The sequence below is a fragment of the Perna viridis genome, chromosome 2 (genome assembly GCF_037379345.1).
Source record: "Perna viridis isolate PV_CMFRI_1.1 ecotype Kerala chromosome 2, ASM3737934v1, whole genome shotgun sequence".
Lineage (NCBI taxonomy): Eukaryota > Metazoa > Mollusca > Bivalvia > Mytilida > Mytilidae > Perna > Perna viridis.
In genome coordinates, this window is record NC_142446.1 from 67956126 (window position 1) to 68100304 (window position 144179).

Sequence of the window (144179 nt, forward strand, 5' to 3'; positions counted from 1 at the left end):
TTAGAAAAGTCATTATGAGATGTAAAATTCTGTTATTATTTCAAGTGATGTCATCTCAAATTACATCTTTTTTTTTTTCAGTAATTTCTCCTTTTTTCTGTTTCTTTTATTTTGTACTAAGAGCTTCACGTTAACAATCTGAACATATGTCATCGTTTTAACTACGAGTTCATTTTACTATTTCATATACGGGTAAAAAGGTGGTCAAACACTTCCGCACTACAATCCTTTTTAAGGAAACAAAGAAAGAAATAGAAAACTTTACCTTTTTGTTAAGTTTAAGTGCATATATTTATAGTATTATCAGCGAAAATATTTTGTTACGGAAAAACGTGGTGTCGTTTTAATTATATTCTCTCTCTAAATTGTTCGTTTTATCGACTTCGTTTTTACAAAACTTTATCTGTGAACGCATTGAATATAGACTGAAGGTTTTCGAAAAACAATGTTATTTACACATTTTAGAATAAACATTGTTTAAAGATCATATTTAAAACATGTAAAGAAACATATTTAACACTTTAAACAGTGACTTTTCCGTTACAGTTGAAAATATTTGATATATAAATAGATATAGTAGCTAATCCGGTGGCGTAATATATATTTTTTGCAGTTTGTTTTGGACTTGACTTGATTATGGATCGGATTAGTGTCAGTAATTTTGTTGTTTCACTTATAAACCACAAAGGTCAATTCCATTAGCCAAATAAATTTCTATAACTGTACAAATACAATGATGATACTTAAGGGGATTCCCACTCCTTTATGAATTGAATTCGGTAATATTACATTTGACAAAGTTAAGACTTTCTATCCATCAATAGTTCATTAAATATGTGACAGAAAAGAGAAGAAAGTCTGATCTACTGTCCAATTTTCAGTTCAACATGTAATACATTTCATCGTGTTCTTTTTAATTTATTTAACGGAAAAAAATCTGTTCAGTGAACATCAAAATTGGATGCACTGTAACGTAGTAGCGGATTTACTATGGTATATTTGAATCAAAGGTATTATATCATTAATTGATGCATTGATTGTGTGATAAATTGATTGACACAACACGTTTTTACAGTAGAAATGATAAGCAAATTATTTCTTCTATCTGTCTACTGCTAAGATTTGTAGTGCCAGTCAGCCTGACAAAATATATTGGGGGAATAACGACTTCTCATTTTATACGTAAACTTTAGTTCAAATAAAGAAAGTAACGGTTAGATATGTATTGGTACTGTGTTTCGGTTTTTAAATGAAAATGCGTAATATATATTTCTGGCAGTTGATTTTCTTCAAATTATAACCAAGAAATTAAAAAAAAACTATGTTTTGATCACGGTACGGTTGTCGGGAAAAGGGTATTTCTACGTCGTATTGACAAACACTTTGTAATTTAAACACTTTATTATCAATTCTATTAAAACAAACACATGAATTGTATCGTCAAATTGACGGGATACGAAAGGATTTTATGAAATGGTTAATTGCACAAAACAAACGGGTTTCGATCGGACAGATGGAAAGTTTTCACCAATTTAATTTTGTGATAATTGAAATGACTATTCCGACGATTCACATGTTGTCAAAGGAAGCAATACAATCGAAAATTGTATTGTAGCTCTTCAAAAATCAACATCAAAGCTGTGTGAAAATACTGATATTTTGGCGCGTCTTGCCGAACATTACATATATAATTAATAAATAGGTAAATAGTAGCCATATTTAAAAAAAATGTAAAAATAGAACTAAATGCAAAACTAATATAAATGAAACATTTCATTTCTATTTAGTTCTAATTTTACCTTTAAATGTTGTTATCTTTACTTATTAACATATTACTCAAAACACGATAAAATGTCAACTTAAACTATTAAAACCATTAAGGTTACCAGAAAGGCTACCCCCAACTCTGCCGACTGCCTGGGCGCTGTATCTATCGTCGTTGGCACACGTTTCTTGCTTATATACGATGTGAGAACTTTAGTATCCACAAGCAGCTCTTTACGAATTTTCTCTTTTTCCTTCTGGATAATTGTGTCCTTTTCATCTTTTGTTAAATTACCATTGAAAAAGTTATACCAATACACTTGACGATTTCCAAGTGGTATACATACCGAAATATTACCCATAATACCATCTGAAGTGGGCATCACGTCTGGATTTGGTGACGAGTTTACTGTTGTTGTTTGTTATCCGTCTGTCTGAGTAGATATTTCCGTACTGCAATCGATTGGTGGTGATGTTGGTATTGGTGTGCCTAGTACTTCAAATGACATTTCACCAATTTTAAATAGATTTGTGCCTAATTAACCTAGATTGTTTTGTGTAAATCAAAGAGATCATTACAAATATTTTAATGATTTCTTCCATACATTAAGTCTATAAAATAATGGTAAAAGTCATAGTTAATTGGTACCACAGATAAATAATACAATCGATATGTTTTTCTTCGATAAAAAATGTTAACAACTTTTTTTTATTAATCTGTATTTCAGTTGTTTGTATAGTTTTATAGATTTATCTTTTATTATTGTTTACTATGGAAATAAGAGACGTTTTTTTTTATGTTCCCAGGTAGCACGAACCTTTTTCGAAATATTGTATTCAGAGTTAATTGGTAGTTTGCTAAACATTTTCAACAGAACATTTTAAAATCGTTTTTAAAACATTTTGATTTTTTTTAATATGTTTTAATAACGTTTTTGAAACATTTTACCGTTTTAGTTTGAAAAAAGTTTTCAGAACTGTTTATTGAAATATTTTTGAAATGTTCAAATAACATGTCACTGTAATATTTTTGGATCTATTTTTAAACATTATTTGGATATGTTATAAAACTGTTTCTTATATGTTACGAAGATATTTTCTGATAATGTTTTCATTACATTCCTTTGAAACAGATTAAAACATTTCCAGGTATGGTTTTAATAAGGTTTTCCGAAGTGTTCAATAAGTAGTTGTAGAAATGTAAGAAGTACAACGAATAAAGAAAATGTTTCTAAACTATTTTAAATTAAATATTTAAAAAACAATTTTCTCATGAATATCAAATATGGAATAAAAACTAAATAGGCCATGAAATTAAAATTCTGATAATATTGCATTATAAGATAATAGAGGCTGTATATAATTACATAATTATTTTTAATGACCGAACAAGGATACATGTATTATACACATGCATTATACATGTTTATGTAATACTAGTCTTCTTAATTTGTCATGCATATTTGATTTACAATTAATTCATCATAGTTTACTGTTCCTTGTATTTTAATTAACCAACATCAACGATATATAGATGATGGTATCTCCATAGAAATAATAAGATAATAGTGTAAAACGGTGAATTTTATAGCCCTGTCCTACATCCAGATTCCTCAACGGAATTACCTTGACCCTCTATATGACGACTCGTAATAAACTAAATGACTAGCTGCAGGCCCCCTGAGAATTGACTGCATTGTTTCCCCCTACTTCAGTTAGGCCATGACTTTAAGAATATCACCGCCTTATAGTATTTTTATTGTTATATTGTTTATATGAATAGTCTGATCTGTACTATCAGTATATGCCTTTTGAGTGAAAAGGTGATCTGTTGTAGGAAATCTGTTATCATATACATGTATTCACTACCTCGTGTCAAAATAATTAAAACCCACCTAAATTTAAAGGTTAATAATTCTATTACTAGTTCAAAACAAAACATATATACAAAGTTTAACAATATCGTTACACAAAAATAATAATCATACCATTTCAATAACATTAATTCTTATACTCAAGTTTGGCTTTAGGGCAGACACAATATTGAAAGTCTTACTAACAATGCTTAACTCGGTGTAACAGCTGAACATGCTACAAGATCCGATGAATAGATGTATCGGTGCAGCATAGGTTACAAGAGCCGGAAAATATTGTTAGTAATGCAGCTTGAAATAATGCTCTAACTAATTGCTTACATGTCAACTCGGTGTAGTTAGCTACAAGAGCCGGAAGCGTGACCACATGCTACTGGGTGCAACTGGAACTACAAGAGCCGGAAGACAAGCAGGTGTGTTGTACAAGACCAAAGTAGAAAGAGCATAACCTCCAGATAATGCCTGAGATACATGTAGTATGAACCCTAAAGCATGTAATTTTACACTAAAATTAAATGAAGCATGAAAAAATTTGGGAATTAATTAATTAGGTAATCCCTTACTCTCAAATTAATTAAAACGGCCAAAAGTTATATTGTATACATTGTTGTAATTATGCAATCTGAGTGCCCCAAAATAAAGTATAAGGGTGATCAAGGTAAAACTAATTAACTACAGGTATAACAACTTAAATAATACTAACTTAAAATTAACCCAGTGAATACTTAATTCATACTTAAAAATTAAAGATGTTGTTACATATTTGTACATATATGATGCAGTAAATAAAGTCAGTCATGAGGATTATAAGTAGCTAAAGCTTTTTGTATATTTTTGATCACCGAGTCTGAAGTTTTGATATATCTACAAGAAGTATTTGAGGACCATCGACCCAAAAGCTTAATTAGATGGTCCTCAACACAGACCCTGCCCGCAGTTGATGCGGCCCCAATGCGGAAAGAATTATCAATATAACATGTAGAATCATAGCCTAAAATGTCCATGGTATGTTTAAACATATTTAAAAAGTAATATCTTGAAATAGCATTTCCATATATATTTACAAACAATGGAGTGTCCAGAGATGGATTATTTTGTAGCCTTTTCTTCATATACATACAACATATTTTATGAGGACATATATCCTTGCCTGTCTCGAACAATTTAATTGACACACCTTGTCTAAAAGGATCTGTTTTGGAAATTTTGAGTTTAAGATGTACACAATCAGTCATAATTGTCAAATCTGAAACACATAAATGAAATGCTGGATCAAAATTCTCAGCACTATCTACTGTAAACTCGCCACAACTTAAAAACCCCAAAAAATGCTATTGTACACATGGCTTCAAGCAATAAATTTTCATAGCTACTTCCTTGAAGCAGCCATAGACAAACTTTTTCTAAAATATCAAAAGTGATAGGATATCTAGGCTTAGAAGTAATTGATTGAGTCCGTTTGACACGATTGATAATTGTCTTAAGGCGTCTGAGTTCAAGAACATTAGGATATCCAATATTTAATTCTAAACACTTAAACCTAATGTCACATAAATAAGACTTTACAGTGCTATAACTTATCAGTAGTTTACTAGTACAATAAGCTATGAAAAGTAGTAGGGTTTCTTCATCAACTTGAACATTAGAATACTCTGGTACTATAAAAGCTACAATCCCCGTTAATAGCAAAATATTCACCTAAGCCTTACAGCCAGCTTCATACACTTGTCTAGTTTTACTTGAGATAGATTTATACCACAATTGATCCACTACATTGTAGAGTTCCACAGCACGAAAGGCTCTGAGCCTCTGGCGCAAGTTGGCGGAATCTGTACATCTGCAAACGAGACAAAGCATCTGCTATTGAATTGTATTTACCTGGCACCTGTTTAGACATGAAAGTAAAGTTATATTGAGCGGCAACTAAAGTGAGTCGTCGCATTAAGGGCATAATATGATGTGATTTTTATCTGCCTTTCTATAGGATAGCTACAGTAGCCTCATTATCACACATAAACACTATTCTTTGTTTTTGCCACAAATGCCCCTACAAGATGGCAGCCACTACTATGGGACACAGTTCCTTGAAAGCTATTGAGAAGGTACTGTCCTCCGCTAATACATCTAGAAACGTGGATGGCCATGCTTCAGAAAACCACAACTCTTTGTAATATCCTCCAAAACCTATAGTTCCTGAAGCATCTGTATATAGACACAATTCATCAGATGAAATACTTTCCACATTGTAAAAGCAGTAATACGTAGGAGTTTCTCATGTGGTAGCCTAGCCTGCATTAAACTAGAATCCAAGATAATGCCTGAATATTCCATAACAGTATCTGGGCAGGTGTCTTATGCTTCGCCATAGGAACATTAAGTCTACCAAATATTGTATACAAAAGGTCCATATTTCTTTGACTACATTTGTAGGATGCTCGAAAGTAATAAAATCATCAAGAAGATGTGAAATAAACTGAATATCATAGTTGTTCTCAGCTATCCAACAAATTGCTTGTGAAAGCATGTCAACAATTTTTGGTGATGAGCGACAGTCAAAGGCAAGTTTAGTATAGTAATAATAACTATCTCTCCATTTAAGACAAAACATATGCCACTGAGAAGGAACAATCGGCATAAGTTTAAACGCATCAGAAATCCGTTTTACACATTGATGTATTCCTATCTAATTTTTGTATTATTTTGATAGCATCATCTATACGAACATAAGACAAAGAGCATTGTTCCTTATCAATCAGGTCATTTACACTCTGATGTGTGTCGTCCTCGTGAGGAGAAGATAAGGCTACTATAAGTCTATGTTTCCTTGAATATTTCCCTTTAGCCACACCAATGGGACTTACTCTGTAATTTGCAAAAGGCAAAGTAATAAGTTGACATTGTAAGCCATAAACAAGGCCATTACACAAGTATTTAACGAAGTCCCTAACTGGATGTTTTAGCAGTTCCTGTTGCAAAACACTAACATGAACAGGGGTATCAACTTTGGTATGTGAAGTAGCTAGTCACTTGCTGACATAACAAGTGATCATTGCATTTGTTAGTCTTTTAGTGTATCTGTTCATTCATTTGACCGCAATATGAAATCACTGTTTTACATAAATCAGTAGCAGATCCAAAAACTCCGAAAAGGTTGGAAAATATGGCCTTTGAGGGGGTTCACTATTGGTAGTATCATTAATTTTCTATTAAATCAAATTATTTTTTTTAATATGAGGGGGGGCTGGGCCCCTCTTGGATCCGCTTCTGTTTTTGCTGAACTTCAGTAAAGTTTTAATTGTAGAACACATGGGTGGAGTTTGGTTCCATGAAAATCCACTTTCTGTTCAAAGATGACATACATTTTAAAGGTGTACATAGCTATGCTAACCACCATTTCAACTTAAAAACTCAATTTCAAAAGAACGGAAATGGACACTGCTTGAGATGCCTGAAGATGAATAAGTGAACTGACAAAACCTATCTTTGAATTTTCGTTTAGTTTATTGCTACATCTGCAATATATAGAGAACACTACAAATTTCTTATCTCATGTTAAACCTATTGTATGTGTATTCAAAATATTCATAATTTAGATTGTTTTGAAAAAAATGTTATTGGAAAACATTATAATAACATTATAGTGAATGGTTGTTAAAAACGTTATTATAACATTTCTGCAACCATACATTTTAACCTTTAAAAACATTTCTAAAAAATGTTTCCATTTTTTTTAAGAAACGTTATAATAACATTATAGTGAATGGTTGTTGAAAACGTTATTATAACATTTCTACAACCATTCATTTTTACGTTTTAAAAACTTTCTAAAAAATTTTTCAGTCTTTTTATGGAAACGTAATCATAACATTATAGTGAATGGTTATTGAAAATGTTGTTATAATTTTTCTGCAACCATGCATTTTTCCGTTTAAAATACATTTCTAAAAAATGCTTTCAGTCTTTTTAAGGAAACGTTTCTACAACATTTTATTACATGTTTGTGCTAGCTGGGTATTTCTATAATATTTCGATTTTTAAGTTAAACCTTAAGTAAAGCTAAATGACATATAGTGGTCGTTTGTTATTGTTGAAAATGAGCCATTATCAACATTTTATGTCATGCTTATTTTATGCTAATTTTATTTAATGCCAAATATTATTTTAGACAGTCCACTTTTCATACAGTATGAAAACTGCTATTTTCACAAACACAGCAATACTGACTTGAAAATTTTATTAACTAAAAATGGGTATTATATAGGACACAATTTCATTTCTGTTTTGCTTAAAATAGAATTAATGCTAGGTATGAGTCGAATCATCAACGGGTCAACTATATACATAGGTCATGGCTATTAATTATTAAAATCATAATATCAATGAAATAAATAAAAATTTGAACATGTGCCTGCAGTGGTTTGAAAGAATATTAAAACCACACAAAATATGTTCATATTAATACTTATCTATGTGAGCACATTTTATTTAGACAATAATATTTGAGTCTCACAAGCAACAAGCAAGTACTCGGATAGGGCAAAATATTTTATTTTCAAAATCAATCCTCGAATAGGTTATGTTTCTTATAACTTCAATTGACAATTGAAAAACACCATCTTGAAGCTTGATTTCATACACAATTTGAACGTTATTAAGTACCATTCCAGATAAGAATCATGGCAAATATATTCATGGTTGGAAAGCCTACATATTTTTATTTTTTATCTTTTGTTTAAAATGTTGTAGTAAACAGAAATTAACAAGTGGTTTTTCATATAACCCTTGTTCAAAGAAGATAAAAATTGTAAAGAATGTGGTGTAGAATTCCAAATTAAGGGAGATAACTCAGTAAACGACACTGAAATACAACATAAACTGTTGGATTTTCAATGTGGATTATATCCTAAGAGCAGACATATAGGGATGGATAATAATACATTTCATCATATATACCTTTAAAGTAACTTAATAAAAAAGATAAAATGTGTAACCTATTTTGGGAATATCACATAGTACATAATTTGCATGATTCTTACAGACTTCTACTTCATTGTAGAAAATATTTTAAAGATGAGACTGGTATTGCTGACTTGGTATGAATGTGCTACATGTTTATATGCCACTCAGAGACTACGTATCGAATCCTCCCCATTATTGAACATTTGTTTAGAAACATAGCCCTTCGGTATATTAACATGAATATTTACGTACCGCATTCCGGAACATTACATTCTTCCCATCTCACATTCGGATCAGTTGTGTAGCACCAGAGACGCTGCCAACTGATATGGCTTCTACAATAATTAACATGCTCACAACCCATTGGATAGTTTGGATCATGTGGTGTGGTAGAATCCCATCTTTGACATGGAATTCCGGAAACCGTTACACTTATAGTGCCAGTATAAATAGGGTTACCGTATGTGTCATATACAAAACAGTCATCACCTTCAAACAAAAGGTTAAGTATTATTCTGCCTAAAAAAACAGGCAAGGGGTGATTCGTACGAAAAAAAAAAGATTCAACAATGTATCTAGCAGAGAATCATAGGGCCCTGTTAATGTAAATGTCAACAATGCACCTACATTAAACAATCTACTTAAAGGATATTGTTTTATATACAATTGAAGCAATATGTTGGATAAACTAACGTATAGGGCCACGTTACAGCAATGTTTAAGCAAAAGTTTAAATGCTTCATCGCATTCATATGCTGAATACTTACCAGAATACTAATTTTATCGTTTCAACAAAAATAGACTTTATATTTGTTCTCTGCATATTCCCGCATGAAAATTAAACTGTAAAATACATCACAAGATACTGCCGTAAGCGACTTATTGATTTAATATTTGAACAGGTTGTGTGCAATTACATGGTTTAGGGCAGTTTACACTTATAAACCGCAAAGCTGTCTTCGAAAAGATTAAACTGTCCCAAACCATGTTACTTTGTATAGCCTGTTCAAATGTACAAAAGTTAGAAACATTCCTTATAAATTAATTTCTGATGGGGTCAAATCAAATATTGAGAATCAGTTCGTAATCAAAACTTTTTAATGGAATAATTTGAATCGCAGAATGCAGACCGATCGCCGTTTATAACCTCACAGTACATAAGAAAGTTATACGAAATAATTTGGTTTACTCAAAGATAACAAATCAGTCAGAAAGCTTGTAACGTTACAAATTCAATTACTTATGAATAGCTTGTGGACCCTTTCATTTTCTACAATTACGTTTGAAAAAAAAAACAATATAAACGGCTTTCGATCATTTAAGAACCTTGAAATACATAAATGTTAGACTTGATAACACCATCGTTTATCATAATTGAAATATTATCATTTGACAACCATAAGAAAAGCTTTTAAATAAACAGTTACTCAACTACCACAATCGTGCTACTTATCATTTACATATAGCATTTCTTCTAGACCATATGCCTGGAAAGTCGGCGGTGACACCCATGACTCCTACCCCACCCCTAATCGTCAACTTTATGATGATTTATGATGATACCTCCCATTTCCGCCAAATATTTTCTTGAATATTTGTTTTTCCGTAAATGTCTTTATTTGTACCCCACTTGTCCGAAAAGCAAAACTTTATGTGACTCAATAATTCTTCCGTCTTCGTCTTCCTAGGACATTACAGATGAAGAAACTTAACATGCGCAGATATCAGCGTAAAGTCCTATGTCCCAACTTTCAAATGGCATCAAAACACCTACATTTGCACGGATTTTAGTCAAATGCAAAATATGTACCCTTACACTACCGAAATATCGCTACTCAAAAAGTAATTATATAGTAGTATAATCTCACCGGTAAATTACATCCTTTTTGAAGAAATATTTTTTAAAAAAAACTATTAAAACATCATTGCAAAATTTTTTTTGATAAACAAGTAAGTTTTGTTTTTTTTTTCATTTTACTCGAATAATTTCTAGAGGCACCGGAATAGATGTACCTTTTTCTATTTTTTACCGGACATTGCCATTTTATGTATCAAGTGTACTTTTTTGTAAGAATCAGGCAAAATAGGAAAACTCAGAAACATGCATATCGAAGCCCCACCGATTTGAGAATATAATTTCACTCAAGGATGCTTTCTCTATATATGATAAGACAATTGTTTGATATCTGCATTACTGGATTTGCTCAGAAATGTTTCAATAGAATGTTAGAAAAATGAGGTATTTTAAAGAGTTATCTGCCCTTGAAATGTTCATTTTTTTGTGCATTTCAATAACATTATAACTCAATTTGCGTGATATGGAAAACGGTGTTTTTTTCCTTGATTCTGATGGTGCGAATAGTCAAATAACACCTTCAAAATGGTTTGTTTTTTTATATACCATATTTCACTCACTGCCTGATTCTTACAGAGACTGGCACTTAATTTTGTAGTTTGTATTTTATCTACCCTATTTATTAAATCTTGCAGTATTCCAAATTTAAAAGTACGTAAAACACTAAGGTTTCATTCCTTGCATTGCATATGGTAGAACCTCTCGGTGATGGATTTGCTTCCTCTCTCGATAGTTTTTGTTTTGAGCATTTCTTGTATACAACTAATATTTTGATTATGATCTTAATATATATTTAATTTTAATGCTGCTAATGAGAGGTTAGTCCTTGAGACACGTGTACAGCATATCAAAATTTACAATATATAAAACTGGTATTTTTTGTATTTGTAAAAACAAAATTCTCCTTTTCGTGAAAACTTGGTACTTGGTACTTGGATTCTTTTTAACATTTATGATAAATTGACATTTTGTTTGGAATCAGAAGTCGATTAACGAAAATATGCAAATTGATGCCCCACGATATCTATCCTCAGTAAAACATTTCAAGTTAAGACAATTAATACAAAATATTAATAAGAAATAAGAACCATCCTGTTATAAGGATGTTATATTATTTCCAAATTATTATCATATTATTTATTATTATTATTATTATTATTATTATTATTTTATCTGTTGATGTTGTTTAATTGCATATTTGCGCCTTTTGTTTACCTTATTACACCTGAGGAAATATACTTCTTAATACACCATATATACAAAAATATCAAACAAACACCGATAAAATCTGATAGAGTATGTCAAATGAGCTACATTGTTGATTAACATTAGGAATGAAGCTACACATTTCAGAATAAGTTAAAGGTCGTCGTGTATAACGTTTTATGAATGTATAAATTCCTTTAAAAAACACAGAAATGTAAAAAGAACATATTGAAAAAAATGTTATGTAGACTGTTACGCTTGTATTTTCTTAACAGAAATATCAAAATAATAAAACACAGGATGACGTACATTCCTAATTCATACTCCATAATAGCTTTTGTACTACAAATGTATTTTAAGTTTGAAGAAACATTATATACAGTTATTTATTATTCATAGATCAATAAAATGTCGAAACTGACCACAATACCGCATAGGAGTCACCAAAGATTTTTAAAGTACGATATTTTCTCTAATTAACAAACTGGAGTCACCGACTTTTAAAAGACTAAAATTATATTGCAATTGGCACTTGAATTAATTCTAAAATTCATTTTACCTACCTTGTAATGATTATTTTACTTGAAATTAATGAACAAGATGCTAAGAACTATGATAACATTTCCATGAATAATAAATATCAGTTACTTTATGACAAACACTCGTGTATCATACTTATATAAACCAAATTCCTTCTCCGATTAGGGTAATTAAACATCACTGAAGATCCTTTTTTATTCTTGCAACATTTTAAAAGCAAATATGTAACAAATTCAGGTGCATCCCTTTTGTAACAAAGCAAATCAAACTTTAATAAGAGATCGAATCTTGGAGCAGATGTTTTAGGATGATCTTTAGATATTTTCATTTTTTTCATATCTTCAAATTTAATATAAATTTCGTCTTTGAAAAAGGGTTGGAGAAGTTTACAGTTTTTGCATTAGGTCAGACAATGTATGAATAGAGGAGAGAATAACACCTGATTATCTGTTTAAAATTTGCATAATAACTACTATTATTTTATTACGTAAAAATAAGGAACTGAACTCACTAAAAACTGGGAACATGGACCAGGAGCACCGGTACGGTAAGCGTCCTATGCTTTTCTAGAAACAGCGGAACAACGTTCGTGATATTTTCAACGCGCCTTCCAAGTACGGATTTACAGTTTGTTCTACAATATTTACTATGTAAGTAATTGACATCGATAAAAAAAATATTTTCCATGTGATATTTTTAAGGGTTCCGTATTGTGAGCCACTAGGACATGAATTTTTATATGGATTGAAAGCTGTTCTAGCAATGAATGTTAATACATCAAATATACCAACACTTCATTATTGGAAACAAGATATTAAATCAATTAAAACAATGAGAACGGCCAGTGTTACCATAAAAACAATCCCAATTGTACCTACAGCCTGAGCACTGTATCTGTCGTCATCGGCACATTTTCTTTTACGAATATAAGATGTCAGAACTTTCTTATCTACAAGCAACTCGTTCCGAATCCTTTCTTTTTCATTCTCTATTATATTTTCTTTGTCTTCTTCCGTTAAATTGCCATTAAAATAATTGTACCAGTAAAGTTGTCGGTTTTGTAGCCACACATAATTGGCGCAGACAGAAGCGTTTGAGACCTGACCGTTGGTGTCTTGAGATTCTGTGCTTGCTCTGACGGTTAAACCTTTTTGTGTGGTTACATGTAACTCGTTAAAAGGAGTTGATGTTCCTGTTATTGTTGGCAAGTTAGCTCCTGTAGAAAATAAGAATGTTAGCAATCATTGTAAAAACTTATCGTGTCATACGGTATTTAATTGTACGTGTTCCGTGGATGGTCCATATGTGTGACAGAAGTATGCGTATAGAGCGTTGCGTGAAACAGAAGCATGGAACATTTTAGGGAAAATTTGACCTAATTTTATTACTGTAAAATACTGATTTAATTGTGCGAAAAGTCTTCTGTTCTCAAAGATTATTCATTCTGATATGTTAGATGAATTAAAAATTGTCACGAATAGATAGTGACATGAAATGCTAAGAAATAATGATGAACCTCGGTTCTCTTGATTACTCTTTGTACATAAATGCCATTGTTTAATCAATCATATGAAAAAATAAAAATCAACTGAATAAAAATCCACACAATCGCGTATTATATATAAACATTAATTAATTGAGCGTTTTTTTTTAATTATATAACTTCTAATCTTAAAAAATATGGTATCAAATTTTATCCTTTTTTTTTTTTTTTTTTTTTTTTTTTTTTTTTGGCAATTTGATCTCCTTATAAAACTGAAGTGATTGGAATTTTTTTTTTTAAAGATGATTGGTCTTTCTAGTTTTTCGTCCTTGTCAGTTTATGTGTTCTTGAACATAATTTCCCCATGGAGTTTCCCACATTTTCTTTGTCGCATTATTCTAATCAAAACTAAACTGAACTTACCACACTCTGGAATATCGCAGACCTCCCACTCAGTGTTTGGATCCATTGTGTAGCACTTTATCTCAGGATTTATAAAACCATAAAATCTGCAATAATTCGCATGTTGACTGCCTATATTTATGGGCACGGAATGAGGAGTGTTTGAATCCCATCTCTGGCATGGGATTCCGGATGCTGTAACATTCATTTTTCCATCATAGTAAGGAATTCCAAATATTCTCACAAAACAATCAGCACCTGACAAGATATGTAGTACAATTTTAGATATATAAAACGCGTTTTTGCTTTAATCACATACTTTGTATAATTAAATATAGGAAAAAACGAATGTTTCTGAATTTAAATCCTCTTAAAATGTACAAAAACGATATTGTGCTAGAATTGAAGTCATACTGCATATTATAATGTGATTCCCAATTTTTATTGAAAAAATATCAAACATAACTATAAAAAGAACAAATATGGCGTAACGCAAAAATTGCACTAGCTTATAACCAAACAACAACTACACATACTTCTACTGTAAACCGGGAAATTTTCGCGCCGTCTTTTTTTTCGCGGTCTCTGCAACCAATTTGCTTCCGCACAGTTTTAAATTCGCGATCTCTCCACATGTTGTTCTTATATTCACGACGTAATTTGTGCGTAACGGATCTTACCACGAAAAAAATAAAACTGCCGCGAAGATTTGACGGTTAACAGTATATTAGATTTTACAAGGTTGTGTAGCTACAGAGCAACTACTTAATGGGTTTTAAAGATATTTTATATATTGTAAAAGTAGGAGTTTTATTGAGGGATTATTTTTTTAGAATTGATTATTTCATGTATAAGAACTATCCACTCCATTAAAATCTCGATGAAAGTTTGACCAAATTAAGAATAAATGTATATCAATATTACAAGAATGGAAAGATCCCGTAGAAAAAAGTTCTTACCATAACAGGTTTCAAATATGAAAAACAGAAGAAGTGTTAGTTCCATCATAACATTGACTCTGGTCAGAACATTTTTAAGATAAATAACATTATTTGAGATCGGGAAGTAGTACAATGATATTGATTATGTTAGGATACGTGTTTAAACTAGTAGCTTTTCTAAAGTGACATGAAAAGAAATATTGGAAGAACAAATATTTGAGAAATTATCTTATTTAATATTTTGAAGATTCATTGTGATATCGTTTGAAAATAGGGAAAAGATAAAACAAAAAAATAAAGTCATGGAAACCAGGTGATGGACGACAAATGAAACACAACTACACACATAAGAATGTCAATATATTCATATTACAATACATAATAAACTGAAACATTGGACAAATTGTCATAGTATGCATACTTCATAATGCATTTCTTTAATTTGTACAAATAATGTGTAAAATGTGATTTTTCAAACAATAATTGTTTTTGCCATTTTGAATTATTTTGGTAGATAAAGGCATCGGAAATGAGTGTTTCATCCCAAAATAATTGTTAATAGTTCCTTTGAACTCTTGGTCTTTCCACTCTAGGTTCTATGGGTGGACATTTAAAATTAAATAAATCAGTTTCTGTGCTAGCAGTATATCTATTTGATCCAGAAATGTACAGAAAAATCAAAATACTTTCTATTTTATAACATATCGAAGATATAACACGATGTCAAGGGAGATATTTTAAACCTTTGCTATGAAATGTGAATTTGCATTCCCTGCGCATTTAGGAAGAAAATCCTAAATCATATAAAAAAAAACTATTGTTACACACATCAAATATCTTCTGAGGAATTATACTCAACTGCTATAAACAAAAACACTTGGATACTCATTTTTTTGTCTTTTTAATATTTAATTTGTATGTATATTTTTGTTATTGGTTTTGCGGTGGGTATTAATTATTTATTTGGGAAGGGGGATTGTTTGTTTGTTTGTATTATTTTTTTGGTCGGTTGTTGGGGTGCATTATTTGCTTTTGGTTGATGGTTCGTTGTATTTATTATTTTATTGGTAAGCATGTTCTCGTTTGAGGGATTGTGATGAAATATTTTGACAGATTTTCTTGAGTCTAAAACCTTCCCCTTTTTACCTTTTATTTCTTTACATTTTTCTTATTTAGCGTCTAGATACTTCTTCATGTCAATTGCAATCAATTTAACTTATACATTGTATTTTATACTTTGTGACTTCCATGTTGTGACAGTCTGAATAAATTTACTTGATCAAAGATATAAGATCAGATGAAACAATGAGAACGGCCAGCGTCACCATAAAAGCAACCCCAATTTTCCCATTGTCTGGGTGCTGTGTCTGTGGTCATTGGCACATTTCTTTTTAAGAATATAAGACGTCATAACCTTTGTATTTACAATCAACTCCTTTCGAATCTTCTCCTTTTCTTTCTCGATTATTTTTTCTTTGTAAGGTTGCCATTAAAATAATTGTACTAGTAACGTCTTTTTGCCAGACATATTGGGAGCAGATAGAGACGTTCGTGACCTGACCGGTAGTGTTGTGATACTCTGTGCTTGATCTGTTTGGCACTGTTTCAACGGTTGATCCTTGAATTGTTGTTTGAACGGCAGAATCCACGTCTGTTGTCAACTCATTAGAAGGAGTCGATGGTATTGCTGTCTTTGATGAAGAGTTATTTTCTATAGAACAAAAATACTTTAACAGTATCTCCGATGCTTAAGTTCATTCTAGGGTAGGGAGATAACTTATTTGCGCTAGTGTTACGTTTGCGCCACTTACCTTTTATAAATTTAACTCATGTGTGCCATTAGTAAAATAATAGATTGAGCCTATTATATTTTTATTTAAGTGATGTGAAAATAATGAACTTGTGAGTATGAAATGAAATGTGGTCACTTTTTGAACAACCAAGAAAAATAAAATTCTATTCTTTGTTCATTTTGAACAATTCAGAACATATGATCTTTGATGGTCTTCTAATCATTATTTTTGTTGCCTTTCATTCACATGTTACTCTTAGTATTTGGTGCTCTTATTTGGTCTCATGTATACTTGAAGGGTTAGACCTGCGCAAATGAGTTGGCCATTTTGGTGCAATTAACACAAATTAAAAAAATGAATGTGGCGCAAATAATACCTCTAAAAATATATTCCTCACATAGGGTATACAATCACATGAGTTTATTTTTTATGATAAACCACACTCTGGAATATCACAAACGTCCCATTCAATGACTTGGTCCATTGTGTAGCACATTATTTTTAAATGCATGACAAAAAAATCTACAATAATTTTCATCTTCGCTGGTTAGTCCTGTAATGTAAGGTAACGAATCCCATCCCTTACAAGGAATACCAGATGCAGTAACATTCACTTTCCCAGTATAAATAGGAAATAGGAAAATACAATATGAATCTTACAAAACATTCTGTCAAATATCAACGAACTAAGGCATTATCACAAATGAACATTTCAGATAATACGAGCTGATTATGTGGTATTTATGGAATTGCACACATTTTGTTTAAATTGTTCAAACATACGAGCTTAAATGATATTCCGTAGATTTTCCTTTCAAAGAAATTAAATAGACGAATATGTCAAAAATAATTAGCATTAATTTCTTCCATGCGACTCGCATGAATGGTGTGGCCCTATAGAGAAATTATTTCAATGGTCATTTAAGCAGTAGCACTAGTTCAATAAGCCTGTGCCTTTAAATGAAGAATTTCTCTAATGATACAATACAATTGTGTTGAATTAAATTGGAAACTTAGTCAAGAGTACACTCGCATTATTCTGGTCGCAATCTTATCCTGTTTGCAAAAAAAATACTTATTGGAAAATTGTCTATCCAAATGTGCCACTGATAATTTCATATATAGGAAAAGCAATGTAATAAAGTTTAGGCAGCAATTTTTTTTTTGGTTTTTTTTTAAAGTGTAATTAAGGGAAAAGCAAATAATATATTACAAGGAATGGAGACTAGACATGGAAAATAGACATACACAACAAAGAACATGAAATAACCAAATAACACGTACAAAGCAACAATAGTAAATGAGCAACTCGGACTCCACTAAAAACTGGGAGCATGGACCACGTGCACCAGTAGGGTAAGCGTCCTTTTCTTTTCCTGAACGCCCGGGTTGCTCATATAAAAGCACGTCCTTTGTAGACGAAAGAGAACAAGAAAACTATGACATGGTGAACAAATCGGTTCTCACAATGCCAATGGATACAAAATCCACTAGATCATGGTGACGACCATAAAACTTCTGTAGTGATGACTTTATTCTTGTAGCGATATAAACCTGTTCCAGAAGCCTAATTGTAAGAAGTCTAGTACGGTAAAAAATGTCCTCGTAGTTTCGGCCTTCTCTGGCATAACATATGAGTTGTAAGATGAAAACTTCATACGCAGATGCTAACGTGATGTTGCCACAGGAGTAAGAAAATAATTTAACAATACGGAATGAGAGGTCGTCGCGTTTGTCGTATAATTTGGTCATACGTTTTCCCTTTCCGTCTATCTCTAAGTATAGGTAAAGATATGAGGCTAACTACAAGGTGTATGCAGTGTCCTTTTTCTCTAGTTCTTTGGGATAGATGTGATGTACATTATTCCCAAAACTGGGATTGTTTGAAAACAATACGTCAACTGAGATCAAAGTATCTGGCTAAACGATGCTCCGTCTCATTTGGTCAGATCAGCTATAAAGTGAAGAAAAATGGTCAGCATGTAGCGGAGCACAATTTGTTCCCATTGGAATGCCCACTATCCACTACACTAGACAAATATGTCAAATATATATCTTACAGCGTCCTTGCATTGTAGCTAAATTAGTAAAGTTTTATTTTCAAATGACATATTGAAACCTTATTTCTATGAACTTGGTATCGACCTTATTTTTAAATATAACACGACACCAAATTGACACTAAGTCCTGAAAATTCAAATGAATAACCAAGTGTAAAATTTTATTTCTAATTTTTTTGTTAAATATTGTTGACAGACTTTACAATTGCAGACATAATAGCTAAATATCTATATTATTTAGAAATTCTAAATGTTAGTTGAATGATTTTGGTCTGTATCATTTTGTCTTCTAAGGACTTAAACAATTGGGATTGAAAGTAAAAGTATATAGAATTTCTAGTTAATTTTCACTCGCTATAGAAATGATCGTTTTACGATATCAACACCGAATCCAGGGAGTTCCGGGTTTGAACTCACCCACTCTTATTTTTTTCTGTTGGAAGTTTTTGTTCATTTGTGCAAATTTTGATAAACATATGATAGCCTCGAACTCCCACCTAAAGCCGCCCTCTCCCTTTACCGCTTAATCTAAATTTAAGGATCTGGAGTGTTCTAAGATTAATGCATTTTCTTACCATAACAAATTCCATAGCTGAAAAACGAAAGAAACAAAATTTCCCTTGTTAGTACCATAATCACACAAGTGTCTTTGCTGTAATACATATAAATAAATAAACCTAAAATGCACTTATTATTAAAAAATACCTTGTCCATAATTTTTATTGGTATATGAACCGGGAACTTTGCGTGTGAACAAGGGGCTTTGTTAGTTCTGGGCGTAACGTTCTGAATTTAAGTACTCTAATCAATTGTCTCAGTAATGAAAGATCTAAATTAGAATCAATGAGATATTTATAATATCATCAAAAGAAAAAAGTAAACATTTAGATACTTTATTTCATTATTTAGTTAAAAATTTAACTTAATTTTCCTCTTCTTCGCCTACTTCTAAACAAAGAACAGACTCAAATTATAAATGCGTTAATTGTTCCAACTAATAGCATGAAAGAATAATCAAGGGAACCAAGATTCTGGCGGAAATCAAAAGAATGTAATCCATGGACAAATACCATACATGAAAAACAAACACATCAAAGAGCATAAAACAACCAAAAATAATACATACAACGCAACAAAAGTAAATAAGCAACTCCACTAAAAACTGGGGGCATGGACCAGGTGCACCGGTAGGTAAGACTTCCTGGATTCGCCACTGATTATTTCAGTAGATGTGGAGCTATTTTCGCTGCAATTCTTAAGTAGATCAACAATATTTTACTAAAAAATCTTACACTTTGTTATTCAGATGACTGTCGATTTGGTTTCGTCTTCATTATATATGAAAGAAAGTTTATGTAAGTTTATACAAAATTTTTGTTTAAACAGAAAAACTTTCCAGTCATCTTATGAAGCTCGATAAAGTGGTGTGTTCTCATTCTGCCTTAGCTGTGAATTACATGTGAAAAATGTCTTAAAGTACTAAAGTTAAATGAGAATTTTCATTTTTACTATTGTACAAACAAAAACAGTAAATTAATGAGATGTTGTTCGGGATGTTGTTATAATGATAAAATTGAAACAAAAATAGTCAATATCTTTTCCTTTTGATCAGAAAGTTTTGAACAAGTTGTTATTACAATTTAGCAGTTAAAAATATGTTTTTATAAGAGTGTGAATAAATTAAATGTATGGAGTTATAGAGTTATCATAATTGAGTAATCTTCATTTTCTATATTTATTTGCCAATTTCATATTAATTAACAATATTAATTTGTGAGCATAAATCGTTGATAGCTTAACGTCATATAAGTGAAAGCAAACTTGCTTGTTCTCATAGCTTGGTAGCTTGTTGAAATATTGTTCTTAAACCTTTGACGATGTATGAGAGCGTCACAACCAGATCTTCTCAACAGCTTCTGACAACTGGTAAGAAGAACTGCATTCATTTCAGAGGTGCAATATTATATATGAGTTTACATGTTATATATTTTCATCATTGTGCTGTGTTGTTATTCTAGCTTCCGTTTTTATGCTTGGGTCATGCTTTCATTACGATTTTGCTGATTTTTATTGTTTGTTAAGGATGTTCGCTGCTCTGTTTAAGAAATACAAGGATTTCAAAGGAAATCTTTTAAGGTCCTTTACTCTAGAAAAATTAACGTACTACAAACTGATGGGTGAGTGTGCTCGTTTTTCAGGTATGAGCATTTGAATTTTTAACGGGAAAAGGATTTCTCTTGATTTTTCATTGGTTTTGTAATAGAAGGGTTTCCTATCGAAAACCCTTAAGATATAACAAAGATTTCATAAAAACTTCTCAAATAGTATATGAAGGTGTTCATTATAAAATCATGGAAAGAAAAGTGGGTGACACTTGGCAAAAATAGTAATGCTATGAATTGGATAAAACCAGAGAGTCCGATTGATTGATTGATTGTTAGGGTTTAACGTCCGAGCAGCAATATTTCAGCTATATTCAGACAATGAACATGAAATGGATGATAAAATGAACATGGAATGATGATGAAATGAAAAACGGGATGGGACACAAGGACAGTAGGGTCGACAAATTTTGATTGCCACTAGCAAAAGGGAGGGATGGGTAAGGTCGGGCAATTTAGCCTCCTGTGGCGGAGCGCAAAGGTTCCTACTCCTATCGAATACCACAGCAGGGTTCTTTAACGTGCGAGGAACGTGGCATCTTTCCCAACACGCTGCACCACTATGGTTTGCGGTCAGGTTTTCCGTATTATAGCCTGACAACCCCAGCATGTAACACGCCAGGGGTACCCCATTCCACCACCTGGGGCACACATCCCAGTTGCTCTGTGGGCAGAGCGCCCTAGCCCCCGGCTAGGGTTCTGAGCACTATTTATTAGCCTTTTACGACAAGCTTAGCGCTGCTGCAGGCCTATTCTTTTGACACCCGGACCTGCACGGGGTCCAGAGGGTCCGAAAATCTGACAAAAATGGCCAACTTTAATGAACATTTCCAGTTTGCCCTTCATTGATGTATGCTTATAAAGATAGTACAAGGGTAACAAAAAAGTTATCGAACACTCATCCTATCCATAATCAACTCGAATCCAAAACAAATCGGACAAAATAGATATTAAACCACCGGAACTGCTTGGTACCGCAATGGTCCTAACAGGCATTTCAAACGAAATAGTGGGTTACACTTAAGTTTTACAGCGCGCTTAATCTACCTTCTTCTATTGCGGTGTGAATATACTGGTGGCGATTAAATAGCATTTGCATACTATTGCGTCATAATCGGACAGTCAACAAAACTATCAATGGTGTTTTCCGTCTGTTTTTAATTGGTAAGTTAAGTATACATTAATTATCGGCTTTTAATTGACAAGTTAAGTATACATTAATTATCAGCTTTTAATTGGTAGGTTAAGTATACATTAATTATCAGCTTTTAATTGATAAGTTAAGTATACATTAATTATCAAACTGACACAAGGCAGACTGGAAAATACGGTTGATTGTGTGTTGACTTCTAGAATGTTGCTTGTATAGATAGTGCTGAAGAATGTTTCGCAGCACGGTGCTTGCTACAACCGCAGAGATCTAACTCAGTTGGGGGACATTTAACATTTGATGCAGTAGAAAAAGAACGGATATATTTAGAATTTTGATTGCGATTAAGTATTTGGTAGATCATAAGAATTTGGTCAGATTCTAGGTGGCCCATTGACATAAATGGTACCAGTCATCCCCTCCCAAGCCAACCCCAGCCTTTTTTGTAGTGTGTCAATCAATTCAAGCATCCCTTTAGCCGTATGGCACTTTGAGATACAATTTCAAATGGAAGTATTTACTTATGGTTAGTTTTTGTTCACATATAATGCAGATGGTTATGTTTTGGTCCCTTATCTCAAAATGGTTTAAATTGTGACTCCAAAAATAAATCCCAGTCTTCTTTTTGTTGTATGGCAAATTGTGTACAATTTAAAAGAGATCTACTTATAGTGAAGTTTCTGTCTGGACATCGTAAAAATGCATTTTTCTGGCCTGGGTTTCACAAAATATTCTAGCATTGAGAATTTCCTCAAATCCTTAGTTTTGTAAGTCGACAACGACACTTCCGTTGATGAGGACATGATACCGTAATAAATATAACTTCAAAATATCATTTTGCAGTGGTATAAAAGTTGATTCTGTGGCGTTAAAACTGATGTTGTGATGTTATATCATTGCGAAATAACCTTTCGCCAAATTGAGGAGTCTTAATCTTATGTACATGTACCTGCTAGTCGCAGTCACTTTTGAGACTACCAGACATTTCATGATATGCAACTTGATGTTTCTTGATCCTACTGGTGCACTAGTGATGCAAAAGTTGATTCTATGGCACTAAAACTGATGTCGTGATGTTATATCATTGCGAAATAACCTTTCGCCAAATTGAGGAGTCTATATCTTATATACATGCACCTGCTAGTCTCGGTCACTTTTGAGACTACCAGACATTTCATGATATGCAACTTGATGTTTCTTGATCTTACTGGTGCACTAGTGATATGCATTTTCATGGAAGATGAATAGTTCAATAAGTTCTATAGTTTTTACACTACTTTAAAGCAGAAACATTAATACCAAGAGATTTGCTGTATAAAGATGTTATGAGGATAAAATTCATAAAGATGAATTTCAGGTTGCCAGATGCTTCTAAGGGATGATAAAGCAGCTTCAAGCTTAAGATTGACATGTTTTGGAGTAAAAAAGTTAATGTTTAGCGGCCTTCTCATTTGTAAGACAGGAACCATTTGATTTTCTGATGGAGGCAATGGATTATTTAAAAAAAATAATAATAATTTGTCTTCAGCAATGTGATAGTTATATTATTTTATGTTCAGCTTATACTAGCGTTAACCGTAGATTTGAAGAAAAAAAAATGTTTACAAATTGCCATGAAAAGAATAAATTGTTTAACCCAAAACATGAAAAAAGTATGCCTCAGAAAAAAATCCTTAAAACTCCCCCCACCCCAGGAAAGCCAAATGATTCCTGCCATGGTTGATTCACTATGTATTAGGATAATAAAACAAAACTATTCCCAACCTTAGATTTATGGTATGGAATTTATTAAGATCTGTCAATAAATACTCAAATAACCATAAGACGATTATAAATCAGGAATTTACTTCTTTAAAGGCAATTCAGCTATACATGAAAATTTCTAAACCCTCATCAAAAGCTGTTTATGTCCATGTAGGTGTGTGACCCCACAATATGACTAACAGACTCTACAGATCATGAATTTACATGTGTTGTCATGCTTGGTATACCCCCACTTGTACAGAAACTTGATATCACACAGCAACCAAAATTACAGACAATGTAATCCACATCAAATGTGAATACAATTCATCCATTGGAGGAGGAGGTTGTTGCGACAAAATTTGGACAGACAGACAGATTCCATAATACCACTGCACCTGGTTGAAGTTAAAACAGAGATATTACAGACAAAAAAAATAATTTTGCATTTTATTAATATTACACTTTACTACACACAAGGATAATTATAAATATCATAAAGGAATGCACTAAAAATATAAAATGAGAAACATCAAAAATGTACAGCCTTTCTCTTGATATAAAGATTATTTACTCCAATATATTGTCTGAGTAAAATTTCTGCACCATATGGCTAAATACAAACAATACAGACAACATTGAAACTCCAAACTCGCTAACAGATTGAACCATTCATAACAATTCAATCGGAAGTCACTCCAAAAAATTCACAAGTCATTTCCAACACAGAAATTGCACTTTAAAGTTCACTTTTCAATTACACGTATACATCCCAACACAGATTCTGTAACAATATCTATCCTCGGTCTCTGTACAATGCTACTCCTCGATGGTTAAATGAGTACATTGACTGTCTGCCACTTAACATATCCCATGTTCTAAAACAGAATAAAATTTAGAACTATAGTCAAAACTGGTGCATCCAGGATGCCAGATTAAGGGTATTGTGGTATGGGATAATTTGTGAGAAGTTAAGAATTCATGTGAAACACATTTTTTGCATTAAAAAAACATCCCAATAATTACTCAATTTACAGTAAATGTATCTGGAAACTCTACTTAGTACTAATATTTCTACATACATGTATCTTTATGTACATGTACGTCTTACAATTATCTTTCTACACATCTACATGTATAACAGGACTAGGTATGGTGAATATGACAAAGAGACAACCCCACCGGGATGAAAATATCAGCCCAAGGCCACCCATTGGTCTTCAATGAATGACGACAAATCCCTCACACCGCAGGACAGGCTGCAGCTGGCTCAAAATCATTATTATACAAAAGTACAGCAAAAGAGTTGTCCCTATATACTCAAGTTACATAAAAATATCTAAAGGTGAAAACATAACAAGACATAAGGCCGGAAATTCCTGACTTGGGAAAGACACAAAAAATGTGGCGGGGTCAAAACTGGTATGTCTCACAATAATCTTTCTACACATCTACAAGTACATGTATGTCTCACAATTTTTTTCCTACACATCTACATGTACAAATATGTCTCACAGATTTACTATTCTTCCAAGTTTTTTTTTCTAATCAGCAGGAAAGTTTAATAATTTGATACTTAAATTCTATTCTTTACTTTCACAAATATTGACAAAATTTCCATTCCTCAAATTTTAAGTACTAGTCCAAATGAAATTCAGACACTGCCAATGGTAGGAGTGATTCCTGGTATAGTAAAATCCACCAAACAAACAATAATTTTTTGTTCTGCATATGCTACATTTTCATGTTCATATATTTTCTGTAATCTGATCTGTATTTTTGAGAAAACCAAATATAAATCCCCCTCTGAATTCAATCAAACCAAACCAAATCAAGGACAATAACTCTTCACTAATACAAAATCACTAATTCAAAGCTCAATTTGTATAATTCTATCTAAAAGTTGTAACACCCAAATGAAAATCTAAAATTAACTTACTATATGGTTAGTAACAGATATAAGTGACTTAGATTGGTTTTTGACATGCATGAATCGCCTCCCACCTGATTTTTATAAAGACTGCTACTTAAACATGTAAAGTTAAAGGTCAACTTCCCAGTTTTTAGTGGAGTCCGAGTTGCTCATTTACTTTTGTTGCTTTGTATGTATGGTTTTAGTTACTTTGTGTTCTTTGTTGTGTGTGTCTGTTTTCCATTTCTGGTCTTTGTCCCTGGATTACATTCTTTTGATTACCGCTATGGCCTTGGTTCCCTTGATTACTCTTCCAGAAGTCTTTCATCCAAAAAAACACACTCAAGTGGTATATTAAGCCTACATAAGAAGACTACTTACTTATTATCTAAATCAGCATTTGCACGGATTTCTTTAAAGGTACCAGCAACATGTACTACTCCATAACATGTCAACACTAATCCAGCAAAACACTGAATAATTATCTACAAAGAAAACAAAATATGTAAAAGCAGAGTTAGAAATAGTAGCCAGCCCGCCAGCCTGAGACTGGCTATTTTATGGCAGGGCTGACTAATTTAAGCAAAAATCTATATAACCATATAGTTAAATTGTTGAGAAATTGTATTCAGGACTGGCTAGAAATTGAGTGAGTTTCCTACCCTGGTAAAAAAAATTATTTTCTGTCTCTCATGTATTCTTCATAATAATTTGATATTCATTTGTAAAAAATGTGGAATAACACAGGGATAGTGTGATCTAAAAACTATAGTAGCCTTATTAAGCTTTGTTGTGAGAAGACTACATTTGTATTTTCTATATGTTGAACAAAGATTTTTTTTTCTCGAAAAAAAGGGGGATGAATCCTTGTCTTGAGCCTCAGTGTCCCCTACTGTAGCAACAATAAGATATTTTTGACTTATGATACAGAGCAAGAAAGTTTATACATTGTAAAAACAATTTTCTTGAGCTCTTGGAGTTTTTATATTTTTATATTAGTACATGTCACTCACAACTTTGGAAGTAAATACATGTAATTAACATTCAAGGTCCTAACACGATGGTCTAGACATTTACAGTAAGTATATGATCACTCAGTGTTTTATATCTATGAAAATATAGTTTAAACCAAATATTGAAAAATAGATATACTTTATGTCTTAATGTACTAAAGAAAAACACAATAAGTTTCAAAGAGTATATTTGTTTGTACCAGAAAATCTTCTCTTAGGCACTGTATATATAATTGGTATTGATTAAACATACTGAGGACATAGTCATGCAAACAAACATTAGTAACTAATGTCTCTATTTGATATAAGGGTTATTTGATGGGAAAACAACATCTTGTGAATTCAATGATTTTCTAAGTCAGTTAAAGCATTTAAATTTTAAGTAAAATGACAAGGTACATATATATGTGTTATTTGAACAACATAAGTTTACATCTTCTTGTGTACTCTACTGAAAAGAGGACGAAACCAAGTACTACATTTCTGGCAAAATGTAATTACATGTACATATATATGATACTAAAGCATCTCCAGCTGTCATAAAAATTTGATTCAAAACTAGTTTTGATAAGTGAACACATAAAGACAATATCACTAAAGATATTATAAGTTCCTGAATCTTATCTTATCAACAAGTTTCACCTCAATGGTAACATTCTCAGGGACAAAAACAATACATACATTAGTACATGTAAATAAATTTATGAAGTGAAACACTTGTGGTGTATGTGGTTGACCCCATGGTGGGACTAGTCCACAAAATATATATATAGCTTTACTGTTGTTGCCTTAATATTTAAACTCTGTATGACAACGCAAAAGAGAACCATTGCATAGCACAGACAGGAGTTAGTTCACAATTATTTTCTTTTTTGTTTTTGTTTGAAACAAATAAAACTGTAACTTTTTCACCCTTATACAGAAAACTGTATTAGATTGTGTTTTTTTTACAATCCTGAAAGCATATAAGATAATAAACTTACATCTAAAGGCAGACTGGTGAACTCCTGTTCTGTTAGGCGTAAATAGGTACGATCTAAAAAAATTAAAATTAAAAGTACTGTACTCATTTCCATCATAGGTACAATCTAATGTACATATGTAAGTAGTCATAACTTATAACACATATAGAATTCCACAAGCAAATTAGCAAGGGGAAATAATTTCTACTAGCCAAATTGAATTTTAGCTTGCAATTAAAGCAAGTACCATATTTTCCCTTAAATTCAATCCCTGGAAAATGTAAACAGAATTAAGGGATTTTCACCCTACCGGTGCACCTGATCCACGCTCCCAGTTTTTATTGGAGTTTGAGTTGCTCATTTACTTTTGTTACTTTGTATGTATGATTTTAGTTACTTTATCTTCTTTGTTGTGTATGTCTGTTTTCAAAAGTCTGGTCTTTGTCCCTGGACTACATTCTTTTGATTTCTACTATAATCTTGGTTTCCTAGATTACTCTCTCAAAGAGAAAACATTGCTGATAATGTAAACTACTGCAAATTGTACATGTTCAGTTGGAATTTCAAAAGTTTACACAGCAATATGTAAACACAAACATGTAGCTTATCTATAGCCCTGTCACCTTCACACAGGTCATGGTGGAGAAACTGCTTATTGTAATAAGTTATGAGGTCAATTTTTAGCATCCACTATGATTCTTCCAACTTAAATGAAATGTAGCAAAGTTAACTATTTCCTTTATAACTTAGTTTTCTAGTTTAAGAATGATTGTTGTGCTGTCTGACTTCTTATCTGCATATTCATTGTCTGTAACTGTATAATTGCTGGTCTTTCAGTAGATATTAAAGCATGTGGTACATACATGTAGCAGACTTGTTATGTCTTCAATGGTACAAATGTAATTGCGGGCCTTTCATTAAGAGGTGGTACCAGGTATTTTTACCCTCCTATGCAACTGAAAGGTACCCCCTGAATTTTAAAATTTCATACATTAATAAAAAAAGATGATGAAAAGTTCCTCCTACCAAACCAATGGTACCTGCAGTGCAAAAAGTTAAGAAAACCCCTGTAATAGATGTTCTTTACTGATTAACAAATATGACATTAGGAAGTATTCAGAAGGAAGAGGAACAAATATGACATTAGGAAGTATTCAGAAGTAAGAGGTTGGAGTATTCCAAGCTTTTGGGATACTTCAACACCTTGGGTTGTAGAAGTAACTTCATAAATGCCATAAAGCCTTTTTGGAGCTTCTTTGGCTAAGGCAGAGTAAGACCATTGAAAGGGTTGGGTAGCTTGAATCTATTAAATGTCAGTGCTGTTTGTCCTCTCCCATTGAGAGAGTCAAATCTTATGTTTTCAGAGGTCATCTTTTTTAAAACAGCTGCACTTTAATTTCTTTAATAGGCATTGCCAAAAAGCAAGCATTTCTGTTTTGATATTGACTGCTTCAAAAACTTTTGTCAAAGCAAATCAAGCTTTGAAATGTAATCAAAACGCTACCTAGACAAAATGTTTCAAACACTTACATGTACAATGTACATGTTATTTGATCTAACTCCCAGAACTGTTTTACCTATAAAGTTACAAGTATTTTGCTGACTCCCACAGATGAAAATATCCTATATCTATCGTAGCAAAAGTGGTAAATGACATGAAATCGACTTTTTTTAAAAGAGAACCTATTAAATGCTTTGCTCACACTTAAGGCTAATGCCTTCCTCATATTATGGTTTGTCTTTGGAACTGAGTTTGGGACAAAAGTAAAAGGGACGATATTGATTTCAATGTGATCTTTTCATAAGGTAAAGATGTATGTACACCACTGTCATAACAAATTTTAATTTCTCTACTCTCCACAGTGGAGATATTTTGAGTAGAGTCACATTGTCTCCACAGTGGAGTCACCATTTCAAAAATTGTCTGTAATTAACTTTACACCAAGGAATATGTAATTATTTTTGCAGTTTATAAGTGAGCAAAGCTTATCTTAAATGTATTGAAATTCGTCTAAAAATTCATCATGCGACACTTGAGAAACTTTTGTCCAAGCAAAACACTACATCTGGGTACATTAAAGCTTCAGAAATAGTAAAAATGCAGGCTAGACAAAATATTAAAAGATATCTTTGATATTTATGAAAAACTTCCGGTTGGAAGGATCTTGATAAAACCCTGCAATCTATGCCAAACCAGGAAGAGTTCTGCAGATAATTTTACAAATATTTGGAATGCCCTTTGCAGTCTCCCACTTGTTCCTAAAAAAACTTGGCGAAATGATAAATGGCATGAAGTCCAATTTGTTGAAAAGGGAACCTGATACTTTTAACAGTTTTGTTACGGACTTCGCTCACACTTAATGCCATTGCCTTCAGGTGCTAGTTCAAATGGCACTTGGTCAAAATGGCACCTATGTAAATAGTTAAAATGGTACCTAAAATAGTTAAAATGGTACCTAATATAGTCAAAATGGCTGTTTTAAACAGTCTCTATTATTTTTTCTAGTTGTTAATCTGTTATTATATGATACATGCAGTGTCCTAGCTAGGGCAAAATGGAGGGGCGCAACGCCCCACCTCTATCACATCTGCACCCCTCTGCCCCTACTGAGTACCCCCTTAGTGCCATTTACAATTATCTGAATGTCTCTTCAAGATTACACTCTTGTTAATAAATTACCCCAAGCCAATTAAGAAGTGTCACCTTCACTAACTACATCCTGTCATAATTAACCCTCAGGTAAACCTCAGGTAATTATCGGTGATCAATTAGCTGACCAGGGTTATCCAATAATGATTGACAAGTAGAAAATGAATCCCGATTGGATCTATAACAATTTTATGGACAGCCCATCATTGGTTAATAATTAATTTCTAGGTTACAGACCACCAATTCAACCAATGAGCATTTGGAACGTACGCAAAAATAGTCCTACACAGAAATTACCCCTGTTCCTCATAGTGCTGTGAAAAAAGTTCTCATCTTATTTTAAAAATTTAAACAGTTTCTGAAAGGAAAAACATTTCTGTACATTTTATAGGTGCATTTTGCTTCTTGTGATGTGAAGCCTAATCTCCATAATGATTTTTAAATATACCCCCATCTTGTGAAAACACTGGGATTTCCCATGCTATTTATAGACACTTCACTTCCGGTGACCAGTACTGCACTGCAAGTCTGCTAACCCCACATGCCATTCTGAGGATTGTGAGCTGACATATGTAGAATCATGCTGATATATAGTCATCTGCAGGTTAAAGTTAAGGTAAAGTCCAGAGAAGCCATTGAATATTGTGAAATTAGCATAGAAGCCTATGGAAAGTGGAATTAGTGGTTTTTAGCCTTAAGATGAAGCCATGGCAAAATGAAAAGTTTCTTGAAATAGCTTTAAACTACTTGAAGATCTTGTTAACTTTGCCATGAGAGGAATACACTACAAAAATCCTTCAAAATATGCATTTTTTTAAGTTATAGGTCCAAATTATGGGAAATTGGTCTTTTTGGCTGATTTTTATGTCCTATCTTGTAAAAAGTGTAGAAAATTTAGTAAAAATATCAAATATTAAACTTTGAGGGCTATATTTACCTAAATATGGTAGTAATAAGCACTTGAAATCAGGTTTTGTGTAGATTTGAGCAAAAATTAGGTTAGAAATGAGGAAAAACTCACTTTCATTAATGCGGTTAAGGCCATATAAGCATTCCCCTATGGCAACATGGAAAATCCATTATTGAGCACTTTTTTTGCTTTAGGTGCCCTTTACTGGTCATGTTTTAATGTGAAAACACTGTATTTACAAATTTAAAGCCAAATATATCATCTTTTGTGAAAATTTAAAGATTTAGGATTTTTGACATGTGATCAAGAAAAAGGGGGAGGCATGTCAGAAATAAATTTTTAAAAATAGACCAATTTGTCAGAAAATGATTACTTTTAAAACTATTTCTTCATTAATATTGTTAAAAAACAAGTTGTGATTGATATTTTTTATTTGAAAAGTCAGAAAAAGTTCTTTGCAAATATTTAATGCATTTCAGTATGGTAGAATATTTTCACTTTTTTGCTCGCACAACTTGGTTACCCTATATTTAAAAATCAAATATATAAAAAAGTGCTTGTCACATTTCACTGAAACTTTGCAAATGCATTCAGTATGTGTGTAGGAAGATACCTGTATAGTTATTTATTTTTTCTAAGACAAAAAGTGACTCTTTAGGTTACAGACCACCATTTCAACCAATGAGCATTTGGAACATACGCAAAAATAGTCCTACGCAGAAATTACCCCTGTTCCTCATAGTGCTGTGAAAAAAGTTCTCATCTTATTTTAAAAATTTAAACAGTTTCTGAAAGGAAAAACATTTCTGTACATTTTATAGGTGCATTTTGCTTCTTGTGATGTGAAGCCTAATCTCCATAATGATTTTTAAATATACCCCTATCTTGTGAAAACACTGGGATTTCCCATGCTATTTATAGACACTTCACTTCCGGTGACCAGTACTGCACTGCAAGTCTGCTAACCCCACATGCCATTCTGAGGATTGTGAGCTGACATATGTAGAATCATGCTGATATATAGTCATCTGCAGGTTAAAGTTAAGGTAAAGTCCAGAGAAGCCATTGAATATTGTGAAATTAGCATAGAAGCCTATGGGAAGTGGAATTAGTGGTTTTTAGCCTCTATTGCACAATCAATTTTACAAATATTTTCAAGTTAACAGGTCTAAATTTTGTAGAACTACCAGTGTAAACATGTTGCACTTGTTTGTTAATTAAAAATGTCAGTTACCTCCCTTATAATTTCAATCTTTTTAGAATTTTCTACATCTTCAACAGTAAAGAATATTTTTCATAAGTTGTAACTGCAATAGTTATAGGAAATGATATTCCTTCTACTTACTTAAGATTTTGGTATTTAATTGGAGCAATATTAAACATTTGTAACATGTCATGAAACATTTCACCTCATAGTATGTCAGAAATGTAAAGAATCACTTGCCATTATCACCACCATGAGTTAACATGCTGTCTCACTGTGAAAAGATTGACAAATTTTGTCCACACACCAACCTGATCATCTTTACTCTATCACAGGGGAACTTCAAGCTTCCATTACACATTTTCAACTTAATCACATTTATTTAGGTATCATACATATATAAAAAGAATCTGTTTTCTACATGCGTCCCAGAAAGGTCTTTCAATACAATAGGGGTGTCATGCACATATTAATCATGCAGTCAAATTTACTCAGTTTGCAAATTATGATGCGACCTTCATTTTCAAAAGTTGGCAGGTAAGCAATAAGAATACAAATTACTGAGGTAACACAAACATACAAAATCAATGTCCCTTTTTTGTTGAAAAAAGACATGCTACGCGTTAAAGTGCCCTCTTTTCTGTGCCCCTCTATTTTCAAATCCTAGCTAGAGCAATGTACATGTATAATAAAATATTCAGAAATTTTAAGTGTCTGTTCTTTTTAATTACTTGTAATACAAGATAATTGGAAATATGTAAAATTGAAAAAAAAGGACTGATCACGACAATGCTTATCTTATTAAATGCTGTACATTTAGAATAAACACAACAAGCAATGAACACAATCAACTGGAGCATTGCTGAAAATAAATTAGAAATGCCAACCAATGACAGAATAAATGTTTATTTTCATTAAACATACCCATGTGGATTCACACACACACACACACCGACACACACATATATTTAGTTATGAATATTACCAATAAAATATTTTAATTATTTTTTTTTTTTTTCTTTTGAAGAGCTAATTCTATCAAGAAAAGGAAATATTGGAAGGATCTTGATAAAAATTTGCTATCTATGCCGAACCAGGAACAGTTCTGCAGATAATTTAACAAATATTTGAAATGCCCTATGCAGTCTCCCACTTATTACAGATGCAAAATTCCTGAAAAAAACTTGGCAAAATGATAAATGGAATTAAGTCCAATTTGTTTAAAGGGGAACCTGATACTTTTGCTACGGACTTCGCTCACACTTAATGCCATTGCCTTCCATATATTAACATTTCAGTAAATGACAGAAAAAAGAAGATTAAAAACTATTGAAATGAAGCAATTTTATTCCAGATTTCACTTTGATGGACTCACACTGAAGGACAAAGGGACTTCCAATCCTCTTTTGATACAGTATGGTATTTCAGTTCTATCTTTAGACATACAAAACCTTGTACAAGTTTTCTAAATAATTTTTGGGGACACTTATTGATTTTTGCACTCTTCCTGTGTTATTTCACTTCCGAACAAGGAATTTTTGTTCTCACCTTCATCATTCTGCACTCTGTCAACAAGGTGCATGTTGCCTTAGTGCTTTCTGCTCTCACTGTTGCTTTGTAACGGCTTGAGCTGTACCCGCTTAAAAAATATACGGTGGCCAGAAGTACCCTGTATACTAATACAGTATATCCAATTTCCGGGAATCTTATAGCAAAGTGCGAGTCAGTGACTTCTTAGTCTTCTGTGCAAACTAATATAATTTTAGCGATTGTGTGATAGATTTTAGTGTTCCATTGAAGAAAATTCATTAAGTCATATATACTCACGCTGTGCTGCTGAATACGCGGCATGAGCCATCGCCAGAAGGCCAAATATCACGCAAAGTTTTCCAAACTTCATCTCATGGTTTGACCGGAAGAAGATTTCTAGTTGTCGTAAATCGGCTTTAAGATATATCCAACTACCGATTACCTTATCAAGGAATATAACAGGTAAGGACTAAATTGGATTGTTGGACAATATCGGGCGGATAAATATATACAGGAATAGCAGGAATTATGTTGAGAATCAAGGGAAGAGGCAAATGACATGTGAAATAACAATTGTTGCCAAAAAGTATTCACCATTGATTGATTTTTTTACTCACCCCAAGGAGTATATAAAAATACTTGCTCACCCCTTTCAATCTGCTTTCAGAAAATTTGGAAAGGGTGTTCCAGAAAAAAGGGGATTACAGGCTATTACTAACTCAAATGATGTCCACATTTTGCACAAAATTAACCAAATAACAGAATGGATATTGAACCCCAACTAAAATTAAAAACAGGAATGCACACAGGGACGTCATATTAGTTTTAATTACACTCCCTGATTTATGTGTTATATTAAACCTTCAGTCTCCACAGTCTCTCAAACCAGAGACTTTATATTAAGCTCTCTCTCCTCTTACGAAATTTGTCAAATATTCATATTATATGAGAAACATCTCAGTGCATATCCTGTTGATTTTTAAGTAAAAAAAATAATCACTTAATATCTACACCAAAATGTGGTTAACAACAAAATTACTGAACACTAATCCGACCCATAACCAAGTCCATAGCAAATCTAGCAAAATAAATATTACACCACCGGAGCAGCTGGTACCGGTTAAAGAGTAATCAAGGGAACCAAGGTTATAGCGGGAATCAAAAGAATGTAATCCAGGGACAAAGACCAGACATGGAAAACAGACATACACAACAAAGAACATAAAGTAACTAAAATCATACATACAAAGTAACAAAAGTAAATGAGCAACTCGGACTCCACTGAAAACTGGGAGCATGGACCAGGTTCACCGGTAGGGTAAGTGTCCTCTGCTTTTCTAGAAACACCCGCCGGGTTGCTCATAAAAAAGTCAAGTCTGGGGTAGACAAACGAGGAAAGGAAAACTATGATCCGTTGAATAAATCAGTTTTCATGGTGCTGATGGATATACCATAACGATCCACGAGTTCATGATGACGACCATAAAACTTTAAAGATTAACTTTGATTAACTTTCCTATTATTTATAAGATCTTTTCGGCTAATATCCAAAACTTTGTACACTTTATGGAGGGTAATAACAAAAATACCGAACAGACCCGATCTAGGCAGTAGTCTAATCTGGTTCCCTGGTCAATATAAGCAACGCCAGGACCGCTAAAAATATATTATATTTGAGAGAAACTTGTGGAACGAAAATATTACCCGGGCTTCCAGGTTAGACAATATTTAAAAGAAATAGTCTAAGAGGAAAATCCCTAAAGCAAATGGCGATACCAGGGCAAAACCGGAAATTTGGAAAACCACCGCAATGGTCCTCACTTTATACAGGAATTTCAAAATCCAAAATGAAAGACTGGTTAAACCAGGTTTTATGTAGCGCGCTGTAGACCTTCCGGTTTCATTACGCTTCATCATTTCCGACATAGTTTAACACAAATGGCCGGCACCCAATTGCCACCAGTCAAAGTCGGAAATACCAGTAGTCATAATAATACAGAAGATATGAACAATAAATAAGTGAAAATAAAAAGAACTAAATACAATAAACATTATATAAATCACGAGTTTAAAAAAGTTGAACTTTTTGTAGAAGGTATGTCAAGTTCAAGATGAAATAATAATCATATACAAGTAAAAACTATACAGAAAATTAATTTGTGGACATTTTATGAAAATCCATCATTTGTAATTTGTCAGAAACAGAAAATTGTTTCTCAATAAGACATGAATATCGGAAATCAAACTTTTTGAGGAATTCGTATTAGAGCCTGTCTCTTAGGCAACGATGGCATCTTAAGAAGTCAGACATACCTAAGAACTGCGAAATATAAACACCATATGCACGGCTAGCTGATGTATTACTGCACAAGAAAGGGAAATTATAATTTTGAAATCAAAATCATCTCGTAGTGTCTTTTTCAAAGTAATACCACAGAACTGTAACTGGTACATGTCTATGGTAATATACTTATATTAGGTAATCTTAATCGCAATGGATTCGAATTTATTTAGGCATTTCCAAAAACATTTGGTAGAATGTGGATTTTAAAATTATAGGTCTATGCTTATGAAAGATTTAGTCTGAGATTTTAATGAACGAAATCTCTGTATTACAGGTAAATTGTCGAGTAAGGGTTTTCGTTACCATAAATTAGTTAAGAGTTTTACTAACTTCTACCAACAAAAGATTTGATGCTGAAGTTTGGCTCTACCTGTCGTAAATTAATATTAAAAAAATGGGATTGCATATCCTAGTTTTTATGGTCATGTAATAGAAACAGAGTCATTTCAGTCTGAAAAAAAATATTTGAATAAACTTATTCGTAAGGGTTATCTTCACCGTATCATTATTAAATCGTTGTTCTAACATTGACTCTCTTATTAATAAATTAAATAGTAATCAACTCGATTACGTTTCGTCATACTTCTTACTATTACTATTTATCTTTGCATTTGCACGAAGACCATATTTTACTTAGACATTTTATGTTTTCAAAAGATTCCGTTGGATAACACAGAGACAATTGAATTAACCAATTGAATAAATAAGTTCTTTACTAAGGTACGATATTTTTGTTAATGTAAACAGAGTGTGCTTATCAATTAATTTGGGATTTTGAACTAGCTTACCGAAAAAGCGAGTACTATTTTGCTCGAGGTAGATACAGCTTGTTATATTTCGTCCTATTTATTAATGTGTTTATATTATGTATCGATCTCAAGAGTTAAATCCGAGTTCAACAGATTTTTATTATTCACATTTTTGGGGTATTTTCCCACCGCTCTCCCAGGTTAGGGGAGGTTTGAGCGATCACAAACATGTTTAACCCTGCCACCTACTTTATATGCACATGTCCCATGCCAGGAACCTGTAGTCTAATGGACGTCATTGTTTTTAGGACGCTAATATTGTTAGCGACTACTTGCACTCGTAATTTCAGTAGTTAATATTCGCATACGATTTGCATAAATATGTAGTCATACGCCATGTAATGCTGTAGATCCTCGTCGTGTTTACCGCCATAACGTCATAGTTCTAGCTTCATACGAGATAAAAATGTTCCGCGTAAGCATCATACATGTGTGCTCTTGCTTGTACGAGAACGAGAAGTTTACGTGAAATGATCAGTTAGCTTGGAATATTGTCCAGTTTCCGATTCAGGCACTGAGGCTCGTTACAAGACTATACAGTCGAACCTCGATGTGTCGAACTCGGATTAGTGAAATCTCGGATAACTCGAACATTTTTGCATGGTCCCTTCGACTTCGACTTAACAAGGTTCGACTGTATAGGTCATAAACATTTGCACGCCCCGATATTTATGAATATTCATTGCCAGTTGCTTAATCTGGTTCCTAAACTGGTTCCCTGGTCAATATCATAAGTGACCCAAAAATTGCTTTTTAAAACATATCATACAGATGTCTTTGTGTGTTTTTTGCTTGTATTAGAATGGGAACTATATTAAAAAATAAAATGATCGGTAAGCATTGAATTTATATAAATGTAATATTACCCAGTTTCCGATTCCAACACAGGCGTCCGTTACAATTTATTATATTAAGGTCATATATTTCACCATGACCCCGATATTTATTTATCGCCTTTGCCAGTTGTTTAATATTGTTCCGGATGATTGAAAACATTCGGGTCATAACGGTTACGAAAGAGTATGTAATAATATCAAGATAACCAGGATTTTAGCGGAGGTCACCCGATTTTAGAGCATATCGCATTTGTACCATTTCGAATGTTGAAAGTAAGCCCAAATCAGTGACAGTGAATATTTGACGATTGGCGACTTCAGTCTTTGATTTTTTATGTTAATTGTTATTTGTTTTACGTTTTTTTTTTCTATAGATTAGGTCGATTTTCATATTTCATTAATAGTTTCATTTCATTCATTTTTTGGGGGGCCTTTAACAGCTTGCTTTGTGGAATATTTCTTGTCCATCATTGAAGACCGTGTGGTGACCTGTAGAAATTTAATTGTTCGTTGTTTGGTATTTGGTAATCATATCCAATAGTCTTACATTAGTTTTTAATTTATTGAATTTCAATCGCAGTTTATTCCAATTAATGCACTAGAAAAATCTAGATTACCATTGCAACATATTTTTTTTTCAAGTGTATTGTGTTATAAATAACAAAAATCTTATTTATTTTATTTTATTTTTTGTTTTCGTACTACTTGACATAGTGGTGCGTTGCACTAATAATTATTTTTGAATGTTTTAGCTAAACTATTATGTCGTAAAAGTTTTATTCGGAGTGTATTTAGACTTATCCTTGCGTCGAAGTATAAATCCGAAAAAAATCGTTCATAATTAGGTACGATATTGGAAAGGGTCACGAGATCAGGTAAAATAGTAATACTTATTGGATTGTGTTTGTATTGTTATTGCATGACAGTTCTTATTTATTTAATATAAAGTAATTTTCCTCTAACGACCTAAATCATGCTTGGATCGCCCTATAGTCCATGAATCTCATCTTTTTTTACTTTTAGATTTCTTTGGCTGTCGAGCTAAAATTATAAATGCTGCCAGATTAGGCACAAGTGTCACACAAATTCTATGAGACCATACAGTGCATGGCACAGGGGGAAAAAATTGGAAATCGTTGCACAGGAACGAAAAATATAATAATATGAAAACAACTAAAACCTGAAATGCTCCCGAAGATACTCATGGTCACCTCTCATGATTTTGTCATATGACATGTATTAATATGTATTTATATCAAACCTGTCAAGTCTCATACTTTAAAGCACAAAATCATGCTCGCAATCTTTGTCGTTTCACTAATTTTTTTAAAATTTTTCCTCCAAAAATAAAAAAGTCAGTTTTCCTTGTTTGAAACCAGAATCAGTTTTCATTCTGGCTTGTTCAGAGTACATTTGTATTTCACAACTGGTACCTTCTATTTTAATAGACCTGTAATCACAGGTCTATGCTGTTTTATAATGAAACCAGCCTCTAATCTTCTTATTATGCCTGTTTTTCACTCAGAGATGAGCAAAAATCACATTGAAATATTTTGAAAATAAAAAAATTTTAGAGCCTCTGGGGATAAACCCCACAGACCCCCTTTTCATTCCAAGATTCTTAAGACCCTTATACAGCTCTGTTTATATTGCCTTCCAATAATTTATGGAATAAATCCTCATGATATACCAGTACGAAATTTAAGAGTTACCATGATGCTACATGTATTTTTAAGCTACTGAATGAATGTGCAAACCAGATATTGATCCCTTTGTGGCCATATACATGTATATAGTGGATTCAGTTGATAATACAACCATTACAAAGGGAGATTACGAAGGGAACATATTTATAAGACAGATGAAACCTGAAACACTCCTTAAGAAACATACTTGTAGTTCATTCCTGACAGTTTAATCTTGGTCCAATTTTGCAAAGTCAAAAAAAAAATAATATGTCTGTTTCCTGCTACCCTACCTACCCTAGTTTTTTTTGTGTATACCATAAACATTTTATGGCTATTTTGGCTCAAACACTGTTAAATTCTAGACTTTCCTCATTAACTCAATGTAAAATGTTTTAAAAAAGTAAAATAATTGCTGGTTGCAGAAAACAAGACTATTATTTTTTGGGCCTGACTAATGTTCCATTCTAATTTGAGGTGCTTCAAAGGTCTTTGGACCACAGCCATGGTAAAACTTGGATAAACATTATGATGACCAATGTCATAGACATATACCAGTCCTATTACTGACATCAAAGATAAGTTTTACTCATTTTTACCAATGTCACACTAGAAGTTTGCTCCATAATAGTCACCCTGGGTAAAATAATGCCACATAAAGGGCCAGTCCATAGTAAAACAAGGATAAAATGGAGTTCTGATTTGTTACTTTTATATGGTGATGTCATGAAAACATGGTAGTTGAAGTAAACTCATATTCCAGAAAAAAAAGCTTGTAAAGGAGCCAAATATCTTTATATCTGCCAAACATGCTATTTTGATTTGTTTGTTACCAAACTTTCAAATGATTGGTAATGCATAATACAGTTATGGAGGAACAGATTTAAAAATTATAGAATTGACAAGTAAAAGTAAGGGAAATGACCCAGCTCATAGGTTTTCGTCAGAAATAAATGGTCCCATACATGTACAAATATACTGTACCTCAGATTGGTATTAATGAAATTACACCACAAGGTACCATAACACAAAAGAAAGGCTGAGATTGACCCCAGTTGTTTCTGGAATTGCACAGAAATAGGAATTAGGGGACAACAAGGGACCAGAAACAAGTATTTCCATGATATCTATACAATATCTTGACTATGAATAAATAGATCTTTATAAAATTGTATCACAGGGTTTCATACCACATAAGGAAAGCTTGGATTGATTTTTGGGGTTGTAAAGTTCTGGAACCCTTTTGGCTAAAAATGGGTCACTTTGGTTCTGGTAAAGTTCTTATCCTGTGTCAAATATTCAATAGGATAAAAAATTCAGCACTGTATCAAGCTATAGTTGTGTGTCCTTACTTGCCCAAATTGTTCATGATTAAATTCCCTCTGCAGTTGTATTAACTTTTTAAATAATTTCAGGTAAAAGAATATAATGAAATTTCCTGTTCTCTTTTATTTGTTTTCCAAAAATCAGAAGAACAAGCAAGTTAATTTACTGTAGCCTAATCCATTTATATAATTTATTCATGTACATGTATGTATTATGTAATGCTATGCACTTTAATATCTTCATATTTATATCTGTTTTGCAGGTAAACTGCCAAAAGTGATGATGGATATCATACTTCTTGTAAAAATACAAAATGAACAAAATATGAATTTACATCAGTTGAACATTAAAGGTGAGATGTTTACTAGAGTAAAGATGTGAAAATCAAAACCTTCATAGAAGAAAATTTGGTGTAAATGTATCATTTTTGTCGTACATACATGTAGTTGTCACATCATATCACCACATATTGGTAATTTTCATTAGTACCAGGAGGGAACATGTAACATTTCATAGCTCAAGAACCGAATATTATTTTGTACCATTTTTAAGTTAAGACGGGAAAGCATACATAACATACTGACAGTTGATAACAGAAAGATATCCATTACATGTACTTAACTGCACTGTCTCTGCATATTCATTTTAAACAAAGTATGCATAGCAGTACATGTTTCTTGCATGTATTTATAATTTCAGTTTTCTCTGCTTGATTTCCCAATTTTGGACAAAACTGTTGTAGATTGTAGGTTTAAATTAGTGTAGTATCAGTGTAGAGGGCTGGACTACTAGAGCAGTTACTGAGTTGTTGTCCTTGCCAGCTTAATTGCCAAAGGATTTTTTAAAAAGTATCATAAATCAGTCTGTTAACTGTCCTTGTAAATGTAGTAGAAACTAATCAATATCTTTTAGTGGATTTGGATGTACAGTAACTTGAACTTACTTAGTCATGATCAAACTGGAACTCTATGAATTTCTAAGGTAATGGGGCAAATGTCAGTGTCACAATGCAATTGCTTTGTCCTTGACCTTTGTTCTGCTCCTGATATTGTAATACTAAATTGGAGTAACTAAAGACTAACAACTTGGAAAAAAATTAACTTGGAAGTTTTAATTTCTTAGTGACTACATTTTGTAGGTTAGAGCATAGTGATTAGTGGGAGAAAAATCTAGATGAAGGACAAAGATGAATCGGAGAAGAAAGAAGACAGCCCTTTGTATGTTGAGTCTGACCTTCCTGTTGATAGAGGTTATGCTTGGGTTATTGTCCTTGGTGAGTAATTTTATGTGGTGTCCCCAAAAGTGTCTGACTGTCTGTCCTGACCAACAAAAAAATGTTCTGTCTTACAAATTGCATCATTAATTATAGAAAGCTTACCAGGTCTGGTAGAAAAAAACACCTGTATTTTAGGAATGTTTACAGTATTGTGTTCTGGTTGTAGATTGATTGATTGATTGTTTAATGCCCGAGCAGCAATATTTCAGCTATATTCAAGCGATGAACATGAAATGATGATTAAATGAAAATGGGATGGGACACATGGATAATGGGATCGTCAAATTTTGATTGCCACTGGAAATTTGGAGAGGTGTGTAGGGTTAGACAATTTAGCCTCTATGGTGGAGCCCTATGGTTCCTACTCCAGGAGAATATCACAACAGGGTTCTTTAACGTGCGAGGAATATGGCATCTTTCCCAACATGTTGCACCACTATGGTTTGTGGTCAGGTTTTCCTTATTATGGTCTGACAACCCCACCATGAAACATGCCAGGGTTACCCCATTGCACCACCTGGGGCACACAACCCAGTTGCTCTGTGGGCAGAGCACTCTAGCCCCTGGCCAGGGTTCTAAGCTTTATTTAATTGCCTTTTACGACAAGCTTAGCGCAGCTGTGGGCCTATTCTTTTGACACCCGGAACCGCACGGGGCTCTGGTTGTAGAATATGTGATTTTAATATAAGGTTAAGTTCTGATGATCTATAGAACAGAATTTGAATTACATCATAAGCTGTTCACATATTTTATTTACAATCCATTGATGACAGTTTGGTACACATACACAGTATAAACAGTTATTATGATAAGAAGGGAATGCCTCATTTGTAATATTTCAGCGAATGTTCAAATCAGAATTTTTTAAAATGACTGTTAAAAAATGGCTTAATGAAATTCTGATTGATTAGACAGTGGACCAGTCCCAGAATTGTAATTAACCAGTAGTCCTAAGACCGAGGCTGGTTAAAATGTTGGTTGGCATGTGAAAATTCTACTTACATCCCAGCAATGTCTATATAAGAATGATTGGGCCTGTAAATTATACTATGAATAATAGATTGGGGAATTTTCTCTATAAGTAGTAGGTCAGGCGGTTTACTCTATGAATAATAGGTCATGTTATGTATACTGCATCAACAAACAAAAACAGCACATGCACAAAGCAAATCCAGTTTATAGAGATCTTTCATGTAGATGTGTTTTATTCCAGCTGCCTCCATGATCCTCTTTCTGGTCCTTGGATCACTGAAATGTTTTGGAGTTTTCTATGTAGAGCTAGCCAGAAAGTACAATGTTAGCAGTAAAGAGATCCAGTCCATACAGTCACTCACTGGTTTCTTTTACCTTGGATTAGGTAGGTTGTTTTATTACTTGAAGTATGAGGAGTTGAACATAAATTGAAAGTCAATTGAGAGACAATTTTATCAATAATTGTACAAATTCTTTCATCTGCATTCACTGATTATGATCATTAAGGGGTCAGTTGGCAGTTATAAATATGCCCCAGGCTTTGGACTACATGTTAAACATAAAGATTGTGTTAATTCAGAAATACAGTCCCAGTATTGTGCAACTATTTGATGGATTGAATGAATGATTGTTATGCAGAATAAGGGATGATTGAGTCACAATAAGTTTAATTGGAAAAAATCTATTATGATTCCATATTAATTATTTCTTTGTATCAGTATTTAAAATTTTAATTCAACAATTTAGATCTTATTAAAAGCAAAATAATTAAATCCATGTTGAAAATTATGTCATTTAGTAAACATGTGTAAAAATTGAAACCCAAAACAAACCAATCCATGAATTATATTAACCAACCAGCAGCTATATGATTTTAATGGAAGCAATCACCGGTTTATATGGCCCAAAAAAAATGTCTGTTTCGGGTTTCCCGACTGACCCTAATACATTTTTTCTCCAATATTGACAAAATCAGTAATTTCCGGTATAATACGGACCATTTCCGGTAAAACCAAAAGTACATTAAAAACCAGGTCACAATAGTGTTTGAGTATGAGACTAATTTATATCATGTTAATCCAAGCGGAAATACAGTGTACTTATGTTTTGTTCAAAATTCGTACAAAAAATAAGTGTATTGTATTAAAAGACATGATTAATAGGTGTGTATGTTAAAAATTAAACTTTCTACTTAAAACCATACACTTTCATGACTTAAACATGATGCTATTTTACAAACGTAGGCTCAATTTTAGTCGAGAAAAATAAAATGAAAAAAAAAAATGAAAATGCCTACCGACCTGCCCTATTTTTGGGAGGAATGTAACCCGAAACAGACATATTTTTTTTTGGCCTAAGATTGATTTGACAGGCCAGTGACTGATGGGAAACTGAGTAGTGGAGACATCAGCAATATTACAACATTGTGGTGCGTTATCAGAATTCAAATATTATTTGAGTACAAATAGTTCCCTCTGTCATTCACAAAGTCTAAAAACATATTACTTACCTATGTATCAACAGTCAAAAATCATATCACTTACATATGTATGTATCACAGTCAAAACTCATATTACTGACATATGTATGTATCACAGTCAAAACTCATTACTTACATATGTATGTATCACAGTCAAAATTCATATTACTATCATATTACTTACATATGTATTTATAGTCATAAATCATATTACTTACATATGTATTAACAGTCAAAAATCATATCACTTGCATATGTATTAACAGTCAAAAATCATATTACTTTCAATTGTATGGCTTTTCAGGTCCAATAGCCAGTGCCTTGAGTTTTCGGTTTACAAACAGAGCTGTTATACTGGTTGGTGGTGTCCTCTCTGGAACTGGTTTTCTGCTCACTGCCTTTGCACCGTCTATAGGCTATTTTTATCTGACTTATGGATGCCTTACAGGTATTAATTGAGTACTGTGAAATTATCATGCATTGGGTAATAGTACTATTTATAGGTACAGTCGAACCTCGTTAACTCGAAGTCTAAAGGACCATGCAAAAATGTTCGAGTTATCCGAGGTTCGAGTAATCCGAGGTCGAGAATAAACCGGAAATACCAGTAGTTTGGTCCATGATTGTTTCTGTATTTACATCATTTGTTATGCTTGTACATGTACAAGTGCTTCACTTTACACGATATTCGTAATGTCATGCGTTTCATATTGGAATATATTTTTTTGTATTTATATAATGTTTGAAATACTGAATGGCAGCGAGTGTTGTAGTGAAATTTCCTTTTTATTTTTTTTCTATATCAAAAACATCATAGTTCATAACATGCTGCTTCGTTTGATTCACAATCAGGAGTATCGTCAAACCGTGTGCTCTACAATATTACGATAAAATTTCAGATTCACTAGTGAAACGAATGGAGTCCTGGAAATACTTTTACTATCGTCTATTTGATGTTTCATTAAATAGTCAGACACCCCTACAATTCATCTGTATTTAAAAAAAAATTCAAAATATCAAAATATCCGATATCACTGTTAGTGTACATTCCCACGTGTTATTAATAAAATTCGTTTCTTTTAACAACACGCGCAATTTCAAATTAATTAAATAAACAAATCAAACCATACATAGTATCAACAAATTAATTCTAATAGCCACACTAATTGTTGTGAAAACACTTTTCGATTATGGTTTGTAATAAAACAATCAGTTTTCCGACTAATTACTTGACTTCGAGACATCAGGGTGAATTAACCTCTTAGTCCTATCGAGGGGACTGATTGATTACCTCGAGTTATCCGAGGATTCGATTCATCCAAGTTCGAGTCATCCGAGGTAAAATTGTATTGGAGTAAGGGGAGTTTTGTTGGGACTTTGTAAGTAGTTCGAGTTTTCCAAGATTTCGACTAATCCGAGTTCGATACATCGAGGTTCGACTGTATTTGGCAACTGTAAGCTATAAGCTTACATATTTTATGTCTTTAGTAGTACGTTAGTTAGGTTATGATACAGTTTTTCTGTTTTATTTTGTAATTAGGATTAATGTTGCCTACATGAATTTGATTGATTGCCTTTACAATTTAGAAAATATTATACTCTACCATATTGTACTGAAAAGCTGTATTACACTATGCTTGCAGTTTATGAAAGACTCTTACAATATTTTTAAAAGATAAAAATCTAGACAGAAAATATTTGAAGTTTACTTCACTATGATAATGGCTTCTGGACATTACCTACTAATGTTAAAGTTAGGACAAACAGGAACATTTAATTGCTTTAAAAACAGGGGATTAAAGTAACGTTACTTTCAAATGTAGAAGGACCTGGATTTTTCCATGTTTCAAATCAAAGGTCTACTTGAGGAAAATCAAAGGTCCACAAAGAAGTCTCATTTAGAAGGGTCGATTGTTCAAGATCTATGTTAATGATTTTTAGAACAGAAACTGAGGGTTCAGGATCTAGGACCACCCTTAATTTGAACTTTAGTAAATTGTGCTACTGGTAACAAATTATTGGCAAGTTCAAAACAGACTTATACAGGTGAAACCTGTCTAAACCAAGCCCAGAATAATCCAAAACCTGTCTAAGCCAAGCCTTGAATAATCTAAACATCTGTCTAAACCAAGCCCAGAATAATCTAAACACATGTCTGAACCAAACCCAGAATAACCCAAACACCTGTCTAAACCAGACACTTTTTTAAGTCCCTTTATATCAATTTAAATGTATTTTGAACCTTGATAAACCAAACACCTGTCTAAACTGAACTAATTTTAAAAGTCAAAAAGTGGTTTGGTTTAGACAGGTATTACAGAAATAACTACACCTTAATATTTAGGAATTCCAGGAGACAAAAACCAGCTCCATCTACATGTAAGTAACAGTTTCTTTGTGAAGATGTTCATTCTTTGAAGGAAATACATAGGATGTAGCAAATGAATATATAGGAAATTAATTTTATTGTTTTTTTTTTCTAGGAATAGGATATGGTCTTGCATTTGGACCAAGTATCTTAAGCTTTGTTCATTACTTCCACAAAAGACGAGCATTAGCTAACGGGTTTGTTACTGCAGGAGGATGTCTCGGTGCGGTGGTACTCCCAATTCTAATGCGTTATCTTATGGACATTATGACCTTACAAGATTGTATGATGATATTTGGCGGGATTTTATACAACATCTGTGTGTTTGCTTGCCTATTGAGACCACATGAGAATTATCCAATCAAAAAAAGGTCAAGGAAACACAAAGTTGGTACCAGGTCTCAGCTCTCCGTGGATCAGCAGAGTATGATATTACTTGACGCTAGCGATCTTATTCAGTGTGATGATAAGAGTTGTAATTCTGTTGATGCTAGAAGTCAGAACAGTTTTATTTCTGAGGGTGATTACCTTCTGCGTAATGCTCAAAGAAGGATGAAACATGGAGGGAAAATGGCCAATGCTTCAGTTGTTAGCCTGAAATCTTTTAACCCTTCTGTGTGTACTTATCCTGAAAGTATGGCCAGATCAGTGTGCTCTGAAGACCAACAAAGTGTTGAAATCTGTTTGAAGGGAGAAAAACAATTGACAGCATCCATTATTAGTCTGAAATCTTTCGACCCATCAGTTTGTTCCAATCCTGAAAACCTTGCTAAGTCTGTATGCTCCGATGAGCGGCAGAATAATGAATTAGGAGATTCATTCAAGTATGACAATTCTCTGATGAATGCCTCAGTAATTAGTCTAAAATCTTTTGACCCTTCTGTGTGTTCCAATATTGAAGGATTGGCAAAATCAGGTTATTCTGAAGATATACAAAGTATAGGTGTGGCATCATTAGGTGACGGGAGTCGTAAACAGAGCTTAGGTCTGTCGTCTGTTGATTCAATATTGAAAGACTCCTCAACCAAATTAAACTGTGAATTGTCAGTCAATGAATCTCAAACTGAACATGATGGTAGCATCAGCAATGAATCCAAAGGTAAAAGTAATGATACAGACTTGAAGGAAAATTCTACTGCCAGCCAAGGTATTGAAGAAATAAATTCAATTGTTATTGATGACAATGAAATTACCAGTGAGCAAGAAAAAGGTAATGATTCTGACACAAATAGACTGCTGAAACATTCTAATGAAAATCAAAAACAGACAATACCTAAACATCCAAAAGGTAAACGTCGGCAATATTCCGCAGGGAGTAGTAGTCTCAAAGCTGTTTTATCGAATAGCAAATATAGAATTGAAGAGGAATCCAGAAACCAGGATGATAGTAAAAGTATGAATAGCTATAAAGCCGAGAGAGAATTTCTGCTCAGGAATATGTGGCTAAGAAAAGATAAGCAAAAACACCTGACAGCTTCGGTTGTCAGTCTTAAGTCCTATGACCCGTCACTTTGTGCTAGTTTAGGTGTCATTGCTGGAATATCAATGCAAAGTATACTACAGGACATTGATCGGCTTGATTCTTCGGCTAGAAAGTCAGATGCTTCGAAAGTTGTGAATAATAGTGCACAACTAAACATGCAATGCTGTAAAATTGATTGGACCTTATTTAGAAATCCCATTTTTCTTCTATATCTTGTGTTTATATTCTGTGAGTCATTAGGATATCTTAGTCTGTTCAATGTTTTACCTCCATTTGCGGAAGAAATTGGTGGAACAGATCGGCAAGGTGCCGTGATCATTTCAATAATAAGCATATCTGAACTATTTGGACGACTATTTTTTGGTTGGTTCACATACATGTTTCACAAATACCGAAAAGTTTCTTTCCTTATGGCTTCATTGTTGATGGGCCTAGGAATCGTTTTTACTCCAGACATGAGAGCATACCTTCATCTTGGAATTTTTTGTGGAATCTACGGTTTCTTCACCGGAGGATATAATGGTGTTTTATTCAGTACGCTTGTTAACAGTTTGGGACTAGAAGCATTTGCTCATGCATTTGGATTCATCACATTTTCAGCATCTGTGTCACTGCTGATAAATCCAGTTGAATCAGGTATATTATGATGAGAAATTCAAGCACAAAAAGTAGGGTTTTTTTATGCAGCAGTCAGATCAATAAAACTCCTTCAGGTGTACCTGGTTTTACATGTTTTAAATTCAATATCGTTTTGATTTTAGGCTTTGCCTATGAGGGATGGAGCTACTTGTATTTAAATAACACTTAAATTTATTAGGCCAACAAAATATTGTAGTCTTCTTTCCTGCTACCAGCAAGAAAAAACATGGTAGGTAGGTATGGAATTTTTTTTTTTTTTTTTTTCAAAACATTTTACATTGAGTTTAAGAGGAAACAATCTAGACTTTAATAGTGCTTATGCCAAAATGGCCATAAAATGTTTGGGCTAGGTAGGGTAGCAGGAAACATACGTTATTTTTTTTTGCCTTAATAATGAACTGTTATGTTATTGTTTTATCCCCGATGTCTCAACCAACACGACTTTCACAAGACTTCCTTTAACACATGATGTGTGGGAGCGTTAAAAATTCTAACAATCACTTCCTAACAGTATATGTCACTTCCAACAAAGATTTTGAGACATACGTTTTGACAGAGGATCTACATACATTTAATCAGAAACCTGTCTTAAATTTCAAAAACAAAACAGTTTTAGGAGAAAACTTTTACATTTATGACATGTCAGCATGTGGAATGACTTATATAAAATAGTTCTACCATGATTACAGTAATTATTTTTTAAATTTTATTTTTTTTAGGTTTGATCAAAGACTTGACAGATTCTTGGGAAAATGTCTTCAGAATTAATGGCTCTGTTGCCCTGTTTGGTTGTGTAACTTTATTGATTATCATGTTCTTAGAAAGGAAGAAAGTTTCTCCACCTCCAGAAATTGACGACTTTGAAATGGAAACCAACATTGAATTGTGAAGGCTATGAAAGATATGATTTATCAGGTGCTCCATCTTATATACAAAATGTATTGGTATGAAGAGGAAACATTTGAGAACAATAGCAGAGAAGGGAAAATCTTAGGGCAAGAACTATTTCGCATGAATCTCACTTTTGTTGTTAGTTCATTTCTTTGTTAAAGCATTAAGGAGGTAGACCTAGGGTAAGGGACACAGCCCCTACAAATCATTGAACATTTGTATTCAGCATTTTACTTCAATCTCATGCAAGCATCAAAGTAATTTGGACTGATTTCATTCTGTTTCAATTTAAAGCTTGAAAGGCTTTAGTGAAACTAATATGTTACAAATGTATCACTGATTTCAAGAGTTATGCCCCTTACCCTAGGTCTACCTCCTTCATATACTACAGTATACCAGTATTAGTATATTGACTTTTTTTAATGGGAGGGGGGTCATTTGAATTTAAAGCATTATTATTGAGAGATGAGGTGATCAAATTGATATGAAACTCTTTTTTTCTAAGCATTGTGTTCTATAAACTTTAAAATTCAGTATACAAAGCTGTCATTAAAATTGTTTTGTTTTATGTTTTACATTGAACTACATATAGATTTTAATTTGCAATATTGGAGATACCTGGAATGCATAAAAAAATTTTATGAACATTTTTAGGGCTTTCCATCAATTTACACTGTAGAAATGCACAAAACATATTCAGTAAGGAGTTTAATTTTTTTTCATGTTTTGAATGTTGGCTACATGAGTTTAATTTTTTTTCATATTTTGAATGTTGGCTACATGTAGCTTGTGTTTGGAAATGATTTTGCACATCAGAGTTGGCTAAATAATTTTAAGAGATGACAGGAAATGTAGGTAAAACTCAGTTTCTGATTGATGTACAGTACAGATAGAGGCATTAACGTGACTGAACACCTACCTAGTGATGTACAGTACAGATAGAGGCATAATATGATTGAACACCAACCTAGTGGTATACCACTTTTTACGGTGGTTCTCAATATATATTTTTTTTCTATAAGAGATTATTTCTTACTTTCATTTGTATTGTGAGTGGTAAGCATTTTAAGTGCCGAAAAAATATGGATATATCTTCAAAGACTAAAAAAGATAATTACTGCAACTCTTTAAGTGGTACACCATGTCGGTGATCAGTCACAGTATCTCTGTTTTTGTACTGTATTGTTTTGATGTTTATCCATCCATCCTTCTGTCAAGACAGCTTACAATAACTCAAAAAATGCTTTTTTTTAAATAATTGCCTCAAATAAGTTTCTTTGTCATAGAATAAATCTTTGAGAATGTGTAAGTTTCAAAAACAGATCAACATTCTCAATTGTGAAATTAATTTTTGCGAAAATAGATTTGTTTACCGTATTGCAATTTATTGGATTGAAACACCAAAAAAGGAATAATAGATGTACATGTATCACAGTTGTATATTATTCTTCATGCAAAGTTGTTTTGATGCAATTTGATATTTCACAGTGTATTGTTCAAAGATGACCTTTTTGTTTGTTCTCCATCTTTCTGGAGAAATCCCTGTTTGAATGTACAAAAATATATGGTACGTTTTGCAAATTTTTATTTTTGCAGTTGAACAAGGCTTCAAAATAATCAAAAAATAACTGTTTTAACCTCTAAATTATGTTTATTTATAATATCAAACAAAGCATCTAGTCATAATTCTTTGTTAATATATGAATGGCTTTTTTTAAAAAGGCATTTGTATATAAGTAAGTAAGAGTCTTTCATTAACTACCAGCATTCTTCAGATAGATATATCTTTTTGTTTATATCGTGTACCAGTATGTTGAGGTATTTCATTCAGAGAATTGGGTGTATTATTGAGTGAATTTTATTTTGTGTTTGTTTTTAACCTTCTTTAAGGGAATGGTTAAGGTCTTATGAAACTAGTTTATCCCCACCAGAGATTTCATTGTCCATAGTAAGGTGATCCTGGTCATAAATAAGTCTTTTTGTTGTTTTATTACTTTTATGTGTGACTTGTCAGCATTGAATTACTACGGGAGATTTATCAGGAAAAATTGAAGGTATTTTTTTTTTGACAGAGCTTTCTGTCTGCCATATCATTATTTATTTGCAGTGCATTTCAGTGGAATTATTATTTTAAAAATTCTACACTAATATGCAACCAAATTCTAGTGGTACATTATGAGGCAGGTGTGACCTGTAAGGGAATGAAGTCATACACTATAGTGATGTTATCAATAGTTATTAAGTTGGACGTTACCCTTTGGGCCAAATCATTCTATATTTTTGCACCATTGTAACTACTTAGCCATTTCTGCTGCACTTTATGAGAAAGGCTGAGTAGTTCCAGTTAGTGCTTGCTTTGCAAATCACTTCCTGTCTGACCGAAATTGGACCCTCAGTTATTCAAAGGTCATAGGTTAAATTTATAGTCTAGTCAGATTTTGTGTATCCAGCTCAGGAGACATTAGCTAACCATAAGAATGTATATATGAAATTTCAGGAGTTTCCTTGAGAATTCAGGAGAGCTAATGCCTATGCAATATGATGTCTTTGTGTACAGGGAAACCTGTCTGAAACAGATATCCTCTAAATTTATTCATATCAGCCTCAGTCTGATTGGGGTTTGGAGTTTTGGGGTTTCACTGTACAAATGTAACTTACAAGGTATTTAAAGCCTGAAATTTTCAGAATTAATATTTTTTTTATTTATACGTGTACTACATTTGAAAATTGATACTTTTTTATTTAAATTCCTTTTTTTTATGTGAATCTCAGCAATTATGTATTTCAACTGATTTACCAAGCTTTATTACTAAATTATTGTGATTTATTTTTGTCTGTATGTGTTACAGTAACTAATGCTTGGAAAGATTTTAATTAATTTTGTAAAATGTCTTAACAGAAAGAAGCTCCTTTTTTATTTTGTATTGTCTTCAGATTTTTCTTTGCTATGTTATTTATTGATATTTTGTGATAACACAAAATTGGGGACCAGAATATTCATGTTTTACAGTAAATCTGTTTGATTAAGGTTTATTTCAATTTTCTCAAATGACATTACGAAGTGTACAATATTTTCCTTAATATGTATATTTTAAGTTAGCATTATAGATAATTTTGTAACTACAAGTAATTAGTATATGTCATTGGGATTGTATGAGGGAGGGATGTAGGTGATTGTATGAGGGAGGGATGTAGGTGATTGTGTGGGGGAGAGGTGTCATTGATATAGGTGGTTAATTAAAAAATCTTCAGTTTTTATTGTAGTTTAAAATCTGAAGATAAAAAACTGTTGTCGTATTTCCTTACACTTTAAACTGTTTCCCTTCTTTAGCTGTTGTGTAGCTGAATTTGTAGGGAATTTAAAACCCAGCTTTTAAAATATGTTGTGGAAGGCATCATGATCTAATTATATGCTCTTCAATCTTGCATACAAATTATCTGTAAACTTAATAGTTTTAAATGCAAATTAGAGTAGTAAGCTACGAATTACTTGGAGTTGAATTTTACAAGTAGAGTGGCAGATTTAAGTAGTCTTCAGCTTTAATTATAATTTTGAATTGTCCCCCTTTCATTTTACTATAGACTCTATAAGCTCCAGAAGAAGGGATGTCATTTTTGTTACCCTATATTAAAATAACTTTTGACATATTGTGTAAGATCGTTTGTGTAACATATATAATTGGGATACAGTTAAGATTTATTGGAGTGGAGATAATGCTGACATAACTTTCACTAATCATAGATTAAATACCAATAAAATGTAGCATTAATGTGTTAATTTAAAAATTCACGTCTGTTTGTATTAGTAATAATTGGATAACATTACATCTAAGTATAGCATTGTTTGCCCAGCCCTTATTGCTCATACAATGTATTTATTTACATGTAGATTTACATTGCACAACTGTAGGACAACTTGTGCTGCATGTGTTTTTAATGTTGAAACTGTAAAGGAAATTAAGCTTATGAGGTGTCAATTTTCGTGGTTTTTGTAGTTAGGAATCACCAAGAATTCAAATTCACCGATTTATGTTCTTATGAAATTTGCAAATTTAAAAACCAACGAAATTTCAGCAGACCATGAAAATTGATATTCATGAATATAAGAACTTTCACAGTATGAGTGGTTCAATATACATGTATTTTGAAATGTCATACATTGATACTCAAGAAGTCAGTAAAGAACATGAAAGTACTGATTTATCTCCAGGAATGATTAATATGACTAGGCATTTCATTGTTGTCTCCCTTGACCATCTTGTTGAGATCCTTACAGAGTTTTTCCCCTTTATCATCTTGTCCAGATCCTTACAGAGTTTTTCCCCTTTAATATCATCCATTTATGTTGCCATAATATTAAGCTTTAATATACTTGTGTTTGAATCTCCAAATAAGCATTTATAATTATGACATATCATTTAACCTGTTGTGTTGATTTTTATACCTCAAAAGTGCTGAACATATTTGAATTATTGTGTGCCTTTATTGTGCCATTGTTTATAAGCCTGTCTTCAGAGTGAGTCATTAAGGTACAGGAGAATGTCTGTCTGTATATCTATCAACATATTTAACAATATATAACTACCACTTTGATTAATTTGATAAAAACATTTTTTTCTTCATGGATATAGAAGCTCCCCTTTGATTTTAATATATTTCATTTAATTTTGTTTTGTTTTGCTTTGTTTTTGGTTTTTTTTTTCAGAGTTTTCAAAATTTAACACCAAAAACAAGAGGGTAGGCAGTACATGTGCTTTTTAGCACAGCTGATTTTTTCCAAAGCTAATTGAGATTTATTTTTATTTTGCTGCATTAGGGAAGTTCAATATTTTACATAGTTAAACAATGAATACTTTGTTTTAAGGACAGCTTTTGCTATAACTTAATATTGCTGTAAAAAAAATGAATAAACAGAGCTTTTGCTATACCTTGAAATAGCTGCCCCCATAAAATAAAACAAGCCTAAATGTATTTACTATCTGTATTTTTGTATAAATGAATCTCTTTGGAAGTTAAGCTTTACATAATGAAAGGATCCATTTCTTTGTTGGAATCAGAAGATCTTTCATCATCCTGTCAAATGTCGTGTCCGAGATCAAGGTGAATAAACAAATTACAAATTCTTTTATACCTCTTTCCTTATTGATTAGTAATAAAAACACCTTCAGGATTTTGATTATTTCTATTATTAAATGGAAGGTTAGTTGAACTTCCAATAGCTGGTGATAACAGAGAAGGAAAACCAACAATTTTCTTCAATTGATTGCAATTAATTTTTTTTAAGTATAGTAAAACCTGTCTAAACCAAACCTCAAATAAAGTAGAAACCTGTCAGAATCAGATTTCATCTGAATTCCTTTCATTTCAGATTCAATATTTTTTTTAACTTTAATAAACTGAAATCCTTTCTAAACCAAACAAATCCTTCAGTTCCAATGGGGTAAAATTTAGCTAGGTTTCACTGTAGCGCTGTAAGATTTGCAGTATTTGAAGCATACAAGTCAATTCTCATGTGTTTGGGTGTATTGATGCATTTTTTTATTTTTTATTCCTACATTGTTCATGCTTTTATAATGTATTGTTATGTTGTATTTTGTTTGGTACTTATGTTGTTATTGAGATGTAGCATGTTTTAGTAGATATTTACAGTAATAAAAGTGCTTAAATAAGTTCTGTTTTTTTTCAGATGCTTTTATTTTCCATATGTCCTGCAGGAAATGAGTTCAAATTGAAGATGGCCTTGGATCTATGTTTTGGTTTAAACATAACATTTTTAAAAGCAAGAGTCAGTGCTACACAGGCAAAATTATTTCACATGATTTTCACCTGAATTGAGCAAATAAACTAAGTGACTGAGTTCACATGAAATTCGGGTGAATGGAGCCTTTACGTGAAATTCACACGAAATGTTCACATGAAATTCGTGTTAGTGAATTTGACATGAAAATCATGTTTATTTCATGCGAATTTCACATGAATTTCATGGGAAGCCCGATTAACATGAATTCACGTGAAAAATATTTACCTGTGTAAAGTTTTGCTTAAAGAGGTCCCAAAACAGTTTTTATTTACATAAAAGGAATAGTAAATTTATGGTTTTAGTAAATTTTTTAAAACAACAGATTGTTACAGATGGGTTTCTTATTATAAGTTGTTAGTCAAAGATAAATAATAAAATTATAAACTATGTGGTAATGTTATAAGCATCGTTTTGCTCTGAAGACCTTGTATTGCGATTACATGTACTACCCCTCCCCAACCAGTTGACCGTACATTTGTTATTGGAAAAGTCGTTTCACGCAATACTATAACAACCTGTTCTTATGTTTTTTTACTCGACGATCACTTGTCACAAGAAATGTAAAACCTGTCAAAGCCCTTCCATATAGACTTGTTGAATTACCGTATTTTCAAACCAACTCCATGCTTCATCCCTGGATATTATTCAAACATGTTCGGATGAATACATTCGCAGACGATCCAGAACTTCCTACATGAAAATTGCTCTGTATCATATTATTTGGGTAAGGACAAAATAATAGACTGTGTATTTCAATTACAGCGAATAATATAGTTTACTTCGGGGAATAGAGTTGGTCTTCTCTTGATCAATGACCATCACCTTGTGAACTACCTGAGGTAGTTAATTGTATAATTGATCAAGGGACCTTTTTATCAAACTTAAATTGAAATACGTAGGAAGCGATAGGGAGTTTAAATATTAGATTGCATTATATTTGGTTATGGTCATTTGATCAAATGAAGACCAACTATATTCCCCGAAGTTAACTATTTAATTTGCTATAATAATCTATCCTTGGCTCCGGTGCCCCTTCCCACAATTGCCACTCCTATCGTTTTTAATAGTATCATAAGTTCCATTAAGGTTATAGTTATTAAATTATGAAAAGAAACTGATGTCACGTACAAGTAGAAGACGGCATTATCTCGTGAATATGGGCTGCTTGATCTACGAGGAAGGACAAAATCGATGACAAGAACGACATCTTCCAATAATGAAACTCCAATAACCGGGCTGTCTTTATTTCAATATATGAATAGTAAAAAAAGAATATGTTACTACTAAAAGTCTTCTATATTAAACCCTGATCCTTAGTTAACCTCTGCTTCGACTTCATCATCATACTCCTCATCAATCTGATCTTCCACTGTAGCGTCTTGGTATTGTTGGTACTCAGAAATCAAATCATTCATGTTAGATTCGGCCTCTGTGAACTCCATCTCATCCATCCCCTCGCCTGTGTACCAGTGGAGGAAAGCTTTACGCCTAAACATGACGGTAAACTGCTCTCCGATACGTTTGAAAAGTTCTTGTATTGCAGTGCTATTGCCAATGAAAGTTGCAGACATTTTCAATCCCGCCGGTGGAATGTCGCAGACGGCTGTTTTCACATTGCATGGGATCCATTCCACAAAATAAGTACTATTTTTATTTTGTACATTGAGCATCTGTTCCTCAACTTCTTTCATCGACATTTTACCTCTGAAAATTGAAGCCACGGTAAGATAGCGGCCATGTCTTGGGTCACAGGCAGCCATCATGTTTTTGGCATTAAATATCTGCTGTGTTAACTCGGGTACCGTCAGTGCACAGTATGCCTGTGTTCCACGTGCTGTAAGGGGCGCGAAACCAGGCATAAAGAAGTGTAGACGAGGGAAGGGTACCATATTAACAGCAAGCTTTCTGAGGTCGGCATTTAGCTGCCCAGGAAATCTGAGACATGTCGTTACACCGGACATCGTCATGGAAACGAGATGATTCAAGTCTCCATATGACGGTGTCGACAATTTCAAAGTACGAAAGCAAATATCGTAGAGGGCCTCGTTGTCAATACAAAATGTCTCGTCAGTGTTCTCAACAAGTTGATGAACTGCTAATGTGGCGTTGTATGGCTCTACGACTACCTCAGAAACCTGAAAAATTAAAATTCAGTGTAATAGAGATGTTTGGACATTGGCACTACTATTATAAATATATAGAAACGTCTCAGAATGTGACGACTCTATTCACTACACTGCTCCATCGGATCAAATTGATACAGGGAAGATAAGTAAACGTATAGAAAGATCTGAAAAATTTCCAACGATATTAGAACTGTCAAATTTGCGATGCCTAGCTGGCCGAGTGGTCTAGGGCGCTGGACTTTGTGCAGGCGGTGTTGTCATAGATGTCACAGCAGTACGAGTTCGAGTTCCGCAAAGGGAAAGACCAAAAATTTGCATCGCAAATTTGACAGTTCTAACATCGTTGGGAATTTTTCAGACCTTTCTATACGTTTATATATCTTCCCTGTATCAATTTGATCCGATGGAGCAGTGTAGCAAATAGAGTCGTCACATTCTGAGACGTTTATATATAAACGTCTAAATATGTTTAACATCACCAGAAGATGGTTAAATTTAAATTGAATATTTCGGATAACTGATATCCTTCTTCAGCATAAAACTCACAAAACTTCACGAGCATAAAACTCACAAAGTTCAAGATCAAAACAGATTCAGAAGCTGAATCGCGTACGCTGTGGGTGATTGTACCTTTATCAAAGGCTCACATAAGCAACTGATAACTGATATATATATATAATTGCCACATTCATCCCAAACATGTGCTTAAGACGATATTTTGTTAAGTATCAGAGTTCAACTCTACTAAAGCTACAAAACTGAGTAAAATGTGTAAATGTATATATATGGTATTCCTGTATTTTGGTACGCTGGTACGCTTAAAGTCTTGTGGATTGTATGTGTAATTACATGTACAGTCACTATACTACGTCGGGTTGAGCCCCGCCTTTATTATAGCTTTGATTTCTTTGAATCGATATCCGGTCTTGGTTTTCTCTTTATATGGATGACAATGCACGAACAACACGTGTCGTAATTATATTAGCAACATATGTCACATGAATATTAAATTTATTCTTAATCTGCTCCTGCAGGTGAACACCTTTTTCTTTGCATAATTATAATGAAAGCTTATTTATACATGTGTTTTTTTTTCATTTAGTTTTTAACAATAATACCATATTTACATTCATACCAAAGAAAACACTGTCTTGAACACTTTCTGCTTAAGTTTTAGACTTTCTGTATGAACACAGAAATCATACAAACACGTGATTATCTTACTTTAAAATGCATAAGATGGTCGTGTCGTGTTACATTTCCTCATACATATTATTTATACATCTACTAACACACCTGTATGTGAAGGCCTATAATATGGAAAGATATAACTAACCTTAGGTGAGGGTACTACGGAGTACGTTTTCATGATTCTGTCTGGGTACTCCTCTCGGACCTTCCCTATGATGAGGGTCCCCATGCCAGACCCGGTACCTCCACCTATGGAATGAGTAAGCTGGAAACCCTGAAGACAATCGCAGTTCTCGGACTCTTTCCTGATAACGTCGAGCACCGATTCTACTAGCTCAGCACCCTCTGTATAATGTCCCTTAGCCCAGTTGTTTCCAGCTCCACTTTGACCGAAAACAAAATTATCTGGACGAAAGACCGCTCCGAAAGGGCCACATCGTACAGCATCCATTGTTCCCGGTTCCAAATCAACCAGACATGCCCTGGGAACGTACTTTCCTCCCATGGCCTCATTGTAGTAAACATCGATTCTCTCAAGTTGATTTGGATCGCTTTCATGGTAGGTCCCAGTAGCATCTATTCCATGCTCTTTTGATATCACCTCCCAAAATTTAGCTCCGATCTGGTTGCCGCATTGCCCGGCCTGAATATGGACTATTTCCCTCATGGTCGATGTGAAGCAAAGATCTTTCTCGTCGGCAGATATAAAACTATTGTACGACGAATATAGATTTTTGTATTTATATGAAGTAAGTAACAGGTTGCGACTAGATGACTAACATATGAATGTCCACAAGTACAAACTAACAGATATGTTAGTTATTCCAAATATTCAATCGTTAATGCACATTCATGTACAAGAACGTAATACGAATTTGCAAAAATGCGCACGTGGACTATTTTTTTCATTTTTCATTCATAAGCTGAATGTGCACACGTGTTAATCCGGTGCGGGCTTCTCATGCTAGTGCTTGCTATCTGTACCTAATTGTACGGTTTGATATCGTAGATGAATTATTTTAGAGACTTCGTGCAATTGTTTTATTTTTTTTATGTACAAGAAAATTAAGGGATCGTGTCCTGCCTTCCTTGTCTGCGTTTTTCAATCAGATTATTTCAGATATTTTTTTACGGTTTTTGAGTCATAACGGGTCAAATTTAATAAATAAAGATCTAATCGACAAAAAATATTATTCCATCCCTCTTATGTCAATGTGGCGAAATCTGCTAGTCACTTCTTACTCTTCTGTCCATTATATCAAGTGCTCAGGAGACAAGAAATCTCGGTACTTCAACTTCCAGATTAATTGACTTAAAATCTTTTAATATTTGGATCAGATGAGATGTCGGATGAGTATACCCTTCAAATGTTTACCAAAGTTTTTTTTTAATTTTTTAAGACAGAGCAGACGCTTCAAATTAACAACCTAAAGATTAAACCTTAAATTACAGTTACTTAATTCTTCAGAATAATTTTGAAAATTGTATATGAACTGGGTAAATACTTAGAGCGTCCAAGATATTAACCTCTTCACTTTGCACCTAGTTCACCAAATGCAAGTTATGAGCACTACTTCCTTGAGTTACGCTATATATCAATGATACAATTATTATTCGTGATTTCAGGCGACGGATTGATATAAGACTTGAAGACTTGTTTCTGAATCATGTAATTAACTTGCTATAGTTCATTTCATTCTAATGTTTTGACTTGATGTTAAAATATGCAGATTACTTGATAAATAAGTTTAAACTAAATATAAGGGGCCACACAAAAAAACAGATTATTTTTAGTTTTTGTTTCATTTTGAAATATTTGTTAATAGGTTTCTCACAAAAATTCCTTCCCATTTTTAAATCCATGTCTGCATTCACCCCCCCCCCCTTCCCCCGCAAGTCGACTTGTTTTATTTTTGAGACGCATTTCCTCATACTCCTGATTCAGAAGTCTGTTACGCAGATATTTATGACATTTAAGGAATTCAGAGTAGTTAGTACTTGCTCTAACGTAGCGAATCAATTGTAAAATATAAACATCATATGCAGGATCGAGATGAAGGTATATTACTGCAGAAGTAAGGAAAATTTATGATATCAAATTTAAAGTGGTCTAATTTATCATAAACTAGAGTGCTAAATGACCACTGTTGTCATATTAGGGATGTAGGTCCAAAAAAGATGCAGAACAATCTGTTTCTGTAGTCTCTTTTATCTTGAGTTCTGGTGGATATATTGAAGGTAACCATTTACCACGGAAAGGGTTACTAATTAACATTACATCATCAATATATCTGTATGTAAAGTTAAAGGATTTAGCATCTTTTATATTTTTTATTCTTTACGAGATTCTGAAGAAATTTAGTCTCGTGTGAATATAAAAACAAATCGGCTAGGAAAAGAGCGCAGTTAGTGGATAAACTAAAAAAACACCCCATACTCTGAACTCAGAATAATATGGTCTCCAAACAGACTGTAAGACCATTATAACAAGAAACTGCATGTATTTTGAAGTTTATCGTACAAGGAGTTCTCACTTTTAGTTTAACAAGTGAAAAAAAATCCCATAAAATATGACAAAATGGAAACGTCACAAAAACGTTTACATGTAGATCTTAAAAGAATTGTAACAAATAATTGTAAATACAATAAATTTATCGTGCCATTTTCAAAATGTGAAATGACATGTAAAATACATTCCCACCTTTTTTTTTAGCTCCCCAGGCCTGAATGTTCATTTGAACTATTCCCATCACTTGACGTCCGTCGTCATCGTTAATGATTTGTCAAAAATTTCTTCCTCTGACATCTCTGGACCAATTAGAACTTAGTATGAATGCTTTTGGGGTATTTTGCCTAGAACGAGCCAAATGTGGCCACCGTTGCTAAAACAGAACATACAGACAGCAGTTTTTGGCGTACATCTCCTAAACCGTTTTGAATGAACAGTAACGTTACTAAGACGAAAACCTCGATGAGATAAATAATCTTGTTTTTTATGTAGATGAATACTCAAAGCGGTATGAGTTGATATATGGAATTCTATATTGATATGTTAAGAGACACCAGACTTTTTTTCCTTGAAAAAAGGCGGATAGGATGCAATCATTACACCTCCTTCATTTTTAAGCAATTACGCAGTCACGATGTTAGTTGTAAAACAAAGAAAATTTGCATGCGTCGTTGTGCTAGATATACCGAAACTCGTATACACAAAGTTGATATTGGATAACACCAAAATCCCCCATCATTATGAAGCCACACGCATTGATTGAAACCAATCCAACAATTGGGAGCCGAGATTATTGCCACGAAATTTGAATGGACAGACAGAAAAGACGTTTCCAATATACCATCCACTCGTTATACAAATATACTTAATGAAAGTACTAATGTATGCTTCAAAATTTGTAAAAACAACCCTCAATCTTTTGAGTTCACGGTAGTTGATTTTTTTCTGACATTGATCCCTGACCTTTGACATTGACAGTAAGGTATAATATGGTTTGATGTATCAACCACGTAAGTCAATATTAGGAGGATCACCCTGACAGTGACCTTTGACATTGACAACAAAAAGTTAAATGGTTGAATTACCTACCAGCTGAGGTTACAAATACATATAACCACTTACAAAATTTGCGTAAATTATAGCTTCAGTTTAATATGATATGATTGGGTGTGGCTAAAATCAAACGGTCTTGCAAGATTTAAGTTTTTTTCGCAATTGTGAAACATTAATTCTCTCTTATTCAAAAGCAGATAGCAGTGGAACAAGGAAAAGACAATAGTCCCCCCTTTCCAAATAATCTTGCATTTTACAATCTAACAAAATTCGGACACAACAATGTCATCATTCCCCGCAACTTTCATAGTGACATTGCCTGTGATGACATGGTTTCCATGACATCCCAGTTTTAGGACTATAGAAACTTAAACATGAAGATGCACTGGCTGTCGTTATATGGATATACACACTCGTACACTTTCGTATCGAGCAGCGCCTAAAATAAGGCATACCCCATCTATATAAAGCCACACAATAAATTTTAAATCAATCCACTCATTGGGAGCCGATATATTGCGTTATTGTGACAGTTTGGACAGACGGACGGTCAAACTGATTCCAATTAATATATCACCCTCTCCTTAAGTAGGTTATAACTATAAATTGACGATCATCAAGGTTTTTGTTTGGAACGTCAAAATTATGGACTACGTATTTTCTTATAGGTACAGACCATTTTATTCGCGAGAGTTGGGGTTGCTTTGGATTTTTGAGTTGTTGAGTTAGATTTTTTCCCGCGAGCGTGAATATTTTCATGCAGCAGCAGCCGGAGTGGATTTTTTGTGTTGAAATTCAACATTGTTAAGTAATGAGGAAAATATTGAATCGTAGTTTTTTTTTCAGTCCATCGCTAATCGAGTGAAAAAGAGCACTAATTTGGAATAATTTTATCTCTTTTTTATTTTAAAAATAATCCCACCCCCTAATTTTTTTAAAAAAATTAGTACATTTACTCAAAGTATTCCGTGGGCTTGACTATATTGTCGAGAGAACGAAGCTCTTCCGAATTCTGCTCTGAGACATATCCGTTGTCGACTTTAAAATAATTCATTTATACCGGAAGTTGTTCAGAATATTCTTTCTTGTGATGCAAATGCGAAATGAGCAGCAAGAAACGCCGAGTTACAGTAGATAACCAACAACCTGACGAGAATGACAGAAGAAAACCTAGTGTTTTTGAAAGACTAGGACCAGGTGCAGCAGGTGGAGGACGCAAATACGAAGAAAGTGTAAGCTATCGTGGTATCTACTGACTTAACTAAGTGTAACACTAACAGTAAAATGTATTATTCCATTAAAGTGAAAGTATAGTTGTATTTTACAAAATGCGGCTGTGCAGATATTTTAATTTTTCTTACTCAAACGTCACATGTACTTGCATTTTATCGATATCTATGCAACAATGCCCAAGGTTGGGCATAGATCTGAACCTCAGCAAACATGACATCTTTTTAGACCTTGTCATGACAGGGAATTACAGTTATGTTTATATGTATTTACCCTAGTAACAATCATTCAGAAATAAACTTCTTTTTATAAGTGTGGCTGTTGGATGTTGAAAGGATTGTCATTATTAATACCGACGCGTTCCAGTCCTTTCTATTAGAATTGTAAACAACTAACCTGAATAATAGAAGACTCTGTAGGATTCAACTAGCCCAAAATTATATATGTACACATCATTTCACTAGCCTTAATCAAATTTTACTAGCCCTAGGCTTCAGAGTAGTGGCTTAAGGCAAGCACTGGTTCCTTTTGTGTATCAATTCAAATTAATAAAGTAGGGAATGGGGTCAAACTGATGAGGAATCCTATAAGTTGCCTTTGTTTGGAGATAGTGAACTAATTTTTGAACTAAAACATTTGTGACTTCTCCAGTACATGTACACATACAAATGTACATGTAGCATACATGTATTTGGCGACAATGAAATAGTAGATATTTTAATGTTTTTTTTTTTCCTATCGTTTCAGGTCTGCAGAAACTTTTTAGCTGGTAGATGTACTTATGGGAAAAATTGCAGATATAAACATGTAAAGCCTAGACAGGAAAGGTACATTCTATGTACATGTACATGAATTACTGTAAATGGCTTCTCTTGCTTTAATTAATTAAAATATTGAAGACACTACCCTTCAGGGCCTAATCTAGAGGGAGAAACTAACAAAAACTTTTCTTTTTTGTGCTCACTTCTCCCATTTGTCTTTGACAGGGAAAAAATTTTGTTATAAATTACATATACAAAACAGTCTGTATTGTTGTTTTTCTAACAGAATTTATAAAAACTTCTCCTTTTCATTAATTTCTAGATTATGCCCTGCCCTACATGTAAATATGGGAAAAAGATTTTTGACATGTATATAATGGTATAGGTCATTATTTGATAAACCTGCTAGAAACTATTTGAAGAGGGAAAGGAATCAACTTTTGTAACTAGGAATATTGAAAAATCAAGTTTGCATTTTGAGAAGTTCATTAATAGTAAAATCTACATTTTTGACAAGTACTACCAATAAGGTGTTTTTGTTTGATGTCTTACTTAAGCTGTCAAATACAAACTCTTAACCAGACCTCTTTTGGACTGTAATATTGGTTCTGATTAGACAGGCATTTGGTGCCCCAGGTGAAAAATAATTTGAACTAACATGAAGGATCTTCAAAAAGTGTTTGGTTTAGATAGGCTTTATCTATTAAGGGTTAAGTTTAGACAGGTTTTATCTATTCAGGGTTTAGTTAGACTGGTTTTATCTATCCAGGGTTTGGTTTAGACTGGTTTTATCTATTCAGGATGAGGTTTAGACTGGTTTCATCTATTCAGGGTTTGGTTTAGACAGGTTTTATTTATTCAGGATTTGGTTTTGACATGTTTTATCTATTCAGGGTTTGGTTTAAATGGGTTTTATCTATTCAGGGTTTGGTTTAAACAGCTTTTATTTATTTAGTGTTTGGTTTAGACAGGTTTTATCTATTCAGGGTGAGGTTTAGACAGGTTTCCTTGTCATTCATAGAAGACCAAGGGGTGGCCTTGGCCTGACATTTTCATCCTGGTTGGGTTATTGTCTTTGATATATACACCATACCTATTCTTGATATATTTTATCAGTGCTGAATTGATATAGTGACCTCACGATATGATATGTACCGTTTTATTTCCAAATGATACTATTACTTTTTATGCGATACATTATTACATTTTGTGATTTTAACTTCTTATGGATGTTCAGGTTTTTTTTATAGATTTCTCTGGATATGACTTTGTACAAATTGAAACTTTAAAATTATCCATTTCAAATAAAGAAATTCCATCTGTGGTAGCTATTTTGTTTATAAACTTTATTCTAACCTCCACGTTGAAGATTTTTGTGGGGAACCACCAAAAATAATGACTTCTGGTCCCAAGCATGTACCAAATCGGAAGCATGGCAAGTTGCACCATGTACCAAAAATTGAAAAAAATACCTTCATTTTTGGATACTTTGGAGTATTGTGTCACTCTTAGTTATTATTTAGGGTTTAGACATCTCTCACTGTATTATTGTTATGATCGATTAGAAAAGCATGTACTGTGAAAGTACTATTGTTTGTGGGGTACCAATTTTCATGGTTTTCGTTTAAAGGCCAATCCACAAAATTTAGTTCCCATCCAAAAGGAAATTTCCATCTATGTATGTACTGCAAATTTCAAAACCACGAATTCAAGATTCCATGAGCTTGTGTTTCATCCTTAATCCACGAATTAAAGTAATTTCACAGTGTTGCTTTTTGTGAATGAATTTTATGTTTTTACATTCATTTGTATTTCATGAAAGACTACATTTATTGAATTATGAAAATGCTTTGTTCAATTTATTCAGAGATGATGACTCAAGTTCAGAGGAATTTACCAGACCCGTGCGAAAATCTAGACGAGACTCAGAACATAGTGACAGAGAGGAAGAAATGCGAGGGAGCAAGAGTAAGCGGGATGCTGAAACAAGAATTAAGTCAACTGTTGTCGTCAAAAAGTCAAGAGGGGACAATGACGAGAGCGACAGTTCAGCTGCAGGCTGGGAGCAAGGGGGTACACTTCGAAAACTTGGAGAAAAAAATAAACAACTTTTCCATGGTGTTGGATCGTTAAAAGTTTTGTTCATTTTTCAAGTAATGTTAAAAAAAGAAAATATATTTTGCAGTGTTCTCTTCATAAATTGATATAGCACAGTGCTTACTGTAGTTTCTTAGCATTAATGCCATAGCTTGTTTTCATCAAAGACTTTCTAGTACAGCTTCAGATGAAAAATATTCATTTAACCCTTTAGTGACAGAAAGGAAATATGTATGTGTCCATTGTCAGTATGCTGTGGAAAGGGCATATGTGTCCATTTTAAGTGGGTTGTCAGATAGACATGTAAAATTATACGAATTGAAATGTATTTCTTGAAGGAAAATAATAATAAATGGTCAAAATTGTTACCTTTAAATTAGTTGCTTCATATTTTAAGGTCATTGTTTTTGAATCATGGGGAAATGAACACCATGTGAACATTTTAATTTTTTTTTACTGTTATGAATTAAATGACAGCTAGGACTTAACATCAGGGTCAAATTGTTAAAGAAAAATATATAATGTCCAATGTGTCAGAAGTCATGAAATTACTTAAATTACTTTAGTTTGATTCTGTTAGAAAAATGCCTGTCAATTTTTTTCATGAAAGATAATTATTAAACCAATTTTTTTCCACCTTTGTAACCTCTGTCATTCTTTCTATTGATTCTCAAGTCATTAATGAGTCTTTGATACTAGAAGCAGAAAGACTATTGTGTTAGTTGGTGACTTCTCATCCACTGCATGATATTTTAGTGAACCTGTATTTATTCACCTGATACTCTGTAAATACAAATACCATATGATGGGTGTAAAATTTGGCGATTTTGAAGTAAATGGGTATAGGAAAAATTTTGGGGTTTCTAATTTTTGCAGATAATATGTGGTGCACTTTATATTTAAGCCCAGAATAAACATTTTATAGAATTTATGTTGGTTATTTTAGACAGACTGCTAAAATAGGCCAAAATTAGAACACCTAAAAAATTAACCGTTATATGGTATACTAATCATATATTAATGTAAGTATTGCTAAGTTGGGTAAGCAAGGAGTAACCTCTTGTGAGCATCGTTTGAACAAAAACATAGGAATTATCTGAATATCTTAAGTGTGCTATGAACACACTCTGCTATAATGACCTGGGAGAGAACACTGCATTGTTGCTTTTGTTTATTTTTTAGGGTTTCCTCCTTTTCTGCATGATATTAGAAATGGATTTGTATGTGCTACATGTACATATACTCCTTATATTTATCCCTGGTCATTTCTCTCTGTTAAGCTGCTTTAAGATCTTAAAATCTATTGAAAACGAAATTTGGAAATTAAAATCCCAATATTAAGTAGAAGTGATGGTGTTTAGAGGCCTTTGTTAGAAATAACATTTTTATTGTAATTAAGTATAGCTATGTTTAAGAACAGTGCAGGAATCATCCATGGTAGAAATGAATAGAAATTTATTGCTTGTCTTTTATTTAGATACACGAAAGAATAATAACTAAGATGCTTTAGTTTAGATATCGAAAAATATTATGGCAGTATACTTTGTAACTCTAAAAATTGCTACAGAAAGTATATAAATATTTTATTATAGATTTTTATGTTCCAAAAACTGACCCCTAATTTTTTTCACAACCATTAAAGGATGAAATTCAGCAACATGAAGAAAAATCTGTGATTTTTTTGTTCAGGGAATCACTGTTGTTACAGTACCTGTCAAATTTTTTTTCTCAGAAAAGATAAAAGTAAGAAATACTGTTTAACACATGTCTGCTTTGCATTTTTTATTACCAAATCAGACTGAGTTTTGGGGTTGTAAGGAGTTATTCCCCCTTTTTTGTGTTTTACTGTATTTTTAGAATTTAAGTGTGGTAATGTCTGCAAGGTTTCATGCAAAAATTATGAATTGATGTTGAAATCAAGTAACTACCAGTCAAACCTTTGGTCATGCCTAATTACTCATTTTTATTGCCATATCAATAAAATTAAAACCAAAATTTACCTTCTTATGTATTTTGGCTGTGAACAATGTAAAAACCACCCTCATAACTTTTTAGCTATAAAACTGTAAAAAGGAATGCCTCCCTCCCTCATTTGCTTTGATGAGCTAAGAAACTAACTTTGAATGACCTTACTCAATACTTTATATTTTTGGAAAATTACTCTAATTAGAAATGCCAATACATTTTAATTTTAGGCAACCACTCAAAAAAGCTTATGTGATGTTGAAAGGTGAAGGACTTCTTAAAAAAAATTTGCATGCTTTCATTTTACAAATGCATTACGGGCTGTTGATGTCTGCTCATCTCCATTTGTCCATTAAAAACCACCCTCATAACTTTTTAGCTATAAAACTGTAAAAAGGAATGCCTCCCTCCCTCATTTGCTTTGATGAGCTAAGAAACTAACTTTGAATGACCTTACTCAATACTTTATATTTTTGGAAAATTACTCTAATTAGAAATGCCAATACATTTTAATTTTAGGCAACCACTCAAAAAAGCTTATGTGATGTTGAAAGGTGAAGGACTTCTTAAAAAAAATTTGCATGCTTTCATTTTACAAATGCATTACGGGCTGTTGATGTCTGCTCATCTCCATTTGTCCGCACCTTTTAAGGAATTCTAATATTTGTTTAGGGCAGAATAGAAAGTACTCTGTTTTCGTTTCAGAGTTATGGGATATGAATACTGAATTTAGAGAGTGATGAGATGGGCAGGTGTATCATGTGCTTTAGTGGAAATACACACGTAGATACTTAATATTGAAAGAAATCAGTTTACAATGTTTACTAGTTAATATTTCATGTTTTGTTTTTTTTTTGGGGGGGGGACAAAGAAGTCAGTGTTATCCTCATAAAATTTAGATATTGGAATCTAACACAGCTGAAAATGCAAGACAAAGAAATCTCAGATGCTCAAGAATAAGATTTCATTCAAATCTTACTCTTACTCGAGAGTGTCTGAGATTTCCTTGTCATGCATTTTCTAAAGTCTCTGATTTTTTTCTCAATGTTAAGATTGTTTTTGTGATTAGTGCGTCAATGTCGAGTGCTCAGCTTTCAGAATTCCTTTGTATTTGCAGGATGTCATAAAACATTTTATTATGATGTCACAAATGTCACACATTTTATTTCACCTAGGGGTGAGATAAGGATAACACACATGGCTAAACAATGGGAACACACTTGTCTCTTTAGTGAGAAAAATATGTTCATAATGACTAAGCAATGCTTATCTAGTTCTAATCTAAAATTACAGCTAAGTGCTTATCAGCTCTTTACCCAAAATTAATTTCAGATAGCACAGTGATAAAAGATTACAAAGTTACAAAACACTGTGCCGTAGTCTGGGGAGAATGCTGAAAATTTTGACAATATTGCAAAAAAAACTAGAATATATTATTCAGATACTTTATTCCAATTGTTAGACTCGTTAAACTATTAAGAAGCCAAATACTGCCAGAAGATGGAAATGTCAAATTGATTTAAAGCTGATTTTCATTTTTCTTATATTATTATATATTCTTGTGCTTTTTTATACATTTGTGAATTACAATTTGAGGTGAAGTTTCATCTAATTTAATTTTAGAAGTAACACACTTTCTAATTGGATAAAAAATTGTGTCCATCACCTCATAGGCCAAATTTTGTAATGTGACTATGACATCATCAACCTTTTTTTAATGATTTACTTGTTGAGGTTTGATACTATGGTTAAATTATAAGGAATGTCTTATTAATTTTTTTTTTGGTTTATTTGAAATAACCTCAATTACCATGGTACACACTTGAAAATAATCTGCTAGGCAGGTTATTTAGTTAGCACTCATATTGAGGTTATTTCTTCATAGACCAAAAAAAATATATAACAGTCATTCCCTAATCAGTTACTTCAATGGAAATGTTTGTTTCTAAAATTTAAGTATTTCTAACTGATATTTTATATAGATCTTGACTTTAAGAAAGAATTGGAGCTTGAACAGAAAAGACAACAGATAGAAAGAGAACTAAAACAACTTTGTTCTGATGGTGAAGAAAGAGAAAATATTACCATTCAAAGAAAGGTCAAGTTTGACTTTGTTATTCATATTTTTAACCATCTTACTTCAATATGTATAGATATTTAGATTGTTTATTTACTAATGAATGTTTGAAATTATTTCTCCACTGCTGTCCTCAAGGTGAGCATTCTACCATGACACCACCATGCAGTTCACAATAATGTTCTTCTAAAAGATAATAATTCTGATTTGTTGACAATATCAAGGCAGTTTGTGATTTTGAAACACAGTACCACAGTGGAAGTTGTATGTATAATGACTATTTTATCTCTGACTCTAGATAGATGGCCAGTAAATTTTAGTTTTATAGGGAAGAAATAGATACTTTTAAATGAAGAGCCGGGGAATCAATTGGATTTTAAAATTCTTTACTGTTGCATTGACTCTGACAGGAAAAGCGTAAATTTCATAACTAGCTTATAATGGTTCAGTCTTCTTTTGAACTTGTGTAAGAACCTATTACTATTTCCCATTTTGAATGAATTACTATGTATTACAGGTTAGTAGCAGTGAAGAAAGCAGCCCTGGAAGACCTAAAAAGAAAAAATCCCCAAGGTACATCTATTGTTTTGTTCTGGTTTTTCTATGTAGTTTTTTTTTAGATCAAATTTAGATTTTTTTTTGTTTAAAAGACAGCTGTAAATTACAATTTTGGTTGCTTAATCTCTGTTTATCCAGAAAAAAATAGTTATTATCATTTTGGTGAAATTACATTTTATGTAATTATAAAAAAAAATGGTAGATACATGACTTACAACTTTATACTTGTACATGCAAGTTAAGAAATTTAAAGTTACTTGATTAAAGATATTGATGAGGTAGTTGTTGGTGGGTTAGCATTTTGTATGATTATTGTGGTTGGAAGGTACACTAGCTACCCAATGTAGCTAAGGCCCATAGTCATACAATCATTTTTAGTCAGTCTGGATGGAATTTTCCATAGTCATACAATCATTTTTAGTCAGTCTGGATGGAATTTTCCATAGTCATACAATCATTTTTAGTCAGTCTGGATTGATTTTTTTCATTTTTTTCACTTTATTTATATTTTAGTAAAAAGAAAGAGAAAAAGAAGCATAAAGTCAAATCTCCCACTAAAATGAAAGTTGAATCTCCAAGTCCAGAGAAAAAAGGGAAAAGGTAAGTGAATGAAAAAATATTTTAAGGTAATCTAAGAACAATTTCTTAGTTTTCAGGCTCTCTATCATCTTTTAAGGCTACTTCATTACCATTTTTTAAAATATCAATAGAAAAAAAACACTTCTCTTTATCATTTTTCTGGTAATTCACTAGGTAAAAAGCAATCTCATCACCCTTTTTAGCAATAAAATGTAAAAGACATAACTCATTGGTTTTTATTCATAATGGCTTTAAAACTATGAAATTAACAATGAATGGCCTAAGCTGATCAAATACTTCTGTATCATTTTGTGTGTCAGAAGCTTTGAAAAAACTATTAATTGTGTGATTTATTTGAGTCAGTATCATTTAAATAAAAGAAATCAATGAAAGATGTTAAAAACAGATGAGGTTATTCATTTCTATGGTTAACATAGATTTTATTTTTAAAAAATCGTGGAATTTCAATCAAGTACTCTGTTTTACAGATTTGAAGATGCAGACAATGTGTCAAAGAAAAAGCACAAAAAGAAAAAATCATTAGAAAAGAAAATGGTTGAAGTGTCAGAGGAAGAGACAAAACCTAAGAAAACAAAAAAGGGGGGTAAAAGAACTGCTGAACAGAAGCTAAGACTAAGTTTTCAATCTGAAGAGGATGAAGAAGATGCCATTGTTCTGAAGAAAAATAGGCAAAGAACACCATCGGAATCACCTCAAAGGTCAAGATCAAATTCAAGGTCATGGTCACATGATATGTCCAGACAAGGTTCACCTATTGAAAGATATGAACAGAGATCACCTTCACCTGATCAAAGAAGGTCAAGGAAAGGTCACAGAGAGCATGAGGATGGTCGTCCAAGTGTTTCACCAGAACCAGAGCGTAGAGATAGATCCTCCTCATTTGAAAACCAGGGAATTCAAGGAGGTAAGAAGAAAGGGAAGAAAGATTCAAAGAAAAATAAACACAGACAGGAAGACCAATTTCAATCTGGTTCAGATTCTGATTTTAGCAGGGAGAGGTCAAAGGTTGAGAAAGTAAAAAAGCACAAGAAAGGAAGAAATTTAACTCCTCCTAGACAAGAGCGTGGAATGGAGCATCGTTCGAGAGAAAGAAAATCTCCTGGTATCGATTACAAAGATGGACTACGAAAAGATAGGGAAAAAACTAGTCCCGGGTTTCGTGACAGTAGACGTAGATCTGTATCTCCTAGCATGAGTCGACATAGTCACATGGACTCTAGAAGGGAAATATCCCCTGGGTCACCAAGGTCAGGGTCAACCTATCATCGTGATAGACGTTTGAGTCCACCAGATAGACGAGAAGTAGATGACCGCTACGACAAGAGGGATAGAAGTAAGGATGATAGAAGAAGATATGCTTCACCTGATGATAGAAGATATGGCAGGATGCACCCTGGAGAAAGGCAGGAGTTAGACAGGGCACCAGACAGGTTTGTATGCAACTATAATCTACTCAAAAGCTGCAGAGAAAGCCATTTTCTTTAGCATTTTTAGATACATATTTACCGGTATTTTCCCCACTGCAACATGGAATGGGACATAGAATTTCTGGTGTCAGTAAGTCTTTCTGTCACACTTAATGGAAGCAGTCCTCAGAAACAGTTCAAAGGATTTTGTTTAAATTTTGTATGATTGTAAGCCACCGCATGTGCTTGATCATATTGCACTGCCATTTTAATTTGACAATTTTACAGAAGTTATGGGACTTTTGCACTTCATCATTTTTGTGGCAGCAGGGGACTCTGCTATGCATAGCAATCTTGTTGAATTGCAAAAATGGCCTATTCTAAGGTTGTCTTTAACACTACAGATTTCAAACAGTAAATTAAAATAAACAGTACAGATTTGTTTCAGCTTCAACTTGCAAATGCCTTGCTTTGCTATTTTTCATAGATATGGTGATAGAAGAGAGATACATGATGACAGATACCCAGCAAGAGGGGAACCCCCTCAATCACGTGGACGGTATGAAGATCGTTACTATGAACAGCGAGGACGTCCAGAAAGTTATGATAGAGAGAGAGACAGGATTGAAAGGGATAGATATGGACAAAGAATTGACCCTCGGGCTCCACCTCCAAGAGATATGAGGGATAGAGATCCTAGAATGGAACATAGAGGGGATCCTAGATATTCTGAAAGTAAGTCAAAGAGTTCAAAGAACTACATGTACCAATTACAGGTGATCATAAGACATTAACCTGCGTTAAAGATTCAGTTTTTACTTAAAAAATTACTTGCACCAAGAATGCTTTACAATTTAACTTGTGCTTGGAACAAGTTCCATGCACTCATTAAATCTGGACATTCTTCTGCATTTGTGATCATAATTTGGTTATGCAGTCTTTCTAATAGATTATCTTATTAATAGTATAATTTCTTGAAATACGCACAAGTTTTCACATCCACTAACTTAACCTGCAATTGACACATTCGCACTTGTGGATACCACTGTGAATAAAATGCTTAGCAGAAATGTGATTTTAACTACCACAATATTTGATATTCATTATGGGTAAAATGCAGAGAGAGTTCTATCCTGTGATATTTTATGTATATAACTTTACATGAAGAATGGAACCTTTATCCTATGATGATAAACAAATGTATGTTACATTTCAGCCTTGATGTATATTGGGTAATCTCTCATACTTCAGAATTTAAAATTTGGATTTAATTGATGTATTTTAATGAACTATTCATATTGTTTGCAACTTTATAAAAGCAATTGAAAGAGTTTCCGAATTGAATGAATGATCAATTTTGTTCATATAATGCACAACCTGTTTTTAGGCATGGTGTATGAAGCTCCTTCCCCTGCTGCTGACTTTAGGGATCCTGGATGGGATAGGTGGCAGCACCCACCAGGTATGTTGTCATGGTAACATCTGCAATCTATATCACTTAAATTTTGATCTTCATAGGGCTTGTAAGTCTTGTCATGTGACTCCGTGGTTTCATGAGAATGGGTCTTAGTCTACCATTTAAATGAATAGATTTGTCATTTTCTGAGCGTTGGCTTCAGGATAAAAAAGAAAAACTTATTATTGTGTAAAAATACAAAAAAAAAGATAAATATCTATTTCCATGTCATAAAAGTGTTAAGAAAAAGCACGAAATAGAAGATTTTGCATTTTTATACAGTGTTCTGAGATCCTGGAATTAAACAATAAAATGCAGACCAGTCTTCAGATTTCAATACGTTCTACATCAGAAATTCTGATAAGGAAAACGAAACTACAAGAAGACTTACAGACCCTATTGCAGAGGCTTGAAGTATAATATAACCTAAAATATATCAAAGTTTTTACACCCACCAAATCAACATACAATTGACATACTGTGATAGTACTACGTTCATGGGGTACCAGTTTTCGTGGTTTTTGTGGATAGAGGCTAAACCACGAAATATTGTTCCCAATGAAAAGAAAATTTCCATTGATGGGTATACTGAAAATTTCAAAACCACTAATTAAAGAATCCATGAAATTGTGTTTCTTCTCTTATCCACGAAAATTGGAATCCACGAATTAAAGTACTTTCACAATGTTCACAATTGTGGATGCCATTATGAAAAGTAATATATTTTCCCATTGTTTTTTTATACTGAAATCGTCAAGTAACAGACTAATCACAGTGTAAAATTACATTATTTCTATGACTTCCTAAGGTCATTCAAAGACAATTTGGGGTCAATCAGAGCAGATTGACAAGTTAATTTCAGTACAGTGAATTCCTGTTAATTACATAGTCTATTTGTCATTTAAAAATATGAAATTAACTGAAATGATTTTTTCAAGGGAAAATATCTAATGGTTTCAATGTTTAAGTGAGACACTTTCTTTTATCATGACTAATTAAATTTCTTCCATAGTGTCAATAGTGTAAAGAAAGAGGCAATTTTGTTGTAAAAACAAAGGTCTTCAGAAAACTGTGATATTTCATTAACAATGTATTGTAGTTTTACCTACTTTGGTACATTTTTGAGTAAATTTTTAAAAGTATTTTTGCAATCAAGAAGAATTTTCTAATATTTGGTCTTATGTTTTGCAAATAAGAGGAAATCTGAAATCTGAAAACTCAAATCTCCCTAGTAATGAGAAATATATTTTCTACACAGGAGAATTGAAAATTGATTAAAAATTAGAGAAACTATGAAAACTGGTTCCCTTGGATAAAAGTACTTTTGGTGACCAGATAACATTTTAAATTGATGTAAAGGCAAAGGATAGTCTGTATAGCATGAACAATACATGTACCTCCTTTTATTCTTCAAATTTTGTGTATATTTATATCTGGATTGATGGCATTAATCATTGTTTGTACATCACTATAGGCCATTCACAACCAGATCCATATACAAGAGGTGGCAGGAACCAGGGAGATAGATACGGTGGACAGAGAGGTATGAATATGTTAAGATTGAAAAAGGGAACAATTTCAGAAACTTATTTTTTTCCTTGTACTGTAATTTCAGAAATGATTTTATGATATTGATTTTGAAAAATGATTTCAACATTTGAGCTTTACAATTATAAAGACTATTTTTAATATATCAAATTTAAAATGGGAATTGCTGAAAATCACAGTATTGCTTAAGTTTAATTAAGCAAAACATTTTTACAGATCTTCCATTTTATAGACAGTTTGTCTATTAGCATCTTGTAAAAACATAATTGTATTTTTGATAGGGTTCTGAAAGGATCTGTTTCAAGTATTTTATGGGTATACATGTAGTCATCATGTCAGTCATATTTCATGTCACTGGGACACTCATATATCATGTGACTCATATTTTTTAAATAGAACAACTTTAACTTTGGTGTATGAACTGCCTATACAGGCAAAACTTAGTCATGTTTTTATTTAATTCTAATTTTTTAAAAGTTCATTTAAAATTATTTTAACATTGAGTCAGCATGATTCATTTTTGCCTTTGTATGGATATGTGTTGTAATAATTTTTTTGTCCATTTTATAAACAGTAACAAAAATCATGTTCAGTAACTCTTGTCATACAAATGAATGAAAGATATTTGCTTTGTTTTTGCAAAATATTGATTCAGTTTTGATTCAATGAAGTTAGAAGTAACTGGCTGTTGCTAAGCTGCAGTGAAACCTGTCTAAACCAAACCCTGAATAATCCCAAAACCTGTCTAAACCCGACATATTTTAAAGTCTCTTTACATCAATATAAATACATTTTGAACCTGGGTAAACAAGATGCCTGTCTTAACTGAACAACTTTAGGAGTTTGGTTACGGGAGGATTCACTGTATTTTACTCAACTGTCAACCATCAGACCCTTTTCGTTACTGAAAAAATCAAGAAAGATATAAAGACTTTTTTAATATATTAACGTTACCTGTTTTACGTTACCTGTTGCATGTGTTTGAATATTACCTCTTAAGGTTTTTATGTACTTTCCAGGCTTTAGAGGTGGTGCAAGAGGAAGAGGTAAATTTCACTCTGAGGAACTCTGCTTATAATACTGTAAACATATTAAATTTTGTGGTTGCTATCTTTTGCAGATATTGTCAAGTGAACATATTCAATGGTATCAATTTTCTCTGTATCAAAAAAATGATAAACGTTATATACAATGTAGTGTTAAAAATCGATTTCACAGGTACTATTTTTTCATTGTTTTCTGTCCTCCATGAAAATAGCGAAAATTAGTACACCCTGAAAATTAATACTTTTACAGTATATTGGGACAATTTAATTTAAACTGAATCTGAAATGTTGCTCTTCATTTTTATTCATGTCCTTTAGTGAAGATTTAGCAACATCCCATTTGAGGTTGTGTTAGAGTGAAACATCAATTATTCCAGATCCTGTGGAATTCTGAAAGAAATATATATTGTGAAGAACTATTTTTTTGTTGGGTACCAGTTTTTTCTTTTAATTTCATGGTTCAGTCAAACCATTAGATAAATTTCCAGTAAAAGAATGAATTTCTGTAACCTGTGAAAACACATGAAATTAAAAACCTACAATCTAGCACACTTTTGAAACCTTAGAAATGATACCCACAGATAGAAAAGGCTTCACAATATACTGTAATTTTTTTGTTTCATTTGAGGCACTTGATTATGTTCCATTGCAGTTTATTTTTGTGAGTGACACTCTCAAAATGGCAGCATTTATTCAAACTATAATAGTTTCATGTTATTCTCTTGCATAACCTCCTAAAAGATGCCATTAGATCTTCTGCAGCCAAATGTGCCACATATGATAATCATATGGTATTCATGTGACAATCATATGATAATTTACATGTGATAGTCATATGATTATCATATGATTCTCATATGGCTTGAAAAACTATAGTAATCATATGTTTGTGAAAAACATATGCTTATCATATGTAAACTAAAACATGATTATCATATCAATTCATATGATAATTATATGATGCAAACCACATGATTCTCTTGTGTGGCACTTTGCCTGTGATACGGGGGAATAAGATAAAAATGTGCCGTTACCAACATGATTTAAATGATTGTATGCTGGGATCTTTTTTTTGATGGGGCTTGCTTTTATTTTTTGCTTTGATACATTGGAGAGTACAGCACCGATTTAACAGGAAAACAAGTTCAAAAATATATATATCAGATATATCAAAAGGAGACAGTTATTTAAATTGCTTTTTTAAAAAGTGCATAATGATACTTCAGCATAGTTTTTATAGAATACTGGAAATGAGAAATTCCTCTCTGTCTGTCCTCTTAACCTTTGTCATGCTGTGCCAAACCTATTTGAGATAGGCCCTGGTCCCCCTTTATTGGTTCTGGCAGTGTTTATCTTAGTTCATGAAACCACAATTTGTGTCCATCTGCAAGCAGCATAACTGTGCTTTAAAATGAGGCTATCTGATATAGAGTTTGTTAAAGAGTAATGACTTGAGAGCTGAAATAAGAGGTCATGAGTTTCTGCTGTTCAAAAAATGAGATTTTTTAGGGAGTAGGGTTCATTTCTCAGCCACTCGCCAGAGCAGAATTAATCCATAGTGCTCTAGTTTGCCTGGAATCTAAATAAGTATGGAATCTGTCGATACCACTTCTACGTCGACCCCTAGCATGGACTAATTCCGGTTTCAGGACAAACAGAGGCCAAAAATTGTAAAAAAAATCCTCATTTTTTTCAGACAAGTAATCCTTAAGGATGCTCCTGACCCCTGCTTGTGACTGTAACAAACCTTACTTGGCTTCAGTGGCCTGCATGGGATACAGGCTATGGGGCAAATCTGCTTTGGTTCCTGTTTTGTTAGCAAAAAATGGACAGAAATGACCTTTTTCAAGTGACAGACCCATTTTACCGCATTCCTATAGCAGATACCAGATCCTATAATTTGGGTGGCATGGTAAATTTTTCCCACTGATTTTTTTCCAATGTAATGTATATACCATATGTATGTCAAAAAGAACAAAATTTGTTTTAAATTGACAATGGATGGCTCTGAAAATGCATTTAATGCTCCCTATTAAAGTTACCAAATTTTGCTCAAATGATAGAGTTATTTCCTTTTTTTATTGAATTTCAATGCTTCAGTGTAACTTATGACTCTTTAATCATTGAAGTAAATCAAAAACCAACATTCAACTTTGAGAAAGGATACATTTGTGATATGGGATGAATGAACATTTTTAGAAAACAAAATTTGTCATGTCCCACCCACTTCCTGGTTTTTGCATGGATACCTTAATCTTTTCACCAGCATTTTTTACACAGTTTACACAGTTGTAGTAAATTATCTGAAGTATGAATATTGAAAAAAAACTGGAATTCTTAAATGAGTCTATGTAATAGGCTTTATACAGATCTCTGTTGAAGATCTGGTATTTCTTCCATGAGTGTGTGAAATTCCATCTTTTGATGAGTGGGGCACAACGAAACAAGTGAAAAGAACAAGGATTTTTCACACAAATAGAGAAATCCCAGATCTTCAATAGATGATACATGTAAGAATGTATTTCTTCTGATTTACAACCAAAAGCTTTTGTAATTTGCATAAAATAGGTGCTGATTTACCACATGTGATTGACAGTAATCAAAAAGTCCTTTTTGTAGTAAATAATTCTGAAGTTTTTGTATAATTTGAATATATATTAATGTACATTGTTGCACAAAATGTGGACCTGCGTACAGGAAGTTGGATTATTTTTTTAATTAACCCTCTGACCTTTACCAGACTACTTTTACTTAGTGTTACACATTACAGACACGGTCATGTGCACCTGTATGTCATTGGCTGTCTGTCATAGAAAAACAATGAAAGCTACTGTTTTCATTGCAATTTTCAAAGGGAGGTAATTCACCTTCAGTATATGTCTTATATATGTAAAGTTTTTTTTTAGTTAGATATTTAGGTTGTGGAAATGAATGAGTTTTCTGTCTTGTACATGTAGACTAATAAAACTTCCTACCTCTTAAACATGACTGCCCTATTTTTACATTACTGTTGAAAGGATGTCCATTGTGGTACTCTTAACTGAGAATATATTCTATGGATTGATATTATTATTTTCAGATTTTGTATAAACTATTTTTATGAAAATTGTAGAAAGCATAGGAAAAAGGCACAAATCTGTGATGTTTTAAATTTCCAATAAGCAAATTTCTTAAGCATATTGGTCCAAGTTTTTTTTTCTCTTTTTAATCTCCAGGGTTTTAGTCCTTCACTGGTATCACAGAAGGGGGCTATTGGTGAGCATTTGCACTTGGTCTGTCAGTCTGTTAGTTCTTCACATACATTAGTTTTTTAAAATGCTTGGTTATATTGAGATTTTATGTCACGCTTAATGTTGTTTTTTTTTTCAGTTGAAGCCTATATTTAACCAAGGTCAGGTCCCAAGGACATCATTATGATATTTTAAAGGTATATGCTGTCTGAATGTTTGTATAATTTTTCTTTCTTGTTCTGTTAAAGGAGGGAGGTATGATGCAGGTCCACCTCAAGAAAGACCAAGTCGAAGGGAAAATTGGGAAAGGGATGAATTTTTTGTTCCAGAAAGGCGAGAATGGGGAGACAGGCATGAACCTCATAGAGATTTTCCAAGGGATGACAGACGGGGTCAGAGAGGCCCGGAGGATAATGTCAGGTAATTTTTGTTTGTGTATCATTTGATGGGGATGTAATATTTGCAGTTTAGCTTTTTGTTTTTACACAGAATTTGTGCTGTGGTGTTTTTTTTAAGTATCAAGTTACAAAACAGTCCTTTGTGTATACCCTTATTTCTTCATGACATTTGTCTCCAAATATCTTTAGTTTGTTTCTGTTTGACCCCCATAATGGTCTCTCAATGACTGAACATTTAGAATTATATCCCAATTTCTTTTTGACAATGTGAATTATTCAGTTTTAGATTGTGACATCATTATCTTTCAATCAGAGGAGAATTCAGTATGAAAATAATAAAATAATTTAGTGTTACCTTCACCAATGGCTTACACTAGTGAAAAACATGCCTATTGATGATTATTTTTTTGTATTGATCTTTTGATTGATTGATTGATCAAAAGCCCTTTTTTAAGGACTAAAACAAGGTAAAATTAAATGAAATAAAATCATTTTGTAAAAAATTGTTGTCTTAAACCTTGCATAGTCTTGTAGGACAGGTTTTAAGGATCACACTTGTGTGATGGGAAACCTTATTTTATTTTTATAACCATTATAATCAACAGCTATAACTGGTGGTAAGAAAGATTTCATCCAAATCTGATCTATTGTTTATCCCTGATTTCCTCTAGTAGATATTATGCTACACTGGTACACATCTTCCAATCGATTGATTTGCTGCAAAAAGTGTGTAAATAAGGTTAAATGACATTTTGCATTCTTTACAAAGGTTTGGTTCAATTTAAAGTTATGTACATTGATTTTTTTTATCTGTGATTTTGGGTTAAAAATGATTATATATTTTAAGTCATTTTAATTCAGAAATTATTATCATGATTATTGCCAAAATTATGACTGGTTCTAATTGAAATAATTTAAACTGACATTTTGGAATTTTTTACTCTCATTGATTAATGTTGGAGTCCTATTTTGTTCTAGATTTTCAAAAAATTGTTTGAAAATTTTATTAATGCCATGCAATTGATGTTTAAACTTCATGTTTTAAGTTGTAATATGCTTTCAAGAGATTGGTAGATGTTAGGTTTATTGTCAATGATGTGTGGGACTGTATTTGTTGAGGATGTATAGGGCACGTTCATGTTATATGTTGTACATGTAATGGTTTTTAGGCATGAGAAAACATGTTGTGTTTTTAGATTTTTTGTATGTACAGGAATTTGAACTGAAGTCTTGCAAAAACTCAGAGTCAATAACATATAGTCTCTGATCTTGTCAAACCTAAGGGTCCGTTTCTGCAAGAATCAGGCAATGGGTGAAACATACTTATGAAAAAAACACCATTTTGAATGTTTAATTGACTATTTGCACCATCGAAAACAAGGAAACAGACAAGATTTTCCATATCATTTTGGTAAATTGTGTAATGCACTGATAATGAACATTTCAAGGGCAGATAACTCTGTCGAAAACATTATTTTTCTAACCTACTATCAAATAATTTCTGAGCAAATCTAGTCATATAGAAAGCAAATAATGGTCTTAGCAAATAGAGAAAGCATCCTTGAATGAAATTATATTGTTAGATCGGTGGGTTTGACATGCATGTTCCTAATTTTTTCCATTTTGCCTGATTTTTACAAATTTACACAACTGATTTTCTTAAAAATGAATAAGTGCATGATTTATGGTGAAGATTATAAGTGAACTTTGGCCAACTAAGGTAATTTCCTGGTTCTCAGGTGCTCTTTGTCTGTTTTTAAATGTCTAATTACCTACATGTATATTTATTGCTATATTGAAAAAAATATATAAATAAAAAAATTCCTGCGTCATCTTATTTTCTAATATGAACACTTAAAAAAAAAACACACTTCTCACCTCTCCTTCTTTTATTGGTTTTCTTAAAAAATGGCCTAGAACTAAGACAATTAACTTTGAATGGCCTTGTTTAGTTTCCTGATAAGTCAGCTCTATTCTACTGAGAGAGAAATGTTTTGTTTTTAGTCATCATTGACACATTATCCCCTTCTCTAAATTTTTGTTGACCCAGTAAGAGAAAAAAATCTCATGACAAGGGTGTTTTTTTATACCCCCGCTCTGAAGGAGAAGAAGGTATACTGTTTTACCCTTGTCTGTGTGACTGTGCATCGGTTACAACTATCAGCAATTACTCATCACAGCAGCTTCAATTTTTAACTCGTTCCTCCTATAGTTATGCCATATGGGGTCTAGTCTCAGAAAATAATGACAGCAACTTCCTGTTTAATGAGGTCTTTGTTTATATTCCTCATATCGTGATTGAAAGCGAAGGTATCACTAGTGCGCCACCACTCAAATATTTCTTGTTATCCCAACTCAATGAGTTAATGATATATTGGAATCAACTTGTCCATATTTCCATCTGTCCATCATTCTATTGGTCCGTATTTCTTTGTAATTATCTCAGCTTTAGATGGATGGATGGATTTCAAATTTGGTGTGTGGCTTTGTATAGATTAGGCAATATTTGGTTGCTCTCCAATTTTTTGTTTTGTTGGACTAAAGTAGCTGTCTTCGTAAGTATCATGCAAAATCTGAAAAATATGATATACCCCAAATAAGGCTACATAATTTTATTTTTGTAATTAAATTGTTTTATGAAATGTGTAATTGTTCATTCAAATCTGCCTGCTCTTAGAAGATAATCAACATTGAAACATTGAAATACCAATAGATTCTATTGTATTTAAGTGTCATTTAAAGAGTTATCTGCCTTAATTTTAAACTCTGCAGTGCATTCTGTATAATTCTCCTAAGAACACATGTTATATGAAAACCTGAATTTTAATTTTGTTTATTATGGCAATTCAAACAAAATATCAAAAATAAAAATATGTAGGCTTTTTACCCATGAATCATATTTTGCATGATTCTTAGTTGGAGTGCTACTTTTAACTATTCATCACAATATGGAATGATAGAGAAATGTTTTGTCACAAAAATCTTGGCTCCCAGTTTATGGATTTTTTTCAAAGTTAGTATGACGTCTGCAACTTTATGTCACATTTAGCAACCCCCTCTATAGATTCCAGTATCAAACAGGAGTAAGCAGTTTTATACAAAAAGCATGAACAGTAAAGGACAAATGGAAAGATATGTTGTCTCTGTTTTGTGTCAAATTTGTTTTTATTATTTTCAGTATATTATCATATTGACATGTTCATTTACTACAGATTTGCATTGTTCTTCAATTTTATCAAAGTTGGCTTGAATTATGCACTAACATTTATTTTAACTAATAAGAATGATTGAAAAACCTGTCTGAACTAAATACTGAGTAAAATCAGACCTGTCATTAAGAGGTGGTATCAGGTACTTTTACCCTTCTAAGCTACTGACAGGTACCTCCAGAATTTTTAAATTTCATATATGCTTATAAAAGAAAATGAAGAAAAGTACCTCCTACAAAACCAACGGTGCCTGCATTGCAAAAAATCATGAAACCCCTGTAAAATCTCTTATATTCCTTCACTTGTTTTTTTTTTTAACAAGATTTATAGTCTCCAACTGAATATTTCTATAAAAAATTGAAATTTATTGAATTCTAGTTTGGTTAAGACAGGTTGTAATACTTATTTATGTGGCTGATTTTATTTTAGTTGCAGGCATTTCAAGGAGTGGATGAAATCTGTATTAAATGTATCTGGTGCTATTTTTAAATATGATGTAATACTTTTCTAGGTATGAGAGACCAGACAGGAGAAATGATGATAGGGATAGGTCACGTGACACTAGAGATCGCTACAGTGATGTTGGTCGTGGGGATCCCCGGGAGGAAGGTACTGAAAGACGGGACAACAGACGAGATGATTCATTCAGAAATCGTGAATTCTCCTCTGATCGGGGCAGGGACAGGGATAAAGATGGGCCAGGAAGAGATAGAGACAGAGAGGGTCCTGCTAAGGACCGGAAGGTTTCTGAGCCAAGAGATTCTGAAAAGTATGATAGGAAAGAATCTGTGGAAAAAGACAAGTTAAAGAAAGAGGTTGAACGTGCCCCTGAGGTCAAAGAAAAGGACAAAGTAGAAAAAGTTAAAGAACCTGAGGATAAGGATGTCAAAAAGGAAAAGGAAAAAGGTGATAAAAAGACAGGTGAGAAAGAGAAGAAGAAAAGAACTAAAGCAGAGAAGAAGGCCAGAAAGGAGGAGAAATTAAAAGCAAAACAAAAGAAATTAGAGGAGAAACTAGCAAAACAAAAATCTGGAACTGACACTGGAAAGGAACCAGAAAAAGAACAAGTTGTCAAAGAGGAGCCAAAGAGTCCAGTGCAAGAACAGCTTGTTAAAACAGAACCAGTTGATCAAGAAGAGGAACCAGTATCTGCTGAGCAGAAAGAAGGACCAAAGGGAGATAAAAATCAAAAGGAAAGAGAAGAGTCAAGGTAATTTTAATAAAAAAATATTAGTGGGAAAGTTTAGGTACAGGTACAGCTAAGAATCATGCAAAGAAAGAATAAGGTAATAAGTCAGCAATATTTTTCAACTTTCTAAACAACCTTAAATCTTTCTGAAAGTCTTATTTATGGTAGAAATACCTTTACCATCCAAGGTTGGGTAAGTAGTTAAATTTGCCGAAACAATTAATTTGAATTTTAATGAAAAGTTTTACCAACCAAATTCCTTACTACAGATCAATATCAGTTTAAAATCTTTAACACCCTGTACTTGTATTACAAGTAACCTCTTTACATGTTAAACACTGGTATCATTCATTGCATGCTTTCCCCACATGCAGTTGTATCAAGCTGTACCTGTGGAGTATTATATTATTCTGTAGGTCATAAAAGACAGAATTTTTCTCATTTCTTTTAGTACTTACTAGAACATATTTTGAATATTTGTAGGAAAAGACTTCCAAGTGATGACAGGAGTAAATCTCTGTCTCCAGCACCCTCCTCTAAACGTGCCAGAGGAAGGTCACGTGGAACCTCTCCAGGAAGTATAGGTCAAGTTGCTAGGAGGTCAAGGAGTATGGACAGATCTGAGGTCAGAGATGAAAGATCAAGGCCAAGAAGTCCTGAGAGAGACAGTATAAGTGTTAAATCTCATGGATCTGACAGACGATCAGAAAGGAGAAAAGATACAAGTGTAAGAAAAACATACACTGTTAAAGTCTTCTATTCATGAGTGCTAATTTTTGTGGTTTAAGGAAGAAACATCAGTTTGTTAATTCTGGAATTCATGGATTCACTACCTCCTACATATACAAATGAATGGAAGTTCCTTTTTTGGAGGAAAATTAAACCAATTTTGCTAAATTCATGAAAGGTCTACTCCTGTAAATGATAAAATTGCTGTAAACAATGATTTGCAGTTTCAGAATCGGTTTCTAATATTGATATTATATAAATACATGTTTGTATAATGAATTACATGTTTCAATCTTGTTTCAGTAAATACTGTACCTTTTTAAAGATAAGTATTTGTATTTTGTTTATTACAGCCTGCTTCATCAGTTCAACCTCAACCAGAGGAAAGAATTCAAAAGAAAAAGAGGTCAAGGTCACCCTCTGGTGAGGAAGAGTATAAGAGAAGGAGGACTGATAGGGATAGAGGTATATGTTTATTTTAGAAGAATTTTAGAAAGCAAATCTTAGTGGGATATGTGGGGCATTTTTCCAATATATTATCTTTTTTAATCATGGCAACTCACTGCTAAACTGGACAAAGGAACTGTGAACAAACTTATTTCATGCCATTTTTTGCTTGGGTAGGGGGAATATGTTCAGATTCATAATGAATAGATTTTGTGATCAATAAATAAGTGTCTAATCGAAAAAGTCTACATATATACCATTCAAAAATGTACATATGTACCATACAAAAGTATACAAATGTACCGTACAAAAGTCTACATAAAAATCTATTTGTGAATTCATTTTTTACTGGTTGAGTTAAATAGACATTACTGTAACTTAAATTGCTTTGTAGTGAAATTATTTTTTTTAAAGAATTTTGAAGTTTTGTTTATTAAAATACAGATCTACAGTTAATGACTCTGAAATCAGTGATAAGATTTCACCTTAAGTTAAACATTTGAGAATAGATGGAGCACAAATTGTTTTAGTTACACAAAATTATGATTACTTATTACATACTGTAATATTTGAGAACCTTTTATTTTTCAATATCCTCCAGTGCTAGCAGCACTTTGATACATAGGAAAGAAGGACTTTATTGGTTGATAGCTGATGGCTCATTTTATGTAGGAGAGGAATATTGAAATGGAGTGAGGGTTAATTAAGAGAGGATTGTTAGCTGATTTATTTCTTTCTCGCATTCAATTAGTAAAATAGTAAAATGTTGACTGAAATGAAAATATGTGGAATGCTGGTCATGTATGAATTTGAAATATTTTTCTTGTTTATTTCAGTTCGTAAGTTACGAGGAAGCGGGGAGGAGGAAGGTGGAAGGTTTAGTGACTTTACAGATGATTCTACAGATGACATTCTCAATCAAGCAGAACCACAGCAGGTACAAAAATTAACTCAAATGAACTCTTGCAATATGTAAATAGTGCAAGTAGGTTGTATAGGGTTATTCCAGAATTAATTTTTGAAGTGGGTGGTGGGAGGCACCTTTATTAAAACTTGAATGGTGGTTGTTATTTCAGAAAGTTAGTCTAAAGAATGAAAGAAAATCATCTATTAAAAATGTATACATGGTGATGTCAAATAAAAAGTGCCTCCCCTCCATACTTTATTTCTGGCCCATATTGATATCACCTTGTCTGTCTGTCATTCTGTTCATTTAAATTTTGTTTCAATAATCCTTACTCCAAATTAGATTTGTTTCAAATATGGTATGTGACTTTATATAGATGAGCCATGCATTGTATGCAATTTTAGTTGCTGTCTGATATCAACTTCCTGTTTTGTTAGAATTATATGTGTGGGGTATACCTAGCGTGACAACACACACAATTGCATGGAGTATCATAACATACTATGTGTAAGATTATAAGTTCACACTATGATATACTTTATTTCAGGGTGATGGTCATAGAGAATCCAGCAGAAGGAGACGAAGCAGGAGTCGCTGTAGCTATGACAGCAAACAAAGTTTCCATGACAGCAGGGGTCGTAGGTCAGAGAGCAGTAGATACAGGGATAGAAGGTCAAGGTCAAGAAGTAGACCAAGAAGTGGCGATAGAAAAAGTCGTTCTGATGGAGATAGAGACAGGGGAAGGGAGAAGGATAGAGGGAGAAGTGAAGGAGAAAGGGAAAGAGACCGTGGCCGAGGTGATGGTGACAGGGAAAGGGAGAGAGATAAGGATCAAGCAAGGTAAGACCAAACAAGTACTAGGCCTAAGATATAGGACTTCAACATCACACATCCTGCAGTGGGTGTTAGTCAGTATTACGTGTATTTTTCCCTGGGTCAGCAGCTGTAAAAGAAAGTAGGAGTTGCTCCACTCTGTTCATCCATCTGTCACATTAATGGATACTTACTTCGTGCATACTAATGAACTAATATCATTCAAACTTTGCACAGTGATTATATACATGTTAAAGATGTGCACCTCTTATTATGAACAATTATAATTAATTTTTTTTCTACAATTTGAGCATGCTGAACTAATGCATTTTTGTCACTTTATGTTGTGAATGATACCTACTTTGTGTGATCTGTAACTCAAAAAGTATTCAAGCAATATTATTTATATACATGTTGAAGATGTGCACCCTCCATTATAGAGAAATTTGATTAATTTTTAACATTTTTGTCACTTTATGTTGTGAATAGTACCTACTTAATGTAATCTGTAACTCATAAAATATTCTAGCGATATTATTCAGTCTTGGCACAGTGGTTATATATATACTGAAGATGTGCACCTCTTATCATGGATAAAGTATATTCATTTTTTACTACATTTTGATCATGTCGAACTCACCATTCTTTTGTCACTGTATGTGGTGAACAGTATCTACTTTGTGTAATCTGTAATTCAAAAATTCTTAAAGTGATATTATTCAAACTTTTCACAGTGGTTATATACATATAGAAGACATGCACCTTCTATTACAGAGAAGTTGGATAATTCTTTCCCTACATTTTGAGCATGTTGAATGTATCAATTTTTTAGTAGTATATGCTATCATTAGGAAACTACACATGGAAATTTGTAACCAAAAATTTATTGTTTTAACTTGATTATTGTTTATATACATATTGAAGACACTTATCTGCTGACAAATATATGATGGTGACGCAAGTGCAGGCATGTATTGGTCTTGTTTTTTTTTTTAATGAAATTGCCATTAACTATTTAATATGTGGTAAACATTTTATTCTTATATATTGATATTCCGTTTTATTTCTAGTTTCAATAAATTTTTGATTTTTTTCTTTGCAGATCAAGAAATGATCCTGACAGTAGAAGTCAGACTGAAGAGATGGAGGTAAAATCAGAGGTTAAATCAGAAGTTGTACAAGAGGAAGATAATGCAGACTCTGCAGCAGGTACTGGCACCAGCACCACAAAACTTAAAAAATTACTTAAGTCTGAGAAAGTTCTCAACTGTTTGTGATGTCTTCAATTTCAAAGACTTTGATTGAAGATACCATGGAAGGTCTTAAAAAGTATTCTCAGATTTAAGTTTTTTTTTTTACTTTTGTGGCGTGAAGGGACAGGTATTACAAAAATGTTCACAATGATATATGAAGAATTTTAGAAGATTCAAGAGCATATGAAAAAAAGCATGCTTTTTATATAAAAGAAACTGATTGTTTAAGAATCAATGACTGATATGTGACTGTTTGTAGAAGAGTGTATCCGCTATATTCAAGTCAGTAAATTTAAATTGACTTTATCAGCTAGGTTACTGCTGTTTTATTAAAGACATTAAGAATCAAACAACCGTATGAGTGTAAGATAGGGAAATCTCCGACACCCGAGGGTAAGATTTAATCATTCTCTAATGAGGCTCCGATAGGGAAATCTCAGACACCCGAGGGTAAGATTTAATCATTCTCTAATGAGGCTCCGATGAGGAAATCTCAGTCACCCGAGGGTAAGATTTAATCATTCTCTAATGAGGCTTCAATAGGGAAATCTCCGACACCCGAGGATAAGATTTAATCATTCTCTGATGAGGCTCCGATATGGAAATCTCAGACACTCGAGGGGAAAATTTAATTGTTCTCTAATGAGGCTCCGATAGGGAAATCTCAGACACCTGAGGGTAAGATTTAATCGTAGTCTAATGAGGCTCCGGTAGGGAAATCTCAGACACCTGAGGATAAGATTTAATCAATCTCTAATGAGGCTTCTCGATAAAAATATTATTTTTTAAAGAATTTTTAAACACATATTTGATATTAGTAGGATATGATCGTTCAGTAACTCTTTATTCAATTGTGCCAATTTTTTATGGGAAAGCACATGTGTTCTGTCTCAGTCTGTGGGTGAGATAAGGAAATCTGAAACCACCAAAAATAGGAATTTCCTTGTCTCTCAGTGAGGAAAGGTATTTTTGTTAATCCATTATAGATAAGGGTACTGCTGCTTGTTAAATATATGCTTTCCTGATTACAGATTCAGAAGACGATTTGTCTTTGGACTCTATCTCTAGTGATGAAGAGTTTGAACCTGATCAGGAAAAGAAACAAAGTAAGCTTCATTTTCTATTTCCTACTATTATTATATAAGTACTATTCTGTGTAAGAATCAGGCAATGGGTGGCACATCATTTTACTGAATTTGGTCTTTTTTGCCACAAATACATCTAGAAAACAACTGAAAAGCTATTTTAATTTATCCTGAAGCATCTATGACGTAGATATTTTTTGACTGCTTATATAAGGTAAAAGTACTTAAGTCGATATCTTGTCTCTGTGGTCAGTTGGTTGTTTTAAAAACGGTCTTTCAACTTAGTTGGCAAATATTGAACCTACGACAACTATGGTAAAGCAAAAACTTGGATGTTAGGTTACTATGACAACACATAGAATACTGAAACAAACGAACAACATAAACAAAAAGAAAATTCAGATGAAACTGAAATTAAGTAAGCAACTCAAGACTCCATCAAAATAATTGTAGCATGGACTAGGTGCACTGGAGGGGTTAGCATTCTCCTTTTAAGAAACTAAAATTAAGTAAGCAACTCAAGACTCCATCGAAATAATTGTAGCATGGACTAGGTGCACTGGAGGAGTTAGCATTCTCTCCTTTTAAGAAACTAAAATTAAGTAAGCAACTCAAGACTCCATCAAAATAATTGTAGCATGGACTAGGTGCACTGGAGGGGTTAGCATTCTCCTTTTAAGAAACCAAAATTAAGTAAGCAACTCAAGACTCCATCGAAATAATTGTAGCATGGACTAGGTGCACTGGAGAGTTAGCATTCTCTCTTTTTAAGAAACTGAAATTAAGTAAGCAACTCAAGACTCCATCGAAATAATTGTAGCATGGACTAGGTGCACTGGAGGAGTTAGCATTCTCTTCTTTTAAGAAACTAAAATTAAGTAAGCAACTCAAGACTCATCAAAATAATTGTAGCATAGGCTAGGTGCACTGGAAGGGTTAGCATTCTCTCCTTTTAAGAAACTAAAATTAAGTAAGCAACTCAAGACTCCATCGAAATAATTGTACTATGGACTAGGTGCACTGAAGGGGTTAGCATTCTCTCCTTTTGAGAAACTATTCATGCTGGTAATACGTGAGATGAAATACGTGATGAACGAAATAAATGAATTCTTTAAAGGCAAGAAGAACTTTCCATATGTTCATAAAAAAAGAAGATTGAGGAATAAAAGTAGCAGCTTTATATCAGTGATTATTGCATTTATTTCTTCACTGATACTTCTTTAGAGGATAGCCCTGTAAATACGGAAAAGTTCTGTCAATAAAATTGTTTGATAAAGTAGTATGGTCTGAAATACTATATAAAACCTTAGTATTATTATGCTGTTTGGTTCTTGAAACAAGGTGTGATAGTTTCTGATTTCTTTATTTAGGTATAGATGCTCTAGAAATAGATTGGGCTAGTTTACAACAAGATACCCGACCCAAGCCTCAGTTAACTGGATCAGCACTCAATCGTTACAAAGCCTGTAATATCTTCTCCCAGATTGGTATATCTAAACAGTATGCTGGGGAGGAAATGTTTAACAAAATACAAGAGGATTGTCAGAGAGAACTGGAAAAAGGTGAGGGTGTTTATTGAAGGGTAATCAGTAGGACCATTTGAATAACATGATATGAAGAGGATTTCTGATGATGTATTGATTGGGATTTACATTTTGAGAATGTACATTTTCTTATGAAAATCAGAATTTCAATGGGCCCTTCTTTAACATTGTTTGTTAAAAATTAGATTATCATGTGAAATTTTCAGGTACAATGTGATAAAATATGCATGACTCCCTCTAATCCCCATCACAGGATGATTGTGTAGATTAAACAAGTGCACCTCTTCTATGTGAAACTTATTGGAACCTTTTGTCATTTTTAATCAAGAATACTTTGGTTTGGAAATGGTTCTTGGAAGATCAAGACCAAATTTTAGATATAAACCCATAAAGTAATTTTTGGCAGAATTTCAAATAGTAAGAATTGAGTTGTAGTATGGTAAATGTTGGTGTTAAGATTATTTTCGTAACTCTTTTCATAGCAACTATTATCCCAGCCTCATGATATTTGTATCCAGCATCAGGTATGGGTTCGATATCATTGGATGCAATTTCAGGTCTGTCGAACATCTTCCTTTATAATGAAATTCTGCCATTTCTGTCTTTTGAACTAATTAGATTAGAAAATGACCTAAATGTTTGGTAAAATATTGAGAGTTTTACGGGTATGCAGGACATTAGATTTGAGAATGGGTTAAATTCACTGGCATCTTTGGCTTAAACTAACTGTAGAAGTAATTCACAACAATCCAAATCCACAAAACAGTTGACAATCAATTAAGTAACTGCACTATTTGGCCTCCTTTATTGAGTTAAATGTAAGCAGAATGGCAGGTTTTCATGGGTTTCAATTTGGTAGGATAAGTAACAGATAGTTATTTATATTCAGTTATGGTAAGTGCTTACTGCAGTAACAAACAGTTATTCATATTCAGATATGATAAGTGCTTACTGATTTAAAATGAAGTAGGTTTTCTGCAAATTTTGAAACTTAATCTTGATTTTTAGAAAATCAAACAAAAGAAGAGCAAACAGAAGACAGTAAACCAGAAAATAAGTTCCAGTTCAAAAGTGATGTAGCTGTATTCCATTCCTCCATTACAAGTAAAATCCGTGAGAGACAGAACCTTTTACGCAATATAGGTCCATTCCGTCGTGCTCTGTGTGCCAGAAGAGATTTAGACATCAGACGACAGTTGTGTAAAGTTGATAAGGTACATAAGTCATAAAAATTGTGAGCATTGAATGTAACTCTGAATTGAGAAATATTGTACATTTTTTTCAGACTTCAAGAAACTTCTTTCAAGTGTTCAAAATTCCAATATGATTAATAATGTTATATCCTATTTTTTGCAATAGTGATTGCAACAATATCTGAAACTACAAGAAGCCAAACTCAATTTTGTATGGTTTTTTTTCAGACCATAGACACAGGACATTCCTACCCGCCACAGGCAATAGACCAAGAACTTTATAAATTCAGTGTTCAACTCTTCAGGCAATCATGTCCAGATAAACAGCCATCATCTCCAGATAAACAGTCAAAACAGGAAGTGACATGTCCATGATGCATTGTGGGAAATTATGAATGTTTTTGATGTATTGTGGGAAATTGTGACATGTTATTGCATAATGGAAAGGTGGGAAGATGTGATGTTAGAAGATAAGACATGCTCAGGGTGTATAATGGACTGTTAATAGTGTGAAAAGTGATTATTTTTATGGCACTTTTTGGGACTTGTTAATGATATATTGTGAAAAGTTCAATGGTGTACCATTAGATGGAGTGCTTGTTTATGGTGTGTTATTGGAAAACAAGTATATTTCAGTTAAATTACAAGAACTCAAAATTAATACTTAACATTTTACTGAATGCAAGGAAATGAATGAAATATATACTGTATTTTTTAAGACAGGGAAATACTTCATCTGAATTATTCATTTTTGTTCTTGAGAATTTCATTTTAATACTTGTTATGGTATTCAGTATGTCATTAAATTGTGAAGACCTGTATGGTCTAAAACTTTCCTCTATAGAGAATTCTTTAAAAACTGTCAGTTTGTTTCTTGGCGAAATGCTGTTATTTTTGTCACATGTCATGATGTTAAATAAGATAAACCATTGTAAATCTACAATCAAGCAACTTTCTATCCATACCTGTTAACTCTCCCACTTCAGAGGGTAGACTAAAAAAAAATAGGGATATATTAGAGTTTCCCACATTAAAATTCAAGATTTGTGGGAGGTTTTTGGTTAAAATGACTATAATTCCTATGAAAAATCCTAAATAATTAATTTTTTACATCAAAATTTTATTTTTACACAACAATCTCCAACTAGAGACAGTGTCAATGGGAGAGAATGTTCCATAGGTTAACATATTTGTCTATCAATCAGATGTATTTCAGTATGATCATCAATAATTAGTCGGGGTTTATCCATTGATCAGCAAGTCAGATAAACTCATTATGATCATCAGTCATTATTCAGGGTTTATTAATTGATCAGCAAGTCAGATAAACTCATTATGATCATCAATCATTATTCAGGGTTTATTAATTGATCAGCAAGTCAGATAAACTCATTATGATCATCAGTCATTATTCAGGGTTTATCAATTGATCAGTTGTTGTTGAATCATGAATCATGTTGTTGTTTTGGATATTTGTAAACATTAAATGCTTATAATATGGATCATGTTTGTTATATTATTAAGCAACCTTTATTTTCCCATTTTTAATCCAGTGGGGTTTTTATCTCTCTTACAGATTTAAACTTTCTATCAAGTATAGATTCAAATACCTACGGAATTAATCAGATGAATTGTCTGATTGCAAGTTTATATATATTTCTCAATTATCCAGTGATTGTCACTTAATCAAGGGGATACCAATCAATTACATGAACATCATTTTTATGCACTGTAAAATTGTGCAGGCTGTGGAAGTGAAGACCCCTTCCTACAAAAGCTAATTAGGGCCCCGCCTCAAAAATTGGCTGTCCCCTCTAGTGATCACTCTGTCTGTCCGTTAGTTACAAACCTGTGTTCAGGCTGTAATTTTTTTGATATTTGACATATACATTGTATGTAGATCACTTATAGATGATGTGTCGCATACCATAGATTGTGACCTATTATCTTAAACTTTGACCTCAAGGTCAAATTCCTGACAAACTCAGGTCCAGGCTGTAACTTTTTTGTCTTTAAGATGTGGGCTTTTGATATTTGGCATGTGGGTAGATCACCTGAAGACAATGTGTCAAGTACTATGGTTGGTGACGTTTGACCTTTGACTTCCAGGATATTAAAAACAAATGATTTTTGCACAACTGTTTGTGTCTTGACTGTTATGAGTTTTGCATGATTAATTTAATTTTTTAAGCATGACTGATGTTCAGGAATTTTACTTCAGCGGGGCCCAAATACCAAGTTACCCTACCAGTGCACCTGGTCCATGCTCCCAGTTTTTAGTGGAGTCCGAGTTGCTATCATTTACCTTAGTTTCTTTGTATGTATTATTTTAGTTACTTTATGTTCTTTGTTGTGTACGTCTGTTTTCCATGTCTGGTCTTTGTCCCTGGATTACATTCTTTTGATTACCGCTAAAACCTTGGTTTCCTTGATTACTCTTGGTATACTGTTAGGCAGAAAATGGAACTTCGTCAATTTTTTAAATAACATGACTTGACAGAAGATAATTACATATTGTTGATTTTTCAATAACCCATTTGTAGTATAAAAACACGAAATCACTGCCAAAATTTGTCTGAATGAAGTCCCATAACTCAAAAACTTATTTTCAGAAATCTTGCATCAACAGAAAAAAAAAATTTATCAAAATTTCATTAAAAATGCTGCATGTTTCTGAGTCATTGACAAGATATGGGATAAATCAATGTAAATACAAAAATAATGAAATATAGGATCTATATAATAAACCGCATTCATTAGTTTCATAAGAAATTCTGAAAGTATTCTTGATTTATGGTTCATAAACAGGAGCCCCCCTAACCACATGAATGTTCCATCTAGAAAGACTGGCATATGAAAATTAGAATGTGATTGATTTGCTATGTATGCTATTTTTTTCATCTTGTACAATCCAGCTATCTGTCTTGTAAGCTCTACCAGTAGTTCATTGGCTAAAACATCTGTCACATCTTAAAAGTTTCACTGTAAATTCAAACAAGAGAAAAGTAATGCTTTATCAAACTTTAATAATTATTTCAATCTTAAATATTACTGCATGATTATTATAATTCATTTAGTATATCTTCAAGATAACATTGATGATTTGATACAATCACAAATGAGATACATGTATGGTGGGAAATTATGTCTTGTATTAAATAGCCTTCAAACTATAGCCCTGAATCCTTTATTTGTTTCATTTGCGAACCATTTGCAAAAATCATGAAACTTGCATATGAACATTGAACCAGGATTCTGTGACACATGCAAACACAAAAGATAAAATTATTTTTTCAAGATATTTTTTTATTGTAAAATTGATTACACCAGTAAATTTATTTTAAACTCACCTACACCTAAAATGAGGGCCAGGCAAATGTTTTAAGACTACTTTCTTGGGTATTTTTGTCTTTAAATTCTCTATTACATGTTTTGAGTAGTTGTCTTTATAAAAATCAGACAGGAGGTGATCCACGTCAAGTCAAAAATCCACTGAAATCATTTTTATTTTTAATTCAGAAACAGATGCAGATCATTTAAAGCCAGTCTAAATTTGTCATTGGATGTTACAATTATACAGGTTGTGTATGAAATTGACACTTTGCAAGAGTTACATTATAAGAGTATGGCATATATAGACTGTTATATCATTGTCTGTTTAGTCGGTTTTTGGACACCATGAATCACCTCTACCATAGGCAGTGCCTGAATTTTATATGAACTGGTACTTACCGATAAGTAGTATTTTGAACGACTTAGTTATGATCATTTTTGATTGCAATGCTCACAGCACCTATAATACAGTAATATCACCACATTCTGTCTACAGACATGTATGATTGCAAATTGTCAAAAATTTGAAAAATAATTATAGATTTTTTTAAAAGAAAAAAAGATGTATACAACATAGCTGATCAAACACATATTTTTTCTGATGAGAAGGGTTAGATTACAGTACAATTTTACATAAGAATAAAACTAAGCAAAAATGCTATGTTTTTAACTTGATAGAAATGCACAAAACTTCTAAATTTTTCTTTAAAAAATCTAAAATATTGTACACCAGTAACTTGAATTTTTTTGCAGTAGCACCTAAAAAGTCAACAATTTAATTTTTACTCACTTTTTGTTTCAAGTTTGGATGACAATTGCCATAAATTAGCATATAAAACTTTTCATGGATTTTCAATTTTTGTTTTCATTATTGATTGCAAACTAACACAAAAAATGGATTGCTACCATTAAATAAAAAAGCATTAGAATTAAATTCATAACCAACTTGTTTCAGATACGATCCACCATTAAGCAAAAGTATGAGGTTGAAAACATGTACATAAATTCATCATTCTTGGAACAATTGATTTATAAACATTAAGAATTCATATTTTATAAGGGCACTTTTGAAATTCAAGAAGTCAACAAACAGCATAATATTATGATTAAATATGAATAACCTGTTGGGTACATGTATTTATATCTACATGTTAACAATATACAATGAAATCTCTCCAAACTGAACACCTCTCTGTTTTAAAAAATTGATCTATTTATGCAAGTGTTAAGTTTATACTTAAAGTGCTTTGACCCTGGTAAGAAAGGACTTCAGAAGATGACTGGTTTAAACTGATCTTCAGTTTATTCAGGGTTTGGTTTAGACAGGTCTTCACTTTATTCAGGGTTTGGTTTAGACAGGTTTATAGTTTATTCAGGGTTTTGGTTTAGACAGGTCTTCAGTTTATTCAGGGTTTAGTTTCAACAGGTTTACAGTATTTAATAGCACCATAAAATGAAAAGTACAAAAAATAATTCCAATCCTTATAGTTCAGGAAATTCTTACATACTGGTAATCATAATTGTGTTCCAACAAGTTACAATCACAAATTGCTAATAGGCAGCAAGTTCTTACAATGTAACTATAAAAAAAATTAAAGTTTTTGCCTTTAAAAGTGTATATCTCCCCCCAGTTCAAAGTTCAAAGAAGTATAACTTCCACAAAAGGATAAATATACACAACTACATATAAGGTCTTTACTATCTAAAAAGTTTCATGAAATTCAGTGCAGTAGTTTTTGAGATGTGTTTGCAAAATTGTGACAGACAGCTAGACACAGAACAAAAAGGTGAAGGGAGACAGAATTTCTCTAGTATATATCGGAAACTTCGATAAACAATGGATATATGTATTATAAAAATCAGTAACTTCCCAATATTTATGATATTGGAGAATATAAAATAGCCTGACTTAATATAAAGATGATGCAAGAATAACCTATCAAGAAATAAATATTTTAAATATACAGATAGCACTTCAATTAAACTGAAAAAAATGTATGGTTTTGATTTTTTGATTTTGTAGAAACAAAAGATAAGCACTCCATATGATAATAGGGGTGTCCATAAAGTAAAATCATTAAGTAGATGCCTGAATTTATGGATGCAAATTGAGTATGAAATTTTAAGTAGCACTCCAGCTAAGAATCATGCAAAATGTGATTCGTGAGTGAAAAGCCTAAATATTTTTATTTTTAATATTTTTTTTAAATTACCATAGAAAACAAAAATTAACATAAAAATTATACAGAATGCACTGTAGATTTCAAAATTAAGGGAGATAACTCAACTGCAAATGTAAATGCAAATACAAATACAATAGAATCTATTGGATTTTCAATGTTGATTATCTTCTAAGAGCAGACAGACTGGAATGAATAATTACATATTTCATTATGTAAACCCATAATACAACTTAATTTCAAAAATAAAAATATGTAGCCATTTTTGGTGTGTATCACATTTTCCTGATTTTGCATGATTCTTACAAAGACAGCTACTTAAAAATATAATGTTGGATAAATGGAGATTCCCCATACTTGTATTATTCTTCCTGAACAGTATTTAACTATAAATAAATGTTTGAACTCCATTAGAACGTTTGAAATAGTACCTAAATCAAAACATAAATTGATTATATATCCCTAGACCTTTTAATTATTTTTCAAATCTCAGAAATACTTTATAGCCAGATTCACAGGTGATAGTGCTTCTAAAAAGATGGATCCAGGAATTCTGAAAGGGGGCAATGACTGGCTAAAAAAGGGGGTCCTGCCCCAGTGATTTCCATTTTTTTTATAATCAACCAAACTTTTAAGGAAAAAAGGGGGCTTGTATCTGCTTATGACAGTAAAAAAAAATTGAGTGGCCTAATTTAACATTTGATTTTGGATTATACTAACAATAACTTCTTTACAAAAAAATAACAATAAAAATTTCATCATCAAAAATATTTTAAAGCATACTGTATATAAAAATAAACTTTGACACACTTCTCACTTCCAAGCATAGGAATAATCTAATATGGACTATTACAAATTAAGAACACAATGTAACAGTTTGATCAAATTTGTTTTGGCAAACTTATAATAAAGCCAATTTCACAGCAAAAAAATAACAAGCATGGATAATTAAAAAATATCCTACAAAAGTTCAAAGACATATATAATGAAAAAATTGAAGAATCTTTTTTTAATTAATAGAAATTTATACATTTCAAAATTTAAGGCTATCACTACGAAACTCTTAGTTTGTTGTCCATCAACTGACTTATAAAAAGCCTACCAATTTTATTTGTTAATTTCCAAGAAAAACATTTATCTATACTCAAAATTAGGTACATTTTGAATGGCTAGATGTATTTACCACATCCCAAGACGTAATATGGAAAACAACAAACCATTTTTTTTTGTTTAAGACTGGCCTTAGTACATAAAGTTAAAAGTTTAAATGTTACTTTTTTCATTTCAAATTAAGGAGGTAGACCTAGGGTAAGGGACATAACTCTTAAAAATCATTGGAATGTTTGCATTCACCATTTACATATATCCCTTGCAAGCGTCAAAGTAACTTGGACTGATTTCATTCTGTTACAAAGGAAAGCTTGAAAGGCTTTGGGGAAATTGAATATGATACAAACACATCACTGATTTCAAGAGTTATGTCCCTTACCCTACGTCTACCTCCTTAAATAGGGGAAAACATATTTGACCATTATATGTATCTTTTAGCCAGTATCTTCTTTTTTTTTTAATTTTGCTAGCTCATGTCCAGTCAAAATGCCAAAAAAATGGTGATTCTTTCAATGGATATACACAATTAAATTACTGTATAATTAACAAATAGACTTTGCAAAAAAAATATAAATGAAGCAACTATAAAAAAATATAGCAAGTTATAATGAAAGAAACAAGTTTAGGTTCTCTATAGACAATTGGGGAAAATGATTAAATAACAAAAAGACAAAATAGATGCCAGTTCAATAACTCATTGTTTTAACAAATGTTAATCCTGACTTAAATATTTCATTGCATAATTTGCTTATCTATGAAAAATTGCAAACAAAATGCTAAAATGAATGAAAAATTGCAAACATTTTAGAATTCATGAAATGAAATTAAGTAGAAAGTCCATTTTTTAAAAATAGTTTGTAAAAATGCAAAAATAATAACAAAGAAAACAAATTTATAATATATAAATGTCATCTTTGGAATAATGTAGTTATCACAAAGTCTCCCAACATTACCGTTTCTTTACAGACATTTTCATACGCCTTATCTCTTGAATGTCAGCATACTCCGAAGATGTTTCAAAGTGAGTATGTAATTCCTGGAATGTAGGTCTTTCGTCTGGCTTTGTCTTCCAACATTTCTTCATTTCTTCATATGTAACATCAGGACAGGCAGATGGCTGACTTAAACGCTTCCCTTCTGTTATGTACTCTATCACCTAAATTTATGTAACTTGGATACTTAGGAAACGTAATTCTGAAAACCACTATTGGAAAAATCCTACTGTATTTTGGTGTGTATTGTGTTCACTTTTTTCATACATGAGTATGTTTCAGAACATCAGGATGTTAATAATACATCCCTTCATCTCATTACAGGACTTGACTTTTTATAAGCAACTTGGCAGGTGTTTCTAGAAAAGCAGAGGATGCTTACCCTACTGGAGTACCTGGTCCATGCTCCCAGTTTTTAGTGGAGTCCCAGTTGCTCGTTTATTTTTGTTACTTTGTACATTTTATTTTTGTTATTTTATGTTCATTGCTGTGTGTGTCTGTTTTCCAATTCTGGTCTTTGTCCCTGGAACACATTCTTTTGATTTCCGCAAGAATCCTGGTTCCCTTGATTACTCTTTCAAACACTAGATCGATTCAAAACTGATGATTGTGTGATGGAACATAGAAACAACTATTAATGGCAAAAAGAGATGTTTGCAGTAAATTTTCTAACCTTTAAATGCCTAAATTTTCAATAAAATCATTGTAATAATTAATTATAATTATAATAATTGTCTGAAATATATTTATTGATTTTAATAGGGATATTAAATAATATAAAAGGAATGACATTTGAGGAAAATGGACAATAAACACGAAACCTTGAATAATACTGTGAAAGTACTTTTATTCGTGTATACCAATATTCATGGATTAGGAAAGAAACACTAGTTTGTTGGATTCTTGAATTCGTGATTTTAAGGTTTTCAGTATACACATCAATGAAAATCTGTTTTTTTGTTGAGAATTAAATTTGGTGGTTTGGCCTACCCTCAAAAACCATGAATATTGGTACCCCACGAACAATAGTACTTTCACAGTATTTTTAAACTCATTTTTATGCTTATAAAACATACGTCAATTCCCTTCATGTCACCATAAGGCTGTTGACCATAACTAAACATTTCCCACAATGTAACTCCATAACTCCATACATCTGTGGCATGAGTAAATTTTCCATAATTGACACATTCTGGTGCATACCATTTTATAGGCCACCGACCTCCTTTACTAGCTTTATAATAGCTACTCTCATCAGAGTACGCTCGAGACAAACCAAAGTCACTGATTTTAACCTGAGCAAAAAAATTAATATATTACTCTGCAATTTTCATTATTATTATTTTTTGTCCAGGAAAGAGCTACTGTAAACTAAACTACTTTTTAGGCAATTTTAGGCAGGTTTAATATTTGCTATATTTGTGAGGTTTACGGAAATGCTAAAATAAAAGCTTGCCAAATTTAAGTCCAGATGTTTTTAGTTATCTCCTGTAGAAAGTATTTGTGAATGAAAAAAAATCAAAGACCATGAAAATTTAATACCTCTATTCGTAGAGCCAATGCAAAAATAGGAACCCCGGGAAAGTTACCTGCTACACGGTAGTAAACATAAGTTAATAGAGTCTGTCTTCCCTTGATTGAATGACATACACCTGATGGACTTCCTTAGGTATTCTACTGGATAATCGACATTAAACTTTCTACTTGTATCATTTCATAGGTAATTTAATCTATGTCCAAGACAAAATTTTCAATACCCCACATAATATTGACCTCAAGGTAAAATTAATGTTTTTGCACAATTTTAGTGATCTGTTTCAACTTCAGGCAATGGTAATTTTGTGTGTGTCACGTGAATATTTAAAACTCACCAAACAAAAGATGCAAATTTTAATAACACTATGTAAATCATTTTTAAATAACATTTCTAAAAATATTCATTTGTATAACTAGTAAATAACTTATTAATGGAAGATAACTCTGTAAATAGAACCATATGCATTCAAGAGGCTGTCCATGTAAAAATCAGGCAAATCCTATGATATTTTTGGCAGAGGGTCAATTTTATCCCACTGAATTTTTTGTTCCAATGTTTATATCATACACATAGTAAAAAGATTTTTTAAAGTGACAATGGATTATAAAGTTCCCTAACAAAGCAACCAAATTTAGCACAAAATAAAAGAGTTATCTCCCCTTTTCAATGAATTTCGATACTTTCTATGTAATTCTTTTTCTCTTTAATTGCTGCAGTTAATCAAAAACCAACATTCGACTTTGAAAAAGGATACATTTGTGATATGAAACAGATGAAAGAATTTTGAAAACAAAATTTGTCATGTGCCACTCACTGCCTGATTTTTGCATGGACATTATATAGTCAAAATTTTTTTATAGCAAAAGGAGATTTTATAAACCCCTGAATTAAATGGTGTTTTTTTTATATGCATGCAAAACTCACTGTCTGATTTTTATATTGAATGAAACTTATTTCTTTAGTCTTAAACATATGACTTTCTTGTGTTTTTCATGTTGGACTAAATACACATGAAAAAGGTACAGCAAAGTACAAGAAAATCATATGCTGCAATTTTTTCTGTGAAATGAATTTAGAGTTGAATAACCTAGTAATACTTAAACATTTTCAAAGTGAAAATGGGCCATACCTCCTTAGCTGTTCATGTTATATATCTCATAACCAAACTCCAAAGTGTTGAACAGTGAAAAGCATTATACACAAATATGAAAAGATTTGGTTTCAATTATCTGTAATCCAAAGTGGGAGAGACAAATGGATAAAAGGAGGGATGAACTTACATTTACACGAAGATTGCTATATACATACCTTAATCAGCACAAGTATTAAATAATTCATAAAATATTAACAAAATATGATTAATACAAACCAGACGGATGCTCGTCACTAGAATATTTCTTGCTGCAAGATCACGATGGACAACTCTCTTCCTCTCCAGATACTGCATACCATTAGCTATCTGAGCGGCCCAAAGTTTAAGAGTATCTGACTTAACTTTCTTTTCTCCATGCTTTACTAAGTAATCTAACATTGAGCCTTCTGGTACAAATTCCTCTACCTACAAACCATACATGTATATATTGATAAGTAGGTAGTTTTCTTCAGGGGTTAATTTTACAATTTTCCTTTAAACTGAGGTACTAAATTTGTTTTTACAGTAAGAAATTTGAAGATTGAGAAGTGATTTTTAACCTAGGAATCGTTTGACTGCTTGATTGGTTGTGATTTAACATCCTAATGAAAATATTTTAGAAATTTGACAATGAGAATATTTGAATAATTGAACAGACCCTGTTACTAACTAGTCCAATAGTCTGAGCAAGATTTTTAAAGTGCCAATTCACGGAAGCAATAGGCAGACATGTAACTGGACATATTTTAACATGTTGTCACTCTATTCCCCTATAAGTCACACACTTAGCCGAGAAGCAGTGGCTACCAACTATAGAATCTTTCGTATGTCTGGGCTGGGGTTAAACCAACAGCCACCTACACACTTAGCTGAGAAGCAGTGGCTTCCAACTATAGAACCTTTCGTATGTCTGGGCTGGGGTTTGAACCAATTTTAGAATCTTTTGTTTGTCTGGGCTGGGGTTTGAACCAATTTTAGAATCTTTTGTATGTTTGGGCTAGGGTTTGAACCAATTTTAGAATCTTTCGTATGTCTGGGCTGGGGTTTGAACCAACTTTAGAATCTTTCGTATGTCTGGACTGATGTTTGAATCAACAGCCACGTACACTCAAGGCAATCAAACCACCATTGGACTACCCAGATGATTAGGAATTAAGGCTACATACATTTGTATGTTTCACACAAGAATTGAGCTACATAACTATGATTATCATGTGAAGTACTATAGTCGGCGTCACATAAATAACATACTGTTAAAATTTGAATAAAAATATTTTCTACGACTTTATTGACACCTACCGTCGTTTAAATTGTCTTAAATGACTTGCTCATTCGTTTAGCCAAATGGCTTCTCCCTAAACAATGAATCGTTAAATTCCTGTCAAATTTTAATTCTAGGTGCCAATATTTACATTGTAAAAAGTCGGCCATGTTTACAGTGATCGGGTTGCTAGGAGATGTTGTTTACGTTTAAATGGTTTGTCCAAAAACCGAAGAACCCAGAATGCACTTCGGCGTTATTTCGGATATCTCGGATTTATTTTACGCGAACAACGTACAATACCGAGAAGTTGATCAAGCAGACGATTGTCACCGGAGTTCGACGGGAACTTACGAACTTCGTTTGTAAACAAATCGTCCCGTAAAAACCAACTTGGCGGATATTAGTATGGGATTTTCCCGTAAGGATTTGTTACGCATGATTTAAGCTAATAAGCAACTTGTTTTTGAGAAGCTGTTTGGCTAAACGAATGAGCAAGTCATTTAAAACAATTTAAACGACGGTTGGTGTCAATAAAGTCGTAGAAAATATTTTTATTCAAATTTTAACAGTATGTTATTTATGTGACGCCGAGTATAGTTGGTTTACCCTACCACTGCACCTGGTCCATCTCCCAGGTTTTTGGTAGAGTCAGAGCTTTTGTTTCTTTGTTCGTGTTATTTTGGTTATTTTATGTTTTTTGTTGTGTTTCCCCATCTTGTTTATACCCTTGGATTATATTCTTTTGATTTCTACTTGAGTCTTGGTTCCTTTGATTACCATTTAACCCCCATTATACATCCAATAAATAAACTACATTATATAAACAGTTGTTCCTGGACATTATAGCCTACATACCAACATAAAAGGAGAATTACAAACACCAAACAATTCTACAACATTTTCATGCTTCAGGTTGGACATAAGTTTAGCTTCCTCTTCGATGGCTTTTAATGCTGCTTCAGAATTAATTTCTGAGTGGAAAGTCTTTATAGCAACATCAATCTGCAAGAAAAAGTCATTAATGGAGAATAAATTACTTAACCAAACTGCTATTGTTAAGGACAACATACCTTTAGGGTTGGTTTTGGCCTCCTACTAATAAACTATTCCCAATATGATACAGTAAAACCAATCTAAACTGAATACCTGCCTAACTGAACCCCTTTTGGGCTTTAAAATGTATTCCATTTAGAGAGGTCTTCAGCTAACCAAGATTTGATATACCAGTACATTTAAACTGTTATAATGGGACATTAGGAAGTGTGTGGTCTAGACATGTTTCCAGATTATTTAGGGTTCAGTTTAGTCAAGTTTCCTTGTAATAGAATTATAGCAATCTGCACAATTATCAAGAACTTGATGTGGAAAATAAAAAAAATATACTCAAAATAAACCTTAATCAAAGTGCTGTTAGCACTGGAGATGTTTGGTCCTTGTAAAAATTGTACCACAAACAGAATTTCAAAGATTACATGATGTAAAGTAATACTGTAATCAAAACTTAAGGTGAAAATTATAGGTTTCATAATGAGTGAATAATGCAAAATATCAACTCAAGTTATTTAATTTCAACTTCATAACAAATGAGCCTCAGCAAGATTGCAATTAATTCAAAATTAAATAATAGATGTCTATATTTTGCAATATTCAAATTTCATGAGTTATAAAAACTTTTTCTCAGTGTTTCCTCTGGAAAATTTGGCCACTTGCAATTTGGCATATGCCAATGCAGAAATTAAAGCAATCATCTATTTATGACGTCACCATTTGTTACAAGTGATTGAGGAGAACAACATAAGAAAGGTCACAAGATGGCTTTCCATAAATCAGATTAAGTATTATGCCTTAAAATCACACTACAATCAATCACATGACGAATTATTCATATCACTAGTTCATATCACATCACCCCACGATGTGATATCTCAAAATATCATCGTCTGAATATAGCTGAAATATTGCTGCTCGGATGTTAAACACCAACTAACATAACATAACTCAAAATATCAAGTAGTCAAAGAAGTAGATAAAATTGCACCACATTCGTTGGCAAGGAAAAAATAATTCTCTTAAATAACTAGGATGATTGTACTTATTACATTCCAATTTATATCATACTTGCTTTTTATCAAATTTACACCTTGGTACATGTATGCTTTGTATGTTTGCCTTTCCCCCCAAAAAAATAATTTCCTCTATTAGTTAATATACTTTTATCTTCACTTGCTAGTTTTTTCTCATATCAATTCAATTTTGCATAAATTTTCACTCTTTCACAAAATAAATTCTACCTTCATTTGTTTGCCTTTTGCATCTTTCTTAATAAACTTTCCTTTCTTCACTTCTCCGTATTCTCCTTCTCCAAGTTTGTCCACTGAAATATAAAATCAAATCCTAGTTAATCTGTAGAAACATAAAAATAAATCTTAGTTTATCAACTGAAATATACAACAACATCCCAGTTAACGTGCTACAATATAAAATGAAATCCCAGTTAACATGCTGCAATATAAAATGAAATCCCAGTTGACTGGCTGCAATAAAATTAAAAACCAGTTAAACTTCTGAAATATAAAAAAAATGCACAAATATACCTGTTCAGGTAGAGTGAAGTATTTCTTTTAAAGCTTAGAAAAATATGTCTGTTTAAGGTTACTCTACCTACAGTATTTTTTTTTGCCTATCCTATGAAATGGTAAAGTCCTCATAATACTAGTTTAACCCCAGCACAGACATGCGCCTGTCCCCTGTCAGGAGATATTGGTCATTAATGTATCTTTGGGTCATTATTTGACTTTTTAGTTTATCTTGAACTGTCATGGTTCTGTTATCCTTTAACTGTCATGGTTCTGTTATCATGGATTTTATTACAAATGTACTTTTGTTGTCAGGGCCTTTTAGAGCTGACTTGATGGTGTGTTAACATTTATTGATGACCTTTTGGTGATCCTTGTGAGTATTTACTATTTTTATAAAGGTTATATGATGGTGCATATATTGTGTTTTACCATATCTGCTCCTTTTTTTTAGCACATTTTATTTGTATTTTTTTAATGAAATGCTGTTAAAATACCATTTCTTAGTTGAGCACTATTAAAGTGAAGAAATTCTCCCATAGAATGCCTAAATAATTTATATCAAATATTTTAGAAAATAAAATGGTTTACCTACAAACCTACATGCATGTACCCTATTTTTTCATCCAATGTAAATTTATACAGACATATTTTTTTGCCTCATGTTGCAGTATTGTTTAAAGAGAAGTAGCCTTTTCCTGTTTTTGCTGTGACTTTAAAATTGTGTTTTCTTAAATGTTTGAAAACTATGAATATATACCAACTTACAAATTTTGATGTCTTTTTTGTCTATGACAGTCCAGACTTCCTCTTTCTGTTGTTCCACAGAAATGCCTTTCTTCATAGGTGGAGGCTAAAATGCATTTTACACATTATTCCAAAATCATATATATATATATAAGTTCCACAAAATGTATACAATCTTGACTGATTCTGTTCATGAAGTGTACATCTATAGGTGTGTTTTTGTATGCTAAGGTTTCAGATATTGGTATAAATAATTATATCCATTCCGTATTTCACTTAGCAATAAGGCTTTTTTTCTACTTCGTGCTTTTATAGCGAGTAATATATTCAATTTCAGGGAATAGTATTGGTCATTTTTTGATTAAATGACAACCATCTGATGAACTTCCTTAGGTAGTGAATAGGATAATTGAAAAAGGGGTCTAAACTTCCTATAAAAAGATTTAAAATACTTATGAAAAGACAGAGAGTTCAAATCTAAAATATTCAATCAGGTAATGGACATTCAATCAAGGTTAACTGAAGGTAACTATCTTACATGCTGTAATGTAGCAGTAATCAAGAATAATGTTCCTAGACAAAAATCTGTATTTACATGTAATTGTTTTACTCATACATGTACCTTGCAAAAGTATGACTACTTAACAAAATGATACAAGACTTTCTACTAAGGCATTCAAATTATTAAGGCCATTTTTCATGTAAAAAAATAATAAATCTGTGGGCCCATTATTTTACTTTTCTGCTGCCATGAAAAAATGTTGCTTACCTGGGTAAGTGCTTCTTTTTCATATTTCTAATAAAAATCAATTAACACAGAGACAGAACTAGAGGCTCAATAGAGCCTGAATCGCTCACCTTGTTAACCATTTGCTTATTTGAAAAACTTGAGGAATGAGACAGGCTAAGTTAAAATCAACTAAATTGTCAAATGAAGAAAATGCTTTTCATAGTATTTTCATGACCTAAACCAGAATTTGCTAAAAGCAACAATTTTTGATTTTTTTTTTCAAAAACCTGTCTTATGACTCCTAACTATCATTTTTAGTATAGGCAGCCATATCTATTCATGAATTAAAAATCACAACAGTCATTTTGAGCATAATACACTAAAGAACTATTATGCTTATTTTCATTCAATAATCTTAAATTGTTTTAGAGAAGAAGATTTTCAAAGTTGTATATGTGAAAAAAAAAACAACAAAAAAAATGTTTCAGGGGGTGTAACTCTACATAAGTCAATGAATGGTTTTAAAAATTTTGGCACAAGTCCTTCTCATGATGCTTAACAATTTTACCCTAGCCAGAAATTTGGTAAAGGCAACAGTTTTTGAATTATTTGCAAAAAACTGCCATCTGACCCCTATGTTCTATTTTTAGTAATGGTGGCAATGTTTTTTTTCATGAATCAAAAATCCCAACAGTCAATTTGTGTGGGATACCCTAAGGAACATATATGAATTTCAATGAATTCTGTGCAATGGATTTTGAGAAGAAGATTTTCAAAGTTGCACTTGCAAAAAATGCAAAAAAAACTGTTTCAGGGGCCGCAACTCCTACATCAGATGACCAATCATTTTGAAAAATTTGGCATGGGTCCATCTCCAGATGCTGAACAACCTTACCCTAGCCAGAAATTTGCTAAAGGCAACAGTTTTTGAGTTATTTGCAAAAACTGCAATCTGACCCCAAGTTTAAAACCTGTCAGTCCAGTAGTTTCAGAGGAGAAGATTTTTTAAAATTTGTCCACAACAACAATGGATGCCAAGTGAGCTAAAAAAAGATGGACAATAAGGTACCTTTAAAGAGCGAGACTGAGAACACAATTTTTTTTTAAATAGCTTTAACATTACTTACCTGGCTAGCTGGTAAAGGAGGAGGAGTCTGTGCTGGCATGTCATCATCGGCTGATTCATAAATCTGTTCGGGACTTTCTCTTGGAGGTAATTTAGGTCGATCTACAAAATTTACGACTAAAATCACTGAGTTTGACCACATAATCTATAACCCATTAAGTTGCATTCAAGTACCATAAAAAGTTTGTTGGACCGACAGATACACCAATAATGTGATGGATAGTGTGAAAGATTAGTCCCCTTCAACAATGCAAGTAGGGAATTTATTGAAAGACACCATTCCCCATTATTCTCAGGAATGCACATTTCATTTTTCAAAAATTTCTTTTTTACGTTTCATTCCTAAAATAAATGTGTGTCCTTAAATATTCATCTGAAATCAAAGCTACATAAAAACTTCCTGTAAGTAATCATTGATTACATTTAAGACAAATATTGAAGCTCCACTTATAAAATTGAAAATTAAAAAAAAGTTATAACACATGAAAATACTCTGAAAGATAATAAAAATCAAGGAAATGCATTCTATTGTTTACACAAGTGTATAAGATGCATATTTTTTCACATTTTTTTTTCTTTTTTTTCTGCAACCTAGCCTTATGTTGGACTGATTACTGACAACTGCATTGCTAACATTCCTTTTAAATTAAAACTACAATGAGTATACCTGTTTGTATTGATAACTTCAATAAATGTTGAAATAAATAACAACAAGCCAGACTGGAGTTGTTATTATAATAGTAAGTAATTAAAGTTTTTAACAAGCAATATGAATTGTTTTGATACGGCCACATGTTCATTCATTCTAATTTGGGTACAACCAATAACCCAAATTAAAATAAAAAATATAGGGAACAACAAAGAATAAACAGAAAGTTTATGATACTCTAACAGAGATATTTCCGTAATTTAAGAGGTTTTATCATAAGGAAAAAGAAATTCATAAAAAGAATTGTCATTACCAACTGAAATATTGATTACTTTGTCATGAATTATGGTATGTTGTTAGTTCATTTTTTACTTTACCTTGTATGTGTGACACAGGTAAAAATAAATACACAAAATGGATGAGTGTGAAATACAAATAAAATATAAAAGGCCAGTATTGTTGTAAAATAATGACTAAAGAGTAAATATTCTTTTACTGAATTATATTTTAGCTGTAAAAAGTAGAAGATGAAGACAGTCTTCCTAAAACTGGGGTAAACGGTGCCAGTTTAGCTGTTCAATGTTGGGTGTCACTCTTATGTCAATTATCAAGCTTTTGACATTTTCAAGCAGAAAATTTTAGTTCATAAGTTAATTTTTGTCAGAACCCTTCCTAGCTATTAAACGTTTAGTCTAAAAAATCCAACTTATAGGCAATTATATACGGTACTTGAAAAGAAAAAAAAATTCATAATAAACCTAGTCCATATATTTCAACTCCCTTCTTAGTTACTGTGTAAGTATATACCTTCATCATTGTCAGCTACATTGTAGTAATCTTCTATGTCGTCTGTCTGTAAGGATATCACTGATTCAGCTGTAATAGTAAAGTTACAAAATTAGGCCAATTTAAGTAAATTTCATGGCTCTCGTGACACATGAAAATCAAGTCAGTTGCAAGTCATTCTTTCTACTTTTATCTTGTACCAAAGAAGTGGCAACTGACTGTGGTGTTCCCTTGTTTTTTTCCATGTACAGCTCTGTCATAAAACCAGACAGAGGCTTATGGTTAGGGATTCATGTATTTTTTAATCCCGAATATTTGTTCCTAGGAAATCTTTCAGAAGGCCTCATAGAAATAGTAATTGAAATCGAAAGTGAAAATGAAAGTTGCTGACATATAAACACTTAAAATTTTGTTACATTCCACCACAGAAAAGTACAGGAAAATTTCCTGCCAGAATTTTTTCCTGCCAGAATTTTTACCCTATAACCTGTCAAAAAATATTTCACCATATAGCAGATCAAAGAAAGTAAACATCGGAAGATTTGTTTTTAGAACCTTAACAAATGTATTTGAACAGTTTCATTGATTATCCTGAGAAATGATGAATCACCCTACCAAGTTTTTAGGCATAACCATGCTTTAATTATAGATATAATAATTATAAAATGAGAAAACAGCATCATTAAAAGATTCCTCAAAATGCTATTCCCCCCCCAAAAAAAGGCTAAAATATCAGTATTGTAATTTTGACTATCATATGCAAGAAATCTGTGAGCTAATGCCCACTATTGATACCATGACATGCTAACTTTAGAATGCCATCAAATAGAATGTTGTTTTCACCCAAGTCCTTAATTAAATCTCATGGTAAGATACTCCTAATAAAGATAGTGTCAAATATCAACTGATAATGACAAGTAGATACAGGGCACAATGTTGATGACAGATAGACAGACAAGGTTGAAACAGTATGCTCTATACTTAAAAGAGGGAGTACTTAAAATGAATTAAAGCATATTTCAATACATACAAACAGAAAGTGCATATGAAAGTGTTGTAATGAGACCATCTTTGGTTCTGTGGTAATGTTCTACAAGTCTTTCTAAATTGTCAAATAATGGACCATCATCTATGTAATGTACCAAATTGTCTTTAAACTCCTGTAAATATTGAGAGATCAACTCAATGATTATGAAAACAAATTGTATCAATGTCATAGACATTCCAATAATTAAGACTCTGTAATAACTATATTATAACTAAAGTAAAAAAAGTTACTTTCTTCATGACTACCTCTATCCTGATAATTTGTTGAAGGGTTGTTGTCATGGAAATAAATTAGAATCTCCTAAGACCATTAGATTATTTTTGCCACAAGTCATACAAGGGCTAGTTTCATCCACACCTTGCTCTTAACTCTTATCAAAATGTGATCAGCTCAAGTCAATTACATGTTTTAATATTTAACACACTATGAGAAAACCTGACCAAACAGACCCTGCTTTGTACTAGTACAATATAATATGAGAAAGTCTGATCAATCAAACAGACCAGCTTTGTACTAGACCCACACACTATGAGAAAGTTTGACCAATCAAACATACCCTGCTTTATACTAGTTCAACACACTAAGCTTGACTTTTATTGTGCTAGCACAACGAAGAAACAGCCCATAGGATAATGTATTCTCCAAACATTATCCAAATTGCTTTAACAATGATCCAACCAGTTGTCAATCTAAACTTCTGTAAGCAGCATACTTTATAACAAAGAAATAGTGACTACCAGTTTTAAAGTCCAGATCAAATAGAGTTTGGAGACTGATATTTTGAAGCTATTAAGTATCAGTCTTTGTAAAAATCAGACAGAAGGTGATTCATGCATGTCAAAAACCCTCCAAATTCAGTTTTATTTCTTGCTCAGAAACAGTAACTGATCACATAAGCAATCTTAGTTTTTCACTTTGTTGTTGCGTTTTTGATATAAAAATTATATAAATTGTACATGAAATTTGCACTATGCAAGAGTTATAGTTCTTGATTTGGCTTCATTTGGTTGATTTTAGTGAGAGATAAGCGTATGATTTTCTAAAAAGTGCAAATCTGAATGCAGAAAAGATTGTTGTTATGTGAAAGTATAGCATACATGTATGTAGACAGAAAAAGTATCGTTTGTTTGGTGGGTTTTTCTACATCATGAATCACTTTACCATTGGCAGTGTCTGAATTTTATATGGACTGGTACTTAATTCCTAATTGTTTGATGGTTCTGAGTTGTAGGATCTAGTAATATTCTCTTATGCCTCTGGGTATGTCCAAGGTTTGGCTGTTGGGTCAACACCAGAGTAGAACCATTCTTATTCATATACAACTTTTAAGTCTCTGGTGTGATACAACAAGGGATTGAATACACAATCTACCACAATCGAAGCAAGCACACTACCAAAGTACCATCAAAGTAGTGTTTAAAAATAATTAAAAATAATATACACTGCATCTATGCATAGCAAGAAACCATTACTGTAAAACAGGGAATTGTGGCCAAAGATTTATAAAACTTTCGAAACTATTTTCTTCAAAGAGAATTATAATACAATTTGATGAACAAATGCTAATTTCACGTTGCACAAATGTAAAGTAGACTGATTGGAAAAATCAAGAAAATAAAACTGGCAATGTTTCTTGGTTTACAGTATGCCGTGAAATCTTCAAATGAAATTTGCCTTTAACAGAAGAATTCTAAACCTTTGTCCTTTGTCCTACATACCTTTACTTTGACTTCATAGTTAAATATATGATGTTTATGACAGACTGTTATCACATGGTAATTTACATCTTTCTTGTTCTTACGCAATAAAAACAAACCCTCTTTGGTATTGTGGGCCTCGAGTAACATAGTGGCTTGCTGAAATTAGATAATGAAATGACCTGAATTTAACCCAGTGGAATTCTGAAACAAAACAATACTGTGAAAGTATGCTAATTCATGGATACCAATTTTCATGGATTAGGGATGAAACACAAGTTCGTGAATTCTTGAATTTGTGGTTTTGAAGTTTTCAGTATACACATCAGTGAGAATCTCCTTTTCATTGGTAACCAAATTTTTGTGGTCTGGCCTTCCCATGAAAAGCAGGAAAATTGGTACCCCAAAAACAATAGTACTTTCACAGTACCAATTCAAATTCAGCACTAAAATTATTCAAAATATCTTTAATTTGGAATTATAATTTAATGATAGCAAAATACAAAACTATGATAAAATATGAATTGCCATTACAAAATATGGAGCAACAGACTGATAAACATCAAAATATGCTAACCTTTCTGTCTGCATGAGTATGGAACCAGAGCTCTTTACGTGTTCGTACAGATCTTGTATCAGGGAAATCTGAAATTTAAAAGACAGAGGCTAAATATTCAGCACTACCCAATTATGACATGTATTAATTTGATTATAGGACAGAGTTGTTTGTGCACAAATTACAACATTGTTGATGATGTCTTGACTGAAATATATATCTGAGACCTCTTAAATAGGTATATTGAAAATTTTTGTGTTACTTATTTTGGGGGATGATTTTTTTGCACAAAGAACTTAAGCTCAGAGTAAAAATATCAAGGAATTTATTTTTGCTTTTAGACATACCACTGAAATAAGCCAAAATAAGCATCCGCGAAAATTACTCACTTTACGGTATAATGTTCCGTTTGGCGAAAATCTTAGATGCAGATTTTTGCCTTCTCAAAATTCTGGCAAATCAATAATGCATTTTTTAAAATGACTAACAGTTCTTACTGCCACAGTTATTTCCATGTGGCACAAATTCAGAAACAAAATGAACATAACTTCAGTTTCTTGTTGTTGTATAAGGCTATGTTACTTACTCAGGTCAAATCAACTACAGTGTGTTACAGTGATGATTTTACGAGGTCAACAAACAGCGGAAATTGGCAAAATTGGAAGTAAATATACAATAAAAAAAGAATCGTAATGGTAAAATACGGATTTGAAATAGCAGAAATCCTCTAAAAACAGAGGAAAAGCATGTCTGGTGATACCAAGACCAAAACTAAAACAAGAGGCTCCCAGGAGCCTGAATCGCTCTCTCAAGGGCAGTAACCCTTACATGGAGTTGTCTAACAACTTTGATCCTTTGGAGACATTTGTAGGCCTTATAATAAGGATATTTCAGCAATTGAAAGATATGGCCAAACCTAATGGTTTCGGAGATACGCAGTGTATATGCAAAAAACTACTGTACGACCCCTATGTTCTATTTTTAGAAATGGTGGCCATGTTTTTTAACAAATCAAAAATCCAAATAGTCAGTTTGTTAAGGATACCCTAAAAGACAAAAAATACCAACTTTTATTGAATTCTGTACAGTAGTTTCTGAGGAGAAGATTTTTGAAAGTATTAACATCAAAAGCAGCAAAAAAGGTAAAAAAAAAACAGCAATAACTCCAACATGGGTCAACACATTTTCACCAAAATTTGACCACAGATAGATCTCATCATGCTAAATACTTTAACTCAGTCAGAATTTGGCTAAAACTAACGATTTTGGAGATATATGCAAAAATCTGCTGTCTGACCCCTATGTTCTATTTTTAGTAATGGCAGCCATATTTTTTAACCAATCAAAAATCCAAACAGTCATTTTGTTGAGGATACCCTAAGACAAAAATACCAACTTTCACTGAATTCTGTATAGTAGTTTTTGAGAAGATTTTTGAAAGTACATTGTAATAACATCAAAAACAGGAAAAAAACGTTCAAAAAGGGCAATAACTCCAACATGGGTCAACAGATTTTCACCAATTTGACCACAGATAGATCTCATCATGCTGAATACTTTTACCCCCCATGTTAGAATTTGGCAAAACCTAAGTTTTGGAGATATGTGCAAAAATCTACTGTCTGACCCCTATGTTCTATTTTTATAAACGGTGGCCATGTTTTTTTTAACTGATCATAAATCCAAACAGTCATTTTGTTAAAGATACTCTAAGGAACAGTCATTATAAGTTTCATGCAAATCTATTCAGTAGTTTCAGAGGAGAAGACATTTGAAGAAATTATTAACGATGACGACAACGGACGACGATGACAATGACGAACACCAAGTGATGGCAATAGCTCACATGGGCTACGGCCTGGTGAGCTATAAAAACTGAGCAAAGCTTGCTTCGTGATACCCCTACTCTCCTCCCCAAAAACCATATAGAAAAATCATTCAGTAGGAAAACAAAATAAGAGATGCACTATGGCATTGTGATAATTTGTGATAAATTTCATAAAGAATTCCATTCAACAGTTTATAGGAGTAGCAGATTAGAACATGGTACACTCTTTGGTCTTCCAATGATGCATCAGGGGGAATAATTAATCTGCAGGATGTAGAATAAATCAGGACAAGAACTTTTGGATTTTTTTTGTCAATAATGCCCAATAATAGCATGTAACCTCTCCCCAAACAAACTTTTCATCTTTACACCCCAATAAAAATGATAACTCACCCAAGATTGAACTATTTAAAGTAATAAAAAGGAAACAAATACCTAAGATGCTTAAACAATCTATTCTGTTGTATCTTCTGGCTAATTCTAGTGGTGTAGATTGATCTTCAGCTCTAGGAAACAGTGGTGCATGATGATACAATAGTTCCTGTAACAAGATAATTTTATCAATGTACCCACTATGAAATGAAAGAGGAAAAATAATGTTTTACTATTCTGATTAGTTGTGCACCAAAAGACTATTGATCAGTCAATAGTTTCCAAACTATTGCCCTCCCCAAAACTATTTGATCACAAGCATAATCATATTGCGCGAAATTTCATTGGCTAGGTTTTTGACACTCCATTTGGAATTCTCGGCATTAATAGTTATTCAAGGTTGAGTCCAGAGATATCAAGTTTCAGTCTGATGACAGAAACATTAATGACGGTGTGAAATCAGCAGGTTAATTTGCGTCTCTGTTGTCTCCTCAAGGGAAAAAAATATGACACTAGAATAGCTTAATGGAGTTACTTATTTCCTGAGATCAAGTATGTTGTCTCTTTCAGTCTTTGGTATAAATTTGTGTCTATTGTCTCTTTCAGTATAATAAAACATTAACTGATGGTATATTCAGGTTTTCCCCTTGGTTACAACTGTTGCACTCGGCTAAGCCTCAGGCAATACATCTGAGACAACTGTTTGGTTAAAGTTCATGGAATGCATGTATCTTTCCCCTTTTTGGTCCCTTATTCCAAAATGGCTGAAGCAATAACCCAAAAAATAACCAAATACCAACCTTCATTTTATGGTGTGAAACCCTGCCATAAAATTCTATCAAGATCCACATATTTGTGTTACATGTATGTGTAATTAAAAGACCTTTAAAATCTGCCAGTTTAGGACATGCTCTGTGCAAAAAAATTCATAAACCAAGTCTTTTAACTCAGCCAAGGGTATATATACATACAACTGTTTAAGAAAAAAAATCTAATGAGAAAAATACCTGTATACAATTTTTGTGACCTTTGTAAGCTGCCACATGTAATGCAACCCAGCCAGTTTTTGGACACCTCAGCTGTACATCTGATTTGCCATGTTCTATCAACAATTTGACAATATTGGGTCTATTGGCAACACAAGCCCTCTAAAAACATACATCTGACATGAGTTATCATTTACATATTTCAGTAAAACAAATGCTAAAATTTGGCAAAGATGAAAAAAAGTGACTCAGCATTGCTCTTTGTCTTTTTTCCAAGAGTTGAAACCAATTATTAGCATTGAAGAGTAGGTAGGGAGACAGTTAATTAAAAAAACGCATGAATATATACACACAAAACATGTATATTGCCAGAAAATATCAAATTTACTTGAGAAGCTTTAGAAACAGTCAGATTACAAGGATTCCCCAAGCTTATCTGACTGTTTCAGGCTTTAGAAACAGTCAGATCACCCAAGCTTATCTGACTGTTTCAGAGCAAGTATAAATAAATATGATATTTTAGGAAATGTTATGTATTGTTTTATCCTGTAACCACATTTTCTAAATAGAACATGCCAAATTTGTTCAAAATAGTTCTTTTTTTTTTCAGCAATCTTTTCAGCATGGCAGTCGGCGAGGTCACCTTAAATCTTGTATCCTGTTTCCTGTTTTTGACATTACTAACAACTAACAAGAGGCTCCCAGGAGCCTGAATCGCTCACCTGATTAAAGTTTGTTTTTCAAGGGCAATAAATTTGACAAGGAGTTGTCTAACAATTTTGACTCAAGAAGACTTTGGTAGCGCTATCATTAGGATCATTTCAGCCATAGAAAGTTTCTTTCTTTTAGTTTTAAAGATATTGGCTGAAAACTGTAAAACAAAAACTTGTCATTTTTCATCTTTCAAGGGCAATAACTCTTACAGGAGTCACCTGACAACTTTGATCCCTGACGACTTTTGAAGGCCTTATAATAAGGGTCATTTCAGCAACAGAAATAATTTTGCTAAACCTAACAGTTTCAGAGATATATGCGAAAAACTACTGTCTGACCCCTATGTTCTATTTTTAGTAACAGCAGCCATGTTTTTTGACAGATAAAAAATCTCCATTTCAGTTCTTAGCATGATACCCCAAGAAATATTTATACCAAGTTTGGTTCTATCTGGTCAAGTGGTGCCAGAGGAGAAGATTTTTGAAAAAAATAACATTTAAAATAAAAAAAAAAAAGTCGAAAAAGGGCAATAATTCCAACATGACTTAACATATTAAAATGAAAATTTGACCACAGATAGATCTCAACATGCTAAACACTTTTATCCACATCAGAATGTGGTTAAACCTAACAGTTTTGAAGATATATGCGAAAAACTACTGTCTGACCTCTGTTCTATTTTTAGTAACGACGACCATGTTTTTTGACAGATCAAAAATCCCCATATCAGTTCTATGCACGATACCCCAAGAAACATTCATACCAAGTTTTGTTCCGATTGGTTAAGTGGTGTCAGAGGAGAAGAGTTTTGAAAAATTGTTAACAAAGACGACGTACAACGATGATGACATTTAGCTGTTCAATTAAGCAATGGCAATAGCTCACATGGCCTTCAGCCAGGTGAGCTAAAAAGGTAACCAGAAGACATGACCATGCCGTTGCAGAACAAAACTTTGTATAGTAGAAAGCCTATTTGGAGGATAAATAGCAGGAAAATTTTGCAAAGTTCTAGGATTCACTATATTTGTGAAGTTAAGGGAATCATGAAAATAAATGCTTGCCATATTTAAGTCCAGGTATTTTACATATACATGTAATTCCATTTAAAAACTAAGAAAATTTAATACCCCTTTTCACAGAGCAAATAGCAAAATTACGGTATTCTATAATATAGCTTTCTCATTCATTAACTAATTCACAGAGACAAAAGGCAGTAACAGATACAGGCCATTCTTTCAAAATAAATTTTGGGTTATCTACTCACAACATGATGGAAGATAGGTTAATATTTGTTTTCTAAAGAAAACATTTAAGAATCTTCTTTTTAAAGAAATTTTTAAAACAGAATGCACAAAAAATCATTGGAAGTGATAACTTTTGAGTACACAGGGTTTTTGAAGCGTGGGTCAATAGTCAGAAAAAAAGAGCATTGTAAAAATGGCCTTGTCGTTCTTCTAAACATATGAGTAGTACAGGGTGTTAGTTACTTCAACGTTATTTTCCTTATCATTGTCACTGACTGTAGTTTCACCTCCACTGGCACTTTATCTTTTGCACCAAGGAATATATGACGTATCTAAAACTCCTTTAACCCAAAGTCCTGCCAATCATGAGTACTTACATGTAACGGAGCAAAGCCAGCTTTGTCCATCATTTCTACATCAGCACCTTTATCAATCAACAACTTCACAATATCTTCATAGCCATAGTTAGCAGCATCATGAAGACAAGTAGACCCTAAAAATAAAAAAACATCTACACACCAATGAAAACAAGTTTTTTCTATACCCTCTGGTGGGATGAACTAACTAAAGCAAAAATTAAAACTTTATGAAAAAAACACATTTTCATTTTTAAACTGAAAGGGTCTGAGTCCCCTTTGACAACCCCTGTTCAGTTTTAAAGGGTCTGAGGCCCCCTTTAGTGACCCCTTATCTGTCTAGCACAAATACTGTAATATATGAATCAGTTTTGTTTAAGGAGGTAGACCTAGGGTAAGGGACATAACTCTTGAAATCAGTGGTATGTATGTATCATATTCAATTTCACCACAGCTTATCAAGTGTTCATTTGAAACAGAATGAAATCAGTCCAAGTTATTTTGATGCTTACATGAGATTGATGTAAAATGCTCAATACAAATGTTCCAATGATTTGTAAGAGTTGTGTCCCTTACCCTAGGTCTACCTCCTTAAGAGAAATTAAAAAAACAATCTAAACAATGTGTGTGCTTTTTTTAACAAAATTCATCAAATCTAGTGGCCTACATGTATGAAGTGTTCTGACAGCCAAGCATGGGAGAAGGAGGTTTCAACTACTTCAACAATCTGTCTTTGTTTTTATATTGCAATGAAAGTAGCTGAAAGACTTAAAGTTGTAGCCTGTAAATGGGAAAATTCCTTCCATTTGTATGAATAAAACCCACAACTCAAAAAGGTAAAAATAATTATAAGAAGCTTACATCAAAGGAAAAAAAAGTCTTGAAAAAAAATGCTGGAATGGTTGTTGACCTTCTGTCCAAAGTGTTAACAATGGACTATAGAACAAACTGATGTAAAAACTGTGTACCATAATATGTCAAGATGGACATACAAAAGATATCAACTTTGAAAAAACAAAAAGATTTTTTATGTGGTTCCATGAAGGTAATGCCTAAAAGGCATTAATGAACATTCTTCTTTTAAGTCTTTTATGCTTTTGACATCAACTTACCCCAATTAGTTTTAGCATTGACATCAGGACATCTTGGATTATTCAATATTTGGCTCACCACAGCTTTTTTACCTTTAAAAAAAAACCACATGTAGGCTCAATGTGAAATAAACTTCTCAAGAGTTGAAACAGTTACATGTAATTCTATACCTATAGGCTTCATTCTTTGCACTGCATATGGTAGAACCTCTCGGTGATGAATTTGGCTTCCTCTTTCGATAGTTTTGGTTTTGAGCAGACTGCTTCTTGTATACAACTAATATTTTCATTATGATCTTCCTACATATTTGATTTTAATGCTCCTTGAAACACATGTACTGCATATCAAAATTTACAATATATAAAACTGGTATTATTTGTATTTAAATACATTATTTAAATTTCATCACCAAAAAAAATCATATTTTTACAACACTACACTGATCAATTGTGATCAAGTCAAATTTTATTATTAAAGTTTCAGATGGATATTTCCTTACAAGTGTGTTCCATATTTTACAAAAAAATAAAGTTTAAAGTATAAAAAGTATGACATGCATTATTTTTGAACATTGTAAATCAACTAAAATTTTGCCGATGATATATTTTCATTGAAAAAAAAAATCAAAAGTATTCATCACACTCTTATGTGACCATCATGAAAAGAAAATTGCTATATACTTGTACTTAACCATAAAACTATAAAAAAAAAATCGCGTAAATGAAATAGAGACACCTCACCACATAATGGTGAAAATGGGGTGGGGGTGGCACAATGTTCAAAAAGACATAACTCAAAAACAACATTTTGGATTTTACTGAAAAAATTTACTGAACTTGTATTTGATGGTGCTAACTAACTGTGCAAAGTTCAATAATTACACTGATTCCTTCTCAAGTTATCATCTGGAAACAGGTGGGGACAGATGGACAGACAAAAGGAACTTTTCAGAGGGTATCATATAATACCTCACCACTTCATGTGGCAGGGTATAAAAAGCTGAAAAACTATTACTAAAACTTAACAGTAACACAACCAAGTAGTACCCTTTCCACAACAAAAGATATGTGTAAAATCATGGTCTGACCCAGATCTTGAGCCTTGTTTGAAAGAACCTTGGTATAAAAGTGAGGTGTAAGCTGTGTTGGACTACGACATCCATCTAACTTATCAAAATTTTTGAAAAGTAAACTACATATACCTTCAACAACTGCTCTGTGTAAAACATTGGTCTGACCAAGCTGTCTTGCCTTGTTTGGTGGAACTTCGGCATAACAGTGACGTGTTAGCTGCGTAATTAAACCATTTGATGAGTTCTGGTAATGGCTAACCAGTTTATCTAATCCTGAAATAAAAGAAATATTGTACAAACCTGTGTAAACTGGACCATAAATAACCAGAAACCTGTCTAAACTGGGCCGTAGATAAACCAGAAACCAGTGTAAACTGGACCATAAATAAACAAAAAACCTGTGTAAACTGGGCAATAGATAAACCAGAAACCTGTCTAAATTGGACCATAAATAAACCAGAAACCTGTGTAAACTGGGCCATAGATAAACCAAAAACCTGTCTAAACTGGACCATAAATAAAACAGAAACCTGTGAAAACTGGATATTCCTTGCATATTCAATACATTTCTAAAGCATATTTTGATAGATAACAGCCAGTTATTCTTATTCTGAACTCTCTTCATAAAGGAAAAAACAACAGGCTGTAGTAGGAGATATCATCTTTAACACAAAAATAACAACAATGAATATCTTAATATTTCCTACCAACTTTCAATAGTTCTTTGCTTGATATCAAGCCATTTAAAATTTAGTTTTATGTCAGAATGCTCCAATCGAGTGTGAGAAATTGTTGGTCTGATCTCCAGCCAAGTCATACCAAAGACTTTAAAATTGGTAGTCTCAACTTCTCTGCCAAACATGTGGCATTTTGGAAATAAAGTGACAACTTTTTGATTCAGAGTAGGGGTTAAATAATGACATAAATGGCCAGCCCATGGTAAAACAATAATAACATGGAGTTTCCATGATTTATTTCGATTCTAATAGGAATAATTTCTACATATTTTTTAGTAGATGCAGCCTAAGTGTTGCATGAAATGTTGGTCATGAGTTCATCACTTTTTTATCATGGCTTTCCTCTAAAGAGATTCAAGGCACATCATATTAGAAACAGCAATAATTACCCCTATATATGTACCATACTTAAGACAACATAGAGTTCTATGACCATGCGTGTAACATATCTACCCATGATAATGTTAACAGAATACAGTGTTAGTGCTTTATAGTTTAATTTTATCTACAGCATCTTGTATATATACATGTATTTTCTAGATATTAACTACATGTACATCAAAGATTATATCAATTCAAGGTATAAAGAGCTGAATTATGGAAGTACATGTACTTATATTTATTATGTTTCTAAATGTTTGTGGTTAGACACCATTGTATTTGTTTATAAGTATTAATTTTATCATTGGAAATGATGACCCAAATGATTCAGCTAGAAATTTATAGCACATACAGTCTTGTGTTCAATATTTGATCATATCAAAGACCAAGTGGTTAAAACATGGAGTTCTTGCTGTAAATACAATGTGTAAAAGAATGAGTTAGAATTGGAATAATGAGAGAGAAGACATGCCCCCATTTATACTGTTTCAAACTGAATACAGGTATGTCGATGAGTTTTAGAATTATAGATCCTTAAATGCCCAATGTAATTGCAGGGTAGTCTATGATCTTCCATGACATACACTTCCATAAGGTAGGGTTTTGAGTAAAGTAAAGGAATTTTCCTTGTGAAGGTGTATATTAGCCATGCTCATCAAAAACACAGCAGTTAATACTACAGGGTCTATTCTAAGCAGAAAATCAGTGTACTACATGATCAGAGTGAATCAGTGTACTATATGATCAGAATGATTCAGTGTACTGCATGATAAAAGTGAATCAGTGTACTATATGATTAGAGTGAATCAGTGTACTATATGATCAGAATGATTCAGTGTACTGCATGATCAGAGTGAATCAGTGTACTACATGATCAGAGTAAATCAGTGTACTATATTATCAGAATGATTCAGTGTACTGCATGATCAGAGTAATCAGTGTACTACATGAATAGAGTGAATCAGTGTACTACATGATCAAAGTGAACCAGTGTACAACATGATCAGAGTGAATCAGTGAACTATATGATCAGAGTGAATCAAGTGTACTACATGATCAGAGTAATCAATGAACTTCATGATCAGAGTGAATCAAGTGTACTACATGATCAGAGTAATCAGTGTACTACTTGATCAGAGTGAATCAGTGTACAATATGATCAGAGTAATCAGTGAACTACATGATTACAGTGCATCAGTGTACTAATTTTTTGTACATGATCAAAGTGAATCAGAATAAATAGGACATCGAATTTGGTGGTCAGGTGTATATTGAAAGTGTATATAAGCCGTACTCATCAAAAACACAGCAGTTAATACCACAGGGTCTATTCTAAGCAGAAAATCACTGTACTATATTATCAGAATGATTCAGTGTACTGCATGATCAGAGTAATCAGTGTACTACATGAATAGAGTGAATCAGTGTACTACATGATCAAAGTGAACCAGTGTACAACATGATCAGAGTGAATCAGTGAACTATATGATCAGAGTGAATCAAGTGTACTACATGATCAGAGTAATCAATGAACTACATGATCAGAGTGAATCAAGTGTACTACATGATCAGAGTAATCAGTGTACTACTTGATCAGAGTGAATCAGTGTACAATATGATCAGAGTAATCAGTGAACTACATGATTACAGTGCATCAGTGTACTATTTTTTTGTACATGATCAAAGTGAATCAGAATAAATAGGACATCAAATTTGGTGGTCAGCAAAATTTTTGCTAGTTTTTGAATTTTTTTAATGAATAAATTGGAGTTTCATCTACATGTACATGTTTTCAATGAGAGTTTTACATTTTGTTGAGAAGTTAGAATTTGTGATCAAGTAAACTACAAAATTTTAAAAATTTGTACCACACGAACAATAACACTTCAACAATATCTCTCAACAGATATTAAACTTAAGTCACTGAACTGATCTATAAACCAACCAACGTGTCCTTTGAAATCATTCTCTCAATCAATCTTTCAACCATCAATTAATCAATCTAGCAATACATGTACATACCATGAACAATAGGACCTTCATCTATCTGATAATGGCCTTTATAAACTTCCTTGATCTGGAAATGGTAAACTTTGCCCCTGTGTGTAACAGACACCACATAGTCGTTAGCTGAACTTGTACTGTCACGTATTAGAAATAAACCATCAACATTTTCATGTGCTAGACCTGAAAAAGATAACAGACACCACATAGTCTTTAGCCAGACTTGTACTGTCATGTATCAGGAATAAACCACACTTTACTGAACTGGTCCTTAAAAAGAAAGTCAGTTATATGTGTTAGTCCTTATACTGCTTCTTGTAGCTCATGTTCACTGTGATAATCAGCTTCTAGAGAAAAAGATATTGTTTTTAATTTTAGTCAAATCAGTAAAAATGTATAACTAGCACACATTAATTTCTACATTTCAGATTTCTACTAAATATCTTTCTTTTGAATTAACTGTTTAATTGGTTTCTGCATTTGAGGCAGTGGTGAGCCAAAGACCTTGTTATAATCTGAAGAGCTCCATCAAAAAGTAAACAGATAAAATATAAATCCAAAAGATATTAGGTACAGACCATTTTCTTCTAGAGAGGGGCCTGAGATTTTAGGCTGAGTTAGAACTTTTTTAGCACAAGTGTAAAAATAATTTATTTTCAGCAGCAGCTGGAGTTTTTTTTTTAAATTTTATTTGAAAATCTACATTGTTAAGTAATGGGGGAAATGTTAAATCATAATTTTTTTTTCTCTCTATGACCTAGTAAAAAAACTTGTTGCTCAAATTTTGAATAATTTTATTTTTTCAAAGTAATCCCAGCCCTCAGTATATAAATGGTCAGCCTTGCATGAAGAAGTAAGTGTAAGTGTTTGTAAGAATCAGGCAAAATGGATTAAATCAGAAACATGCATGTCGAAACCCCACCAATCTGACAATGTAATATCACTCAAGGATACTTTATCTATTTGAAAAGACCATTATTTGATCTCTGCATCACCGGCTTTGTGCAGAAATTGTTCAATAGAATCTTAGAAAGAAGAGGTCTTTGACAGAGTTATCTGCTCTTGAAATGTTCATTTCCAGTGCATTTCAAAGAAAATGTAACTCAGTGGTCCAGCATGATATGGAATATCAAAATATCAAAATATTGTCTGTTTTCCTTAATTCTGATGGTGAAAATAGTCAAATTACACTATCAAAATGATGGGTTTTTATACCATTCACTGCCTGATTCTTACAGGGACAGACACTTAACAATTCAAAATCTGTCTATTACCAACATTGTTTAGAATATAAAATACAGACGAAGGAGAACCAAAATATATTACATCATGAATGTATCAACTCCAGACCTGAAGCTGACCAGAAAGTTTCCTTCTGCGCTAAGGCAAACGTCAGGACATCACATCCAAGATTTATCTAATGCCTTCTGAGAACTTTATTGAGATTGTGTGAAATACATGGTATGTGTCACAGTGCGCTATTAGGCCAAGAAAAAAATATGTCTGTTTAAGGTTACATTGGATGAAAAATAGTGTATGTAAGTAAAATCCTTTCAATTTTTTTTTCTTTTATTTTATAAAGACACTTACATGGGAGGATTTTTCATTTTAATAGTGCTCACGTAAAAAATAACCTATGGAGAAAAATGGGAAAAAAGGGCCGGCAGAAATAAAATTATGTAAATGCAGTAGATGGAACGAGCAAAGAGAGTGTTCAGCCTAGGTTGCTTTGAGATAGATTTCACAAGGAAACTAGAGGCTCTAAAGAACAAGAATTGCTCACCTGGGTTGATAAGCCACATTCTAAGTTTTTTCTTGGATAAAAATTCCTAACACTCATACCTAAGGAATAGTCATATCAACTTTCATTAAATTCTGTTCAGTAGTGTCTGAGATTTTTAAAATAATATTACATGTACTAGAAATACATGTAGCAAAAAAACCTCAAAAAAGGGCAATAACTCCAATTTAACAGATTTTCACAAAAATTTTACTACAGATACATGTAGATCTCATCATGCTAAATACTGTTACCAAATGTAAGAATTATGGTTAAGGATATATGCATGTATAAGAAAAACTGCTGTCTAACCCCTTTGTTCTATTTTTAGGAACAGCAGCTATGTTTTTGAAAGATAAAAAATCTCACACATCAGTTTTTGGCAGATATCCTAAAAAACATTCATACCAAGTTTAATAATTCTAATTGGTTCAGTAGTTTCAGATAAGAATAGCTTTGAAAAATTGTTACAGACTACAATGGACAATGCAAAGTGATGGTAATAGCTCACATGCTGATGGCCCTGTGGGCCAAGTGAGCTAAAAAAAAGGGGGGAGAATAAGAGAAATAACACTACATAATGTAAGAATAGTAGATGGTGAACTGAAAGAGACAGGCATATGATCAAATAAAACTGAAAAGATAATTTGTGAAAACACACATGGAAACATTTGACATCAGCCATAGGTGTTCAGAAGGAGGAATAAGTATTAAAGACAATATTGAAAAATAGGAAAAATTGTGAGCAAAGCTTACTCCATGTGCCCTACACAAGTGACCATATGATTAAATTATAAACAATAATGTCAAACATTAAGCTGATATTGCTTAAGTCTTAAATCAAATTCCACAGACGAACACACAATCACCATATACATGTACCTCCCCGAGAGTGCGAACTTTCATGTATTCCTAATGAGACTCACATATTTTGAAGCCGATACTATGGCATTTTCCTTCAATCTATAATGTATTTTATTTTTCTCTTTGATCTTTCAAACTTTCGTTAAATATCACACATTTACATCTTGAAAGCATGACAGCCCTGTCTCGCTAAAATGAGGGAGCGGGGTACAATCAAACACCAAAGAATTTGCAAAATGCATTTATAAAAGACATGTGATGAGAAATAAGTAAAATTTTACTTGATAATTTACCAAATATGAACAATTTATAATCAAAATGACTTCCTCTTGGTGATCTAATCAGCCTTGTATTGATCAGATAACTTAGTCATACCTCTCCAGCTAAGATTAGAGACCCATCATCACATGTCACTTACAGTACTGTGATTTTTTTAGGTTTCTATAGGAAATCTCTCCATGAAAATCATCTTTCCCACAATCCAAGTGAACTTTTATATCTTACATAATCCAAAAATAAAATTATATTTACACTTGACAGTGGAACATGGGACAAAGTCAACAAGTTTCTCTTTCCAAGGTAAAGGGTACAAGTACATGTAGGTACAGAATTTCCATGTCAGATAAACAGAGAAAGAGCATACTCTGCTTATTCAATTCCATGTAGAATTTAAGCACCAATCCACATAAAGTTCAGGCAGTATCAATAGTAGAGGAGTTTCAAGGTGCAGAAAAAAAAAATGTTTTTTTTTTAATACACATACAGCATATTCTTAAGCTGAACACTATTTAGAATAGTTGGAACAAGCAAAGACACAACAATTAATTTTTTTTTTATTTGCAACTAATAAAGAAGATAGCATGTGCCTTAGATGCAAATAGCATGTTAATATTGCATTTTTCTCTCCATAAAAAGAATGTTTACATGTACAATGCACACTGTATACATACATACACTGAAAACAAGAAATACATTACAAAAATCTAAATTCCTCCAATAAAATATTGAATCTCTTAATACATGCTTAAGTACCCACTTTACTGCAATTGTATCAGTCAGTCTCTACACAATTTCTCACTGGAATATTGTCCTTGAATCAACAATGGATGGCTCATAGACTTGCTACAAGTCTCTCTGTAATATATATTTTATTTGATTAAATATCGTTACTATCAAATATCCATTCACTATCCATGCAGTTGCTGTACAGAGACAGCAGCTGGATAGTGAATGAATATTTGATAGTAACGATATTTAATCAAATAAAATATATATTACAGAGAGACTTGTAGCAAGTCTAGATGGCTCAGAAAATTATTTTAAAGTTCCAAAACAAAGCAACCAAATTTTTTTTTTAAATTAAAGACTTATCTCCCTTTAAATTCATTTCCCTTATATCATTGCAGTTAATCCAAAACCAACATTCAACTTTGAGAAAGAATGCATTTGTGATGTGGAATGGGTGAAAAATTTCTGAGAACAAAATTTTCCATATGCCACCCAATGCCTGGTTTTTACATGGACACCTTCTTAATATGAAGATGGCCAGTCTGCAATATTTTTTTGTATGTTAAAAATATGTTGCTGATCTTGGTATAAAAAATATAGATGAATTCAGTGCTCCCCTTCATCAACTGAAATATACTGCAAATAATTAATCGTAATTGAATCTGGAAGTTTAGAGCATTGTTAAACCCACCATTTCCAGTTTTACCAAGTCAAGATCATCTTCCTGGTTTCTACCTTGATATTGTCATTTGTTACAAAGACTTTCTTTTTAACTGTTCCTTTTGACTACTGCCTAGATTTTAACAGTTTTGTTATTTTGTCATTACCTCTTATCATCAAACACTAGCACATAGCCCAAGTCTAGTATTTAAAAAAAAAGATTTAGGCTAGTGATTTGGGATAGTTCTCAAAGGTCTTCAAGGAAAGGACAGTAAAACTTAATTCATTGTGAACAACAGGATACAAATCACATTAAGGTTCATCATTACCTTTCGACAAATATGGCCTCAATTTCACCACAAATTTCCCTCTGACTGCAGACAAACTTGTGTATTTAGGAGAATTACGAACCTTAAGTTTGGAATAGCTAATTTACCAGTACTGAACAGTTGTAACAAGATTATAGTACTATTAGATAGAATGTTCCATGACCAGTAAACCTAAAAGGCCAGTAATGCCTGATCAGGTAAATTAACTCATGTTAAATTGGGAATTTTCCTCAGGACACATTTTAACTCATTACTAAATTACATTTTTTTCATACCAGATGATTTCAAGATTCAATTATATTCAAGTTAATGACAATGGGGATTTTAAGGTACCAGTACAAATTTGTACGAATACATTTCCATAAAAACTATATACTGCTTCAAAAAGATAAATGCTTTTTTTTAGTTTTGATGAGAAATACTGTGAAACCTGTAAAAACCAAACCCCCTTGGAACTGAAAGATTTGCTTGTTTTAGGCAAATGTTTCATTTACACAAGTCAAAATGCAGTGTACTGCAACTGATATGAAAGGACTTCAGGAAATGTTTGGCTTAGACAGGGTCTAGATATTGTCAGGGTATACTGTATAAGACCAGAGAAAAAACAAGAAGCTCCCAGGAGCCTGAATCGCTACCTGGTTAAATTTTCATATTTATAATTATAACTCTTACAAGGATTCATCCCAAAACTTTGATCCCCACCAACTTTTGTAGGCCTTATCATAAGGATCATTTCAGCAACTGAGTTTCAATGATAATCTATCTATTATAGTTTTCAAGATATTGGCTGAAAATGTTAAAAAAACATCATTTTTCACCTTTCAAGAGCAATAACTCTTACATGGAGTCGTTAGACAACTTTGATCCCCGGAGACTTTTGTGGGCCTTATGATAATAATCATTTCCGTGATTGAAACTATTTGGCTTAAACTAATGGTTTTGAAAGATACATGTATATGCAAAAAACTACTGTCTGACACCTATGTTCTATTTTTAGTTAGCGGCCATGTTTTTCAATGGATCATAAATCTCCACACCAGTTCTATGCAGGATACCCCAAGGAACATTCATACCAAGTTTGGTTCCAATTGATCAAGTAGTGTCAGAGGAGAAGATTTTTGAAAGAAATAACATTAAAGATAGCAAAAAAACGTAAAGAAGGGGCAATAATTCCAACATGGCTAAACAGATTAAAACAAAACTTTGACCACAGATAAATCTCATGCTGAACACTTTTACCCACATTAGAATTTGGCTAAACCTAACGGATTTGGAGATATGCAAAAAACTACTTTCTAACCCCTATGTTCTACTTTTAGTAACAGCTGCCATGTTTTTGGACGGATCAAAAAATTCCCAAATCTGTTCTGTGAAGGATACCCCAAGAAACATTCTTACTAAGTTTGGTTCCAATTGGTCAAGCAGTGTCAGAGGAGAAGAGTTTTGAAAAATTGTGATAGCAATATATGTAGTTCACATGACCTATGGCCAGGTGAGTGTTACCCTACCTACATTTGTACATGTACCCTATTTTTTATTTCATTATTACTGATGTAAAATAAAGGAATGTCTATATAATTTTATAGACATTTCTTAACTTTACAGTGATCAACTAAAAATAATAGTTTAGTGGCGTTTTAAAATCATCATTTAATGATTTTAAAAATAAAATGATTTTACCTACATGTGCCTACCTACCCTATTTTTTCATCCAATGTAACCTTAAACAGACATTTTCTCTTCTTGGCCTAACCAAAGTGTTTTCATTTGGGGGAACTTTGTTAAAATGAAAATTGTTGGAAGTTAGTGCAGATAAAACTTTTAAATACTGATAATATATTTATCACTATTAAAAGTGTTTGCTGAATGACAGAAAAGATTTCAGTTACCCTAAAAGAAATAAAATAGGTTAAATTCATGACTTCCTTAATCTAAAAATAGATAAATAGTCAGATACTACAGTCCACTTTAAACTGAGATGTTTACACATATAACAAGAAGTATATGTACATGTAGGTCTGCTAGTTTTTTTCTTAATAGATATTTTTTTTATCACACTGAATGAGAATTCCGTGTATAAAGTGGTCTTCTATATTGATCATAGAATTTAAAAATGCCAATGTCATGAAAACAATCCAGGATTACATTTCAATGTATAAGTATCTCAATATTACATATATCTCAAGTACATGTAGACTTATTTTGATACACAGTATTTTATTCAAATCAATAATCATTTCATAGGTTCAAAGTTCATTCATTTTTTCTATTATTTCCGAGATATTATGATTGGATTCTAGCTTCAATTCATCTCTAATAGAGAATTTTAGAAATTTGTTAATTTGTTACAGTATTTACATGTACAATGTACATGTAGTTTCAGTTAATTTAAAATATATATAGCATGCATAATACTTATTTGAATTTTTCTGTTTACATACAAAACAAATAATTCATACATATATCTAAGAGACTATAATTTTAATTAACCTTTTGAATTTAAATTTGTAGAATTAACTGTACTAAAAGAAATAATTTGAGATAGAATGCATGATAAGTTAAACTGTGCTATAACAGGGGTCAAAATAGGCACTACTGGCCTATGGCAAGCATTGGGTTTCACAACAAGCAAGTCAGTCAAATAGAACTTGCCTGCTGGGCCACCTAATTTTTCAATGGCTTTTTTTCCTGGTTCCAAGTTATATCATTAGGGCATGTGAACTTCACTCTTGGTCTGTTTCAGCAAAACTTGCCAACTTGACCAGTGGTACTAAATTTCTTTAGAGCTATGCTGTGCCAGTATGAACTAAATTGTATGCTATAGAAAATACACAGAGAGAGTACTACATGCTGTTACATGTACATGTAGTTAAGATGGTTGTAACTTATTGATGTGAAAGTATATACCAGTTTTATCATTTAATAAAAGCGGAGTCTGTTACAAGACATAATTACCAGTTTCCCATTCTTAGGATAAAAACATAAAACTGTTACAAAGTAAGATATGGTTCAAATACATGTAGCAATTTCCCGATAGAAAGTAATAAACATGACTATTTTACTTTAACTAACCAGCATTTAGTTGAATTGATATTATAATTTTATTATACATGTACATTCTAAATACGCATCTTCTTAATTGTGTTCGTTGTGCAAAAACAGCATGCTACAGTTCTTGAAAAGTGTAAATTATAATTTATGTCAGTTAACCTGACATTACATTTTTCTGACAGACAAAACCTAAAAAGTAAAGATCCTGAAGAACTTTTACAAATTTATAATCATAAAATATGACCTAGGGGTTGCCTCCATAATGAGGATTTACCTGGTACATTTGTAACTAATTGTAAACAGCAATGTATTTTTCATGATACAACATTCAGATGCACATCTAAATATACTGTGTGTTACAATACACCACCAACAGAGTTACAATATAGTTCTAAGGTACATGTACATGTAAATGTGAGAAATATGGTGCTTAAACATTTAGACCAAAAAGAATTAGCATTCTAGCTTTTTTGGATGTGAAATAGGAATTATCATTGTTTCAGGGGTTCAAATTTACTTCCATGTGAAAGTACCAGGAATTTTTTGCATCCTGAATGAAACAGAATGAGAATGGTCCTCAATAATTTAAGTGTAAATATGGTAGGTCTAGAACCAAGGAACATGTACATGTAAATGATATTTTGAATGTCCTCAATCAGACTACCCCTAATTTGAACCTTTGTTGTCTTCTTAAAGTATTGTAAGTAGAGTAAAATACAGGAGACTGTTTCCTTTCCTGGCTTAATATAGCCGTGTGCATGGTAATATTTTTAAAAAATTTTAATTACTTTTCTACATGTATCACACATTAATTTGGTAAAAATTGCGCTATTAGCACTCCACTTTAATTCTTGGGAAATGCCTTAAGTTCTACATGTAGCTGTTCAGTGAGCACTATTCTTTAAGAAATTGATTAGGAGAGTTCAGGAATTTGAGATTAAGTAGACTGAAGTTTCTCTCCATGCTAACCTGTTCAAAATGTCTTCCAAAATTAGAACATCCAAAAAAACATTTGTTCATTTGTAGTTGTATACATTTGTACATACATTGTAGCTGAGATTAAAATAAAGTTTTTATTGACATGTAACATGTACATGTAGCATAATTAATGTTTGGGGACTGTACATGTAGATAACCATTATCTGGAAGGTGGTACAATTTTAACCCCTAATTCTAATTACAGAATAGATAACTTTGATCTGAAATATCTATAGACAATGTGATAAACCTTGAACTTCAGGTTTGGAGACTTTTTACGTTTAGGTCTACAGTTTAGACCTCAGAACATGAGATTTTAAAATTAAATTACTTGTATTGTTAATTTTTTCAGCAGAACTCTTAAAATCTGTTCCAAAATATTCCTTTTAATGTGTGTCTGCACTACATGTGTATAAGGAGTCGGTCATACATTGAGAGATTACATGTAAGTATCTCCCTTTAATAGAGGAAGAGAAACAGTTAATCTAGGGTTGACCCTCCTGGTGGAAGGTTCAAATGTTAGAATGTAAGCAATGGCATATTCTGATGGTATTGATATGCACAGTATACATTTTTGATCAACCAAAAACTTTACAAGTGGACACATCACACATGCATGCACATGTACCAAAATAGACATATTTACATTGTTTTCTTACTGAATTCTCCTTCAACGTAAAGATCAATGACATCACAATTGAAAATTATGTTGTTTCATTGATATCAAAAGGTTATTCGGAGACAAATCTGGGGTCATTTAGAGCAAAATGACAAGTGTGAATTCATGTATATAGACACCAATAGCTGCTTTATCATTGCAATGCTAATGGGGAAAAATAGGTGTTGATGAGAGGCAGAGTGTATTGCTTTCAGTAGGACATCATGTGATGGTGAATAAATAGTACCTGACGTCAAAATGAATAATGGCCATCAAACCCAGGTAATAGCTTCATAACTTCACATAATGATCAACCACGTACCCCCTTTTATTTTTCCATAACATGCATGACAGCTATTTTAGATAAATCAGCTTAAACTAACCTTCCTTGAGAAGTTGCTCTGCAGTATCTCTCGGTATTTTCTTATGATACCACTTCATATTTTCGTCTAACCGATCTGTTTCCTTATTGTCTTCTGCTAGAAGTTTATCAATTGGTGTTTTCTGCAAAAGTGAACTGATGTTTGCGACCTTAGTGATCTCATCGTTCGCATAAATTGAATCATTTTCGTCTTCGTTACTCATCTTATTTAAAATGCTTCCTTTCAATCATCATTTGGTGTCCACTTCATATTTTCTGATGTTATTAGTAAAACGAAGTTTTTACTTCCGTGTTCCAGAACTAATGTTTTGTCACGTGATTCTCCAAGTTTTGCCCTCTGATATGAAGTGTTCATTTGATTTTTAACTTATACTAATTTTGAAGTAGAGTACACCCTCGTGAGTCGTCCAGTAAAATACATTCCATGACCATGGACTAATATACACTTCCTGTATTATTGACCATTTTAATTTTTCAGTTATTATATGTTGATATGACACAGGGACATTATACACTCCTTGTATGACCACTGATTTACCAATTATGACACTATATAGTATGCAAGTGCTGTTTACTCACCACTGGTGTATTCATGCCACAATGGAAGAGGGATGCTTGGCGTGCTGTAAACCCTAGATTTAACCCACAATTTCGTTTGAAATGCCTTTACCAAGTCAGGACCTTTTATGGCGGTACCAGATGTTCCGGAGGTGTAATATATATTTTGTCACATTTGTCTTGGTAATTACTTTATTATGGATCGGATTAGTGTTAGGTAATTTTGTTGATACCCTTATTATTCCGAGCAAATTATGGATAGTAGACCCGGGGAGGGGCAGGTGGGCTGGTATTTTATGTTGAATAAGACTCTTCGCAGATGACTGCATAGTATACAATAACATCAGCTGCAGATACAGAGATACTACAAGAAGACCTTGTCAAACTCGCAAAGTGGGAAAAGACTTGGGATATGGGCTTCCACTTTTAGAAATGTAGCGTTCTCACTGTCACCAGAGTACGATCACCAATTGAACATCAGTATACACTAAAAGGACCAGTACTTAAAACATCAAAGAGTGCAAAATACCTGGGGGTTGACATCCAAAGTGACCTATCGTAGAAACATTATATTGATAGAGTAACAAAGAAGGCAAACAGCATGCTTGGATTCCTGCGAAGCAACCTTAAAACATCAAACTCAGAAACCAAGACAAATGCATACATCGCAAAGGACAGATCCAACCTTGATTACCGTGCCAAAGTATGGGACTCCCACCAGAAAGATCAAGTCAGGAAAATAGAAATGGTCCAGCGACGTGCAGCCAGCTATACCACCAACCGCTATAGAAACACCAGTAGTGTAGGGAGCATGTTAGACGAACTAGGCTGGGACACACTTGAACATAGAAGGAAGAACTCACAGTTTACTATGTTCTACAAAGTAGTAAATAACCATGTTGACATCCCATGCAAAGAGTATCATACACCGCAGAACTCCAGAACCAGATCATCACACAACAAGAAGTTTCGACAATACTCTACAAAGACCAACATCTTCAAGTACAGCTTTTTTTCCACGAAAAATACTAGTTTGGAATTCACTACCAGCATCAGTCGCTGAGGCTCCCTCCTTGGTATCCTTCAAGAGGGAGTTGGCCACAGTCACCTACTAATTCTGCTATCCTCCCATTTGCCCAGTAGGTCAAATGATGGACTAGAGCTATGTCGGGGGGGGGGGTCTTAGACCTTGGTACCGGCACTGAGGCCGAACAGGTCTAGACCAGATGATTGAAAAGCAAATGGGGCCTCTCTCTTTCTTTATTTTTAATTTGCTCTTTACAGTTCTATTATTTATTTCAGACATTATTCTCCAAAATTTTTCTTTCGCACCGGAAGCGTTGAATGATTGTCAAGTTTGACAGATCAACGTAAAGATGTAGATGTAGATGTAGATGTCGGTTTTCCATGTATGGTCTTTGTCTCTGGATTACATTCTTTTGATTACCGCTATTACAGTGGTTCCCTTGATTACTCATAGACTACCATCATCGTACGCATGGATGAAATCAACACTGTCTTGTAATAGATAGTAAACAATATGTCTGAGGAGATGGAAGTCGACAGAGAATCTGCTAAAAAACCAGAAAAAATGTTTACTTTGAAGAAATGGAATCTTGTTGCTATGTGGAGCTGGGATGTCGAATGTGACACATGTGCAATTTGCCGCGTTCAAGTTATGGGTGAGTCGGAAAAGAGAATAAATATTCATGCAGCTACAAAGTAAAATTTAAAAATTTGTTGTGAAATACTTTATTTCTCTATGATTTGAGATTTCAGAATGGGTGAATGGTGAATGTCCAAAAATATCAGTCCAAGCTATTTAACTTCATTGATCATAACAAATAATGTGAATTTTGAGTTGATTTTTTTTTTTTGCAATACTCTTTCACAGGGTTATCAAAGAGTAATCAAGGGAACCAAGGTTATAGCGGTAATCAAAAGAATGTAATCCAGGGACAAAGACCAGACATGGAAACCCATTTCTCTTTGATTCCTCTGGAAAATTCGACATTTGTCATTGTGGAAATTGAAGCAATACTCTATCAATGATGTCACCGGTTGTTGTGAGAGAATAATGTAAGAAATGTCACAATATCGTTTTCAACCAATCAGATTTTATTGACACACAACAACCAAACACAATTGTGAATTTTCATTTAACTAGGTCATACAACATCATCCCATGGTATGGTTTTGAAAAATATCAAGTCCAATAGGTAGATAAAACAACCAAGTCATAGAGAATTAATGATATCACATCATCAGGCAATGTGGTATGAAAAAAATCACCTTTGACATTGGTTGTTGTGTTATTGTGATGATTGACAAAAACAAGTGCCTGTCTCATACCCTACAGCAAAAGAGGTTTGAATTCAGTTCGTCTGCACCCGGCCAGTGTCAGAAATGACTTGCCAGCCAACCTCTAGTATACAAATGCAAATTTACATTTCACCTGGATACATGTGTACGTATACATATGTACAAGTACTTGTATGATGCAAACATACATGGAGATTCTACATTCCTGTTTCCTGTTAATAAGGTTGATTAGTTTCAAAAGTAATCAATTATGTCATTACCCATCATTCAATATGAAATTGATTTCTTCTGATTATTTTTATCCCTAGCTGGCTATCCCTAGCCTACACAAACTAAGTTAAAAAGATAGCGTGTTTGAGTTAAACCCCTTTTAGACTGCTTAGTTTATATAGGTGTTCATAACTGCAAAATGGGTGATGTCTGGTCAAAAGGTATATGATTTATTCAAGGTGTTGTATAGTCAGGATTCACTGTCTGTTCTGCACCTCTTTTGGACCTACATCTCGTATTTGACAACAGTGGTCATCTCAGCAATAAGATTTATGATAAAAGAGAACTTTAATTTTAATATCATAAATTTTCCTTACCGGTGCAGCAGTATTCCTTCATCTCCTGCATATGGTGTTTATATTTCACAATTGATTTGCTACACTAGAGCAAGTACTAAGTTATCTGATATCCTTGGAACACCATATATATCTGCGTAACGACTCCAGAAACAGGGGTATGAGGAAATGCGTTTTATCAGTCCTTGCTTGAAAAATACTCAGCTTCTTCTAAAGTAATGAGTAATGATTGATTACTGTAATTGTTTTTTGTGCTGATGTGACGGCTGATTTACCAATTATGACAAAAGCATGCAAATGCTTTTTAATCATCACTGGTATATTCACGCTACAATGGTTGAGGTAGGTTTAGTGCACTGTATAATCTAGATATAACACACCATTTTGTTTGAAATACCTTTACCAAGTCAGGACCATTGTGGTACCAGCTGCTCTAGTGGTGTAATATCTATTTTGTCAGATTTATTTTGGACTTGACTTGATTATTTGCATTGTCTACATTGTGTTTATATTCACATGTAAACTTTCTGTTTATTCTTTTGTTGTTCACTATATTAATGATTTTAATTTTGGTTAATGGTTGTACCAAAATTAGAATGGATGAAAAAAAGGCCATACTAACACAATTTTCATGGCTTGTCGATAATTTAATTACTTACTACTATAAAAAATAACTCTGGCTTGTAATTATTTATTTCAACATTTATTGAAGTGTTCAGAACAAACATATATGTATACTCATTGTATTCATGGAATGTTGGCAATGCAGCTGTCTGAAAACAGATCCCCTTATAAACAGATCAAGGTGATTGGTCTGAAAAAAGGGGTCCAATGTACAGGCAGATTGACTTATACTACAGTATATACAGTAACAATAATGGATATGGGGAATATGTCAAAGGGACAGCAACCCCACCGGGATGAAAAATGTCAGCTCAATGTCACTCATGGGCCAGTGAATAAGGAGGAAACCCTCACACAACAGGGCAAGCTGCAGCTGGCCTCAAATCATTATACACATGTACAACAAAATAGTTGCTCCTATATACTCCAGCAACATAAAAGTAAACTGAAAGCGAAACAAAACAATATGCAGGGTGGCCAGAAATTCATGACTTGAGACGGGTGCAAAAAATGTGGCAGGGTTAAAGTACTTTGGCGTGGTCACATTTTAAATCAGTCCACTGTGGAAAAATATCACACAATAATATTATACACACATGTACATATTGCTATGTATTGATGTTAATTTTTCAGATGCTTGTTTACGATGTCAGTCTGAGAACAAACAAGATGATTGTGTAGGTAAGTCATGTGTAACTTATCAGGGGCTTTTAAACTGATAAAATTGAACAAGAATGTTTAAAGTAGATGCTTTTGTGCTAACTGTGGGATAGCCGATGGGCATGTGTGGAGCATGCTCTATAAACACTTCCTCAGGGAAAATTCTTTTGTTCTACCCAACCTCTTACCTTGTGGAAGTTTATATTGAGCATGCTCCTTAACTTACCACAAAAGGGTCTGTACCAACTATGTATTGCATGTGAAAATAGTATAGGATTGTTGATTTGAGAGAATGAAAAAAAATGTATATTTGCCACAAACAGCTGTAAGTTTTTAACAACTGTATACCCTTTTTAGTACCATACTCAGTTAACATTTTGAATTCTTTTAACGAATTGAGCCCCGTGCAGGTCCAGGTGTCAAAAGAATAGGCCTGCAGCAGCGCTAAGCTTGTCGTAAAAGGCGACTAAATAGTGCTCAGAACCCTAGCCAGGGACTTGGGCGCTTTGCCAACAGAGCATCTGGGTTGTGTGCCCAAGGTGGTGAAATGGGGTACCCCTGGCGTTTTACATGCTGGAGTTGTCAGGCTATAATATGGAAAACCTTACCACAAACCATAGTGGTGCACCATGTTGGAAAGATGCCATGTTCCTCGCAGGTTAAAGAACCCAGCTGTGGTATTCAATAGGAGTAGAAACCTTTGCGCTCTGCCACAGGAGGCTAAATTGCCGACCCTACCCATCCCTCCCTTTTTCTAGTGGCAATCTAAATTTGTCAACCCTCTTATCCTTGTGTCCTACCCTTCTTCATTTCATCATCATTTCATGTTCATTTTATCATACATTTCATGTTCATCGCCTGAAATATTGCTGCTCAGGTGTTAAACCCTAATACCCAATCAATCAATCTAACAAATTGATCGTATTCAAACAGTTAAAATGTATAAAATATAGAAAAAAATATTGACTGTTGAGGTACATTGTATCTCTCTTGAAGTTCATACATGAAGTGTTTTCGTAGAAAATATTGTATTAAAGTTTCAAATTTTTTATTTTTCATTTTTGAATTTTTTTCCAGTGGTATGGGGAGAATGTAATCACTCTTTCCACCTGTGTTGTATGACACTGTGGGTACAACAGAATAAAAGATGTCCTCTTTGTCAGCAAGACTGGGAAGTACAAAGAATTGGCAAGTAATCAATCAACATAAATGGACGTAATCACCAGTCATGCAAAAAAGATTTCCTTGGATTTATGTGACATTTACTCATCCAAATAATGTGACAGAATTATTGAAATGGAGCTTCATAAGTTTACAGACTTGTTGCAGACATTATACATGTACTTACATTTATAAACATTTTTGGGTGTTTGAAGACAGTATTTATCTCCCTTTATTTTTGTGTTAAATAATTTTTAAATAATAGGTTGACTATTTTTGGAACATATAAGGATACTGGTACATATTATAGATAGTTTAAAGTTCTATCTTGAAGATCTTGTAAAGTTTTGTGAATGAAACTTATGGTACCAAACTTGGAGTTACTATTTTTAATGAACTACTTCAACTTAAAATAATTTGTACAAGTATATTTTCTTTATATTGTGTTTTATTTAAACTGTAAAATAATAAAATATTTACTTTTTTGTTTTTTTGTACTCCTTCCTATTTTCCTAATGTATTTTGTCATGAAATGATGAAATTGTACCTTATAAAGATAAATTATACATGTAGTTTTAAAATTATGGTAATATTCACAACTTCATTGACATTATCAGCAGTTATGAAAAAACAATTTCCTTGTATCAATGTGACATTTCCTCACCCAATTTATGCGACAGAATTAATGATGAGGAGCTTCATTAGCCTATTGTGCTCCCATTATTTAGTGGTATGTTAACACCGGCATATGGAGTTTTCATATCATAACTTATATGTTGTGCCACAGCTTGCAGTAACTGCAGACTTTTTCAATTGTGCTAGACTTCTGGAACAGGGTTATGTTGCTACAAGATTGAAGTCATCACTACAGAAGTTTAATGGTCGTCATCATGAACTTGTGGATCATTATGATGTATCCATCTGCACCATGAAAACAAACTGATTTGTTCAACATGTCATAGTTTACCTGTCCTCTTTCCTCTACCGTGGACTTCACTTTTTATGAGCAACTTGACAAGTGTTTCTAGAAAAACAGAGGATGCTTACTCTTGCGGTGCACCTGGTCCATGCTCCCAGTTTTTAGTGGAGGAGTCCGAGTTGCTCATTTCCTTCTGTTACTTTGTATGTATTATTTTGGTTATTTTATGTTCTTTGTTATGCCTGTCTTTTTTCCTGTCTGGTCTTTGTCACATTCTTTAGGTTTTCACTGGAATCTTGGTTCTCTTGATTACTCTTTCATATTGGCTCTTTTGATACTACATACCAAGTTTCATGGAATTCTATTTAGTAGTTTGAGAGGAGTTGTAACAAGATGCTTCAGGAAACTAAGCTCAAATAGGAAAACTCCCAAAGATGTCCTGATAGTACATAATGTATGCACAGCTACATACATGTATGCAGTATAAGTATACTAACTATATAAAGGACAAAATAGATAAAGATATTTGTGACTTGATACATACACCTAAAAAAAACCAACATCCCTTTTTGGGTTAAAAAAAAAACATGCTGCATTTTAAAGTTTCCTCTTCCCTGTACCCTTTTTCTTTCAAATCCAAGCTAGAACACTGCATGCTAGCATTGTGTCCTTACTTTATACGAAGTTTCATACTAGTTCGGTTCAGTGATTTGAGAAGTTGTGATACTTTATTGTGATATTTTAGTAGTTTTCTACAGGAAACTAAGTTGAAAGGGGTGATACTCTAACAAAATAAATGGGATCAAATGCACATAACACAACCAACCTAATTATGTCACATGCGAGACATAACAATGAATGGTGAGCAAGTTAGTGATCTAATTTTAATTAAATTGATGCATAACTGAATACTAACTTCTTACAACCTATAAAGATTCACAATAATCTATTCAATAGTTGGAGAGAAGTTGCAATGAAACAAGAGGCTCCCAGGAGCCTGAACCACTCACCTGGTTAAAGTTCGTCTTTCAAGGGCAATAAATTTAACCAGGACTTATCCAATAATTTTAACTCAAGAAGACTTAGGTAGGACTATCATAAGAATCATTTCAGCGATTGAAAGTTTCTTTCTATTATAGTTTTCAAAATATTGGCTGAAAACTAAAAAAATTAAAAAAAAAAAAACATAATTTTTCATCTTTCAAGGGCAATAACTCTTACAAGGAGTTGCCTGACAACTTTGATACCTGAAGACTTTTGAAGGCCTTCTAAATAAGGGACGTTTCAGTAATTGAACAGTTTTGGAGATATATGCGAAGAACTACTGTCTGACCCCTAGGTTCTGTGTTTAGGAACAATGGCCATGTTTTTCCACAAATCAAAAATCCCCACATCAGATCTATGCAGGATACCCCTAGGATCATTCGTACCAAGTTTGGTTTTGATTGGTAAAGTAGTGTCAGAAAAGAAGATTTTTGACAAAAATAACATTAAAAATAGCAAAAAACATTGAAAAAGGGCAACAACTCCAACATGGCTTAATGGATTAAAATGAAAACTTTAACCACAGGTAGATCTCATCATGCTGGACTATTTTACCCATGTCAGAAATAGCCAAAACTAATGGTTTCGAAAAACTACCGTCTGACCCCTGTTCTATTTTTAGTAACAGTGGCCATGTTTTTCGACGGATCAAAAATCCCCACAACATGCAGGATACCCCATGGAACATTCATACCAAGTTTTGCTTCGATTGGTAAAGTAGCGT

The 144179-nt window shown here is 32.8% G+C and overlaps 7 protein-coding genes and 1 pseudogene across 12 annotated transcripts; 3 read left to right on the plus strand and 5 right to left on the minus strand.

The window, feature by feature from the left end:
* Window positions 1–4429: 4429 nt before the first annotated feature.
* LOC148626636 (uncharacterized) lies at window positions 4430–8948 on the minus strand (annotated as a pseudogene).
* A 3960-nt stretch (window positions 8949–12908) lies between these two features.
* LOC148626637 (uncharacterized) lies at window positions 12909–14334 on the minus strand. Its single transcript, XM_088571245.1, has 2 exons — window positions 14105–14334; window positions 12909–13414 (listed from the first exon to the last, which is right to left on the minus strand). The coding sequence occupies exons 1-2, from the start codon at window positions 14289–14291 to the stop codon at window positions 12996–12998; spliced, it is 606 nt and encodes a 201-aa protein (XP_088427371.1). The 5' UTR covers window positions 14292–14334; the 3' UTR covers window positions 12909–12995.
* A 10026-nt stretch (window positions 14335–24360) lies between these two features.
* LOC148626638 (ER membrane protein complex subunit 5-like) lies at window positions 24361–34563 on the minus strand. Its single transcript, XM_088570792.1, has 4 exons — window positions 34411–34563; window positions 27841–27893; window positions 26226–26329; window positions 24361–24810 (listed from the first exon to the last, which is right to left on the minus strand). Exons 1-4 carry the CDS (start codon window positions 34481–34483, stop codon window positions 24729–24731), a joined length of 312 nt encoding a protein of 103 aa, XP_088426918.1. The 5' UTR covers window positions 34484–34563; the 3' UTR covers window positions 24361–24728.
* Window positions 34564–38893: 4330 nt separating this feature from the next.
* LOC148626639 (uncharacterized) lies at window positions 38894–55891 on the plus strand. Of its 2 annotated transcripts, none has more exons than XM_088570793.1 (7): window positions 38894–38977; window positions 41376–41465; window positions 42252–42386; window positions 43603–43746; window positions 45146–45289; window positions 47325–49328; window positions 50051–55891. In XM_088570793.1, the coding sequence occupies exons 3-7, from the start codon at window positions 42287–42289 to the stop codon at window positions 50218–50220; spliced, it is 2562 nt and encodes an 853-aa protein (XP_088426919.1). In that variant the 5' UTR covers window positions 38894–38977; window positions 41376–41465; window positions 42252–42286; the 3' UTR covers window positions 50221–55891. The 2 variants fall into 2 exon arrangements, with proteins under 2 accessions (XP_088426919.1, XP_088426920.1); XM_088570794.1 differs by lacking the exon at window positions 38894–38977 and adding an exon at window positions 38996–39049.
* A 1359-nt stretch (window positions 55892–57250) lies between these two features.
* LOC148626640 (tubulin beta-1 chain-like) lies at window positions 57251–60064 on the minus strand. The gene is made up of 2 exons (XM_088570796.1): window positions 59485–60064; window positions 57251–58157 (listed from the first exon to the last, which is right to left on the minus strand). Exons 1-2 carry the CDS (start codon window positions 60004–60006, stop codon window positions 57336–57338), a joined length of 1344 nt encoding a protein of 447 aa, XP_088426922.1. The 5' UTR covers window positions 60007–60064; the 3' UTR covers window positions 57251–57335.
* Window positions 60065–63937: 3873 nt separating this feature from the next.
* On the plus strand, window positions 63938–95144 carry LOC148626641 (uncharacterized). Of its 4 annotated transcripts, none has more exons than XM_088570797.1 (22): window positions 63956–64133; window positions 64879–64958; window positions 66760–66965; window positions 70937–71052; window positions 71549–71604; window positions 72103–72189; window positions 72657–73619; window positions 74083–74330; window positions 74983–75057; window positions 76526–76594; window positions 77619–77645; window positions 81124–81295; window positions 84994–85692; window positions 86155–86398; window positions 86754–86865; window positions 87684–87784; window positions 88302–88594; window positions 89670–89776; window positions 90852–90926; window positions 92276–92467; window positions 93458–93663; window positions 93871–95144. In XM_088570797.1, the coding sequence occupies exons 1-22, from the start codon at window positions 64005–64007 to the stop codon at window positions 94015–94017; spliced, it is 4404 nt and encodes a 1467-aa protein (XP_088426923.1). In that variant the 5' UTR covers window positions 63956–64004; the 3' UTR covers window positions 94018–95144. The 4 variants fall into 4 exon arrangements, with proteins under 4 accessions (XP_088426927.1, XP_088426923.1, XP_088426925.1 ...); XM_088570799.1 differs by having other exon boundaries at window positions 66760–66860; XM_088570801.1 differs by lacking the exon at window positions 77619–77645 and having other exon boundaries at window positions 63938–64133; window positions 66760–66860.
* Window positions 95145–100714: 5570 nt separating this feature from the next.
* Window positions 100715–136148, minus strand: LOC148626642 (tyrosine-protein kinase HTK16-like). 2 transcript variants are annotated; one of them, XM_088570803.1, is made up of 18 exons: window positions 135603–136148; window positions 125910–126074; window positions 122899–123042; window positions 121718–121789; window positions 120627–120742; window positions 118313–118453; window positions 117369–117474; window positions 115127–115194; window positions 114571–114708; window positions 112835–112964; window positions 111826–111894; window positions 110371–110471; window positions 108535–108619; window positions 107482–107564; window positions 106046–106192; window positions 104164–104352; window positions 102334–102552; window positions 100715–101421 (listed from the first exon to the last, which is right to left on the minus strand). In XM_088570803.1, exons 1-18 carry the CDS (start codon window positions 135802–135804, stop codon window positions 101215–101217), a joined length of 2382 nt encoding a protein of 793 aa, XP_088426929.1. In that variant the 5' UTR covers window positions 135805–136148; the 3' UTR covers window positions 100715–101214. The 2 variants fall into 2 exon arrangements, with proteins under 2 accessions (XP_088426929.1, XP_088426928.1); XM_088570802.1 differs by having other exon boundaries at window positions 101072–101421; window positions 110371–110486; window positions 135603–135923.
* Window positions 136149–137669: 1521 nt separating this feature from the next.
* On the plus strand, window positions 137670–141981 carry LOC148626643 (RING-box protein 2-like). Its single transcript, XM_088570804.1, has 3 exons — window positions 137670–137841; window positions 140305–140352; window positions 141409–141981. Exons 1-3 carry the CDS (start codon window positions 137700–137702, stop codon window positions 141525–141527), a joined length of 309 nt encoding a protein of 102 aa, XP_088426930.1. The 5' UTR covers window positions 137670–137699; the 3' UTR covers window positions 141528–141981.
* The last annotated feature ends 2198 nt before the right edge of the window (window positions 141982–144179 follow it).

Coding starts and splice junctions, on each gene's coding strand:
- LOC148626637 (XM_088571245.1), bottom strand. CDS start 14,291: ATGAATGTTACAGCATCCGGAATCCCATGCCAGAGATGGGATTCAAAC. Junction 13,415..14,104: donor CTGCGATATTCCAGAGTGTG/GTAAGTTCAGTT, acceptor TATTTTCTACAG/GAGCTAACTTGCCAACAATA.
- LOC148626638 (XM_088570792.1), bottom strand. CDS start 34,483: ATGAAGTTTGGAAAACTTTGCGTGATATTTGGCCTTCTGGCGATGGCT. Junction 27,894..34,410: donor CGCGTATTCAGCAGCACAGC/GTGAGTATATAT, acceptor TAATTTTTTTAG/ATCGTACCTATTTACGCCTA. Junction 26,330..27,840: donor TCACCAGTCTGCCTTTAGAT/GTAAGTTTATTA, acceptor TTTTCTTTGTAG/ATAATTATTCAGTGTTTTGC.
- LOC148626639 (XM_088570793.1), top strand. CDS start 42,287: ATGAAGGACAAAGATGAATCGGAGAAGAAAGAAGACAGCCCTTTGTAT. Junction 42,387..43,602: donor TGCTTGGGTTATTGTCCTTG/GTGAGTAATTTT, acceptor GTTTTATTCCAG/CTGCCTCCATGATCCTCTTT. Junction 43,747..45,145: donor TTTCTTTTACCTTGGATTAG/GTAGGTTGTTTT, acceptor ATGGCTTTTCAG/GTCCAATAGCCAGTGCCTTG.
- LOC148626640 (XM_088570796.1), bottom strand. CDS start 60,006: ATGAGGGAAATAGTCCATATTCAGGCCGGGCAATGCGGCAACCAGATC. Junction 58,158..59,484: donor CCGTAGTACCCTCACCTAAG/GTTAGTTATATC, acceptor TTAATTTTTCAG/GTTTCTGAGGTAGTCGTAGA.
- LOC148626641 (XM_088570797.1), top strand. CDS start 64,005: ATGAGCAGCAAGAAACGCCGAGTTACAGTAGATAACCAACAACCTGAC. Junction 66,966..70,936: donor TGCAGGCTGGGAGCAAGGGG/GTACACTTCGAA, acceptor TATTTTATATAG/ATCTTGACTTTAAGAAAGAA. Junction 93,664..93,870: donor AGTTGTGTAAAGTTGATAAG/GTACATAAGTCA, acceptor GTTTTTTTTCAG/ACCATAGACACAGGACATTC.
- LOC148626642 (XM_088570802.1), bottom strand. CDS start 135,804: ATGAGTAACGAAGACGAAAATGATTCAATTTATGCGAACGATGAGATC. Junction 110,487..111,825: donor TGTAGCTGACAATGATGAAG/GTATATACTTAC, acceptor CAGTGATTTTAG/TCGTAAATTTTGTAGATCGA. Junction 101,422..102,333: donor GTGACATGAAGGGAATTGAC/GTATGTTTTATA, acceptor ACATAAATTTAG/GTGATAGAGTACATAACAGA.
- LOC148626643 (XM_088570804.1), top strand. CDS start 137,700: ATGTCTGAGGAGATGGAAGTCGACAGAGAATCTGCTAAAAAACCAGAA. Junction 137,842..140,304: donor TTGCCGCGTTCAAGTTATGG/GTGAGTCGGAAA, acceptor TTAATTTTTCAG/ATGCTTGTTTACGATGTCAG. Junction 140,353..141,408: donor CAAACAAGATGATTGTGTAG/GTAAGTCATGTG, acceptor ATTTTTTTCCAG/TGGTATGGGGAGAATGTAAT.